This window comes from Rhinatrema bivittatum, chromosome 5, assembly GCF_901001135.1.
Source record: "Rhinatrema bivittatum chromosome 5, aRhiBiv1.1, whole genome shotgun sequence".
NCBI classification, from domain to species: domain Eukaryota; kingdom Metazoa; phylum Chordata; class Amphibia; order Gymnophiona; family Rhinatrematidae; genus Rhinatrema; species Rhinatrema bivittatum.
Window position 1 is genome coordinate 85274698 of NC_042619.1, and position 144179 is coordinate 85418876.

Here is a 144179-nt window from a genome sequence, read left to right on the forward strand (position 1 = left end):
TGGTTACAATAAGCATTGATAAATTCCCAGGGAAAATAAAATAAAAATTGAAAATGAAGGTCCCTAACAACAGAATAACTTTAGTCTTTACAAAGACATATTACTCCATAGTAAAGTCAAAGTTCCCTACACTTCCTTGGAGGGGAGATGTCATCTGAACTGAGAATCCTCTAATCTAAGAAATATTTAATATGTTTCTAAAAACAAACATACCTTCTCTTTGATCAACCTGGTGGCAAGGCAGTAACTAATAAAACAAGCAATTATGAGCAACAAAATTACACAACAATAATGTGGGTTTGCATGACGTCGTTTATCCAAATATGATCTCAACAATGGGATCCTTGACTTACTCATTCTTTTTCACCGATATGATGGAACTGACATCCCCTACAAGAGCAGCAACAGAAGACAGAGATGGGAATCTGGGAAGCAGATGCCAGTAAGTTCCAGCTACCCCCCAGGGAAAGGTGGGTAATGGAAATCAAGTAAAGGGAAAGTGCCTAAGTAAAGTGCCCTGGGAGTGGAGTAATTTTGGAAAGGGAGGGATGGAACTCCTCCCACATCCTGATTGCTAGAGAGATAGATAAGGAAGCCAGGTGTGTGAGAGAGGGGCTGGGCCTGGGAGCAATGGTTTCCTGTTTCCATTCTAGCAGGGTGGAGGTTTGACACACCCGATAGTGAAACTGCTGCTGAAGACTGACAGTAAATACAGAGATAACTTGCAGCAAAGTATGTGCAGTGCATCTGTGAACGAAAGTATTTGTACAGACTGTGATTCAAATGCCTACAGTAGAGCTGAAGCAGTAGTGAGAAGAATTGCTCTGGTGAGTTAAAGGGGAAACTTTGCTTACCACAATTTGGTCAGTTTTAAGAATCTGCAGTGAAAGCGAAATGTTGATATAAATTAGAGTAGAAGTAGTTTACAGACTACTGATCATGTTTAGTCAGATGAGTTGCAGGATCTTCCCATTATACGGAAAGAGACTATCAAGGGGCCTGCAAGCATATCTCATAGCAGATATTCATCATGAAGACTGATTACAGAGAGCTCAGAAGTCGGATGGCCTTTTGACACCCAGCACTATAAATAGAGAAAGGAACTAACTATTGCCTGTTTTATGTGTATGGTCATAGAACAATTAAAGACCATTTCACTTTTGCATAGAATATTGTAAAATCCTGTTAGTTCTGCCTGTTTTGTAAAATTAAAAGAGATTTATAGCCTTGCTGGTATAGGTTATGATTAGCCAGAGTGCAAAGACATGGAAAATACTTTCTTTGGACAAAAGTAATTGTTGTGATCAGTAAATTAAAAAAAAAAAAAAAAAAGGCACACAATCTGGGAAGCTATAGAAAGAAAATTAATATAGCTTGGTTGTACACAACCCTGAAATAAAAACAATGATCAAAGTCAGGGAAAGGCAACCTGTGGAGGCGTGCAATTAAACCAGGTTAGTTATCTCTTGTTATTAAAAATAGTAAGCCATACTTATTTTTTGGCATAGAGACAACAGCAACATGAAAAAAACTCCACCTCATTTTGCCCTTATCAGCATAACAAAAAGTACTATACAAATTGACTAGAACATGACAGTATCTTGATAAATAGTATTATTATTTATATGGTACTGTACCAATTAATGGGAAAGTAAAGTCAGTTACAGTGAAATATACCTCATATAAGCTGCCACTAGAGTCACTTGAATAATCCTTCCCTAAAAATTGTTCAAAGAACTTTATAGAGCCAGTTGAATATGGCATACAAATTATTTGTTATTTGCTTCAAGACAATTTTCTAATAATATTATTTGTTGGTATTCAGTAATAGCATAACTTCCCTAAATTAAACTACAGAGTTTTCCATGACATTACATAGTACAGCATTAGGATATTTCTGTGGCTCCAATCTGTTATGGAATGAACTGTTCTACAGGCGTCCAACTCCACATTTTAGCAATGTATGTTTGTGTGTTGCATTGTGTAGACATCTGTTGGTTAAATATATGCGCACAGGAATCTCACAGATCTATCTTTGTCATTTATGGAATGCAGTGTTAACACTGTATTTATTTATTTATTTGAATGATGAATATTACGCTCAGCCACAAATCTCAGCGGATTACAAGTAATATACACAAAAATATTTATCGACGGTAATAATACATCATGAAACAGCAATTGATTACAAAACAAATAATGAAAAACAATACAACAGTGATAATATTAATAATAACATGAAGCCAAATGCAACTATGACTTAAACATTGGAAATCTGGCATCCAAAGGAACTGGACCAATGGCTTTCAGTAACAAATGGAAAATTATTTATGTTTCCATACAAAAATGTAATTATTCCTGTCATTTTTATTTATTAAGAGAACAATCTATGCAGGTATCAAGCATTTTATCTGCATTAATCAGTTGTCTGAAAATTGCCCTCCCTATGGGGTAGATTTTCAAAGGGTTACGCATGCGCGTAACCCCCAAAAACCTATCCCAAACCCCCCCTGCGTGCGCCGAGCCTATCTCGCATAGGCTGCCGGCGTGCGCAAAGCACCGAGACGTGAGTAAGTCCTGGGGCTTTCCGGGGGGCGTGTTGAGGGGCGTGTCGTGGCCGGTGTGTCATCAGGGGCATGTCGGGGGCATGTCAGGGGGTGTGTCGGGGGGGGTGTGGCGGCCAGCGCGTCATCGGGGGCGTTCTGGGGGCGTGTCTGCGGCCTCCGGACCAGCCCCCGGACCGGACCATGACGCGTCGACAGCCGGCCCAGCGTGCGCAAGTTACGCCTGCCTGAGGAGAAGGTGCGGGGGGGGGGGGGGGGGGTGGTGGTGGAGGGAACGGAGGCAGGCTGTGTGGCTCAGCGCGTGCAGGCTGCTGATTTTGGGCAGCCTTGCATGCGCCGACCCCAGATTTTAATAGATACGGCGTACTTTGGTTTGCGCCTGGTATGCGAACAAAAGTACATGCGCGCGCTTTTTTTTATAAAATCTACCCCTCAATGTGGCTAGAAATCTGAATTTTCCCAGGGGTGGGGTGGTATTTTGCTCAAAGAATAGGCATTTCGAATCTTTGGGTAATACTTTTCCAGGAAAAATCTATCCAAAGAAAAAGCAGGTACAAATGACTGCATGTACATTGTAATCTTCAGCAAGTTTCAAAACAAATTACATGCATGCTTTGGCTTTGAAAATTGGTGCAAAGCCTGCGGGTAAAAAGTTTGAAAATTGCACCTTAAACATTCAGAGGTCAATATTCAAAAGCTAGTTAGACAGATAACTCACAAGTTATCGATCTAAATGGCAAATTTGGAATATTCAGCCACTTATTTGGCTAAATTATAGCCAGATAAAAAAAGGAAGATTTCCAGGGGTATTTCAGGGAGGGGTTTAATTATCCAGCTGATTTTAAACTATATCCGGCTAAGGGCTGGATTCACTAATGCCGTGGTAATGGGGGGCGGTGGGGTGAAACGGGGGAGGGGCAGTCCTACACTAGCCGATAGCGATCGCACCGCGGCGGTGCGATCGCTGCAGGCATCGTGTCAAATAACTACACCATAAAAGGTGTAGTTATTCGGCGCGAAAATGACAGCAAAAAGCATGTGTACTTTTCGCTGTCTGGGAAATCTTCGCAGAGTCGGCCCCGGTGCTGCCCTGACTCCTCCTCTTCCGGGGCCGACTCCGCCCCGAGCTAGCTATCGCACGCATGCGATAGCTTTAGAAAATGAGCCCCTAAGTGAGCCAGATAACTTTAGACCTGCTTTGGTCTTGTGTGGCTGGATAACTTTCTACTTAACTGGATATCTTCAAGGGATTTAGTTTTGGTATCAGGAGTGTGGGATTATGGGGGGAAAGATAGGGCCATTATGTAGAAACTGTAGCTGGGTGGGTGGGAGTGACACAGAGCAGTGCAATTCAAACCATACAGAAACGAGGAAGGGATGGTGAGAGTGGCCCAACTAGTGATCCACTGCACTTTTGTATTATTTCGAGGGGCTTCGAAGGCAGGGTTTCCAAGGTCTTATAGGACCAGATATTAAATTTGGAGGAGGGGAGGGTAAGAAAGTGGCCATAGGCCTCTATACTTTGTTTTTATTTTTTTCTACTTTGCCAGCACTATTTAACTGGATATTTTTGAAGATATACGGTTAAGTAGAAAGTCATGTGGCCAAAGGGGGGGGGGGGGGTGTGGCCACCAAGCAAGATGTCCAATTGAGTTTGGGCTCTGTTTTTCCCCAAGCCTCATTTATTGAAATTGCTGCACATCCCTCATGTTTTGTCTCCTAGTGTACCTAGAACTGTTTCTAATTCTCCCCGATGGCTGCTAGGAAGAAAGGGGCACTGGAAGAAGCCTTGGTGCAGAGTAAGGTGATCACAGTGGGAGCCGAGTCAGAGGGACATCTGCTAGATCTCCCAACCCGTGCAGAATTCAGGCAATGGTTCTGTGATTTGCGCAAGGACATGTGAGAAACTAAGCAGGACCTGATGGGCTTGATAACCGAAATGAAGGAGGAAATGTCTGAGATAGGTCACCGCATGGATGACTCTGATATGCATTTGGGTGCACAATCTGAGAAAGTGGGGAAATTAGAATCACAATAAAACCATCTCTCTCTAGAAAATGTAGATCTTCGAGATAAAATTCAGGACTTGGAGAATTGAAATTGCTGCTGCAATCTAAGGTTTTGTGACATCCCGGAGACTGAGGATTACAGAGATTGCCATGCAGTGGTTAAAAATGTGTGCACCTTTTTTCTGAGCTGGAATGAAGGCTTGGAATTGCAGTCCTCGATGGCTGAGGTGGAATTAGAGTGAGTGCATCGGTCCCTGGGACCTAAAGTTGGGAATAAACCCTGCGATGTAGTAGCATGTTTTCACCATTTCCCAATTAAAAAGAAGGTTTTTACTGAGGCCAGAAAACAGCAAACCTGGCTTAGAGAGTCACATACTATCTCAGTTTTTGCTGATTTATCACCAGTCATTATTTATTTATTTATATTTTTAAATATTCTGCTTTTTGCACTTTTTCAAACCAGATTACATTCAGGTACTGTAGTTATTTCCCTGACCCCAGAGGGCTTACATTCTAAGGCCTGGATTTATCAAAATGCACTAAATATTGTATGCGATAGAAAAAGGGCTGTGTTTTATGGTAATAGGCAGTTTTTTGCAATAACTTTTTCACCCAACCATGTTGAGAGAGAGAGAGAGAGAGAGAGAGAGAGAGAGAGAGAGAGAGAGAGAGACTAGCCATAATGCTCCAACACTAGATAGGTATTTATATCTCTATGGGAGGCCCACCTAGTAACTTGAGGTGAGGTTTAGGTTTTAGTGTAGGGGTTAGGGGCCACTTTGACATTCAAAGTGAGACATACAAACAGGACAGTACTCTCTTGTGAAGATTTGATGACCCTCGGAGAGAGGAAACTCACTCAAAGTTGATATTTGTGCAATGTTCTCTCAACCTAGCTTGATGGACTCACTCCGAGGGTCAACAAATCTTTACAAGAGAGCACTGTTCTGTTCGTATGACTCACTTTGAATGTCAAAGTGGCCCCTAATCCCTACACTAATACCTAAACCTCACCTCCAGTTACTAGGTGGGCCTCCCATAGAGATATAAATACCTATCTAGTGTTGGGGTGGGGGAGGGGGCATTATGGCTAGGCACTCTCTCTCTCTCTCTCTCTCCTTGCTCTGGGAAGCTTCAAAACTACTAAAACAGGCATTTGAGAACACATTGCAAAATGTGATAAACCCTTAATGCAACCTACTGAAAAAGGTGTAGTTAAAGCCATGTGATAGGGCTTTACAAAATGGTAAACCTAACTCCTCCTCTTTTTCAGATTTGCATCACACCATACATTATGGTGCTATCACATGTGTTAACAGGTTTTTGCATACATTAAAGGTGCTTAATGCATGTGAAAACACCTTATAGCATTTTGATAAATGACCCTATAAGTTTGTACTTGAGGCAATGGAGGATAAAGTGACTTGCCCAAGGTGACAAGGAGCAACCATAGGACTCAAACCCTCATCTCTTGGTTTGTAGCCCACTGCTCTAACCACTAGGCTATTCCTCCACTCAAACATGGATTTGTTATTGGTGGTTATTCCCCTTTGGCCTAGCAATGACTATTTGGGGCATAACTTTCAGAGTTAACAAGGAGGAGGAAGCGGAGGCCATTTTGGAGGAAGCAGGCTTTGTCATTAAGAAAGCTCCACCTCAAAGAGTGCCAGTGACTCTGATGAAAGATAATACTCCCAGATGGCAGAGAGTGGGGAAAGGAAGTCGGAGGCTGAGGAGGCTCTCAGGAAATTCTTTTTTGTCTAAGGACAGTGGAAAAGACTGAATTGTATATCTTTAAATCTGCATTGGTTTCCTTGTTTGTCACTTTTGGTTATGCAAATATAAATGTTGATATCAAGACAACTTTTCACAAGGGTCTGGTGGGAAAGTGCAGATAATTTTTCTCTATGAGAGTTTATTTACTGTTATTTGCATGGGGGAGTGTAGACCTTATGTTCAGTATGTTCTCTTCTCCTACTGCATTGGCAGTTCTGTTTGGAGTAATAGCAGCTGGTTTGGGGTTGGGGGTGGGGAAGGGGAAGAGACTTTTTCAATGTATCAGTGGGAGGGATGAGGCACACGAGCTCTGGTATACTGATCACAAGGGAAGTGTTTGTGGTTTAGAGGGAATTTATTTATATCCTGGAATTTTAGTTTCTATGAGGAGAGGAGTGCTAGCACAGTGTGTGAAATTTATTTTCCTATTTTTAATTCTCTACGATGGTTGGAATATGTATAATGTTCTTAAATGTTAAGGGATTAAATATCCCCCGCAAGAGGCAACTGCTTAAGTCTGAGATATTGGATATGAGAGCTACCATTATTCTCTTGCAAGAAACTCACTTAAAAAAGCACTATGAGTATCTCTTAAAATGGCTTGTTTTTCCTTGGCTGTTTTTTGCTGCTGCAACCAGGAGGGAGAAATATGCAGGAGTGGGGATTTTATTCATAAAGACTTCAAAGGTCTAATTACTAGCAGTTATGCTTTGCCATAATGTTTCCTTGTTCCCTTCACCCCTTCCTCCTTTCCCCCCTCGCTCCCTCCCTCCTCCCTCTGCATATAATTGTACATAAGTGCACATGCCTCCTTTATACTGTAAATAAGTTCATATACTAAGTTTATAAGTGCACACAAACGCCCCCTTAACATTGCTTATGCATATTTTATCTTAACATGGATAAGCAATTTCTATGTCGTTCAACAAAGTTATATCCCTGCTCGTTGACTTTCTATCCTGTACCCTCATATGTTATCCAGTTCGTATATTATCCAACTATTTCCCAGTTAGTCCTCCATCCTCGTTCATTGTAATTTCCTTTCTCAGTTACTTGTGAACCGACATGATGTGTCCTACGAATGCCAGTATATAAAAAGTGTTAAATAAATAAATAAATAAAAATAAATAGATACATATTGATTAAGTTTGATTTAGAGGGAGAAGTCTATTCTTTGATAAATGTTTATGCTACTACTGTAGGGTAGGCAGACTTCTTTATGTCTCTCGGTAGGGTTTTAACATCTGAATGGGGAGGGCCATTTGATTCTAGCCCTTGATTTTATCTTGACGTTATCTCTGATGTTGGATAATTCTGGGGGGGGTGGGGGTTTGCTAGATTTAGTTCTAGTGCATCACGAGCTCAGTTTAAGAAGTTAATGAAGCAATGGGATTTAATAGATGTCTGGAGACACCAGTTTCGTCAGGGTAGGAATTATTCCTTTTATTGTCCTCATACGTTCTACTCCAGGATTGATTTCTTTCTTGTGGATAAATTGGTGTTACCCATTATCTTTCATGCAGAGATAGGCCCCATTTCCTGTTCTGATCAAGCTCCTGTCTGGGTGACTATGCAATGTCGCAGGGAGGAGCATGGGGAGGATACTGGAAACTCAATAATACTTTATTAGTGGATGAGTCTTTTTGTTCTAAATTGGCCAAAAATATTAGACAGTACATAGCTATTAGTGATGTGAGAGATATCAATCCATCTCTCCTCTGGGATCGTTTGAAAGCTGTTATAAGGAGGCACTTGATTTCCCAGGCAGCTTTCATCAAGAAGGAAAAATCTGAGAGGAAACAGAAGTTGCAAACTGAACTTTTAGATTTGGAAAGGTACATAAATGTACTTTCTCTACTTCAGTATATGGGTGGAATCAAAAGATTAAGAATGGTTTGCAGACATTAGAATTGGAAAACATAGCATTCCAAATGAACCGGGTAAAGCAAGAATACTTTGAGTGGGGCAATAAAGCAGGTAGATTGTTGGCTCATAGGTTAAAGAAGCAGATTTCTCAACATCAACTTACTAAGATTAAGGTGGAAGAATGGGATATGTTGACTTCACCCAGAGATGTTAAGCAAAGATTTTTATGGGAAATTATAGATGCTGATACTTCTATCACACATAGCCAGATAGATGCTTACTTGGACTCAGCAGACCTTCCAAGTATTGTGGAAGATGAAAAACTATTTTTTGATGCTTAAATAACCTCTTTTGAAGTATTATAGGTGATAAAGGACTTGAAGATAAATAAAATTCCAGGATTAAATGGCCTCACCACCCTCTTTTATAAGACGTTCTCTTCAGAAATAGTTTCCTTACTGCTGAAATGGTTTAATTCATTATGTGTTGGCAATTCCTTACCAGCAGGAGCCAGTGTTACTGGGATAACTATCTTGGCCAAGCTTGGTCATGATCCGACCCTTTGTGGTTCTTATAGACCTATTTCTTTGATTAATGTTGACCTTAAGATTCTGGCCAAAGTCTTAGCTCATCGTTTAAACAGGGTTATGGCTCGATTGGTTCACCTGGATCAGGCGGGTTTTATACCTGGGAGATTAGCTGCCAACAATATATGTAAGATTATTGATTTAATTTGGTGGGTTAGGGAAAAACATATTCCAGCAGTTTTGCTCTCAGTAGACAACAAGAAAGCCTTTGATTTGGTGCACTGGCTGGCCTTTTCTGTTTCGTATATTGGGGAAAATGAAATTTGGATCTTTTTTTATCAATTGGCTTCAGCAGCTTTATTCTAATTTGAAGGCTTGTATAAAAGTGAATGGTCTTTATTCTGATTCCTTTCATATAAAACGGGGGAGTAGACAAGGGTGTCCTTTGTCATCCCTATTATTTGTTTTGTTTTTAGAGCCACTGGAGATCCAAATAAGGAAGACAGGGGAATTTTCTGGGATTAAGGTGGGGAATGGGGATTATAAACTTTCTCTTTCTGCTGATGATATTTTATTTATGATAATGAATCCCATTTTTTCTTTGGGGATGGCGGTTGATGTCTTGGGAGTGTTTAGTAGGGTTTCTGGCTTTAAATTGAGTCTAGAAAAATCTGAGTTAAGAACATGCCATATTGGGTCAGACTAAGGGTTCATCAAGCCCAGCATCCTGTTTCCATCAGTGGCCAATCCAGGCCATAAGAACCTGGCAAGTACTGTTATAGAGGATCAGCTTCCCTTGTTGAGAAGAAAATGTCCCTTTAAATGGGCTACAAAAAGTAGTAAGTGTTTGGGAATTTGGGTTAGCACTTATTTAGAGGATTTATTCGAGTTGAATTATAAGCCCCTGCTGAAGTCTATTTATCAGGATCTAGATACCTGGTCCATGTTTACTTTGTCCTGGTTCAGTCGAATAGTGGCCATAAAAATAAACATTCTACTTAGACTTGGCTATTTTTTTCAGTATCTTCTGATTCTCATATCTTCTGCTGCTTTAAAATGTTGGCAATGGCGTATATATATGCCTTCATATGGAAATGTAGACCATCTCAGAACAGCGAGCAGGGTTATGTTCCAACACAAATTTCAGGGTGGGTTGGGAGTGTCCAACCTTTGATGGTACTATGCTGCTGCACAACTACGAACCATACTAGATTGGAATAGAAATAGGTGAACCTAATATCTGGGTTCAGATTGAGCAGTCATTAGTAAGGGCCATGCCCCTATGGGCTTTTACTTGGCAATGTAGATCGACATGGCCACAGGTGACATGTTTTCCACTGACTACTAAGTTGCAGAAACAATGGAAACTAAACTTAGTCAGAAAAGCTGCTATTTTTGTTTTAATTCAGTGATTAACCATAAGACTGTTTTTCTAGCGGGCATGTCTACCCACCATTTTTGATAATGGATATCTAATAGACTGACTCAATTTGAAAAGATCTGAGGAGTTTAGAGGTCTCTCACCTTCCAAGAATTACAGGATAAGTATAACTTGGCAGATGAGAGAAGTCTTTTGTTATCTTCAGCTTTGTCATTTTATGAAAGCCGAAAAGATTGGGGAAGAATTGGTATTAAGTAAAACACAATTTGAGGATTGGTGCGATTTATTTATTTATTTATTTATTGGCTTTTATATACCAGAGTTAGTAGGGACATCACACCGGTTTACATTTGAACAGCAAGAATAGAAATTACATTTTAACAGGGGGTAGAAACTGGGAAGGGGATAACAACAGTGCAGCGAGGAAAATAAGTGTGATCATGTTGATACTTTGAAAGGAATGCTTTCTAATATCTATAAGTTTCACAATAGACATTTGCATTCTCAGACTACTTATGTTAAGGCTTGGGAAAAGGTTCTGGGGCGGAATTTGATGGCTGAGGATTGGGATCTCATATTTCTCAATATGAAATGTAGTTTAGTTTCTGCCCTTATGTCTGAAAGCAGTTATAAAGTGTTAATGTGGTGGTATCTTACACCTGTACGCATCAGTAAAACTTAACCTGATAAGACTGATTTGTGCTGGAAGGGATGTGGGTAAAGGGGCACTTTCTTTCATTTGTGGTGGGGTTGTCCCAGATTTGTTTTGTTTTGGGAAACAGTCTTCTCTCTGGCTCAGGGGATCAGTGAGCTACATTTGTCCTTCTCTCCTGAACATGTGTTATTGAACTTTCCTTTAGATATAACTTACCTTTAGATACAACTATCGACCGATCGCTAACCTCCCCTTCATAGCCAAGATTATGGAAAAATTGGTAAACTCACGATTCTCAAACTACATTGAAGACAACAACCTCCTATTCCCATCACAATACGGATTCCGCAAAACCTTAAGTACGGAAGCACTCCTCATCTCCATGACAGATCACATCATCCTAGGCCTTGACAAAGGACAAGCCTTCCTTCTGATCCTACTGGACCTTTCGTCAGCATTTGACACCGTCAATCACTCCCTTCTCATCAACCAACTAATAGCCATAGGTATCTCAGGCACTGCCCTCTCGTGGTTCAGAACCTTCCTCAGCAATAGAGGATACAAGGTTAAGATTCATAACAAAGAATCCTCACTCTACCCCGCGTCAGTAGGAGTCCCTCAGGGCTCATCCCTATCTCCTACCTTATTTAACATATACCTGTTACCCTTATGCCAACTTCTCACTGACCTCAAGCTCAAACATTTCCTCTACGCGGATGATATCCAGATCCTGATCCCCATCAAGGAGTCACTCGCAAAAACACTATCTCATTGGGAAACATGCCTCCAAAATATCAAACAGCTTCTCACAAGCCTCAACCTGGTACTAAATTCATCCAAAACGGAACTACTACTCATCACACCAGAGAACAGTCCCTGCACCCCTACTCATCCAGCCATACCAAAAACTACACAAGTGAGAGACCTAGGAGTTCTAATTGACAATCACCTGAACCTGAAAGCCACCATCAACAAAACCACCAAAGACTGCTTTTATAAACTCCAAGTACTGAAAAGAATAAGACCTCTGTTCCACACTCATGACTTTAGAACAATCCTACAATCAATCATCTTCGCAAAGCTGGACTATTGTAACACCATCTTGCTTGGTCTCCCCTCACTACACACCAAACCACTGCAAATGGTTCAAAATGCCTCTGCCCGTATACTCACTAACACCAGGAGAAGAGACCATATAACCCCTATCCTATTGGGCCTCCACTGGCTACCCATCCACTTCAGAATAATCTACAAGGCCATTCTCACCATATACAAAAATATCCATCAACTAGCCCCAATTGACCTTCATTTCCCCCTCCGATTACACACTTCAACAAGACCGACAAGAGATGCTTACAAAGGATCTCTTCAAGTACCCCCAGCCAAAACTACCAGACACATTACGCTAAGAAATCGGGCCTTCTCCACAGCCGGTCCTACCTTATGGAACTCCATCCCCCCAGATCTTAGAATGGAACCCATCCTCTCAACCTTCAAGAAAAGACTCAAGACCTGGCTGTTCATGCAGGCTTTTCCTAACTCCAATATTATTTAACTCCTAACAATCAACACACATCACCATCGATATCACTATTAGCTACCTCTTACAATGTAATTATATGTAATTAGCTGGTTTTCCTTTCCTTTTTCCTTCTCACTCCATGTTCTATTTTTCCTTGTTACATGTAACTGCTTTTCCGCACTATTGTTCAAGTTTAAGTTTATTTTGCACTCCTGTTTCATGTGAACCAGCATGATGGGACTATTGTCTTGAATGTTGGTATATAAAAAACTTAAATAAATAAATAAATAAATATACTGTTGGATAAGTGGCTATTGGTACATCTGAGCTAGCCTTTTGTTGGAAACTGGATATCAATCCTTCCATTGCTACTGTTACTAGTAGACTTGAAGAGACTTGCTTTTTATATGAATTATCTGCTGTTAAAAATCACATGCTTTCTAGGTTTCATAGGGTCTGGGACTCATTCATTTCATGGATATCTATGAGACCTTCTTACTGATGCGTCTTGTTAACTTTCCTTTATGTGTTTGTAAGAGACTAAAACATCTTAGCTTTGAGGACCAGGGGTATTGTTTTTCTCCACCAGTTCAGTCATTTTCTGATGGCGGGGGGGGGGGGGGGGGGAGAAGGGAGGGTATATTTTTCAATATTGTTAGTATAATATAATGAATGTTACACTGGACTGTATTGATTGTATACTGTTTCATGTGTAAGCAATAAAATCATAATTTACAAAAAAGAAAGTCATGTGGTCACTCAAGGCCAGATAACCTAAAAACCTAACTGGCTATATTTAAACATAGCAGAATACATTTTGAAGTTATCTAACTACATGTAACATTAGGCAAGTATATTCAGTAGGACATTCATCTTGCTGAATATATGGGACAAACCATCAGGCTAGCTTTAGCCAGATAACTAATGTCCACTAATCGCCCTATTGAATACTGGGCTTTCTCAGTGGAGAGAGGTAAACAGTAGAGTGCCTTGGACTGGTGCTTTTTAATATATTAAAAATGATCTGGAAAGGGGAACAATGAGTGATGTCATCAAATTTGTAAATGACACAAAATTATTCAGAGTAGTTAAATTGCAGGCAGATAGTGATAAATTGCAGGAGGACCTCGTGGAGACTGGGAGATTAGGCATCTAAATGGCAGATGGACAAGTGCAAGGTGATGCATGTAGTGAAAAATAACCTATGCTGTAGTTACATTATGTCAGGTTTCATGTTAGGAGTTACCACCCAGGAAAAAGATATAGGCGTCATAGTGGAAAATACATTTAAATTGTTAGCTCAGTGTGCTGCGGCAAGTAAAAAAGCAAGCAGGATGTTAGGAATTATTAGCAAGCGAACGGTGAATAAAATGTAGAATGTCATAATGCCTTTGTATCGCTGCATGTTGAGATTGCACCTTGAGGACTGTGTTCAGTTCTGGTTGCCACATCTCAAGAAAGATATTGATGCCCTGGAGAAGGTACAAAGAAGGGTGACGAAAATGATAAAGGGGATGGAACGACTCCCCTATGAGGAAAGGCTAAAGAAGTCAGAACTGTTCAGCTTGGAGAAGAGACAACTGAGGGGGGATACGATGGAGGTCTACAAATTCATGAGAGTACTAGAATGGGTAAATATGAATCAGTTGTTTACTCTTTCAGATAATAGAAGGACTAGAGGCACTCTATGAAGTTAGTAATTAGCAAATTTAAAATAAAATGGAGAAAATTATTTTTCATTCAACATATAATTAAGCACTGGAATTTGTTGCCAGAGGATGTGGTTAAGATAGCTATCTTATCTAGGTTTAAAAAAGGGTTGGACAAGTTCCTGGAAGAGAAGTCCACAAACTGTTATTGGTCAAGTTAACTTAGGAAATAGCCTCTGCATTAGTAGCATGGGATCTATTTAATGTTTGGGTACTTGCCAGGTACTTGTATCCTGGATTGGCCACTGTTGAAATAGGATGCTGAGCTTGATGGACCCTCAGTCTGATCCAATATGGTAACTTCTTATGTTCTTATGTGACACATTTTATGATTTAGGAAGGGTCATTTTCAAATAGCCCGCATAGCGGAAAAGTCTGCGTGCACACAGCTGACTGCACACTCTACCAAGTATTTTCAAAGTACACATATTATTTTGTGTAAAGTTAAATTTGCTCTTCAGAGATGTAACTTATGCAGGGTAATGCATACTTTTTAAAATGAAAAAGTATGCACATAAGTTTCACTTGCACCCCAATCTGATCTGCTGCTCCCAGAACACCTCTCTGCAGTTTGCATTAAGTACAAATGTAACAGGGTTATGCACATACTTTTATGTGCACAGAGCCCTGGGCTATTTTATTACAGCCATTTATACACATAAAACTGGGTTTTATATGCATAAATAGCATTGAAAATTAGCTCCTAAAAGGTCTACGTACCAGCAAGTGATAAAACTGGCATAGTAGCACAAGTTACCTGTTGGTTGTAATGTCAGTATTACATGGGGCTTTAAAACGTCTCCAAAATTTTAAAAAGATCTAGGCCCAGTGTAAGGTTCCTCAGTTATGCTGGTACTCAGTAGGAGTTTAGGACTGAGACAGGGACCACCCTCAATGTCACTCTTAATGCCATCTTTGATGCCGTAAGTGCCCTCTGTGCCATAGGCATCGTCTCGATGCACCAGAATCATCGAGCGCCTTGGATCTCAATGTGGCAGAATAGCGGCGCTGACCTCTAGTGTCGGAGACCAAAACTACCTTCGAGTACCATTGTCGTCCCCCCCCCCCCCCCGATGCCATTGGAACTGCCCTCAATGCCCTCAGTGCATTGATGCCCTAGGAGCCATCAATGTCCCCAGGGCCTTCAATGCTTTTAAGGACATTGATGCCATCGACACCCTTGATCCCATTGAGGTGCACGTGAAGCTACCCTCGATGCCACTGAGCTGCGTGGCCTCAATGCTGTGACAGCCCTCGAAGCCATTGAAGTGCAGAGCTGCCTCGATGCTGTTGATGCCCTCAATACCATCAAGATGCAAGGCCTCCATGGAGAACATCGGGCATGATGGCCTCGGATGCTATTCGTTGCCGCTCTCGATGAGGTCAAGCACCATTAACAAGGCACTGGGTTCACTGTTGAGCACCCTGGTTGTCCTTGAGGCTATTGACCACTGGGGCTTTTGAGAGCCCTCAAGTGCCACGGAAGCCCTCGGGAGATAGGGGTTTTGGCCTTGGACAAATCGGGCACCGAGGTCGCCATCCACTTAAGGCACCCTAGGATGCTGAGGCATCCAGGCACAGTGGTCCAGTGTCCTCCAGGCTCCTTGTGGTGTCCTGATGGGGTACAAAGGGGCATCCAACTGTCCCATCACTGACCTATAGCTATTGGGCACCATGGATACCGATGATTTCAGGAACCTGAGCTGCTGAGATCAGGGGTCATTGGAGGCCCCACTTGGATTCATGCACTATTGGTGCTGATGAGTGCTAACGAGGCTATCATCAGCCTTAGCCACTGGCAGGGACGCCATTGAGCTCACAGCATCAACACTCTTGTACAGATAGTTGAGCTGAGGGGAACCGTTGATGGCACTGGCAGTCATCAGTTCATTTGGGCACCAATAAGATGTGTCGGGGCTGTGTTGGGACTGCAGAGCCTCTACCTGCAGGCGCCCCTGGCATCCTTGGTTGCCACCAGTCCATCAATGCCTTTGGGCACTGGGGTCTCTATCAGTGCCACTGAGTTATGGATGTCCATGGGCACCTGTCATGCTGGGGATGGCGCTATACACCATCAAACTGATAAAGACACTGCCAAACGCCTTTGAAGCCCTGGGTGCAGTATCGTTTGATGCCCTTGATGTGATCCATCGCTGGTGAATGCAAGAGCACTATTGACCCTATGGGCATTGTCACCATGGTGGGCAACAGTTGACACAGTTAGATGCTGCAGGACATGACCGTAGAGAATCATAGACACCGTTGGTCACCATGGACTTTGCTGCTGCCGTTCCATGAAGGAAACAGCAGTGAGCCATTCCCGACACAATTTCAAGGGCTGTGCCTCTTGGAGTGATATCAGGTACTGGAAGGGGCGAAGTCATAAAACGCCATCCACCACTATGCCATAACCAGAGCCGCAGAGTTACTGGGGACACCTTCATCACACTGTTCCTATTCATGCCACTGGGAGTTAGTATGACAGTGGAGTGCAGCATGTGCGTTCAGATACGGCAAGGCATCTGCTCCAAGCACCTCGGGCAATGGCATGTGGCTTCTCCCTGTCTGTGCAGTTCTAAACCATGACAGGGTTCTGCCATCATTGCATCAAGGTATCAGCTTCCTCATCAGTGTGCACCACAAAGTGCTGGGGAGCACTGGTAAGGAAGGTGTCATAACAGACTCTGTGATAGCTTTTTGACAGCTCACAGACAATGACTCTAACAGGTGGTGCTTGGTCCTTGCTGTGCTGTGGAATTCTACTCACAAGCACCGCCAGTGGATTCTTAGGTGGGCAGCTATCCATAGGATGGGATACCACTGTATGAGTACTAGTCAGCGTACTTTTACAATGGAAGGCTCTATTCTTCCAGTTGCCCTCTACAGTATGGATGTGTGTGTGTCTGTGTGTTTCCCTTGTGGCGAGCACAACAGGTTGTGCACCGCAGCTACAGGAATGACCTAGGACTGCATTGCTGGTTGAACCCTTAGGGGTGTAGACACCAGGAGGGTAGTGTCAAGAGTATTCTCCTTCCTCAGAAGAGGAATGTCTTTCTATACCTCCTGAGTCACAAATCCCCTTTGTGGGGAAGCCCCTGGGGCTCTGTCCCTTGAAGGTTATCATTGAAATGGAGCCTCGATTCATTGAATCGGTGCCTCACCTTGTAGGCAAGGACTGGGGGACAGCAGTAGTGGTGATTGGACTGTTTTTGCTGGGGTCCCTCTGTTGATTACCATGGTGGCCTATCCCAACTGAAGGTAGCTGAAAGTGGCAGATTGGTTGCTTCTGAACCTCAGTGATCAGTGATTGTAGCTCAACTTTCAACTGGAGAGTTGAACTTTTTTTGGGATTGGGAAGCCCCGATTCCTTTTGTTTTCCTGTCCCTTCAGGAAAGGGAGATTAGACTGGGTTCCAGGGTAACTCTTATGGGTTCCCCTCTGGATGCCCAGTTGTACACCGATACAAGGGGTGTCCCTCATTCTTCATTTCCCAGAGAAGGGATGTCATTGCTTCTAAAACATAAGAAAATAAGAAATTGCCATACAAGTTCAGAACAAAGGTCCATCAGTCCCAGCATCCTGTTTCCAACAGTGGCCAATCCTGGTTACATGTACCTGGCAAGTACCAAAGCGCTAAGTAGATCCATGCTACTGATGCCAGCAATAGCAGTGGCTACTCTCTAAGACAACTTGATTAATAGCAATTAATGGACTTCTCCTCCAAGAACTTATCCAAATCTTTTTTAAACACAGCTACACTAACTGCACTAACCACATCCTCTGGCAACAAATTCCAGAGCTTAATTGTGCATTGAGTGAAAAAGAATTTTCTCTGATTAGTTTTAAATGTGCTACTTGCTAACTTCATGGAGTGCCCCCTAGTCCTTCTATTATCTGAAAGAGTAAATAACCGATTCACATTTACCCATTCTAGACCTCTCATGATTTTAAAGACTTCTATCATATTGCCCTTCAGCCGTCTCTTCTCCAAGCTGAACAGCCCTAACCTCTTTAGCTTTTCCTCATGGGAGAGCTGTTCCATCCCCTTTATCATTTTGGTCACCCTTTTCTGTACCTTCTCCATCACAACTATATCTTTTTTGAGATGCGGCAACCAGAATTGTCCACAGTATTCAAGGTGCGGTCTCACCATGGAGCGATAAAGAGGCATTAAGACATTTTCTGTTTTATTCACCATTCCCTTTCTAATAATTCCTAACATTCTGTTTGCTTTTTTGACTGCTGCAGCACACTGAGCCAACAATTTCAATGTATTATTTACTATGACGCTTAGATCTTTTTCCTGGGTGGTAGCTCCTAATATGGAACCTAACATCATGCAACTACAGCATGGACTATTTTTTCCTATATGCATCACCTTACACTTGTCCACATTAAATTTCATCTGCCAATTGGATGCCTAATCTTCCAATCTCGCAAGGTCCTCTGCAATTTATCACAATTTGCTTGTGATTTAACTACGCTGAATAATTTTGTATCATCTGAAAATTTGATTATCTCACTCATTGTAATCATTTCCAGATCATTTAGAAATATATTGAAAAGTACAGATCCCTGAGGCACTCCACTGTTTACCCTTTTCCAGCTCTTAGTTTCTCACGGGCTTTGAGAGTCAGTTGAGTGGTAGCATTCTCCTTAGGTTGTCCAAAGACAATGTAAGTCTATTTCACAAGGGAGCCATTCCAGAGTAGCTCCCTGGTGAAGATTAGGGGTTTCTCTCGTTCAGAAATCACCTTTGATATCTGCTGAGCTCAATGGACATTTTTTGATAAGGACCACTATTGCCAGTCATTCTCACCACAGGGACCCTACTTCAGTGACGAGGGTTCCAGTCCATCTAATTGGCAAGTATGCCTTTCAACCTATAGACATATCCATGGCTGAGGGAGTTGTGGACAGGGCACCCCACAAAAGAGGTGCTGCTCTTTGGATGTAGTGGCTTACAAGTTCTACTTCCCTATTTTAGGGGTAACCCTGACTGCAGACAGGGAAGTCCTGCTTCATACAACGATTTTTCCTTTTACTAGGCCATGTGCTTCCTTGTTGTCCAAGTGCCTTCCTGCTTACTTGAACTATCCTGTAGACAGGATAGATAGCCCTGCCCTTGACAGGGTGCAGAGTGGCTGAACTTCAGGCCTAACTTATACCCCTGCTCGGGGGTTTGGGCTAGCAATCCCATTCATGGATAGCATTTCATTCTCTGAAACTCTTGATGCTGTTTTGCATGGTCAGTTGTGTCTAGTGCTTTGGCTTGTAGGGTTTGTCACAGACCTTGCCGTTGTTGCTGATTATTCTTCCAAGCATTGCTTGGGTTTTTATGCCCATTGTGCTTATCAGCCAAACATGGGCACACTTCTGCAGATGCATTCTGACTTCAGATGCCAGTGGACTGCAGTTTCTTCTGGGGAGCTCTCGGGCCACAGGTGACTTTTCAGTTGTCTTATAACAACAAAGGAAACTATGCGGTCTTTATCTAAGAGTCCTTCTCTTGTTTAAATCTCTAGACTTTTTCCTGTATCCAGGAGGTTCTAGACCTACTGTCATTGTCAGGGTTTCCTGATCCGAACCCCTGCTTTAATGTTTTCCGTGATGCAAAGTATGTTTCTTGCTGGCACTTGCATCACTTCTCTGCCTTAGGCTCCCCTGCAATGCAGGGGGTTTTGTATCTCAGTCGTTTCTATAGTTTTATCTTTATAGAACCCAACTCCTTTCCCTCCTAGAACCCTTTGTGGGTCAGCTGCCTCACAGGCAAAAGGGAGAAAGGTAGTGCTTTCAGCACGGTGCGGTTCCCACTTTGTCCTGCATATACAGCCTATAGCTTGGGAATCACCCATTTGTGAGGACTACCATCCTGCTTGTCCTCAGAGAAAGCAGAGTTGCTTACCTGTAACAGGTATTCTCCGAGGATAGCAGGATGTTAATCATCATGAAACCCACCCACCTCCCCTGGGAGATGGTTTCCCCATGTATTAGCTATATCATAGACTGAGGGACTCATCACTCTGCCCCCTAGACAGACTACAGCTGCATATGCTCAGTAGGGCATGTTTGAAAGTTCTAGAATCTTTGAGATCAAAGTTCTGGACTAGGGCTCCATCCGATGATGTCACCCATGTACAAAGACTAACATCTTGCTGTCCTCTGAGAACACCTGTTATAGGTAAGCAACTCTGCTTTATTCTTTGTTCTTTTCCTAATAATTCCTAGTATTTTATTTGCTTTCTTGGCTACCACTGCACACATAGCAGAGGATTTCAACATATTATCCATGATAACAATTAGATCCTTTCCTGGGTAGTGACTCCCAATTCTGGAACCTTGCATTGTGCAGCTAAATTTGGGTTGCTGTTCCCTACATTCATCACTTTACACTTGTCCACATTAAATGTCATCTGCCATTTGGATGCCAAATCTCCCAGTGTCATAAGGTCCTCTTGCAATTTCTCACAATCCTCTTGAGATTTAGCAACTTTGAATAATTTTGCATCATCAGAAAATTTGATCATCTCACTTGTTCCTATTTCTAGATAATTTATAAATATGTTAAAAAGCAGTGGTCCCAGCCAGTATAGATGCCTGGGGCACTCCGCTATTCAGCTTTTTCCATTGAAAAAATTGACCATTAGCCCTACTCTCTGTTTTCTAGTTCTCGATCAATAGAACATTGCCTCCTATCTCATAACTTTTTAAAATTTCTTCAAGAGTTTTTCATGAGGTACTTTGTCAAATGCTTTCTGAAAATCCAGATTCACTATATAAACTGACTCACTTTTATCCATGTTTATTCAAAACAATGTAGCAGTCGCAGATCGATGAGACAAGACCTCCTTTGGCCAAATCCATGTTGGCTTTGTCCCATTAAACTATGACTATTTATAAATTCAATAATTTGTTTTTTATTATAGTTTCAACCAATTTGCCCAGTATTGTTGTCAGGCTCACCATTGTGTAGCTTCCTAGATTGTCTTTTTTAAAAATTGGCAGTAAGATGACCACTTCCAGTCTTTAGGTACCATAGCTGATATTAATGATAATTTGCAAATTATTGTCTGCAGTTTCCTTTTTCAGTTCTTTCAGCACATCTGGTCCAGTCAATTTGCTACTCTTTCATTTGTTAATTTGCCCTATTATATCTTCTAGTTTACTGAGATTTGTTTCACTTCCTCTGAATCTGTTGTGTTCCACGGCCATGGCGTCCCATGACCGCGGCCCCCTACCTGATTCACGGCGTTTCTTCACCGTGGGAGCCCCGGGGGAGGGCTCCGACTCAGGCCATCGCACCCGCGCAGCCTCCGACGCTGCCCGTTGCAGGGGAAGCCATCCTGCTTCCCCCCAGCGGTGTCTCCCCTCCGCGGGGAAATCCAAAATGGCCGCCACCATGCTTAAGCACGAGGCCACGCCCCCTCCACAGAATTAAAGGGACCCATCCCTTTAAATGGCCTCACCTGTTCTCTATCAGCCAGGGCAGGAGAAGTATAAAAGGCAGCTTCCTCTGCTCATCCAGTGACTTGGCAACGTCCTCCAGCGCTGTCCAGTCTGCTTGCATCGGTGAGTCCTTGAGCTTTGGATCCTGTTCCGTCTTGGTGTTCCTGGTTCCTGACTTTGGATTGGCTTATGGTGATTCTCTGGTTCCTGACTTTGGATTGGCAAGCGGTGATTCTCTGGTGCATGACTTTTGGCTGGTGAGCGATGACCCTCTGGCACTCGACCTAGGACTCCTTCAAGACTCCGTCTCCAAGGGCCCACCTAAGTCCCAGCAGCCCGGGTCCCCATGGGCTGCTCCTGGGGGGACCACGGGCTTCCAGGGTGAAGCTCCAGTTAGCCCTTGCACTGTCTCCTGACCTCTCAAAGGTCCGCCTAAGTCCCAGCGGACCGGGTCCCTATGAGCTCTTCCTGGGGGGACCGCGGGCTTCCAGGGTGAAGCTCCAGTCAGCTCTTGCATCGTCTCCTGACCTCTCAAAGGTCCGCCTAAGTCCCAGTGGTCTGGGTTCCTACGGGCTCCTCCTGGGGGAACCGCGGACTTTCAGGGGTGAAGACACAGCTCGCCTTCTCGACTCTTCCTCTGCTTCCACCATTGCCACAGTCTCCAGTGCCATTGGTCTGCTGGTCATATCTTCTGCTCAGCCTCGCCACCCGACGGGAGAACCTTCAAACTGCCCTCCTAAGGAATTCCATCCTTCCATCGGCCCAAGGGTCCACAACTCGAGCACAACAGAATTATCACTTTCAAATATCACTTCTGGCATCTGTATCTCCCCAAATGAAACAAGACCAAAATAATCCAATTTAATCCACCATTAGTCAATACAATTAGCACACTGTGGATGTCGCAAAGCATATATATACTCAAGTGATAAGTAAATTTATATTATAAATGGGCCTTCATAAACTTTCAAAGTGGCACATGGGTGCACATGTGCACGAGTTCATCAGCCTGTGCCCAGGGACATGCCTATTTTATAACATTCAAGCTTGTTATAAAATAGCCTAACCGCGTGAACAAGTGCCCTACTTTTAAGTGGACATGTGGCTGTGAGTGCAAAAGCCACTTCTACTGTATAACTGGGGAAATTTTAAAAGGGAATTGTGCCAATACAATTGCTTGTTTTACCAGTTCCTCCCCAGTACACCCAGTTAACAGATAGGTCCTTTAACACCCTTGGTTTGATATCCTGCCAGTGTATGGTGAAGTTGCAAGAGGTTACATTTTTTTTTTTTATTCCCAACTGTCAAATTTTATAATTCAGAGACAGACTCTTATCTCCCCGATGGCCTCATTCTTGTTTAATTTACCACTGCCTCTGGACAGCTAAACTCTAAATATCACTGACTTAGATACATGATTTGGCTGATCTTTTTTCTTCTTGCATAAATTTAATTTCATCTCTTCTATGGTCTCCTCTCCCTCGATTGTAGGTTAAAGCTTGATTTGTTATATTTTCCTTTTTGATGATATATGATTATTTTGTTTCTTATTTTCTGTACAAGATTTATTTCTTGGTATTATTGTAAAAGCCATAAATAAATTTAAAAAAATTTGGATTAGAAAACCATAATTTTGAAGCTCAAAATAGGCTGCATTGCTTTCCTCATTGACTTTAATGGGAAACAAATGAAACGCATAAGCAAAACATTTTTTTGTTTTAAACTAATTAAATAAATGAAGGTGACCTACAAAATTAGTGAATGAACAGTTTGGCTCTATAAATCCCTAGTTTTTCACTATAAAATAGCATTCTGTTTGTTTCCTTAAAGGATGTCTATATTTTTGGCAATTGATATGAAATGGCCCCACCAGATTAATATATGGTATGGTATTTTGAGTATATATCGTGATGGTAATAATTAAAGTAATGTTGCTTATTTCCCACTCTCTATGTTGCGGTTCTGGCCACGAGCGCCGTGACCAGACCCTTACCTCCGCGTTCCTGGACCTGTTCCCGCTTTCGTTGGCCTGGTTCCTGGCCTGTTTGGCGGCGTCCCTGCAGGGGCTGCGCCACCGGGAGGCCTTCCGTGGATGCCCTGTCTCTTGGCGCGTGCGCCACTTGGGCGCTTTTCTAGGCCATTTCCCGCCAGTGGCGAGTCCGCCCAATTCCTGACGTCAGATGCCGCGGCCTTGATAAGCCGGCCGCGGCCACCCAGTCTTGGCCTTGCAACGGGCTTACCTACTGGATCCCTGTTGCGCTGTGCCCCGGAGCAACTTGCCTTGCTATCTCTCCGTTCCTGTTTGCCTGCTACAGTACCTGCCTGGTTCCTGCTTGCCAGCTACAATACCTGCTTGGTTCCTGCTTGCCAGCTACAGTACCCAATTGGTTCCTGCTTGCCTGCTACAGTACCTGCCTGGTTCCTGCTTGCCAGCTACAATACCTGCTTGGTTCCTGCTTGCCAGCTACAGTACCTAATTGGTTCCTGCTTGCCTGCTACAGTTCCTGCCTGGTTCCAGAACCCGAGCCCTGATACAGTACTGACCTACTGTCTTAGTCTGGTTCCAGTTCCCTGTCCTGATCCACTACCGCCTAAGTCCCAGCGGCTGGGCCCCTACGGGCTCCTCCCGGGGGGGGGCTTCGGCTTCCAAGGGTGAAGCCACCTAAGTCCCAGCGGTTGGGCTCCTATGGGCTCCTCCCAGGGGAGTACCAGCTTCCAGGGTGAAGAGTACCTCTACGTCCAGCCTGAACATCTGCCTCCCGGCCTGCCATATGCTAGAGACGGTGTCCATCTTTTCCCAGTCTCCTGCAGGTCGGCCCAAGGGTCCACTAAACTGAGACTCCCACAACCCTCTATACAGATTAAAGTATCTGCATTTGTCATCAGTGCAGTTATTTTTACCTGCATTTCTTTGAAGCCATTGCAGGAGTCGAATTAGGTTGGAGGAGGAACTTATGCAGATAGTTGTGAATACTCAAAACTGCCTGTATATATTTGCTTTGAAAGAGTGCCCACACAAAGAGTAGTTGCAAAATTGTACAGGTAAATTTACATGGGGCAATAATCAAAGCAAAATTATCCGAGTAGTTTTGCTTTGATTATTCTGGCAAACCCTCACTGGTAAAAGCCACCCACAGGGTTTGCAGAAACACTGGCAGTTTGATATTGCCTCTCGTATGTATACAGTTATATATTTATTAAATAAAGACATAGAGATACATTTTCAAAGTGGTTTGCATGGCTCCGTTAAGATGTGTTCAGTATAGTGCTGCTGTTGAAAAATGAGAACATTTTTTGAAACTCATAATATATTCTCCTCTCAGATGGCACCATCAGGCCATATGTTGCCAACTGTCAGATGATAGCTATGGAAAGGACATTCCCCAGAGATGCACAGCTAATTCCTTATTAAGAGACTTTCACCAGTTTTTCTCCACTGTATGAGGTACTGTCTTTGTTTTCATAAAATAATTTAACAAAGGACTCCCCTGAGCTCCCAGAGATCCCCTCCAGCACATTGCTGACATTCCCCATTCCCTAACCTTTGTAAGTCATTTTCTCTGTAATATATTACTGAATAAATGCCGTCATTATTTAGACTGGTAGTGCATATATAGCTTAGAGATAAGCGTAAGCATGCATTTTTCTTTTCTTTTTTTCACATAATTCTGAACCTCTTTCAATATGGGAGTTTTTGTGGATCATGATCCAGTAATAATCTGGAAGAAGCAATCTTTGAATCAGAAGCCTCTGATCATTTCCTGCTTTGATTGACATTGAAAATGAGAGTTGCTACATGTGTCCATGTCATAAAGAACAGACTGATCTATTTCTCATTTCACTCACTGACATATATGGGTGGATAGTTCTACTTTTCTTAAACTAGGTGGCTTAAGAACATAAGCATTTCCATGCTGGGTCAGACCAAGGTCCATCAAGCCCAGCATCCTCTCTCTGAGAGTGGCCAATCCAGTATCTGTCACAAGTGACTTGCAAATCCCATAAAGTAGGTTTAATACCTATGACTCACTCCCGGGGATAGCAATAGCTTTCTTTAATCTACCTGTCTAATACTGTGTTATGGACTCTTCCTCCAGGAACTTGTCCAACAGATTCCACAGCCTGATAGTGTGCTGAGTGAAAAAGAACTTTTTACAATCTGTTTTGAATCTGCTGGTTGTTAGTTTAATGGAATGTCCCTTTGTCTTAGTATTATTTGAAAGGGTAAATAACTGCCCTTTATTATCCATTCCACCCTAGTCATGATTTTATAAACTTCTATCATGTTCCCTCTCAGCTGTCTATTTTTCAAGATTAAAAAGCCCTATACTGCGTTGCCTCTCTCATAGAAGAGATGTTCCATCTCCTTTATTATTTTTTTGCCCTCTTCTGCGCCTTTTCTAGTTCTGCTATGTCTTTCCTGAGATGGAATGACACTTGGCTCGATAAAGAGGCATTGCATTATTTTCCATTTTATTCTTTATTCCTTACTGGATCATTCCTAACATTCTGTTTGCTTTTTTGACTGCCACTAGGCACATAGCAGAGGATTTCAAATATTGTCTGCAAGGACTCTAAGATCCCTTTCCTGGGTACTTCCAATACATAAACCAGAATCATGTACCTGTAGTTGGGATTATTTTTCCCTATCTGCATCACTTTACACTTTTCCCACATTAAATTTCATCTGCTGCTCAGTTGCCCAGTTATCTAGTCTCACAAAGTACTTTTGTAATTCCTCTCAATACACTGCTGTTTTAACACCTTAGAATAATTTTGTGTCATCTGTAAGTTTGATCACCTCACTCGTCTTTCTCTTTTCCAGATCATTTATGAATGTTAAACAGCACAGGACTTAGTACCGATTCCGGTGCTACTCCACTAACGACCTTTCTCCATTTGAAAAACTGACCATTTAGTCCTATTCTATGTTTCCTATCTTTTAACCAGTTACCAATCCACAATAGGATGCTGCCTCCTATCCCTTACCTTTGTAATTTCCTGAGAAGTCTCTCATGGGGGGGGGGGGGGGGGGGGGGGGAGGGCTTTGCAAATGCCTTCTGAAAATCCAATTATGGGGCCAATGTAATCAAACCTTTGCTAAAATCAGTTCTGTTTTTTGCACTGATTTTTGATATCTGTAAAAACTGTTGGCCCCGCAGGATGTAATAAAATAATGGTATGCAAATGAGACCCGTGCTAAAAATACATGCTAGTTAAAAACACAAGCAAAAACCTGGGCTTTAAGCCCTGATGCAGAAAACTGTGGGAAAAATAGGTGCTAAAACCGGCACCAATGTAAAAAATGCTGTAGAGTTTCGTATTGACTGTTTAAAGTGACATGGGCCAAAGCCGAGGTGTAATTGGTGTGCCTAGCTGTCCATCACATTTTCTGGGTTGTTCCTCTTTGCAGGGGAATAAAAGGCAGCTTCTTCAAGGTCATGTGCTGGGTGTTAGGAGTTGGTTGGCGTAGGTATTTGGAGTTCTTTTGAGATTTCTCAGTGGTGTCTTTTGCACTGCTTGTTTGTCTCTTGTTGTATCCCTTTCCTCTTGTCTTTTGTCTGTGTTATTTGAGTGAGTGAATCTTTTGAGTGCATCTGGTTGTTGTTCTGTAATAATCTGTTTTTGTGTATGTTTATTTAGGTAGCTGTAAGATCGGAATGGGTGTTTAAAGCTATGGTGAGAATGGAGCGTGACAGAGTTGGTGCAAGTGGAGAAGAGGATGAGAATGACAATCAAGTCAATTGAATGTAGCCAGGGAGGGGAGATGAGGTGGGAGAAGAGGGGTGTGTGTGAGGTAGAAGGTGCAGTTAGGGGGAGAGGAATGGAAGGTGGATGGAGGTACCAGAACAGGAGCAGGGGGAGAGTTGCTGGGAGCTGGTAATGGGAGCCCAAGAAGGTAGGGACCCACACTACTCATTTGATAGCGACAAACAGGTGGAACCAATAGCAGTAGCGTAGCCAGAATTGAATTTTTGGGGGAGGCCTATGGTTAACATGGGTGGGCAGTAGGCATATAGGTTTGAGCCCTATTCGTTGTACTCTTATCAATAAAAACATTAGAATTCACCCAACAATGGATTTCTTTGTAGTCTGCAGAAGCCATTATGCATCAGGAGTGATGCTTTAAAATATTTTGTTTCAAGCACTTATCAACATTAAAAATAACATTGATCCGTATTAATTTATTTTAAAAGTATTGCAGTTTATAAGCACACAAAAGTATCATTTAAAAAGTAAAGAACACTTCACGGAAACATCAGATCCAAGCATGTAATAAAATAAATATCAATGTATTCTTTTATGAAGACTCTTTCAAAAAATGCAAATTATATCACAATTACAATAAAACAGCAATAATCATAAGAATCATAAGAACTTGCAATGGGTGCGGAGCAGAACTAGGATGATTCATATTAGGGATGTACAGCAGGGACAGATTCATCCCATTTGGTATTCGTATTCGTGGGGAGCCAAATCTGTTGCATCCGTTCTCGGGGGACCCCGATCCGTTCATTAGTTACATATGTTTTCGTTTCCCAAAAATACCTCATCCCAACCCTTTAAATTTAATTAACTACAACCCCCCACCCTCCTGACCCCCCCAAGACTTACCAAAGGTCCCTGGTGGTCCAGCAGGGGTCCTGGCATGATCTCCTGCCCTCAGGCTGTCGGCTGCCGGTATTCAAAAAGGCGCCAATAGCCTTTGCCCTCATTATGTCACAGGGGCTACCGGGGCCATTGGTTGGCCCCTGTCATATGGTAGGAGCAATGGACGGCTGGCACCATCTTGTGCTCCTACCATGTGACAGGGGCTGACCAATGGCACCGGTAGCCCCTGTGACATAGTAAGGGCTAGGGATGTGAATCGTTTTAGGACGATTAAAATTATCGTCCGATAATTTTAATATCGTCTTAAACCGTTATGGAACACAATACAATACAGATTCTAACGATTTATCGTTATAAATCATTAGAATCGTGAGCCGGCACACTAAAACCCCCTAAAACCCACCCCCGACCCTTTAAATTAAATCCCCCACCCTCCCGAACCCCCCCCCCCCCAAATAACTTAAATAACCTGCGGGTCCAGCGGCGGTCCGGAACGGCAGCGGTCCGGAACGGGCTCCTGCTCTGAATCTTGTCGTCTTCAGCCGGCGCCATTTTCCAAAATGGCGCCGAAAAATGGCGGCGGCCATAGACGAAAAAGATTGGACGGCAGGAGGTCCTTCCGGACCCCCGCTGGACTTTTGGCAAGTCTCGTGGGGGTCAGGAGGCCCCCCACAAGCTGGCCAAAAGTTCCTGGAGGTCCAGCGGGGGTCAGGGAGCGATTTCCCGCCGCGAATCGTTTTCGTACGGAAAATGGCGCCGGCAGGAGATCGACTGCAGGAGGTCGTTCAGCGAGGGTTCCGGCGCCTCGCTGAACGACCTCCTGCAGTCGATCTCCTGCCGGCGCCATTTTCCGTACGAAAACGATTCGCGGCGGGAAATCGCTCCCTGACCCCCGCTGGACCTCCAGGAACTTTTGGCCAGCTTGTGGGGGGCCTCCTGACCCCCACGAGACTTGCCAAAAGTCCAGCGGGGGTCCGGAAGGACCTCCTGCCATCCAATCTTTTTCGTCTATGGCCGCCGCCATTTTTCGGCGCCATTTTGGAAAATGGCGCCGGCTGAAGACGACAAGATTCAGAGCAGGAGCCCGTTCCGGACCGCTGCCGTTCCGGACCGCCGCTGGACCCGCAGGTTATTTAAGTTATTTGGGGGGGGGTTCGGGAGGGTGGGGGATTTAATTTAAAGGGTCGGGGGTGGGTTTTAGGGGGTTTTAATGTGCCGGTTTTTCGATTTTTCGATTTTTTGATTTTTAACGATTTTTCACGATTTTTCACGATATTTTACCCCCCCAAATGGCAACAATACGATTCCCTCCCCCTCCCAGCCGAAATCGATCGTTAAGACGATCGAGGACACGATTCACATCCCTAGTAAGGGCAAAGGCTATTGGCGCCATTTTGAATACTGGCAGCCGACGACCAGAGTGCAGGATATGGTTCCAGGACCCCCGCTGGGCCACTAGGGACTTTTGGCAAGTCTTGGGAGGGACGAATACAACGATTAGGATATGTTGCGGATTGCCAATACGTCGAAAACAAATGCACACCCCTAGTTCATATTATAATCCCAAATGCCACAAAGGAGCAGGAGCTGCACTCAGCAATACAAGTACATACAAGAGAAGTGCAGAATAAACTTGCAGGTCCAGAAATTTATCAACTTTATCAGCAAATTTATTAGTGTTTCATATAATAGCAACTCCACTGGGTTTATAATAACAATTCAACAGGTCCCCCAGGGACAGACGTCTTTATGACAGCATTCGTATATGTTGCAAGTCAGAATTTCCCTGCCTTCTCTCATTTTATATAGAGATGTGAATCGGAACCAGAATCTGATCGGTTCCGGTTCCGATCCAAATCTTAAAATTTTTATCGCCCAGCCCGATTTGAGTTCTGATTATCGGCTGCGCCCGATCCAATAATCAAACCCCCACCCCACCCTCCCGAAACCCCAAAAAAGGTTTTAAAATTACCTGGTGGTCCAGCGGGAGCGCAGGGAGCGATATCCCGCTCTCAGGCCATCGGCTGCGTTAATAAAAATGGCGCCAATGGCCCTTTGCCCTTACCATGTGACAGGGCAAAGGTAGCGCCGGCGCCATTTTGAATATTGGCAATACGGCTCCTGGACCCCCACTGGACCCCCAGGGACTTTTGGCCAGCTTGGGGGGGCCTCCTGACCCCCACAAGACTTGCCAAAAGTCCAGCGGGGGTCCGGGAGCGACCTCCTGCACTCGGGTCGTATTGCCAGTATTCAAAATGGCGCCGGCGCTACCTTTGCCCTCACTATGTCACAGGGGCCGACCGTCCCCCATTAACAATGGCCCCAGTGATTGAATGCAGGAAATACAACAGGTATGGTACTTATTGCAAAGTCTGAAAATGTTATTGCAAATTTGTGCTAACTTAGCTCTTCGCATAGGTAATTAGTGCAAATTGCAAGATACTGTATATTAGCATAAAACATGCCCCTTTTGCTATCGCATGTGATACTTATCACATTTTGATAAATTCAGGCCTGTGTTTGTTCTTCTGTATCAGACATTTGTCAGCACCTCACTATCAGGCCGATTCAGTAAAGTCCACGGGAGAGCGGACGAACGCCCACTCTCCCGGCGTGCGCACCGGCCACTCGCCGGTGCGCACGATTCAGTATTTAAATTAGGTGGTGCGGTAGAAACAGGCAAAAGAAGGCGCTAGGGACACTAGCGCATCCATAGCACCTCCTTTTAGCCTGGAGAGGCAGCTGTCAGCAGGTTTGACAGCCGATGCTCAATTTTGCCGGCGTCGGTTCTCGAGCCTGCTGACAGCCACGGGCTCGGAAACCGGACGCCGGCAAAATTGAGCGTCCGGTTTTTGGCCCGACAGCCGCCGACCCATTTAAAATTTTTTTTTCTTTTACTTTTTTTACCCTTCGGGACCTCTGACTTAATATCGCCATGATATTAAGTTGGAGGGTGCACAGAAAAGCAGTTTTTACTGCTTTTCTGTGCACTTTCCCAGTGCCGGCAGAAACTAGCACCTACCTTTGGGTAGGCGCTAATTTCTTAAAGTAAAATGTGAGGCTTGGCTGCACATTTTACTTTCTGTATCATGCGGGAATACCTAATAGGGCCATCAACATGCGTCCAAGAGCAGGTTAACAGAGCGCTCCGTTGGAGCGCACTGTACTGTATCGGCCTGAATGTGAGAAAAGTGCCTTGAATAAGAACTGTGACTAAGTCCTTGGTGAAAACTTTGTATCCAGCCATGAGACCAGCTATGAACGGGTATTGTTCCATGCATGTTTGCCAATGAGCTTTATGAGAATATTCATCTGCATCTGGACTCAGATGACATCATTTGCATTCCACTAATCCTGTGTCTATAGAAGGTGGTAACAACCAATCAAGATCAATGTTGGATTCTATGGAACTGAATATGCAATGAGGTCCTGACAGAGAAAAGGACTCTGAATTATGCAAAATGCAGATTACCCCAGAGCTCTGTTAAGAGAGCTTTTGCTTCCAGAACTTTGCTGCAGTAAACCTGCAAGTAAAACTGAGTTTTATACTCAGCAGCTTACTTCATAATCGTGAAGCAGGAGCCTTGCCAACTTATCCCTTGAAAGACTTTGGCAAGCTAGGAACAGAATTACCTTGTTTCTCTCAGAGACATCTGTGAGATCCTTGAGTTCTAACTGTTATCTGCCATATGGGGTTTTATTGGATTTTCCTGTAGTGTGGAGACAGAAACAGACTTCTTCAGGAGTGACCCGGACTGGTTTTAAGGGTGAGATAACATTGGCTTAATTAACCTTCAGCTGGGTTAATTAGTTTGGTAATTGCATAATTAACAAGTGCAAAGTTGATCTTGAAGATAACTCATAGTTCTGTTTATCTTTCATTTTAGTGGTTTGTAATGTGAAACTGTTACACCTGATCCAGGCTCGAAAAATCCAGTACAAAAAACAGGGATTAAGATATGTCTCTGCTAACGCGGCTCACTGATTTACATGGTTAATAGCTAATTGCTTCATTTACATGGCATTTGCATGCGCCCCCGCTAAGCCATCCGTGTGTTTTTTGCTCAGGTGTTTTTGATGCTAAAACCTATATCACATACATAGGTAAGGTCAGTACCAAAGCCCACAAAAATATCGGAGTAAAAACATGAGGATGGCTTGACATGGTTTATTGCATCAGTCCCTATATCAACCGACTCGCCTTTATCCACATTTATTTAAACCTTTAAAAAATTCTAAAAGATTGGTAAGACAAGACTTCTCCTTGCTAAAAGCCATGTTGACTCTTCTCCATTAAGCCAGGTCTATCTATATGACCAGTGGTTTTGCTTTTAAGAATGGCTTCTATCATTTTGCCTGGCACTGTCAGGCTCACCAGTCTATAGTTTCCAGGATCATCCCTGGAGCCCTTTTTAAAAATTAGCATCACAGATTTCAAGTACAAGGTTAGGGATTTTGAGATAGATATTCAAAGAAATTCCAGTAGCTAAATTAGCCGGGATATTCAGTTATACCCTGTCTCACCCACAGCTTAGCTGGCTAGCTACGTAGCCAGATAAGTAGTTATTCAGTTAAGTGGCAGCCGCTGATATTCAAATGCTGCCACTTAGCTAGATAAGTCAGAAATTATCCAGCTAAGTGACATTGAATATCTATCTCTTTATGTTTTCATTCTTTTAGAAAATATAACTGAAATCCTAGATTGGAATTTTAGCTGTTTTGCAGTATTGAACTTGCTCTGTAACATCTGACTGCTATTTTAGAACTGCTTTCAGCAGGGAAGGTCATTCTGAGAAATTCTGTGCTGCCTGGGAAAAAATTAGAAAGAGGCAAAGTGGAGAGAACAGGAGAGTGAGGAAATGAGCAACAGTGATAATAATAGTAAGAAAAGACAGTGAAGAAATATATTTAAAGAAAATCTAGACAAGAAAAGAAGACAGGATAGGAGAGATGAAATAGTACCCTGAACCAAGGTGTGATAAGTATGAATATTTGAGGGTTTTTTTAAAATGTAAATTTAGTTTTGAGTACTCATGTTTTGAGTGGGATATTGCTGTTAACTTAAATTGTGGGAACACAGACATCTATCTATAGCAGTCAGTGACTTAATATCTCTGTGCTATTCAGTGAAGCATACCGTATCTAATCAAACAAGGTAGCATCAGATGAGGTAAATGGTTCATGTTTATGTTTATTCAATGCTTTGATTAATCACATCTAGTTACAATATCCTCAATAGGATAGTGCCAGTGGTGCTCAAGTCCAAAGCATGATAAACATGAAAAAGTAGATTCTCATCTTCATTTTTATACAATAGAACATATCACACTATAAGATCCTATCCACAAAGCAGAAGTTCTAAAAGAACATTTTGCAAACATATCATCATTGCCCTTCAGTGTAGATGCATAGCAAATGTTACATTTGTGATATGTCTGTGGTTGCCTGCTGTAAACAGTAAAGATAAAGAGATAAACATCTGTAAAGAAATGAGAAAATGAGAAAGACAAGTCCCAGCGTGTATGATCACATACAGCACTATCACCACATTTCAAAGGAAATCCAAAAGTGAATGAGGTGACAGATTACAGCATGCGGCACATTGTTAATCTAAAGGGATGCACAATAACAGTTCATTAAATTTACCTAGATCAAAGCAAGCAAAACATTACCTTAATCAAACATTCCTAGGAAAAGGTGAGCATGGTTAAATAACACTGTCAACGAGCTAGTTGGTGAAGATAATAAGAGGGACATTTCTGAGAAAGACAAAACACCAAGAAAGAGATGCAAACAAAAAATGTAACTGAGTTAGGCCGGTTAGGTTGCCATTCACTTGTACAAATAAGCATGACACAAAAACCAATCACAGATCATATTTCGATATTAATGGCTGCAGCCTTTTATTAGATACGACAAAGAAATCTAATTCTGGGTGTTCAAACCTGCCTATGTCTACCCTTAACAATTGGAAGGAGCCATCGGGTCTCTTGGTGACTTTCATCAAAGGCTCTGCCTCTGCTCCAGTGGTGCTTCCCCAAATTCAATGATGTTGAAGGGGGATGGCTACTAGGTACATTGCCACACACAGCAACCCTGCTGGCCTCCCCTCCTGATGTCATGGGAACAGATGCTCTGGGTGTCTTTCTGGCACTGCCCCTGAACCTGTTGGTTGTCAACCCCCCTGGGTCACCCATTACATGTTTCAAGGCTGAAACTTTAGTCACACTTTTGCTTGAGCCCTCTGGCTTCTTCTCTAGGTTGACTCTTCCACACAGCAGAGCTTTGCTCGATCACGCTGCTGTGGCAGGGGTAACTAAGAAATTAATCATATGACATGATTATTTGCTAATTTTGTTAATACTAATCATTTTGGGGGTGGGATGGGAGGGAATGCTGCAGGACCAGGGGCAGGCAGCAAAGAGGAGGAGGAGATTGCATGAACTGGTGAGATTTTAATTTCTTGATGACTTTGCTCAAACCCCCCCCCCCCCCAATCCTCCCAATATCCACAGACAAGCAGTACAGGCAGTGCCCTTGATAATGTCAGTATAGATGGTCCCCCATTTCAGTGCTTTATCCTAGACTAGGGGTGCTACAGATTCAAGTTCAGGCCAGACAAGGAGGAAGATTTCTCTTCCAGGGACTCTGACGCTGTCTACCATGATCATCGTAACCACTTTACACTCTATATCAAATAGTTCCAGAAGGTGCCAGATACTAAAAAATAAAAGGAGGGAAGCCCAAATTATCACCACAGGGTACTATGCAGTAATGGGACTTTCCACTCAGTAATGGGAGTTCCTCACAGAAACAACCGTTACTGCACAGTGGTGTGTTTGAGGCCATTTTAACTTTGTATGACAAAAATAGTCATCAAAGGGGCATGGGATAAACAGTGTGGATCCCTAAAGGCTAGAGGACAAAAATGAAGAAAAGAGTGCATGGGGGTAACCTGTTCAGTTACTTCCATTATCAGAAGCATGGGGATTACTACCCTCAACCAATAAGCCTTGATATTTTTGTCACAACTGTAATATCAATCTCCTCTTTGACAGCAGGGGCAAAAAAGAGGGAATTGGATTCAGACGGCAACCAACATGGGCCTCGACTTTTACGGTCTGGAGGTACTGACATGGAGACATAAGGGAAGAAGCTCAGGACTGCTTCTATGGCCAAGTCCAAAAGCAAAACAAGTCAGCATTGCTGGAATTTTCTGAAAGGCGCCTCACCCAGTAATAATGTTACTTGCAGTAATTTTTACTGGGTGAGGAGATTTGACATTTGCTTGGTTTTTGATTGTAAATATTTCTACTCATCATAAGAATTGGGAATAACTGCACAGACTACCCTTAAGAGAAACCTGAGATGACCTACACAGCACAGTAGATATTACTATGAGAAGCTTGCTGGGCAGATAGTATGGACCATTTGATCCTTTTCTGCCATCATTATTTAATGTATTTATTTAATTAGGCGTTTTATACTGTCATTCCAAAAGTAGATCACAGCGGTTTACAAGATCCATATACATATTCATTTGTTAATGGTCATATATTGTGGGTTATCAATCACCTTTTAGTTCAATGCCAAAAATTACACTAGTTACTGATCATATTTGTGCAATTACTATTCTATTTCATATGTGTGTATATTCATGGTTGATTTAAAATGAATCCAAGATTTAATCATACTAACATTGAATATCATATCATTCATATTTACTGCTCTCTCTAAAAATATCAGTGTGCAACCGTTACTATATTTTTATATATGTTATTATGTATGTGACATTATCCAACCCCAGCACTTGTCTGTCCAGGGCAGATGCCCTGCTGTGACACTCCTAGAGCCACCAGCACTCCAACAGCACCACCTGGGCCCACCAGCAGCACTAGTAAGTATATACATTATTTTACAATATTAGTAAAAGTTAGTAAGTAAAAGTTAAATTTGCAATGTGTATTATGTATTGTATGTATTTATAGTTCAGCTTCCTTGCTAGAGTTTTAAGTAGTAACTAAGATGCTTTTTTATCATAGCCCCTGATTCATAATGACAACATATCAAAAAGAGGGACCCGGCCGCTACATATGGAACTAATATATCTATATTTAGAGTTAATAGTTCTATATTTGACGGTCAGCTCCCTCTTTTCGATGTGATATCATAATCAGGGGGCTCCGGTTCTGGGTTCAAGTCCAAACAGGGAGAATGATTACTCTTTCAGGGCCACTGGTGCTAATGTCAACTGAAAATCACCATAGTGATTACTTTACCAAGTGATTACTCTACCAAGAAAGCAAATGACTACATGGAGAATCCAGTCACAGAAGGGTCCATCCATCTCCTAGAACATTCACACACTGGGGTTAATCTCGAAATAATATCAGTGGGGTTTGAAGGTGGTTCAACAATATGCTTTCATTACTGTAACTCAAAGAAAAGATCCAAGCCAAGATCACACAAATCCAAATCAATAAATACATTTTAATATTTCAGTAGCATACAGCCAATGATGATCATTAAATTTCAAATGGTTTCATTTTCTGTCCATCCTTCTCCTAGTCATTCACTTCCTTTCCAGCTCTTGCACCTTCATTCTGATTGCAAATTTCCTCTCGAGTGAGGGCTGGATACCATTTAAGACTGTAGATCCTACTTCCACTAGTACCCAGCTACTACCAGTGGATCAATTTATCCCTAGGTCCAAAAAAATATTAACCAAATTCCCCAATGTCCTCATTTTATCTCACCTGCTTCTATTCAACTTTTAGCAAACTCTCTTTCTCTGCTCAAGATCAAGGGCTGATCTCTCTTGCTGCAATAGGGTTCTCTGACTCCTTTTCTCCACTCAGCTCCTACCACTTCTAACTCACTGGGTGTGGCAATGCCCATGCTCCCAGGGCTTATAAACCCCAGAACTAACCTCAACATCATGCAGTAACTTCAATATCACTAACTAATTCTATTACCCAAAGCGTAGGAAAAAATTACTATTTGTGATAGGCTATGACCCTGGCTCATACCAGTTTCATCACACCAGTCTCTGTCTCATCAGTCCCCCCCACCCCCAAGCAGGCTGTTACTATCTCATTCTCAACAACAGTCACTGAGTACAATAGTAAGTAGTTTACCACTCCAAGTAGTCTGTCTCTTATGTCTTTAATTTTTTTTTTTTACAGTAATGGAGAATAGAGACAGGAAGCAGCCCTCTACCTCGGGTGCCAGTACCAGTGCTACTGCGATGATGAAGGGTCAGTCCAGAAAGCCCCACTTCACAAGGGAAGATGTGGACCTTCTGGCAAGCCTTTTCCTCCGGGAGGAGGCAGTACTCTTTACTAGGGGTGTGCATTCGGATTGACCGCATTAGTAAAACGCAACTCATATTTTTTTTTTACTTAAAAAATTGATTCGACATAAACGATCGGATTTCCCACATATCGAACATAGATATGTTCGATATGTGGGAAATCGCGATTGTTGAGCCAAAATAAAAATATAAACCCCCTCACCCTCCTTAATCCCCCCCCCCCCCCGACTTACCACAACTCCCTGGTGATGGAGCGAGGAGTGAGGACGCCATTTCTGCAATCCTTGGCGAGAAGCATGTGACGTCGGCGGCACGTCGAGTGACGCCGGCGTCACGTGATTCCCGGCTCCTTCGCGCCGGACGGCTCGTTCGGCCCAAAAAGAACTTTTGGCCAGCTTGGGGGGGTCAGGAGGCCCCCCCAAGCTGGCCAAAAGTTCTTTTTGGGCCGAACGAGCCGTCCGGCGCGAACGAGCCGGGAATCACGTGACGCCGCGTCACTCGACGTGCCACCGACGTCACATGCTTCTCGCCAAGGATTGCAGAAATGACGTCCTCAGTCCTCGCTCGATCACCAGGGAGTTGTGGTAAGTCTGGGGGGGGGATTAAGGAGGGTGAGGGGGTTTAAATTTTTTTTTTGCACATATGTACATATACCCAACTCATTGGATTTTTTTTATGTCCATATTGGCCGCAAGTGGGACCCCCTTTCGGACATAAAAAATATGAACATAAAATTTTGCTCTGCACATCCCTACTCTTTACCCCCCAGGGCTCCGACCGAGATTCACAAAAGCACCATGCAGCCTGGGAAGCCCTCCCGGAGGAGAATAATAGACATGTTCCTTTCCTTTGGGAGATGGAGAATCTTTGGAAGAAGGTGCAATATCTCTATCTCCACGAGGAGGAATGGTTGGGGGATGTCCCTAGGACCTATCATCCTACCTTCTAGGTGAGTTTTCAAAAGGTTAATCATATAAAAATAGCCACATATGCATGTTTGTGGGCCGGGTGTGAGTAACCTAAATTTTAAAAAGCTGCAAAGTACTCACGAATATATCCTTGTGCATGTAAAAAATAAGAAGGTGGAACAGGCAGGGCCTAGACTTCCACATGTAACTCCGTATTTTAAAATGGCTGACAGTGGCATTCATCAGCTTGCTATTTGCATAAATTTACTGCTGCTCCTGATGAAGAGCAAATCTGTAGATCTCAAGTTTTAGGGCTTTTAGAACAGGGTGAGGGGTCTAGGTCATCTAGGGGGCTTGTAGGATGAAGAGCCAGAGGAAGTCTGAAAGACCTTGATACTGACTGGGCAAACTGATGGACGAATTTGAAAAACTGGGAATGTCCCTCACATGAGCAAATTGAGCATGTTTTAAATTCTGCTTACATACGCCTGTGAAAGCCAGCAAAATCCTATGGAAGATAAGCAAGGTAGATTTCCTCAAGATAGCGCTTAAAATTTGGAGTATACTTGCATGCAGTAGACGTATTTTAAACAGTATCCGTGAAATGGTGCACATGATATAAAATTCCAGTGTATATGTGCGCATGTGCACTCCTTTTAAAGTTAACCTTTTAGCTAGTAAGTTATTTTATAAACTACATGTAGTTTGTGATAGTCAAGAGATAAGTGTTGTAAAATTTACTAAGTTAGAGATAGTAAAGTTAAATTCAATTATGTTCAATGAAATGCATGTTTTTTCTCGGCCTTCTCCCATTTGCATCAGAAGCATATAAAGAAAATGCAATGTGTTGAGTATGCACTGTATTATTGTTTGTGGTTTGCTCTCTTAAGTGGGATATTAGCTTAAGCATTGTTACATACAGCATGCTACATAATTATATATATATATATATATATAATGATGGACTTAAAATGTAATTGGCTATTTATCGATATCTTGTCTTCTTGTGTGCTGTTGTCTTAACAGCAATAAATTTAAGTTATGATGATTTTGTATTCACTTATGTTATTTTTTAACAGCAAGTAACACCAGCAGTGATAAGATGGGGCTTTCTGGGGCAAGTTCAGAAGAAAGACCCACAGGCAGAGGTTAGTTTAAAAAATAGTACTAACTTTGTCTTTCTTATTGTTGAGTCACCTATGCCTACTAGTCTACTCTCAGTACTAGTAAGTAAATAATCAAATAAGTCTAGTGTGTATGCTACTGTATGTGTATATGTATGTGTGAATGTGTGTGTGTGTATGAATGTGTGTGTGTGTTTGTGTGTATGGTAATATTATATTTTGTCATCATTGCTAGAGTTCTTTTATTGTATTGTATTGGCCTATTAGTATATATTTTATTTGGTGTGGTTCTTTGGGTTTAGCTTACATTGCAAATGGTGCTGCTATGGCTAATTGAGAATTATTTTTTTCAATGGTTTGGATGAAGTATCTTCCTCCAAACCATTAAAACTATCTTAATTTAAATCTATTTACTACTTCTACTATTGTACTATGTTAGCACTACAAGTGATTAGTAAGATACTAGATACTTAGATTCTAGATAAGATAGTACACACACATAGTATATAATTTTATTTATTACAATGAATATTGAATGAATAATATATTCCTTTCTGCTGTTTTTGAGACATTAATATTATCCTTCTTTTTAACTGTGACTTTTGTCTTACTGTTTTTTTTTCTTTTCCCGACAGAAAAATTGACAACCACCAGGCCCACTAGTACCACCCAGCAAGTTGCCAGGCCAAGTGCTAACACAGTTACTTCTCCTCCCCCCAACCAGGTCAGTCAGTGCAGGCCTTCAAGCAGCACTGGATCAACCTGCAGATTCAGCTGCAGCAGATTCTAATCATCAAGCTCTGCTGCAGCTGTTCTTGCAGGCAAGCCAGGCTCTAAATGCCCATTTGGATAGCCTGGAGTGGAAGGTGCAGGGCATGGAGGCCACTCAATCATGCATTTTGTGTGCAGTAGAGCAGACATCCAACGCCTCTATATCCTCAACTCCAGGTCCTCAAGATCTGGAGTGACCGGGACCAATGCCATGATTGTCCTGGGTCTCCCTTCCTCCTATTATGTATTTCCCCCGCTCCCACTACCATTTTTTCATTGAATTTTTAAAAATATATATATACTATTATATTTATTATTTATTTTAAAAAAACATAATATATGATCTGTAATGTATTGTCTTCTTTATTTTGAAGTTTATTTTGTATCATTTAAAAAATATAATTACTTTTACTAACAGAAGATTTATATATTATATTTATGTCAATTTTTTTTATAAAATAAAATACATTTTCATATTTAAAAGTTTGTGATTTCTTCTCTTATAAATTTAAATTTGCTAATGTTTTTAAGGTGCACTGCTACTACTTCTCAATGGCCTCTAGCTAAAAAGTCTGTCCTCTGTTTATGGAAGAAACAAAGCAGTCATGCCACCTAATTCACCCAGCTATCTTAAAGTTTGCCAGTTATGTAACCAGCTAACTTTAGAACAGCCCTACAGCCCAACCAGAGTTAGTCACATAAATTAAATGGGTAACTCCTGATATTGGAGATAGCCAGCTAACTTATCCAGCGAACTCTGCTTATTCCTGGAACATCTCCTGCCTACCGCCCGGGACACTCCCAAATATGCACTGAGTATCTCATTCCCAGGTCAGCCATTTAGACAGATAACTTATCAATCTAAAAGGCCTTGTGCAAATCAAGTTTCAATCAAACAGCATTTGAAAGTTCTGGTACACTAAGTATATTTTAATATTTACATAAGAACATAAGAACATGCCATACTGGGTCAGACCAAGGGTCCATCAAGTCCAGCATCCTGTTTCCAACAGTGGCCAATCCAGGCCATAAGAAACCTGGCAAGTACCCAAAAACTAAGGGCTGGATTTTAAAAGGGTTTCGCGCATAAGGTACGCACATAACTCTTTTAAAACCCCCCTGCGCACGCCGAGCCTATTTTGCATAGGCTCGGCGGCACGCGCAAGCCCCGGGACGCGCGTAAGTTTCGGGGCTTGCCTGGGGGGGCGTGTTGGGGTTGTGTCCGGAGTGACGCGGCATTTTCGGGGTATGGGTATGGCTCGGGGGCGTTTCGGGGGCATGGCCGAGTGCCCCGACACAGCGGCCTGTGTCGGGGCCTGCCGCGCCGGCGCACGTAAGTTACTACTGCCCGGAGGCAGTAGTAACTTTTAAGATAAAGGTAGGGAAGGGGTTTAGATAGGGCCGGGGGGGTGGGTTAGGTAGGGGAAGGGAGGGGAAGGTACAGGGGGGTGAATGGAAAGTTCCCTCCGAGGCTGCTCCAATTTTGGAGCGGCCTTGGAGGGAACGGGCAGCGCATGCAGGGCTCGGCGCGCACAAGGTGCACAAATGTGCACCCCCTTGCATGTGCCGACCCCAGATTTTATAAGATACGCGCGGCTACGCGCGTATCTTATAAAATCCCGCGTACTGTTGTTCGCGCGCACGTAGATTTGTAAAATCTATCCCTAAGTCTATTTCATGTTGCCGTTGCTAGTAATAGCAGTGGCTATTTTCTAAATCAATTTAATTAATAGCAGGTAATGGACTTCTCCTCCAAGAACTTATCCAATCCTTTTTTAAACACAGCTACAATAACTGCACTAACCAAATCCTCTGGCAACAAATTCCAGAGTTTAATTGTGCATTGAGTGAAAAATAACTTTCTCCAATTAGTTTTAAATGTGCCACATGCTAACTTCATGGAGTGCCCCCTAGTCTTTCTATTATCTGAAAGAGTAAATAACCGATTCACATCTACCTGTTCTAGACCTCTCATGATTTTAAACACCTCTATCATATCCCCCCTTAGCCGTTTGTTCTCCAAGCTGAAAAGTCCTAACCTCTTTAGTCTTTCCTCATAGGGGAGCTGTTCCATTCCCCTTATCATTTTGGTCGCCCTTGTTTGTACCTTCTCTATTGCAACTATATCTTTTTTGAGATGCGGCGACCAGAATTGTACACAGTATTCAAGGTGCGGTCTCACCATGGAGCGATACCGAGGCATTATGACATTTTCCATTTTATTCACCATTCCCTTTTTAATAATTCCCAACATTCTGTTTTCTTATTTATTTAATAGTATTATAATATACTTATGATTGATCATTCATCAATCACCCATTCCAACAACAACTTTCAATGAGGTTAAATTGGCACAAGTTGTAAACTTGTGAGCAGCAGTGCCAAACGTCAAGGGTTCAACATTTGCTACTGTCCATTTTCACACCTTTCAAAATCATTCATGCTCCAATCGTACCTTCATCCACACAAACATTGGTTTGGAAAGTGAGCCTAAGTCAGTGACCTCCAAGATTTTCAGGGCAGACTCACAGACAAGTAACTCTTCTGAGCTATGAGTCTGTCACTGGACTCAAGGTTTGTAGGGCTGACATAAACACAGCCCAGAAGCTCATCTAGGCTGAAAGTCTGTCACCCCAAGAGTTTCAGGACAAACAAGAGTCACAGATATTTCAAGTTCCAAGCGTTGGAGTTCCATCCCCGAGAGGCTAACAAACACATACATTGCAGATGTCCCAGAGTGGGAGTTCCAGCCCTAAGATGCTTAGATGAGGTAGAGCTTTTCTACCCTACAAACTTTGAAATGAGGAGATTTAAAAAACTTGTAAGAAATTTGAAAATATTGCAGACTTGGAGAGTGCTGGAGACTGAGGCCTTTCTATACCAGGAATTTTGTGTCCACTAGTTGCTGCCTGTCCCCTTCCCTTTTTAGTAAATATAAACAACATAAACAACTTTCTCTCAATCTTCTTGCCAATCACAGTGAATTTCTGGAAAACCAAGTAGAGAAAGATTCATTTTGATAAAACCCAAATGTTCAACTAACTCTGGAGACAATTGTGAGCAGTTTGGACTAACAACATTCCATTATAGAAAATACCCTTTCACTTGGCACACTGGTTGGTGGGCAAGAAATGAAGTGTTGTACAACTTTGGTAAGGTTGAGTTAGACTAAAGCCTTATGTGCCCAAAATACCAAGGAATCTGTGGCCATGTTCTCAATTGGCTCAGATAGATAACACTTGCCTGAAATTTCTCAAAGCTTCTCCTGAGGGTAGTGTTCATCACTTACACTTCTAATGCCAACTTCTGAGACTATTGTCTTTGACATGGGAAGCATTTCATCAAAGATAGGTCAAGATTGGTGGTGTTTCATGGGAGGGACTGAGGGTGCAACTAGTGGGTTGCAGCTGATACTACTAGAGCAAGATGTGGGACTTAACTCTTCTTCACTGCCAGTGACCCTCATTGACAATACCTTTTCAACTGATGCAATCAACTTATTTTTCCAGTGTGTAAGAACATTGTACTTGAGTGCAATTCTGCCTTTCACACATGGGCACACATAGTAGCTAACATATAGCTATCCCACTGGGTTTGAGGTTTTAACCTTTTAACAAGTTGCTCCTTTAAGCATTTCACAAGTACCAACACCTCCTTTGCCAAATGCTGCTATTGCAGAAATTCCTCTAATACCTGTTACAGACAGCATATCTCAGGGATGACACCACCCAAAGTGGCCGCAACTAAACTCATTGCATCAGTATATTCTTTGAAAGGTTTGAGGACATACACTACCTGTGCAATGTTTATCTAGTCCTGACATCCAAGAGGACTTTGCAATCCAATTTCAGAGGCCAGAGTCAAATCATAAAGAGGTGCTGCTGTTCAGACAACCTTTGCAACATAAGAAAAGAAGAATTCCATCTAGTAGATAGCACATCTTGGACAAGGTTCTGCAAAAGTGCTCTGACAGCTACTTGCCTCTCTCTGAGCAGCTCCCACTCTTCCTACTCCTACTGAAGTGGCCAGCTATTTTGCGACACTTCTCAATCAATCACTTCAGGACTTGGCTGCCACCTTCCTTTCCTCTAACCCCGAAAGCATCCCTCACTACCAGATGCAGCATATGAGCAAAGCATCAAATGCCCATCAGCCAGTGCCTAAGTAATATTGACACTATTGTCAGTAATGCAATATGCATTCATATCCATTCGTATATTTTACTGCTTCTAACTAGCCCATGCCATCCTTCCATCATCCCCTTTATTACCTTCAATATGTTTACTGAGGTATGGCTCTTGTCTAGCACTTGAGAGTGCAGCACAGCCTATCGGTATCCTGCGGGAATTCCCCTTTTAAAGGTGCTTTTAGCTAATGCCTCATCCGTATCTCACCAGTGTGCTATTAATGTTTCTACATTCCATATCATGCCCCACCTGAGGTAATAAGTTATAATCTCAGTTATCAATTATGAAAAATTCATCCTTTCCCCCCCCAATTTATTTGTTATAACGTTTTCAATTTTGGCCCTGATATTTGTAATAAGTGGTCCTGTCAGGAATCCTCCTGTTATAATGTATTCCATATTTGACTATGTTGTATGTAATAAGTTAAGTATGTAAACCATTGTGAAGGCTTGCTCCAAACAACGGTATATAAAAACTGATAAATAAACAAATAAATAGATAAATAAATAAATAGGCAATGCTTTGCATTTATACTAGTCTATCTGTCAATGATGAGATGGATGTTCCTCCCCTTTGCCTTTGCCAGCAAAGTCTGAAATTGAGCACAGCACTGTGTGTACTGGGAAGGAATCATATGATGGCTAAATGTCCTTCTGGAAGGAACTGTGTAATAGGGGGCAAAAAGTGGATCAGCCGCTTAAATCCCAAATTCTCTACCTCCCTGCAATGGCTGATTATCCAAAGCAATCATTTCACCAATATGTTGTGTAACCACTTTAGATTCTGCCTGCTTCCTGCACCAGAACAATGCGGTGGAACACCATCCCATCTGCTCCATGGTAGCTTGATGCCACTGCCAGGGAAGGGGTTGCACACAGTACCTGAGGAGGGTGAGGGCTGAGGGGTAACAGTGGAAGTTTGACTACAGTCTCCTCTATCATGCTCCCGTGGCTTTTCTGATGCTGTAGTTGATGCATGGGCATGAGACTGAGAGGAATAAAAAATATCAAAACCCCTCCAACTTTTCCTAAATAGGAAAGTTACATAAGGATTATATTAGTGACTGGCATAGCCCCGTCACAACAGCATGCCCCACTTGAACTACGGTAATTGCTAGGTATGCCGTCATTGATCAGCCCTGCAGGGACTTGACTATGTGCCAGCCAGGCTGCTCATGCAGCCTGCACAGTGCTCCAGGGCCCATTCCAGCCTTGCTATTACCCCTGAAGCTCTCTCTTCCTCAGTAGATGATCAAGCTGGTGAGTTCCTGGCAGCCTCCCCCAGCCAGGCACCCTGTTAGTGGCAGCACTCACACATTCCACACGGGGGGCTGCCCATTAACTGGGAGAGACGTGACCCCAGCTAGGCCTCCATCTATTTGTACAAATACATGCAACACACAAACCAATCACAGACCTTATTTAGGTATTAATGGCTGCAGCCATTTATTAGGTAGCTGAAAAGAAAATTTATTTTTGGGAGCTTGAGTCTGCTGATGCCTACCCTTAACCCTTGGGAGATATCATTGGGCCTTTTTGAGACTGTTTCCAGTTGGCTACCAAAGGCCCTGCCTCTGCTCCAGCTGTGCCGTCCCGAAATTCAATTGTATTGCAGAGACGGGCATGATCAGCAAACCACTGCATACACAGCAAGCCTGCCAACATCCTGATGTCAGGGAAATAGACCCTCTGGGTGTCTTCCTGGCCCAGCCCCTGGCCCGTCAGTTCTCTCACCCCATGGGTAATTCCATTTTCAAAGGCCATGACCCTAGTGGTGCCTTTTCTTGAGCTTTCTGGCAACTCCTCTAAGCAGACCACCCTTGCCCCCCCCCACCCAGAACTATGCTCAAGCCCCCCACCATAGGGAGCCACCATACAAACTCATCTTCGCTCATGGGGTGATCAGGAGAGAGCAGAGTGTCCAACCTAATCTAAGAGGCTGTGGCCTGCCCTTCAAATAATTTCCACAATGCCTGACTGCGCTCCTTGATGCCTGCAAAAATAAATCTTCACCCAAATTCGATAGGTGTAATCCGTCTGGGCTTATAAGACTTGTATAAAGCACAGTTATCAACTTGTAGCAAAGGTGGAGAGCCCCCAGAGGCATACAGCTTTGCTAACCTGACTTGTGTTGTGGATAAGGAGAAACCTTGCAGGTGGTTATTGTGTGTCTGGCCGTTCAGGTATACAACTTAGTAGTGAGGACAGAAGAACTAGGCAGACATATGGGCCTGATAGTCTTTTCCTGCCATTTACTATATGACTATCTATGCTGCTATGTAATACTGTCTCTGCATGTTTTCCAGACCTGTTTGACCCAAGGCGTAGTGACCAGGCTTGGGAATGAAATCCAGGTCTCCCATGTGGCAGAGTTGCCAGAGAGTCATTAGGTTTGCAGCTGTATTGACTCATCTATAGGGAATATCTCTGTTGCTACCTGTTTTAAAATTTCTCTGTTTGGCATACCACTTCTGATGCACCAATATATAATAATCAAACCTGGCCCATATTACAGCAGAACTGGTGCATGGAAATCCACTACTACTATGGTACAGTTCTTAAATAAACTGGTAGCATGGGGATTTAAACTGTGGTTTCTTCATTGCAGCATCTTGATCCAATTTGCGAGCTTATGATTTACTGTTTAAATGTCATGATGAAAAGATTTTGAAGTTTATATAGGACATTATTATAATTCCTGTTTCGGTTTACATTTTATCAATGTCATATTGCGGCATACAGGCTATAATGACAAGGGACTACTTACATTTTGTTCTGAGCTTCTGAAAAATTTGTTGGTTTCTGACCACAGTGAAAACTGTTTCTTTTAACCAGGGTCAAAATAATTTGCTAACCAAATTCTAACTAAGCATTTCTCTTATGAAAAATACAATCCTCATTTTTGATGGATGGGGCATTTTTGCTCATTTTTTTCACTACAGATAAAGTCCTAGGCTCAATTCAAACTATTTAGCTATTTTACTATCAAACAGGTAAAAGGGTTTACACACCCAAAACTCAAGGCTGCCGATTTTGGGCAGCCTGCGCACGCCGATCCTGGATTTTATAAGATACGCGCGGCTACGCGCGTATCTTATAAAATCCAGCGTACTTTTGTTTGCGCCTGGTGCGCAAACAAAAGTACGCGAACGAGCAATTTTTTAAAATCTACCCGCCAGTGTTTTCCCATATTATTTGATGTAAAGTTTAGGGTACACATACACTGATGATATATCCAATGTATGCTGCAAAGGTGAGAATGGTAACTAATTTTCATAAACACCTGAATTTCTTGAGATATACATCCTCTGAAGCTCAAAAGCACTGAGAGCAAATTGACCTCCAAATTTTTTTTACTGATGTAGGCAACCTTTGTTTCCCCTCATTATAAGGAATATACTAAATTGCTGGGAAGGTTCCATGCTAATTAATTAAAGAGAGGTTTGGATTTTACTCCCCCATGTGGGAGCTGTAGATGATGTGTTCTAGCTGTTTATCATCCCCAAGCACCATCAATCCTCGTGAATTTTTAGTTCAGTTTTTGTTTCAACAGGTTGTGGATTTTTAGTTACTCTTTCAAACAGACAGGAGCCCTCTCTGCTTAAAGCGGCATGAATGCAAATGATGGTGGTTCAGTGAAGAGAAGTTTGAGGAATTAAAATACAATCCCTTGTTGACAACCATAATCTGGAGGGTCCCTGATGCTGCGGGACGTGAAACGTGATATCATGTCGGACCGAACTCTGGACTGCAAATTTCCATCGAAGGGAAAGTATTATAATCCTTAAAAAATTTCAAAGCAATAAGAATTTTTATACAAAGTGGGATAGATTTTAAGAGCCCAGCGCACATAAATTTACGCGCGCCTATTTTGCATAGGCCGCCGGTGCGCCTAAAGCCCCGGTACGCGCGTAAGTCCCGGGGCTTCGTAAAAGGGGCGAGAGGGGGTGTGTCTGGGGGCGTGTCTGGGGGGTCAGGGGACGGTCCGGGGCAGGTCCGGGGGGGGCATGACGATGCTTCGGGGGCGGCCGGGAGGGTGGTCCCGAGTCCCCCGGCACTGCGGCCTGTGCCAGGGAATGCGTGGCGGCGCGCGCAAGTTACGCCGCCTTCAAGCAGGCGTAACTTGCCCAATAAAGGAAGGGTGGGGATTTAGGTAGGGCCGGGGGTGGGTTAGGTTGGGGAAGGGAGGGGAAGGTGGGGGAACGCGGAAGGAAAGTTCCCTCCAAGGCCGCTTCGATTTCGGAGCAACCTCGGAGGGAACGGAGGCAGGCGGCGCGGCTCGATGCACGCAGGCTGCCGATTTTGCGCAGCCTTGCGTTCGCCGACCCCGGGTTTTATAAGATACGCACAGCTACGCGCGTATCTTATAAAATCCGGCGTACGTTTGTTCGCGCCAGTTGCGCGAACAAAAGTACACGCGCGCTTACTTTTTAAAGATCTACCTCAGTTTGTTTAAGAAATTTAAAATCTGAAAAAAATTTCCAAAAAGTTTAATAATTAAGGTTGTTAGGACCAATGATTAAAGATGACCCCGAAGCGGTGAAAATACTGAGCGGAAGTGCTCTTTATCGCAGGGTGTTATGAAGGTCCAATTCATAAAATACAGAGTAAGAAATGCTTTAAATACATCTCTCTGAATATTGAATTACTTAACATAAGAACATAAGAAATTGCCATGCTGGGTCAGACCAAGGGTCCATCAAGCCCAGCATCCTGTGGCCAAACCAGGCCACAAGAACCTGGTAATTACCCAAACACCAAGAAGATCCCATGCTACTGATGCAATCAATAGCAGTGACTATTCCCTAAGTAAACTTGATCAATAGCAGTTAATGGACTTCTCTTCCAAGAACTTATCCAAACCTTTTTTGAACCCAGCTACACTAACTGCACTAACCACATCCTCTAGCAACAAATTCCAGAGCTTTATTGTGCATTGAGTGAAAAATAATTTTCTCAGATTAGTCTTAAATGTGCTACTTGCTAACTTCAAGGAATGCCCCCTAGTCCTTCTATTATTCGAAAGTGTAAATAACCGAGTCACATCTACTCGTTCAAGACCTCTCATGATCTTAAAGACCTCTATCATATCCCCCCTCAGCCGTCTCTTCTCCAAGCTGAAAAGCCCCAACCTCTTCAGCCTTTCCTCATAGGGGAGCTGTTCCATCCCCTTTATCATTTTGGTTGCCCTTCTCTGTACCTTCTCCATTGCAATTATATCTTTTTTTAGATACGGCGACCAGAACTGTACACAGTATTCAAGTTGTGGTCTCACCATGGAGCGATATAGAGGCATTATGACATTTTCCGTTTTATTAACCATTCCCTTCCTAATAATTCCTAACATTCTATTTGCTTTTTTGACTACTGCAGCACACTGAGCCGACAATTTCAATGTATTATCTACTATGATGCCTAGATCTCTTTCTTGGGTGGTAGCTCCTAATATGGAACCTAACATCGTGTAACTACAGCAAGGGTTATTTTTCCCTATATGCAACACCTTGCACTTGTCCACATTAAATTTCATCTGCCATTTGGATGCCCAATCTTCCAGTCTTGCAAGATCCTCCTGTAATGTATCACAGTCTGCTTGTGATTTAACTACTCTGAATAATTTTGTATCATCTGCAAATTTGATAACATCACTCGTCGTATTCCTTTCCAGATCATTTATATATATATTGAAAAGCACCGGTCCAAGTACAGATCCCTGAGGCACTCCACTGTTTACCCTTTTCCACTGAGAAAATTGACCATTTAGTCCTACTCTCTGTTTCCTGTCTTTTAACCAGTTTGTAATCCACAAAAGGACATCGCCTCCTATCCCATGACTTTTTAGTTTTCTTAGAAGCCTCTCATGAGGGACTTTGTCAAACGCCTTCTGAAAATCCAAATACACTACATCTACCGGTTCACCTTTATCCACATGTTTATTAACCCCTTCAAAAAAATGAAGCAGGTTTGTTAGGCAAGACTTCCCTTGGGTAAATCCGTGTTGACTGTGTTCCATTAAATCATGTCTTTCTATATGCTCTACAATTTTGATCTTGAGGATAGTTTCCACTATTTTTCCCGGCACTGAAGTTAGGCTCACTGGTCTATAGTTACCCAGATCGCCCCTGGAGCCTTTTTTAAATATTGGGGTTACATTGGCCACCCTCCAGTCTTCAGGTACAATGGATGATTTTAATGATAGGTTACAAATTTTAACTAATAGGTCAGAAATTTCATTTTTTAGTTCCTTTAGTACCCTAGGATGCATACCATCCGGTCCAGGTGACTTGCTACTCTTTAGTTTGTCAATCTGGCCTACTACATCTTCCAGGTTGGCAGTGATTTCATTCAGTTCATCTGACTCATCACCCCTGAAAACCATCTTCGGAACTGGTATCTCCCCAATATCCTCATTAGTAAACACGGAAGCAAAGAATTCATTTAGTCTTTCTGCAATGGCTGTATCTTCCCTAAGAGCTCCTTTAACCCCTCGGTCGTCTAATGGTCCTACCGACTCCCTCACAGGTTTCTTGCTTTCGATATATTTAAAAATGTTTTTATTATGAGTTTTTGCCTCTATGGCCAACTTCATTTCAAATTCTCTCTTCACCTGTTTTATCAATGTTTTATACTTAACTTGACAATGCTTATGTTTTATCCTATTTTCTTCAGATGGATCCTTCTTCCAATTTTTGAAGGATGATTTTTTGGCTAAAATAGCCTCTTTCACCTCACCTTTTAACCATGACGGTAATCGTTTTGCCTTTCTTCCACCTTTCTTAATGCGTGGAATACATATGGACTGTTCCTCTAGGATTGTATTTTTAAACAATGTCCAAGCCTGTTGAACACTTTTAACCTTTGCAGCTGCACCTTTCAGTTTTTTTCTGACTATTTTCCTCATTTTATCAAAGTTTCCCTTTTGAAAGTTTAGTGTTAGAGCTGCAGATTTACTTATTGTCCCCCTTCCAGTTATTAGTTTAAATTTGATCATGTTATGATCACTGTTGCCAAGTGGCCCCACCACCGTTACCTCTCTCACCAAATCCTGTGTTCCACTAAGAATTAAATCTAAAATAGCTCCCTCTCTTGTTGGTTCCTGAACCAATTGCTCCATGAAACAATCATTTATTACATCCAGGAACTTTATATCTCTAGCAAGTCCTGATGTTACATTTACCCAGTCAATATTGGGGTAATTGAAATCTCAGTTCAATCGGTGCAAGAAAGTATATAATCCCATTGAAGATTCAAAAGGTTATTTATTCGACTTCAGAAGATCACAGTTCATTTATGAAAATCAGGCAACTCCATTTAAATACAATCGGGAAAGATTTAAAGTCCCCCGACACGGTCCGTGTTTCGCGGGAGCTGCATCGGGAGGGACCACAGTAGTTTATAATCTACAATAAAATGACATTTATAAACAATAGGACATACAAGGCTGCAAATACAAAGTGAAAAGAAGAATATAGAAATTTCACAACATACCTTTAAATGTTATTTTAAGATTCACCATGGGAGCGCAAGCGTCCTTTGACAGTGACAGCCATTTAAAGACAGAAAAGGCGCGAAAGAGCAACTCTCTCTCGCGAGATGCTATGACGGGCCCACTGACACACATGTAGATTAATTAATAGAACAAGTGCCATTCTATCTCTTTATTGAGGCCATTAGGAGATACTGTATTCAAAGTAAAAATCCAACGTTGCTCTTTTCGACCGAGGATCCCAGCGTAGTCTCCCCCTCGTTGAGGGCTAGAGACCACCTCCAGTACTAGAAAAAAAAAGGGCACCAATGGGATGACTGGCCTGGAGCCAATGAGAAACTAAAGGCTCATCGATTCTGGAGGACCTAATGTTGCTACAATGTTCTATAATTCTAGTCTTAATCATGCGGGAAGTTTTACCCACATATAATAGCGGGCAGGGGCATTTCACTACATACACAACCCCCCTGGTGGTACAATCTGTGTTAGAGAGTAATTTAAATACCCGACCTGTCTGAGGATGTATAAATTCTGTACATACTTCTGTGTGCTGACACATCGTACAGTGGCCACAAGGGGAGTGCTGCCCACTTCTGGTAAGTCGTGAAATGGTAAACTGGTCCACTGTGTGCACTAGACGGTCCCGCAAGTTCGTACCTCTTTTAAAAGTAAAACGTAATGACCCCTGCATTAAATCATTAAGAGAAAGGGCTGACCAATGTCTTTTAATCATTGTAGCAATCGTTTAATCATTGTAGCAACCCTTGATGGACTATCCATCAAGGGTTATAAAAAGAGCATTCAAGAGAGCTCTCTATACGCATCGTGAATGGCTGTTCACATCCCCCACTGATGATGTTGAAACAAGCCTGAACTGTATTCTCCCCTTTTCTGTGGTTGGAAGAACGATTGCTACAATGATTTGCTCTTTCGCGCCTTTTCTGTCTTTAAATGGCTGTCACTGTCAAAGGACGCTTGCGCTCCCATGGTGAATCTTAAAATAACATTTAAAGGTATGTTGTGAAATTTCTATATTCTTCTTTTCACTTTGTATTTGCAGCCTTGTATGTCCTATTGTTTATAAATGTCATTTTATTGTAGATTATAAACTACTGTGGTCCCTCCCGATGCAGCTCCCGCGAAACACGGACCGTGTCGGGGGACTTTAAATCTTTCCCGATTGTATTTAAATGGAGTTGCCTGATTTTCATAAATGAACTGTGATCTTCTGAAGTCGAATAAATAACCTTTTAAATCTTCAATGGGATTATATACTTTCTTGCACCGATTGAACTGAGTACTTGCTTATGTGCAAGGTTAGCTTCTATGTAATACTGGTAATTGAAATCTCCCATTATTATTGCACTGCCAAATTGGTTTGCTTCCCTGATTTCTCTTAGCATTTCATCATCTGTCTGACCATTTTGTCCAGGTGGACGGTAGTATACTCCTATCACTATACTCTTACCCAACACATATGGGATTGCTACCCATATAGATTCTACTGAGCAATTAGTTTCTTGTATGATCTTTAGCCTGTTGGACTCTATACCCTCCTGGACATAAAGTGCCACACCCCTGCCAAGTTGATCCTCCCTATCATTGCGATATAATTTGTAACCTGATATAGCACTGTCCCGTTGGTTATCCTCCTTCCACCAAGTTTCTGTGATGCCAATTATGTCAATCTCATCATTTGCTGCTATACACTCTAACTCTCCCATCTTACTTCTTAGACTTCTGGCATTGGCATATAGACATTTCAAAGTGTGTTTTTTGTTTGTTTTAACAACCTGCTTTTCAGTTGTTTGGGATAATTCAGAAATCATTAGCTTTGGTGATTTTTTACATATAGGTATATGAACTATGCTTGCATTTAATGGAACCTCTCTGTTGGGATGCCCTAACTCTCCTGTTTCATTAGTGTCCTTCAAGGATACATTTCTCCGAACCATGCACTGCTGAGTGACTGTCTGCTTTCCCCCTTGTTCTAGTTTAAAAGCTGCTCTATCTCCTTTTTGAAAGTTAGTGCCAGCAGCTTGGTTCCACTCTGGTTAAGGTGGAGCCCATCCTTTTGGAAAAGTCTCCCCTTTCCCCAAACGTTTCCCCAGTTCCTTACAAAGCTGAATCCCTCTTCCCTGCACCATTGTCTCATCCACGCATTGAAACTCTGGAGCTCTGCCTGCCTCTGGGGTCCTGCACGTGGAACAGGAAGCATTTCAGAGAATGCCACCCTGGAGGTTCTGGATTTTAGCTTCCTACCTAAAATCCTAAATTTGGCTTCCAGAACCTCTCTCCCACACTTTCCTATGTCGTTGGTGCCCACATGTACCACGACAGCCGGCTCCTCCCCAGCACTGTCTATAATCCTATCTAGGTGGTGCGTGAGGTCTGCCACCTTCGCACCAGGCAGGCAAGTTACCAGGCGGTCCTCACGTCCACCAGCCACCCTGCTATCTACATTTCTAATAATTGAATCACCAACTATGATGGCCGGCCTAACCCTTCCATCCTGGGCAGTAGCCCTGGGAGACTTGTCCTCGGTGTGAGAGGACAGTACATCACCTGGAGAAATCAACGTTTTTGAAGTATATTTGTTTTTGTTGGTTAAGGGATGATTTTTTCTATATAAAATTGGTGTTTCACTTCATAAGGAGTTACAGGATTTAAGAAGACTTGGGAAATGTATGAGAACTGGTACCAAGTTCTGATAAAATACTGGGACTATATGGTTAAACTACTGGGACTATATGGTTAAACACAGTGCTTTGCTTACATATACCCCAGAGAAATCTGAGATCATCCCCTCGGTAAAGACAGCACTAACACAAGTTAGAGAGCGATCACTATCCTTGGCTGGTCCAACATTATGGAACACATTGCCACTAGAAACAAGATTACAGAGTGAGCCAAAACTCTTCAAAAAAAAAGCTTAAAAACATGGCTATTCAGAAAAGCATTTTACAATGAGAACGGAGAATAAGAAACACAGAACAAGGTTACCGAGATGCGTGGTCTCACATTCTTTTATTTTTTTTTATATACTCAAATGATAATGTTAGAGAATGTTTAAGCACATTCTTGTATGATTTCCCTATTAATTTCCCTATTAATCATATAAATGGACTAGATTCATGTCACCTATCTTATAACTTATATTTTATAAGCATGTACCGACCCCGTAATGGAACTTTCATAGATACATTTTTTAACCAAACTAAATATACGTGTCTCTATGTAAACCGTTGTGATGGTACATTACTAAACAATGGCATAGAAAAGATTTTAAATAAATAAATATATTCTAACCGCCTACAGTGGGGAGATGTTGGGATAAAATTTGGAATCTAAAAGAGGACTGAACTATTTTCAATCTGGGCAAATTTGAGGAAGCTGAGTAATTGGAGTAACTGGGAAAAATAAAGAGATCAAGTATTAAGAATTGAGCTTCCAAAGAATTGACTTTGCTCCAGAAGTGAGTCCACAAGTGTATTAAACTTTCTGCTATCTTATCAGTTATTGACTTTATTTGAACAAGAAATTAAGCTGTAAATATTCTTCAGTCATCAAAATCAACTGTCAGTAAAGAAACTGGAAATCACTTTGCTGTACAACGTGATTTTTGTTACTAAAGACTGTGAGGACAAGCAGGATGATAGTCCTTACACATGAGTGACATCTTCAGAAGGAGCCTGATGAGGAAAATGTTTATCAAAGTTTCTAGAAACTTTGACTAGGCACACTGAGCATGCCCAGCAAGACTCCACAAGGAGTCCCTCTTCGGTCTCTTTTTTTCCATGGAGCTGTCAGCATCGCGGTTGGATTGAGCTTTTTGCCTCATGGAAAACTTCTCTTTTTGCATTTTTCGCTTCTTTCTTTTAAAGTCCATCGCCAGGTTTCTCTCCGTGCCTCCCCGTAGTATCCCCAATCAGGGTTTTTAGTGTTTGGGTAAGTTTTCTTTCACAGTTGGTTCACCCCATGGTGGTGGCACTTTGGTGTCCATCTTCCATCGCTGCCCGCTGCCATTGTTCTGTCTTCTTCTCATTTACTTCACCCCGTCATAACCGTGTCTGGCTTCTGCCAATGCCCCCAGTGCCTGAGGACCATGTCGATTACTGACTCCCATGAGGTTTGCATCCTCTGCTTGGGGGCATCACATGATATCTGGGGTTGCCTTCTATGTGCCCAGATAATCCCGAAGGGATGTTGGCTTTGTCTTGGCAAGATGGACAACCTCTTTGGATCAAGGAAGTCCAATCCATCAGCATTGGCATCAGTGGCATTGGCATCGGAGGAACTCAGAGCCACACCAATGGACACCACATCATAGATATCAATGGGGCCATTGGTTCCATCAAGGTTGCTGGTGAATAGGGGCTCTGGAGATCAACAACTCTGGGCTGAGAATGTTGGGTTCATCGTCCTCAACCTCTGCACTGGGGAAAGATCAAGCTGAGCATCGTGGGAAGATCAAGAAACATTGGTACCACTCACCATTGATGTACGGTGCCAGGCACAGGGACTCACTGGCTTTTACCGCAATGCCCCCAAAGCAACCCTGTGGTGAGAAGCACCAAACCTCTACTGATGCCATGTCCTGGTGGCAGTCGCCAATCCCCCTTATGGGTCCGAGGAAGATCTGACCACCCCTCCTTTGTCCCATCCATTGTTGGCATTGGCAATGTTCGAGGAATTAGATGGAGCATCGAGGCCAGCTAGCGGTGGAGCGGGCATTGCTGGGCTTCAGTTCCGTGGCACTGATGGCACCAGAGCCAATGCCACCTGTGCTCGTACCACCTTTGGAGAAGCTCAGTGTGCACATTGGTACTTTACTGACCCAGCTGGCATCGGTTCCCAGGATGACACCAGTGCCTGGTGGGGCTCTAAGGCCTCCCCTTACCGATACAGTGGTCATTGCTGGTTCCTTCAAGGAGGAAGCTCCACTGAGGCTGCCAGAGACACCAAGGCCGGTAGTCCCCTGTCCAGTTCCATTGATGCCTGTACCTCTGGATGTCAGCTGGGCACCTAGGGCCCTATCCTCTTGGTATATAATAAGGATGAGGGTCCTTACAACCCCTGGGGGGATGATCAGATGGAATCCTCCTCTGAGGATTTGGATGGTCTCCCATCAGTCCCTTCTCCTCCAGAGGAGCAAAGGAGGTCCCTGCTTGAGGACTTGACATTTGCAGCATTAGTCAGGGTGATGGCAGAGGCCATCCCACTCCAGATTTTGACTGAAGAAGATGCCAGGCACAAAATGCTTGAGGTTCGTCAGTTCATGGAGCCTGCTAAGGAGATTGTGGTGGTCCCTGTACATGAGATACTTATGGAGTTGCTGCTGAGGATTTGGGAACACCCCCCCCCCCCCCTCACAGTGCCTCCTGTGAATAAGAAGGTGGACAGGGTTTACCTCATCCAAAAGGCTGCCAGATTCAATAAGCATCAGCTGCCTCACCAATCGGTGGTGGTCGAATCCAGCCTCAAGAAGACCAAACACCCACTCCTCAGCACCCTGGGAAAGGATCACAGAACATTGAATGCTCTTGGGAGGAAGGTGTTCCAAGGTGCCATGCTTATTGCCTGCATCGCTGCCTACCAGCTCTACATGAACCAATACTCATGGGACATCTGGAAGCAGATGCAGGAGGTGGCTGAGCAGCTGCCTCAACAGCAGCATGACACCCTCATGTCGCTGGTGCACAAGGGCTTGGAGTATGGAAAAACACAAGGTCCGTGTGACCTACAATGTTTATGAAATGGCATCGAGTGTTTCGGCAGCAGGAATTGGCACCCGCAGGAAGGCATTATTGCGGGCCTCGGATCTCAGACCAGAGGTATAGGAATGACTCACCACTGGAGAGAATATCTTCGGAGATAGAGTGAAGGATGCTATTTTCCAACTCCAGGACCATCATGAAACTCTCCAACAATTCTCCACTAGCACTCCATACCTGTCCTCCTCAACCAGGAGGCTGTCAAGGCAGGGTCTCGGGAAGCCTTTCTTTTGCCAAAGGAAGTACTATCCTCCATAAGGAGCATAAGTCAGTTGCCCGCACTCGAGACGATGACCCTCCGGTCGAGGGCAGGCTGCGGTTCTTTGCGAACCAGCGGCATAGTGTAACCTTCGACCAGTGGGTTTTATCAATTGTCCACCAGGGGTACCAATTAAACCTATTGAGTGTCCCATCAAATTGCCCTCCGTGCCCATTTTGGGGGCTGGTCATGCATCAGGAGGTGCTACAGACAGAGCTGTCCTCCCTCTTAAGGCCAGAGCAGTCAAGCCTGTACCACCAGGGCAAAGAGGGCAGGGATTATATTCCAGGTACTTCCTGATTCCAAACAAAACAGAAGAACTCTGTCCCATCCTAGACCTGAGCACACAATACACCGACCGAGATAGTGTGCACTAGCCAAATGTTAATACGCATAAAGGCTCATTAGTGCGCACTAATATGTTAGTTAGTGTGCACGAACAGGTTAGTTAGTGCTCCCTAATAGAACTTTTAGCGCACTAAGGGGCGGATTTTAAAAGGGTTACATGCATATATTATGTGCATAACCCCAAAAACCCGCTCCTGCGCGCTCCAAGCCTATTTTGCATAGGCCTGGCGACTCGCACAAGCCCCGGGATGTGCGTATGTCCTGGGGCTTGAAAAAAGGGGTGGGGAGTGGGTGGGGTGGGGGCGGGACCGAGGCCTCCAACACAGCGGTCGTGCCAGGGATCATGCACCGGCATTCGGCTGGCGCGCGCAACCTACTCATGCCCAGAGGCAGGCGCAACTTATTCAACAAAGGTCTAGGGGGGGGCGTTTAAATAGGGCTGGGGGGTGGGTTAGGTAGGGGAAGGGAGGGGAAGGTGGGGGGGCTGAAGGAAAGTTCCGTCTGAGGCCACTCCGATTTTGGAGCAGCCTCGGAGGGAATGAAGAAAGCCATCGGGGCTCCTCTAGGGCTCGGTGCACCCACTTGCGTGCACCAGCCCCGGATTTTATAACATGTGCGCGGCTGCGCATGCATGTTATAAAATCGGGCGTAGATTTGTGCGTGCCGGGTTGCGCGTACAAATCTACGCCCGCAAGTTCCTACTAAAATCTGGCCCTAAGAATGTAGTAGTGTGCTGTAACTAATGTTAGTGCGCACTAAAACATTGCAACTTAAAAATTTAAAAGTATCAATTCAGAGGATTTTGTTAGCTAGAAAGACGGTCCGCACTAACAGAGTTTCTGTGCACTAACAGATATGCAGTGCGCAGTAACTCAGTTAGTGCGCGCTAACAAGAAATACAAATTTTTCCCAAATTTTCGGCAAAATACCCTTCGGTTTTCGGGGTTAGCGACCAATCACAAATTAGACAAAATCGTTGGATATTTTCTAATTCGTAAAAACGAATGCACATCCCTAGTTTTAGCTCCTAAAAAATGTGTGCTAAAACAGGAGTGAATATCAGTGCTAATATTAGCGTGGGTGCATGCAAATCCCATGTAAAAGAAGGTCTTAGCTATTCTTCAGCAATGCAAGGAGGTGCATTAATGGACAGACAGCTTAATGCACAGAACATGAGCAGACAAAGGAGCCCTTTTTCTTGGCTTACCAACTTCCCCAAATCAGGATGACACTTATACTAATAAAACACGGAATCCTGAACTTGAGAAAACATCTTTATGTGGAATGATATGGCCACAGGCCATCATATGTCAGTTTACAGATCCAATCAAACATGTGCCTAAAAATTGGCACTAACTAAACACATTTTGCAGCAAAACATGTGAATACCTGAACCACCAAAGCCAGGTGTGCAATGGGGGACCAGCGCTCAGTTTCAGACTGCTGTCTGCCCTTGCAAACCCTGCCCCCTTTGGCCAGAAAAGACATTGCGCTATGTTGGTTATCTATCCTCATGTCGTGCATCCGTGGTCCACAAAGACCATAGCTTGATTGGCAGCATAGCTACCCTCCTGCCCTATCCACCGTCGAAGCAGTGAGTGAGTGTTAAGCCAGTCTTCTGGGCTCCGCTGCTAGCGGGCTGACAAGCGGATGCGGGCATTCGCCATGCCCTACAATGGCTAATTGCCTTCATTTCTTCTGGGAGCTTTCCCTCTCAAACTGGTCGCCCTCCGCTGGTGCTGCAACAAACATGGAATCCTGTTGGGCGGATGGGGATCTTTTCAAGCCATCACTGAAGGTAAAAGAGAATTTCGTAATCTCTTCCCCTCTTTTATGAATTTCCTGCTGGCCCTCTTTTCTTTTACTCACGCGACTGCTTATCTTTGCAACTCATGTCCTCCTCTCTCCTATTTCCTTCTGTCTCCCTCCCCCCTCCCCCTTCTCTCTGCCTCTCAACCATTCCAGCAAGTGTTCCCTGTTGCCATCCATGTTGTGCCCTGTTCCACCAAGACCCTGCTTAATCGCAAGGCTGCTTTTTCTTAATGCTGGAAATTTAACTCCTGGATCAGAGCAGGAGTAGCACAACTCACATTCTGGCATATTATACTATTGCTGTGCCCATGTGTTAGTGTCTAGCTGCTTCTACCACACTGGGTACAGTAATAGAATAACTTTGGTCACCAGAAATGTGAGTTTACTCCACCTTGGGCCCAGGAGCTTAATTTCCAGTGCTTTCAGGGTAATCCCCTACAGTTGAACAGCACACTAGCATTGTGCATCCAACTTTGGTGTACTGTTTAACTGAAGATGGCCACCCCAGGGAGCTTACCCTTTGTTTATCTAGCTGAAGGTACCCACTCCAAAAAGCAAATTTTGTACCCAAGGCCTTTTTGGCAGAGAATGACAAGTAAGTAAAATCAAAGCATAAGCTCTTTGGGGTAGGCAACTACAACTGAACAAGTTGCCAGAGTTGGATGAACACCATCCAAGTGCATGCTGTTCAGCTGGAGATGACCATCCCAGAGAGCTTGTGCTTTGATTTTACTTGCCATGCTGTGCCAAAATGGCATTGCATGTGAGATTGGTGCTGTGCATCCCAACTTGTGGGCACATTTTCTCATTCAAGGCCATTTTAACAAAGCATGGCAAGTAAAATCAAATAATAAGCTCTCTGGGTAACCCACCTAGAGCTAGATGAACAAAGCTTAGGCTGTCCAGGTGAGCACCAACAGCTGAACATTACACACTTTGTTCAGGAAAACAAAGAAACCCTGTGACTGGTGCCTGCCTCAGAGAGCTTACATTGGAAATTTAACTTCTGAGTCTGAGGTGAAGTAAATTCACATTTATGGTGGCAAATGTTGTCCATTGTTGTGCCCAGTGTGGTACTCCACCTCAGACCCAGGAGGATTTACATTTCCAATGTAAGTTCTCTGGAGAGGGCACCTACAGCTGAACAGTACTTCAAAGTTGGGATGCACAAAACCAAGGGGTAGATTTTCAAATATATGCACAGGTGTACATGTGCGTGCACTACCCGGAGCACACACATTGACGCCCGATTTTATAACATGCGCACGCAGACATGTGCATGTTATAAAATCGGGGGTCAGCGTGCGCAAGGGGGTGCACACTAGTGTATCTTGCACGCGCCGATGCCCGCGGCCTTCCCCATTCCCTTCCCCCTAATCTATCCTTCCCACCCCTTCTCCTAACCATTCCACCCCTAGCCCTATTCTAACACTCCCCCTGACCTCGATCTTACCTTTTGGTCTGCCTCCGGGCAGGCATAAGTTGCGCGCATTGGCAGCCTGCCAGCACGCGATTCTCCAACACAGCAGCAAATGGCCACTGTGCCGGAGGCCTCTGGCCCCGCCCCCGCCCCGGACCACCCCTTTTTTAAAGCCCCGGGTCCTAGATGCATCCTGGGGCTTTTCGCGCGTCACCAGGCCTTTATAAAATAGGCTCGGTGCGTAGCCCACTGGATTTATGCGCGTAGAGCTTTTAAAATCCGGACCCAGTGCATACCATTCAGCTGAAGGTGCCTTCCCAAGAGAGTTTATGTTTTGTTTAACTACAGGTGCAAGCCCCAGAGAGCTTACACTGTATTTGGTCTGAGGTGGAGTAAACTCACATTTCTGGTGGCCAACTTTATTCTATTGCTATACTCAGTCTGGAAAAAGACACTACCACATGGGCATAGCAATAGAATATCATGGCCATATGAAATGTGAGTTAATTAACTTTATTTCCACCTCAGGCCAAGGAGTTAACCTGAAAATCCACTTAAGTGCATTAAAACATTATTATGTTACTATGATGGAAGCAGTGTGACCAAAATGGATTTGCACACAAGATAATGCTCAAGTCAGGATGCCCTGCGCCAATCTCGCATACAAGGCCATTTTGCCAAGTGAAATGAAAAGGTAAGCTCTCTGAAACAGGGAATTATACCCATTTGAGATGCACAGCACCAAAGTGCATACTATTCAGCTGTAGGAACCTTCTTTAGAGATCATACCCTTTGATTTCACTTGGCATGCCTTGCCCAAATGGTCTTTCATGAGAGATTGTGTACAAGTTGGGGTGCCCAGTGCCAGCCAGTCTTGCATGAAAGATCATTTTGATCACATTTCTGCCAAGTTCAAGCACTTACCTCTTACTCCTGTTTTAAAGCATTTTTTAAAAGCACTTTTCTGCATTAGTGTGGATTTTTCAGTTTAACTTTAATTTTTATTTAGCACGTTTTTTAAGTCCTATTTGATTTGCATCTGTGAGGACTAGCAGAGCAAAATCCTCCAAACTGGAGCAGGAAATACTCTGACTCCAGCCTTTTCTCTTGCAATTTCATTTTATTAACTTCACACAGCAAAATAAACTTCACAACACTGCCTATCTTTTCAGTCTTCTGTACACACAACTTCCCAGAGCGGTTCAGGAGCTCCTACGCCTCAAGAGATGGGACCTCTATCCCAGCTGGGCTTACACTCTTACTCCTCACTAACTGTGACGCCCTCGGAGCTCCTCCTGTCCAGCAGGGTCCTGTCCATAGAGCACTCTCCCTCACAGATTTATAGGGGAAAACAGGCACACTCTCCCACAGAATCCCATTGGCTTACTGCATCCCATGGGGACCCCTGTTTTTAAGGTGCGTGTAAGTAAAGCAACCCACTCTAAAATGTAACTCCAGTTTTAGCGCAGGTTTTATTACATCAGCCCCAATGTTTTATATTCTGAAAAACTTCCAAGTCATAGTACTAAAAAATATCTGATGGTATTTGGTCTATGGCATTTATTCTCAAACTGCAAACAGATATTCCGTCCAGAACAAGGGATGTTCAGTCCAGCTGAACTTAATCTAGAACATATGTATGCATATATATTAACCAGGGGTCCTCTTTTCTCCTATCAAAGTTTTCACCAACCATATGTCAGATACAATGGCTTCTAGATTCTCTTACCTGTTTTGGTCATAGAAGTAGCTGGTGCCTTTTGTCATACCTTTTATCAGACCAGTGTAGGGAGCATCCAAACATATTGCTATACATGCACTTTTGAAATTACGTAGGACACAATTTCAGATGTTCGACGCCTGGAGTGATGTTTGGCACAAAAAAAAATAAAAATATATATATATATATAAAACTTTTTTCTCTCAAAGACTAGTACGCTATAAAGTTTGTCACATTTTGGTATCCTCTCGTTTCATGTCTATAGAATATACAAAGGATTAATCTCTCAGACTCACACTAGTGTTAGGATGGGATGCAAGTTGTATACTACTGCATGCGAACTCCATGCTGTGAAAAGGGAGGGGTGAAAAACATTTTGCACAGGAATAACCATCTTCAGGACAGTGATCACATCTCCTGATTTAACCTGAATAGCTTTATTCAGACTGAGAAAAAAAAACAGAAGACTGAATTTCCATTCATTTGGGCATTTGAACAACAGCATAAATTTGCAAAATTGAAACCTTTATGAATAATATACTTTTCAAAAGTTCCAAGTTGGTGTGAGGGCTTGGTGGAATCCTGCTATTTTCTCCCATCCCAAGTGTGGTTAAACTGAATTACAGGGTTTTGACAATGAAAGGCCAGCTGTATGACAGTACTGTAGAACTAAAGCATCTCACACAGCTGTGTTACTTGGTGTTTGTGACAATATAGCATGATTAGTGTCTATATATTTTACCACATAACATAAAAACATAAAAAGTGCCATGGTGGGTTAAACCAATTGTACATCAAGCAAGCACAGCATTCTGTCTCCAAAAGTTCCAATCCAGGTCACCTGGACATACTATTGCAGAACTATTGCAGAACCCAATGGGTAAGAAGTAGCGAACTCCAAACTTCACTTATAACTGTATTTGTTAGCAATGTGTGCAACAAAAATGTTTGGTTAATTTCTTTATTTGTTTCTTACCTTGCCATAATTTTTTCAGAGAATAAAAATTAATTTATTTATGTCATTTATTCATTTATTTGCCATTAAAGTCAATGGAGGAAGCAACACATTCTATTTTGACCTCCAAATTGGACTTTTCTATTGAAGTTTTCGTGCAACTTGCAGGCAGATAGCAGTAGAGGAAAGAACACTCCAAGGCACCAAGAGTGGGCTAAAGTGTTTGGAATTGTTATTCTCAATAGAGCAGATTATGTGAAAGAGATTAATAGGCAACTACATGCTCTCTTCTTCTTAAAGGGGATCCTAAATCTACTATTCAAAAAGCTATCAATGAGGTAATTAAGATTTGCAAATTGGGGGGGGGGTTCTTACTGGTAAGGGGATCAACTTTTTAAAGGTTGAGCATCCTGTCACTCCAATCATATACATTCTCCCAAAAATCCATAACTTACTGCAGGATCCACCAGGCCACTCTATAATTGCAGCAATTGGCTCCATTTTGGAGCCATTGTCAAAGTTCACTGATGTGTTTCTTAGACACTTTGTTCAGAAAATTCCTTCTTATGTGTAGGATTCATCACACATAAATATTTTGAGATCTAATAGATGTGATGTTGATAATGTTGTTAGTAACCTTGGACATTGAATCATTTTACACAAACATCCCTCAAATGGAAGCTATCAACATTATCAGGAAGACATTAAACAAGAGAGAGAATAATCTGAGGGTTCCTATGGAATTTATTGACGGACTTGCAGAAATAGCATTGACAAAGAATTACTTTAAATTTCAGGACAACTTTTATCAGCAAATCAAGAATACGGCCATAGGAGCTGCCAAAGCCCCAGATATTGCTAATCTATATGTGGCTGCTTTTGAAAGGAACATTTTTTTCTAACAAGTTATTACATTTCCAGAGTGAACATTGTAGATGTTTAAAGCAAAATCTCCTTGTTAGTCAATTTTTACACCTTAGAAGACTGTGCTCCACTGGTGATGAGTATGATAAAAGAGCTAAAGAAATGAGAGAAAGATTTATGTTAAAAGGATAACCTGAGCAATGTATTTCCCAGGGTTACTAACGGGCACTATAGAGAGATAGGAATGTATTATTAGAAAAAACAGACAAAAGAAATAACGATAAAGCTGTATGTTTTGTTCATTGAAATTTTCACATCTTATAACAAGCATCAGCAAGATATTATGTAAACATTGGCACATCATTCAGGGTATAAATTGTTTCACAAATAAGGACTTTCTTATCTCCTACACGAGAGGGCAAAATCTTAGAGACATGCTTGTTCATTCAGCATTGGATCCAGAAATGAATGTTATCAAAAGGAAACCTAGTGGGCATTCCAAATGTGGTAGTTGTTAACTTTGTCCACAGATGCTACAGGCCACAATTTTTGTTCATCCTTTCACATCCAAAGAATATGTCCTGTATGATTTCTGCAACTGCAATACACAACATGTTGTCTATGTGATCCAATGCCCTTGCGGGTTGTTGTACATTGGCAAAACCAAAAGAAAACTGAATATAAGATTATTAGAACACAAAAGTTGTATTAACAGGAAAATATTGGAAGCACCAGTGGTGGAACACTGTATAGCATATGACTATCAGTTTGAAGACTTGAGATTCTGTGTGCTGAAGGTTGTGAGGCTTTAGTGGAGAGGAGACCAGGATGCTATTTTATTAAAAGTAAAGCAAAGGTTCATTTTTGAAATGAGAACTGTTGCTCCTCTTGCGTTTAATCTTGAATTGGATCTTTCTATATTTTGAGATAATTGCATTTTTATTTTTTATTTTTATTATTATCATTATTTTCATATCTACTAGCTACAATTTTTTTTAGTTTTTATCAGTTATCAGGGCTATTTATCAAATCGCGCTAGGGCCATAACACCCGCAATAAATAATGCATCGCAAGATACATATGTAAATTTAAAATTTTTTCCCAATTGGGAGGAGTTTGGGCAGAGAAAATTAAAATGAGGGCTGATTAACATTGCATGTGATAGTGTAATGCATATTATTGTGGGTGTTAGTGCTGGAAATAACTACACCTTTTTTCCTGCTGTTATGCTTTCTGATATTCCTGAAACAGGATTTGTGCTAAAAACTGCAAACCTCATTGTGGGGAAAGGGGGAGAGAGAGAGGGAGAGAGAAAGCCTTTAGGGAAACATACCTATTAGTCAACTTTTTATACCACTGTAGAAGGGGGCAACAAGTAACTCAAGGTGAGATTTTGGTGGTGATCTAGGATTTGAGGATCAGTTTTACATGCACAGTCAGAGGTATGAAAAGCACATCATTGAAGATTTGATGTGATTTGTATGAGGAAAGGTACAGAAAGATGAGATTTGTACAATGTACTCTCGCCCTAGCTTGATGCACTCTCTCTATAGCTGCTATCATGCTAGGGCGAGAGTACATTGTATAAATCTCATCTTTGTGTGCCTTTCCTCACTCCAAATCACATTAAATCTTCACTGATGTGTACTGTGCTGTTCGTATCTCTGAATGTACATGTAAAACTGGCCCCCAAACCCTAGACCACCACCAAAACCTCACCTCAAGTTACTAGTTGACTCTCCTACAGTGGTATAAATAGTTGACTAATATACATGCTACCCTAGAGGCTCTCTCCCTTTCCCTCTTCCCCCCAAAAGCAGTCCTGAAATACTATGTGCTGTGTATCTCAAAAATTATCCTAACCATGTCACCTTATTTTTTATCACAGGTAAAATTTATAACAAAATGATAAATCTATATTTGTTTTTATATTTCATAGGTTTACTATTTAATCTGATTTTAAAAAAAATGATGATTATTACAATTTTTGTTATTTTTCTTCAGGTATGCACTATTATTTTTTTAGAATACATGTTTTTATATTCTTAACAAATATATATGTATGTTATTTAGGAAATCTGCATTCTTTTTGTTATAGCAATGGTACTTAAACTGCTGGCTACCAGGGCTTAGCACAATGATATAGCTGTTGAGCTATTGGATCTGCTGTAAAGAGGTGTGAATTTGAACTGATATACCCCACTGAGGCCTGGATTCTCTAAGGTCTGCGACCTTAGAGAATCCAGCGGTAATGGGGGGGGCGCAAAACTGGCGGCGATAAGGGTCCTTACCTTTCGCCGCCAGCGATGTATCCGCAGAGTCGGCCCTGTGCCACCCCGACTCCTCCTCTTCTGGGGCCAACTCCGCCCTAACTCCGCCCCCATTTAGTGATTGCACTCGAAAAGGGACTTTTCGCGTGCAGTCGCTTTTGAAAATGATCACCTGAGTTAGCTCTATCCATCATTAAAGTTCAAACATTTTTGGCAGTTTATTTTGGAGGGAAAATCTCCTTTAAAAGAAAGGTCTGGGTCTACATCTGTAATATTTATTCATTCTAGGATGCAGTGCTGCAGACTGTCCACTGTGAGCTGTGATTTCTGTTTGCCAATAAGGTAACTACAAGAGTAACTTTGATACGTTTTATTTTGTGTGCTTTTTGTGGAGATACAGAGTGCTTCTTTGTTTTAAAAGTATTGTTATATAATTTTAATTCAATGTTTTTGGTTTTTATATCTGTTTTATTTTCTTTTAGTTCCTTTTCCTCTGTCATCCTATCTAACCCCTTTCCTTTCTCCCTTTCTCTCTTCTCCTTTATTTCTCCTTTCCCCAGGTTCCTTACCACCTGTCTCATGGTCCCCCTTGTTTCCCTTTCTACTCTATCTTTCCTTCCTTCCTTTAGCCAGTTCTCAATGGTTCATATTTTTAAGAAAATGAAAGATAATTATTTTTAAAATGCAAACTATGGCTCCTCTTGGACTTTATCTTGAAATAGACCTCTCTGCATTTAGAGATGTTTCTAATTTTTCCTCTTTCTTTTCACTATTATTATTAATTTTGTATTTTATTGACTATTTTAAAAAAAGTTTTAGGTGGTGTGTTTTTAAAAAAGCAATATGATTTTATATGTGTGTGTATATAGGGGCAGATTTTCAAAACCCTACGCGCGTAAATCCAGGAGGATTTGCGCGCGTAGGGGGGTTACGCGTATCGGGCCTATTTTCAAAAGGCCCAGTGGTGCACATAAAGCCCCGGGTCGCGTGAAAGTCCCGGGGCTTGAAAAAAGGGGCAGGTTGTGGGTGAGGCGGTCCGGAGGTGGGGCGGAACCGGAGCCTCCAGGCACAGCGGCCATTTGCTGCTGTGCCCGGGATTGCGGGCCAGCCATCAGCCGGTGTGTGCAACTTACTCCTGCCCAAGACAGGCGTAACTAGGTAAGATACATTTTTAGGGGGGTTTACCTTAGGCCTGGGGGGTGGGAGAGTTAGGGGAAGGGAAGGTGGGGTAGGGGGATAGAAAGGTTCCCTCCGAGGCCGCTCCGATTTCGGAGCAGCCTCGGAGGGAACGGAGGAAGGCAGCGTGGCTCGGCGCGTGCAAGGTGCACAATTGTGCACCCCCTTGTGCGCACCGACCCTTTATTTTATAACATGTGCGCGGCTGCACGCGCATGTTATAAAATCGGGCGTGCATTTGTGCACGCCAGGTTGCGCGCACAAATGTACGTCTCGTGCGTATGTTTTAAAATCTGCCCCATATTATTTTGGCATGCTGTTTTTTTGACCCTACTGGGACTTGCAACAGTGGCTGGTAGTAGTTAATGTTTTGATATAGCTGCTATACTATAAAATCTGTTACAGTGCAGCTTTGCATTTTAATTGACATACCCTACTGATTTAGCTTTATCTGTCTTATTTAAGTTTACATTTTTAAGCAGTGAATTTTGGAATCATTTTTTTTTCAGAGCAGTCCTGGTCTGCATCTGTAATATAGGTTCATTCAAAGGGGCAGTGCTGCAGACAGTCCACTGAGAGCTCTGTGTTTCGGTTTATTCTGTTTGTTTTTAGTAGTGCTATAGAGTACTTTCCATTTTTTATATTATTTGACCAATCCCCCCTCCCCAGCCCCAGCCTCCCCCGAAATACCTCTTACCTTGTAATGGATCCCGCATGCCATTTTCCAAAATAGCGCTGACCTCAAATTCTGCGCTTACTCTACACTTAATTTTTATTTTTTGGGAGTTGGGGATGCCTCAAATGGTGGCCCCAAGTTGAAACCAGGGATAGCAATGACCCCCACTCAACCTCCCTGTTTGGGGACAGGTAATTTTTAGAGCAGCCAGTGTCCCTTTAAGATAATGGTGGTCCCATGAGATTGGAGCTGCCTTTGCCTTAAAGGGACACTCGCTGCTTTCTTTTCTGTTGCGGCGTTTGGCTGCAACACAAAAGAATGTACCACAGAGCCTGATGTGTTTTCGGGGGATGGGCCCCATAATTACGGCTACAGCTCTCCATGACAGTGAGACGCCTCCTGTGAAAACACAATGCAATTTGGTAAATCTAGGGGTTGGTTGGCAATATTCAGCTGTATAGCTACACCACTGAATATACTTTGCTTAATAGCAGGTTTAATTTATCCAGCTAACTCACTCAGGCAGATAACGCTAAATATATGGACTTATCTGGCTTACCCCTAGATTCATTAAGCCAAAATATTTTATCGCAGGAGGAATCCCACTATCCAAGGGGATGTTGATATCATAGTGGGCCCTATCCTCAAAAAAGCATTGCGGCTGTATGGTACATTCTTTTGTGTCATAGCCAAACACTGTGGCTCAAAAGAACACAACGAGCAGCCCTTTAATGTGATAGCGCTCCCAACCTCATGGGACCACCATCATCCAAAAGGGCCACTGCCCCCCCCCCAAAAAAAAAATAATCGCTGTAAACGGAGAGATTGAGCGGGGGTCACTGCTGACCCCTATCTCAACCCAGGACCGCTAGTTGAGGCAGCCCCCGTCACTCCCAAAATGTGAAAAAGTTAAAAAATGAACTACACGGTGACGGCCTTAGCCCTCTTCCCCCCTTCGCAAAGCACACAAGTAAAATATGGCCATAGCCCCCCTAGGCAATACCCACTTCCCTCAAGCCACAACCACAAAATCTCACTCCCTGACTCACCAAGTCAAAAGATCAAGCCACCCCCAATATGCAAGAATGCACCCAGCCTCTATGCTGGGACCACATTTTACTTCTGTGCTTTGGGGAGGGGGAAGAGGGAGCTGGGGCCATCACCGTGCAGTTCTTTTTATTGCTTTTTCATATTTTGGAGGAGTTGTAGCAGCCTTAGGGTCAGCACTGACTCCCGCTCAACCTCCCTGCTTGCAGTGATTTTTTTTTTCTCCTTCCACTTTAAATGTGTGACTGGAGATTTGGGATCCCTGTTAGGATTCTGGGCCTCCGCCATACATCTAACACATTTCAAATAGGTGTAGATATTTTATCGCAGCTGACCATCTTCTCGGTCGGCCTTGATAAAATATTAACATAAAATTGACTAGTACTGACCTTCTTGGCATGCATTTGCATTATTCATGCATGCAAATCACATGTAAAGAAGGTCATTGTAATAAGGGAGGGTGTTTGGTTGGGGAAATGCAAAATATTGTGTGTATCACGCAATATACTCGATATAACGCATGTTAGAGCACTAATGTGTCATGATGAATTACCCAGTAAGTTATTTATTTATTTATTTATTTATTTATTTATTTATTTAGATTTTTTTCTATACCGGCATTCGTGAAAATGTCACATCAAGCCGGTTTACAATAAACAATGGGGTGATAACCGTAACAGAGAACGAGATAATATGTACTAAACATAGTATAGATGCAGTTACAATAAAACAAGGAGTTGTACAACTAGGAGCAAGAAGAAGAAAAGATAGTAACTTTAACATAGTATATTAACCCGTAAAATGGTAGACTTTCCAAAAAGGGAAGTGTGTGATTTACAATGAATTGATCAATTCAAATAAATGTAGTTTTTAACAATAAGGAAGAGATCAGAAATAATGAAAATTCTGGATGTTGATAATGCTTAGGGTAGGTTGCCAGGATGGTTGTAAAAAGAAAATTGTTGCTTGGAGGTGAATGTTGGAGAGAATTGGGTTTAACCTGAGTCTGGGAAGGCTTGTTTGAAAAGCCATGTTTTGAGTCTTTTTCTGAATGTCAGTAAGCAGGGTTCCTGTCTTAGATCCGTTGGTATGGAGTTCCAAAGAGTGGGTCCTGCTGTGGAGAAAGCCCTATCTCTGTAAGTTATGTGGAGGGAAGTTTTGGAAGGCGGTACCTGCAGAGACTCTTTGTAGTACTCTCTTATGGGTCTGGAGGATGTATGCTTTATGAAAGGGATTTGTAGGTTGAGAGGAGCGATTTGTTGGATAGTTTTGTAGATTATTGTGATTGACTTATAAAGAATTCTGAAATGGATTGGCAGCCAGTGTAAATCTTTAAGGATTGGGGAGATGTGCTCTCTTCTCCTTGTGTTTGTTAGAATTCTGGCTGCCGTATTTTGAACCATTTGTAGCGGTTTAGTATGTGCTGATGGGATACCTAATAATAAAGAATTGCAATAGTCTAACTTGGAGAAGATTATTGCTTGTAGGATAGTCCTGTAGTCATGGTTGTGGAACAGTGGTCTTATTCTTTTTAGAACATGCAGTTTATGAAAGCAGTCTTTAGTGGTTTGGTTTATGAAAGCTTTTAAGTTAAGCCTATTATCGATGATTGCGCCCAAATCTCTTACTTTTGTTGTTTGTAAATTAGCTGGAGGAATTGTGGGGGTTTGGCGGTTCTCAGAGGATATGAGAAGGAGTTCCGTTTTTGAAGAATTTAGGATTAAGTTCATACTGGAGAGGAGGGAGTTGATTTCTTGCAGACAATATTCCCAAAGATCGAGGGTTTTTTTTATGGATTCTTTGATTGGTATCACTATCTGGACATCGTCGGCATAAAGGTAGTGTTTAAGGTTCAAGTTGGTTAATAGCTGGCAGAGAGGGAGGAGGTAGATATTAAAGAGGGTAGGTGAAAGGGATGAACCTTGGGGTACTCCTTGAGAAGAAGGGTAGCGTTTAGATTCTTTGCTGTGTATTTTTACCTTGAAGCCTCTGTTTTTCAAGAATGAGTGGAACCAGGACAGTGCTGAGCCTGTTATGCCGATGTTCAATAATTGGTTTAGGAGCATGGAGTGGTTAACAGTATCAAAGGCGGCTGAGAGGTCCAAGAGAATCAAAAGGTAGGACTGGCCTTTGTCTAGGCCTAGGATGAGGTAATCTGTTAAGGAAATTAGAAGAGATTCTGTGCTTAACGATTTCCTGAATCCATATTGTGAAGGGTAGAGAATTTTGTGGTCTTCCAGGTAGTCTGATAATTGAAAGTTAACCAGTTTTTCCATGACTTTAGCAATGAATGGGAGGTTGGAGATAGGGCGAAAGTTGGAGGGGTCGTCTGGGTCTAACTTTGGTTTTTTCAAGAGCGGTTTGATTGATGCCATTTTGAGGTCATCAGGGTAGAGTCCTTGAGATAAAGAGCAGTTGATTATGTCTGCCAGAGCTTTGGATATAGTGTTCGGGATAAGGAGGAGTAATTTGGAAGGGATTTGGTCTAATGGGTGTGTCGATGGTTTCATTTTTTTCAGTATTCTAAGGATCTCCGAAATTGTAGTGGGTTCAAATGAGTTGAGTGAGATGTTTTTGTTATGGAGTAGAAAGGAACTGTGAGGGGAAGAGGTATTGGGCAAATTCTTTGATAGAAGGTTGGTTATTTTGTTGTTGAAGAAGAGGGCAAGCTCCTCTGCTTTTTCTTGGGCTTTGTTAAATGGTATGTCCGGTATTTGGATTTGAGTTAAGTTGGAGACGTAGGCGAATAGGGCTTTAGCATCAAAGATCATATGATGGATCTTATGAGCATAGAAGTCTCTTTTGATTTTTAACAAGGAACTTTTGTAGTGGTGGAGAGCAAGTTTGTAGGCAGAGAGGGTGGACGCTGAAGGAGATTTGCGCCATTTGCTTTCGTTCCGTCTGAGGGAAAGTTTTAGATTTTGTAGTTCTTCATTAAACCAAGGTTGTTTTTTTGGAAGGTTGTGTTTTAGTTTTTTAGTTGTCAGAGGACATAGTTTGTTAGCTGCCGTTTCTGTAATATTATTCCATGAATGAAGGGCTGAATTTGGAGAGGAAAGGTCCATGAGGGGTAGTTCTAAGACTAGGTGGTTGTGGAGGTCCTCGGAGGCACATGTTTTTCTGTAGGAGAATTGTTGTTGAGGGGCGAGGATGCTGTTTCTTTGTGCCAGTGTGATGGTGGTCGAGATTATAGAGTGGTCTGACCAGGGTACTGGTTCGCAGATCGGTTGAGTTGAATTAGAGATGCCTGAATTGGTGAAGATGAGGTCCAATGTATGACCTGCTCTATGGGTGGGTTTCTTGATAATCTGATTGAAACCCAAAGCAGCTAAGGCAGTAAGGAATGTTTTCCCATTAGTAGACAGAGAGGGATTGTTGACATGTAAATTGAAATCACCGAGTATAATTGCTGGAGAATCTAGATTAATGTGGGAGGCTATTAGTTCCAGAAGAGGAGAGGCATCTGAGTCGAGAAGGCCTGGGGGGGCATATACAAGAAGGATTTGAAGATGATTTGATTTGAAAAGGCCTGTTTCCAGTTTGGTAGGAGAGTTGACTGTGTATTGAGTGAAATTCAAGTCTTTTTTGGTAGCAAGAAGAATTCCTCCACCTTTTCTTTTCTGTTGGGGAATGGAGAAGAAGTCATATGAATGTGTAGGTAATTGGTTAATTAGTGCAGTGTCTGTCGGTTTGAGCCACGTTTCTGTTATGGCGCATAAGTCTGGGTTTGCGTCTAGAAGAAGATCGTTGAGAATAGGGGTTTTCTTAGTGATGGATTGGGCGTTGAATAGAAATAACGAGAATAATGTTAGACCTAGCAATTGTGTAAAGGGGGAAGCCATGATGGGAATGAGGGCTTTATAGGTGTGAGGATGAGAGGTCAAGAGAGAATTACTGGTTGAGAAGTGTCTCCTGTGATGGAGAATTGGAATCGGGAGACCACGGAGCATGATGGTTAGAAATGGCCGGAGATCTTGTTGAAGAGTAGTGTTAGAGATCTGCTGTGAGAGTGGGGGGGGGGGGAGAGGTAGAATGTTTCACAGTGGTTTTTGTGATTGAGGCTTAAATGAGAGGTGAAGTTTGATTGTGGTTAGCTTGAAGAAATGGAGATTGGTCGGGTGAGTTAATGATCTGGTAGTTGGAGAAGTGTGTTGAAACATTAACGGTTATGGGAGCGTGTTGTGCGTCAGGGGTGCACGAAGGGGCGCACAAAGGGGCAGGCCCCTTTGTCACGCTCCTTCGGCGCGCGACGCCCGGCGCGCGGCGCCGAGGAAGGGGTTTCAAATTTAAAACCCCCGCTCCTACCGCTGACGTGAAGGTAGGGCTTCCTCGATTGGCTGCTGCGGCTTTTTGGAGGCGGAGCGAAGAGGCTGGCCGCGTGACCGGCGTTGGAGCTCCGGTGGCAAGTGCTGAATGATTTTAAAAGTTAGTTAGATAAGTAGCTCACCTCTGAATGCCCACATCTCGACTTCCACTTATCCTGCTAATTAGCTGGTAAATAATTATCTGGCTAAGTGGTGGTTGCTAAACATGGTCAAATATTGAAACAGCGCCACTTCACTGGATAAGTCTGAACTTATCCAGCTAAATGGTGCTGAATATCGACCTCTCTTCAAATAATCCCCTTAGATTGAACATTCTCTGGGGATAAGAAAATACCTACAACACCAGAATGTAATCCACTTTGAAGTGCCTCAAAAGCTGGAATATATATACATTTAAACAAAATATTTCTAAAGTTTCTTTGTATGCAGATTTCTGAAGAAAAAAATCATACTGCATTGATGTGGTAAACTGACATCTTTATGCATTGGGCAGGATAGCTCAGATCACTACCTGTTTTTTCTTTTAGTTCTGGTGGAAAATGTTGTGCAGTGGGAATTCACACAATAATGATGATGAGAAATTATAGAGAAGAGATTGGATTAGCGGTAATTAAAGACAATTAGCAGAATCTTGGATGTGTTAGAATTCTTGTGAATAGGATGTTCCCTCCTTGGGTTTGAGAGCAGAATGTGGCAGATGCGCTTATAGTAAATCATAAATCCCTTGTCTTGCTTCATTCAGTCTCTTATTTATTTAATTTAAAAGATTAATGTATTTGGGCCCTCTTATGCATCTTTCCTATGTATTTCAAGATTATCTTTAAGAATTGGTGCTGATAAGGAGAAGGCAAAGGCCTTTACCTAAAACTTACCCAAATTTGATTTTTTAGGGTTATGCTTTTACCTCATGCTAAAATATAACCCTTTAACAGAAGCACAATATTAGTGTGCACACTAACCTAAAAGGTGCAGCATGCAAGGCTGCATTGCAAAATCCTCAGCACTAACTGATCCTAACTGAAAGCATCATTAACTAGGAAGATTTCTTTCCATGGTCTCCCCCCCCCCCCCCTGAACATGATTATCAAGGGGCCTCAGTGTTCTGAAATAATCTTCTACCACACCACACCATCAAAATTCCCTCAGCTCCACTGCTCCCGACTGACCCGCTGATGTCCCCCTGCACAAACTATGAAGGGCCCATGGTGGACATGATTTACCCCCAATCCTTCCACCATTGCACAAGCTGTGAAGACATTGAGGGGCTCAGATGCCCTGACTTATTCCCCCTTTCCCATCTCCAGTTCCTCAACACACACTATCAAGGATCATTGGTGGGCTAAGTTCCTCTCTGTTCTCACTCCTTCTCTCCCTGTAGAGATCATCAAAAGCGACCCTTTGGCATTCCTGACTGACCCCAGATCCTCCTATGGGCTTTTTAGAACTGCATTTGCAGATGTTGAGTATAAATGAAAATTATACTGGAATGTTTTTAAAGATCTAATTATATTACTCATTTTAAATTTTCCTCGCTGGAAATTTGTTTATATTAGAGATGTATGAATTTTTTAAAAATAGTTTTCTTCAGAATTTCCTACTATTTATCAAATGATCCCAAAATTGTCACAAAATTCAGTTAAATCTAAATCACAGTCAAAACTCTGATGGCACTCCTGGTTCAGTGAACCTGCAGGTAAGTTTGCTGTTCAAATCCAAACTTCTGATGGACGTTGCTAACAAATTTTTCTGAGAGATGTTGGGGCTGTTTTCAGGAAGCTATTGTGAGTTATGGAAGGCACTCCAGCACGGATGTGCAGGCACCGGGAATAACTGGGCACCCACTGCATTCATGGGGTGCTGCCACTGCAGTGCCAGGCCGTACCTGAGGGGCAGGAGGGAGGGAGAGCCCGTCTTCTCCCCTACCCACAGTGGTTGTAATGGTGCCAGCAGCGTCTGGCTGGCACCAGGAGCGGGAGTTCTTCCACGTCATGCCGGGGCACTCCGATGCCGAGCCACATGATTGGCCGGGGAAGCGACACAGTGAGGCCAGCTGGGGGAGGGACTGGCGGAAACTTAAAACCCACCAGCTCCCCTTTGCTCGGCCTTTTCATCCTTGGCCCCGGTGCATCTGCAATCAGGGTGCTGCATCTCACCCGGAAAACAAATGCTCATGGAAGGATAAGTAAAGGGCAGGGTCAGGTTATTGCCCCGACCCCTGTAAAGTGGCAGGCAATGCTTGCCTGATAAGTGCGTTACCCTAATATAGTAGGGGCGAATACTCTACTGAGTGGTTTCCGAGATGGTTTCTCTATTCCCTATACAGGTCAGCTACAATCCGTCAAGGTGGTTAATGCTCCTTTGGCGCACAGCCTGGCCGGAATTGTCAGGAAGAAGCTCAGGAAGGAGGTTCAGCTTGGGCGGATTGCCACCCTTTTGCTGAATCCCCGTTAGATCACCTTGTGTTGTCTTCCCTGGCAGTCGTCCCTAAAAAAGATCCTGGCAAATACAGGTTTATACACAATCTATCGCATCCTGTGGGGTCTTTCGTAAATGACCATATCCCCCCCAGTATAGTATTCATCCTTCAACACTGCAATAGAGCTGATGAGATCCTGCAAACAAGGTGCCCTCATAGCAAAAGCAGACATCGAGTCTACTTTTCAGCTGCTCCCAGTTCACCCGAGCAGTTTCCCACTACTCAGCTTTTGTTTTGAGGGGGCCTTTTTTATTAAGACAAGTGTCTGCCAATGGGATGCTTGATCTTAAGAACATAAGAAACATAAGAAAATGCCATACTGGGTCAGACCTACTTCGAAACATTCAGTACATTCAGAACTGAACAAAATCACTGTGAACCTGGAAGTTGTAGTAGGCCAGATTGACAAACTAAAGAGTAGCAAATCACCTGGACCAGATGGTATGCATCCTAGGATTCTGAAGGAACTAAAAAATGAAATTTCTGATCTATTAGTTAAAATGTGTAACCTATCATTAAAATCATCCATTGTACCTAAAGACTGGAGGGTGGCCAATGTTACCCCAATATTTAAAAAAGGCTCCAGGGGTGATCCGGGTAACTATAGACCAGTGAGCCTGACTTCAGTGCCAGGAAAAATAGTGGAAACTATTCTCAAGATCAAAATCGTAGAGCATATAGAAAGATATGGTTTAATGGAACACAGTCAACATGGATTTACCCAAGGGAAGTCTTGCCTAACAAATCTGCTTCATTTTTTTGAAGGGGCTAATAAACATGTGGATAAAGGTGAACCGGTAGATGTAGTGTATTTGGATTTTCAGAAGGTGTTTGACAAAGTCCCTCATGAGAGGCTTCTAAGAAAACTAAAAAGTCATGGGATAGGAGGCGATGTCCTTTCGTGGATTACAATCTGGTTAAAAGACAGGAAAAGGGTAAACAGTGGAGAGTCTCAGGGATCTGTACTTGGACTGGTGCTTTTCAATATATATATATAAATATATAAATGATCTGGAAAGGAATATGACAAGTGAGGTTATCAAATTTGCGGATGATACAAAATTATTCAGAGTAGTTAAATCACAAGCAGACTGTGATACATTACAGGAGGACCTTGCAAGACTGGAAGATTGGGCATCCAAATGGCAGATGAAATTTAATGTGGACAAGTGCAAGGTGTTGCATATAGGGAAAAATAACACTTGCTGTAGTAACACAATGTTAGGTCCCATATTAGGAGCTACCACCCAGGAAAAAGATCTAGGCATCATAGTGGATAATACTTTAAAATCATCTGCTCAGTGTGCTGCAGCAGTCAAAAATCAAACAGAATGTTAGGAATTATTAGGAAGGGAATGGTTAATAAAACAGAAAATGTCATAATGCCTCTATATCGCTCCATGGGGAGACCGCACCTTGAATTCTGTTTACAATTCTGGTCGCCGCATCTCAAAAAAGATATAGTTGCGATGGAGAAGGTACAGAGAAGGGCAAGCAAAATGATAAAGGGGATGGAACAGCTCCCCTATGAGGAAAGGCTGAAGAGGTTAGGACTGTTCAGCTTGGAGAAGAGACGGCTGAGGGGGGATTTGAGAGGTCTTGAACGAGTAGATGTGAATCGGTTATTTACACTTTCGAATAATAGAAGGACTAGGGGGCATTCCATGAAGTTAGCAAGTAGCACATTTAAGACTAATCAGAGAAAATTCTTTTTCACTCAATGCACAATAAAGCTCTGGAATTTGTTGCCAAAGGATGTGGTTAGTGCAATTAGTGTAACTGAGTTCAAAAAAGGTTTGGATAAGTTCTTGGAGGACAAATCCATTAATGGCTATTAATCAAGTTTACTTAGGGAATAGCCACTGCTATTAATTGCATTAGTAGCATGGGATCTTCTTAGTGTTTGGGTAATTGCCAGGTTCTTATGGCCTGGTTTGGTCTCTGTTGGAAACAGGATCCTGGCTTGATGGACCCTTGGTCTGACCCAGCATAGCAATTTCATATGTTCTTATGTACCTTTTTGCATTGGGTTACTGCTGAGGCAGCTGGGCTAATGTCTCTAGTCCATTACCTTGATGATTTCCTATTTATAGGAGGAGGCATACCAGAATGTGTCCAGTTGTTCAACACGTTTCATAACCTGGCTGAGAGGTTTGGTATTCCATTGGCAGAAGACAAGTCTCAAGGCCTGGCAACGGTCCTTACTTTCCTTGGGATCAAGCTTGATTCCACTCGAATGGAATCCAGACTCCCTGGCGACAAGCTAGTGAAACTGGACTATCTGGTGTTGATCACCATGCAAAACAGGAAAGTCACACTAAAGCACATGAGATCCCTCATAGGCAGTCTAGCTTTGCCTTCTGAGTTATCCCCATGGGCAGAATCGTTCTGTGTCGATTAATCCAGTCCATGATAGGCATGGTTCGTGACAACCACCACTTGTTGTTAAGCAAGCCAATTAAGGAAGGCATAGCTCTGTGATCTAAATTTCTCAAGGACTTCAACAGTGTTTCAGCGTGGCTTCCCAGGCCGGTCAGCAGTGACGACCTTCAGCTATACTCTGACACATCAGGAGACATTGGTTTTGGTGTTTATTTCAAAGGTGATTGGTGCACAGCTCACTGGCCAGGCCACTGGGCAGCAGCTGGCTTAACCAGAAATATCACATTCTTGGGCTGTTCCCCATTGTAATCTTCTTACACATCTGGGGCGAGGTGCTTAGTCATCAATGGGTGGTGTTATGGTGTGATAATGCAGCGATGGTCCAGTCAATAAATAAACAGACTTCCAAGTGACTCTTAGTGTCAGAGTTGCTGAGGGAGTTTGTACTATGCTGCTTGTGCATGAACATTGTGGCGTGGGAGAAGCATGTTCCTGGAATGTGCAATGAGATAGCAGATTCTCTCTGTTGTTGCAAGTAGTCTCTATTCGTGAAGTTGGAAACGAGCCGAGCAGAGCAGTATTTTGAAGTCAAAAGAGTAATGCTGGGCTGGGCAAGGGAATCCTTACCTCAGCAATGCTTAATGCAGGAGCCGTAGCCATTTGGTATGGAGAGATTCCAGCCTATGAGGGTGGAAGGGTACCCCAGCCCACACATGATGGGATCCCTTTGTCGGCAGCAACCAAGTCCTAGAAAGACTATTGTAATGCTGAAGCCTGTAAATCGAAGCAGAGAGGTGCCGGTAAGCAAGAGGGGGGCCTTGGGGCCACCACTCGGTGTTTGGCCACGGATGACGATTATCAGGCCCGGGGACTGAGCCTTGATGAATTGAGGGCCAGGCACATTTGTGAGGGGCTCAGGTGTGCATGGTGGCCTGCATGGCCCCTCCAGTGATGGCGGTCCGACTCAGTCGGGGGCTCATGGAGAGTGAGACCGCCCCCTAATATTTCCACTTGGGCGGAATGAAACAAAGATATCAGCACCTGCCCTGTGGTTGAGAATAGGTAGCGGAGGCTTGACTCGGTGACTAAATTAGACTCCCCTGATAGGCTATTCTAATAAACAGCTGCAGCCATTCGCCACCACCACGCTGGGCTGTACCTGTAAGTGTGGGAGGGAAGGGGCCCTTCTTTCCCCAGCATGGTGGTTGTAATGGCGCTGGAAGCATCCAGCCAGCACCACGAGTGGGAGCTCTTCTGCATTGTGCTGGGGCACTGCTGGTGACATCGTTCCCCCTGGTTGGTGTGGCGTTGGGCACAGTGATGAAATTGGAACACGTCCCAATGCCGGGCCACATGACTGGCCTGGGGAGTGATGTGATGTCGCCGGCAGGGGGGAGGGACCAGTGGGAAACTTAAAACCCCTCGGCTCCCCTTTGTTTGTTTTTTTCATCCTTGGCCCAGCATGGTGCAGTGCAATTCCCTGCCCAAACCACCTTTTATTAGCCAGTACAAATTGTTAGCAAATTATTGTTGTTCATTGTTATTCTGTCGTGGCAGCAGTGACCAGGTCCTGGAAAGTCTATAGTAACGCTGGAGGCTGCAAAATGAAGCAGGGAGGTGCCAGTAAGGAAGAGAGGGGCCTTGGGGCCACCACTCGGCGTTTGCCCATGGATGATGAATATCAGGCCCGGGCATTGGGCCTTGATGAATTGAGGGCCAGGCACATTTGTGAGGGGCTCATGTGGTGCCTGCTGCGTGGCAGTCCGTCTGGCCCCTCCAGTGACGGTGGTCCAACGTCAGTCTGAGGCTTGCAGAGAGCACGACCGTCCCCATCATTTCCGCTTGGACAGAATGAAACGGAGACATCGGCACCTGCCCTGTGGTTGAGAATAGGCAGTAGTGGCAGGACTTGGCACCTAACTTAGACTCCCCTGTTAGGCCACTCTAATAAACGGCTGTGGCCATTTGCGTCCCAGTGATGACTCACGTTTTCTTTGTGTGTGTGTAATGTTGGTGTCCAGCCCGGATGGGCGGTGGTGAGACAGAACCATGGGGGTCCGGGCTGCCCGGTTATTGTGAAGATCTACAAGAGAGAGGCAGGAGAAAGAGAGAGGGAACAGGCAGAAAAGAGAAAAAGCCAGTGAAAGGTTTCCTTTTACAATTTGAGAATGTGTTGTGTGGGCATACAATGTTTTATTTCTTTTTATTTGAAGCCTTGACAATTGGTGCTACTTCTCACACGTTTCAAACTTGTGTTAATTAACCCCTTTTTGTGTCTGTTACCATGTGTCCAATAATAGGCAGGCACACACACTTTTTTTTCTTTCTTATATTTGTTTTAATAGATTGTAAAGGGGTACAAGAAGATGGGGTGTTGGTTGTTTTTATGGCCAGATCACGTGCACAAATGCTCTCTCTAAATCTCATCAGCTATAATTTGAAAATCAGTCTTTCATGGGATTCTGCATTTAAAGGTTTTGATGTTCAAATCACTCTTTTATCTCCTGTCCTGTAGTCATGTTGATTCTTTTCTGATTATTATGTTTTCTTCCATGTGAGATGTTATCTCTTGTTTCAAAATATCTTACAATTGCTTTCATGGAAGCAACATTTTCTGCAGAAACTTGATGTGCAAGTTCAATACAAAATGTTAGTCTTATCTTTTAATGTTCTCAGTGTTTTTTTTGGGACTGGGATTCATTTTTGTAAAACTTTGTATGGGCCCTTCAGTGTTTAAGAACAAATAGGATATCTTACCACCCTAGTCAATTTAATGATATAAGTTGCACCTAGATTAGATAATGATTCAGATCTGTTAATTGTGAAAAATAGTTAACATTACAAGCTACAATAATTATAAAGTGTGCTTATCTGTAAACATATACTTAACATACATTTTCCTTTGAATCCAAGTTGACATTATTGTATATGGTAATTTTTCCATGGGGCATAATGCCAAAAAATGAGTCTATAATTACTCTAGGTTTTATTACTTTGGCAAAGTTTGTACTGCAATAAACAATCAAGGAGCATTTTCAATTGATATGGATCTAGACTTGTTGCCTATCTAACTTCCTAGTAATTTCTTTCTGAGAATTGGTAATAAAAAGATTTCATTCACTGAAGGTATGGCTTAATCTTTCAACTGGCTTCTCTCTGATTATAGCTAGTCTCACAGGTGAACTATTACTAGAGAAGATTATCACATTCACAGCTTCTGACATTATTTTTTTACATGTTGCAGTAAAGGAAAAATAAAAATAATTAAAGAAACAAGTGAATCTGGTGACATTTTAATGATGTATTTGATTGTACTGAGTAATTTATGAAGATGTTTGGGTACTTGCCAGGTACTTGTGGCCTGGTTTGGCCTCTGTTGGAAATAGGATGCTCGGTTTGATGGACCCTTGGTCTGACCCAGCATGGCAATTTCTTATGTTCTTATGTATTTGGATTATTATAATGTATTCAATTATTTATTATATTTTTTTGTAAACTCATTTGAGTTGTTCTTTTGTTCATGTAAGGTGTTATATAAGTGTAAAATAACAAGGTAGAGAACTCTGTACACACAGAGTAATAGATTCATTCATATCCCTTGACCCATTAAGTATTTTATTTTAATTAGTTAATTCATGATAATCCATCAGGGACATTTTGAGTCTGGTTCTGGTTTTTCACCTTTCAAATCTAAGCATACTGGGACTTGAAGACTTCCATATTGAATTGGCATGGAAAGATGTCAAATCCAGAATGCTAAAAGTTGGTAGTTTAAATACCAGAATTGGTTCAAAGATTCTTTGATAGACTGATATTATTTGAAATGTATGCTGTAAACAAGAAAGTAAAGAATGAATGAATTGATTTTACTTTAAAATCGGGGAAGATTGACCAGTGCTATCTCTTCAGGCTCGTCATTTGCTGTGCATTAACACAGAGGCGGTTTTATATTTAGACAGTATGAAGCAGCTTCCTCAGCTGGCAAAATTTGGGGAGGCAGCAAATATGCCCCAAAAGAGCCATCTCACTGTCTTTTGGACCTGCTATCTAAATGCTAGTAGTGGGAGTTAGATCAAAAGCCAATGAGGTTCCCACACACTGCCAGCAGGAAGGCCCATACAGTGGCATCACTCAAAGATTTACTGGCAGGGTTCCCACATTCTGCCAGCAAGAAGAGGATCTATGCAGGTGGTACCATTTATTGATGTACTGACAGGGTTCCTACTTCACACCAGCAAGGGGACTAGTGCATTTGATAACATGTTAGTGGATTCTCACCAGCAAAAAAAGAACCTGTGCAGCAGCACTTGATGATGAGTTGTCGAAGGAGACAATGTGATGGGCCCAATGGTGATCTGCTGGTGGGTTTTCCACACCTGGCCAACAGGATGATGACTCAATGGTAGCTAAGGTGAGTGAGTCAAAAAAGGAGGTAAAGGAAGGGAGATGTGAGTGAAAAAGAAGGGGGATGAGTGACTGACAAGGAAGGGAGTGAAAGTGAGAGAAGGGAAGGAAAGGGGGATGCGAGATAAGTGACTGAGAGGGAAGGGAAGGTATGAGTGAGAGAGAAGGGAATGAAGAGTTAGGGGAAGGGAAGTTGAGAATGAGTAAAGATAAGTGGGAAGGAAAGGAAAGTGGTTGTGCATGAGAGGGGAGGGAAGAAAGTGGAGGTGAGAAGAAATGAGGTGAGTGTGAGGGAAGGGAAGGGACATGGAAAGGGAAGAAATGGGAAGTGAGTGGGAAATAAAGAGGTGAGTGAGAGGGGAGGGAAGGAGGAGAAAGTGGATGAAAGGAAGAGAGGTTAGGGAAAGAGAAGTAGGTGAGTAGAAGGGGAGTGTAAGTAAGAAGGAGGGAATTAAAGTGTGGAGGGGGTATAGTGAAGTGGAAGAGGGTAGTGAGAAAAGGATACATCTGTCCCCCCACCCAAAACAGGAATCCAGGCCTTGGGGTTGAAGCATTGTGTTCCAGCTAGCCGGAGGTTCCATCCCTGAAGGATAAAAAATTATTTTATGGTGCCAGAGGGTTGCAGTCAACACCTGGGAATGGGGTTACCAGTAAGGAGAGTGTGAAATATTTTATCCTTATTAATTTTAATTATTGAGTGTTATTTGATTTGTCTGCTGTTTTGAAACGACATTTTTTAATTTAATTTTTTATCCATTTTAGTTTTAATTATTCAATGTTATTCTATTCATCAGGTGTTTTGAAATATTTATTCTTTTTATTAGTATGGTTTAGCATTATGATTGGTGTTTTATATTTCTTGATTTTGTTTTTTGAGGAATTGTGATGTTTATGCATTGTTACACTGCATACAGAGTGTGGCTTGTAGTCATTTCCAGTTCAGTTTTTGTCTGCACATTTCTATTTATATTTTATGAACTCTTTATTCTGTATTTCATAAGGGTCTTCATTTGTGACTGAGATGAGATATTCTGCTAGAGCAGTGTTTCCCAACCCTTTCCTTAGGCACAGCTAGCCAGTCAGGTTTTCAGGATGTCCATAATGAATATGCATGAGATAGATTTGTATCCCTTCTTCTAGATAACACTGCAGCTAGAATGTCCCAATCAACATCTGACAGATTAAAATCATCTATCAGTAGCACCTCCATTTCACAGCAACCTTATGAACATCATCCATTAAAAATCCCCATGCATTTCTTCTGCTTGCAAAGGAGGGCTGTGTATCACACCAATAGAGATGGATGCTCAGTTCCCTTTTTCCGGTGCCTCCTCCTTACCTCATAATCCATGAAGTTCTGTGCTTTAATATTATTTTTATGTTTTATGTTTTAGCCTGGAATAACTATATCCCAGTCATGGTTTTCCTTGTACCACGCCAATGTTACAGTCATTATATCAAGTCAGCCTCTTCCATAAGTATTTCTAGATCCAAGATTTTATTGCCCATGCCATGGGCATTGGTATATATAGGGGTAGATTTTAAAAGCCCTGCGCCGGCGCGCCTATTTTGCATAGGCTGCCGGCACTCGCAAAGCCCCGGGACGCGCGTAAATAATTAAATTAACTATGTCACCTTTGCTTTGCATATTTAGAGCAAATGTATCCATATCAACAGGGGGAGAAGTTTTGATTATTTTAAAGAAACAGTTAAATTTAAGAAGATTTGATTTTGATTGCACCTCTTCCGTTGAAGCAATGACAGTGAAGGTTCATAGTAGGACAGTATGTTTATTTTATTGTCCCCTGGGAGTAGTCTTAGCCGACATTACACAACTTGCTGAGTCTTTAGCATTGTTATATTTGCAATATGGTAAATTATTGATGATTGATAATTTTAATATTCACATTTAAGATACCAGGTAAATTTATTTAAAAGAATTATGGATATGTATGTCTACTATTAATTATATTCAATTAATTTATACCCCTACACACAAAGCGGGACTTATTTTGGAAGGGGCAGGAGGGTGTGTGTCCGGGGGCGTGTCCGGGGGCGGTCCGGGGCAGGTCTGGGGGCGTGACGACAGTTCGGGGCAGGCCGGGAGGACGATCCCAAGTACCCCAGCACTGCGGCCTGTGCCGGGGGATGCCAAGGCCGTGCACACAAGTTATGCCTGCCTCAAGCAGGCGTAACTTGCACAACAAAGGTAGGGGGGGGATTTAGGTAGGGCTGGGGGATGGGTTAGATAGGGAAAGGGAGGGGAAGGTGGGGGGACGCGGAAGGAAAGTTCCCTCCGAGGCCGCTCCGATTTCGGAGCGGCCTCGGACGGAACGGAGGCAGTCTGCGCAGCTCGGCGTGTGCAGGCTGCCGATTTTGCGCAGCCTTGCACTCGCCGACCCCGGATTTTATAAGATATGCGTGACTACGCGCGTATCTTATAAAATCTAGCATACTTTTGTTTGCTTCGATTGCGCGAACAAAAGTACGCACGCGCGTACTTTTTTAAGATCTACCTCATAGCTTTTCAGATGTTGCCCTTTTTAGCCATTTTAATACAAGCATTTAGGGGCAGATTTTGTAACCTGTGCGCGCGGAGTATATTTGTGCATGCTACCCAGCGCGAACAAATGTACACCGATTTTATAACATGCACGCGCTGCCACACTCATGTTATAAAATCCAGGGTTGGCATGCGCAAGGGGGTGCACACTTGTGCACTTTGCGCGAGCTGAGCTCTAGGGGAGCCCGATGGCTTTCCCCGTTCCCTCCAAGGCCGCTCCGAAATCAGAACGGCCTTGGAGGGAACTTTCCTTCCGCTCCCCCCCACCTTCCCCTCCCTTCCCCTATCTAACCCACCCACCAGCCCTACCTAAATCCCTCCCCTATCTTTCTTTCAAGATTTATGCCTGCCTCTGGCAGGCGTAACTTGCGAGCACCGGCCGGCTGCCGGCGTGCCATCCCCCAGCACAGCCGCTGTGCCGGAGGCCTCGGTCCCACCCCCGGACCGCCCCCGGACTGACACCTCGCCCCCGCCCCTTCTTCAAAGCCCCAGGACATATGCGCATCCCGGGGCTTGCGTGCATCTCCGAGCCTATCCAAAATAGGCTCGGCGCGCACAGGACCAGGTTTTCGGGGATACATGTGTAAATTACGAGTGTAACCCTTTGAAAATCTGTCCCTTAATGCTTTACTTACCTGAGGGTTTTTACTCACCCATGAGCTTTTTTCACACATCCCCATGATCCTAGTTTACAGCCCACCTCAGTAGGTTACCTATCTGTTCTGGAAGATATATCATTCCTTCTTCGATAGGTGGACACCATCTCTGCTCATCAGCCTTGGAATGGTTCAGGAAGCTGAAATGCTCTCATTTCCGGTGTCAAATGCTGAGGAAACTTCTAATTGGAACAAAATACTCAACATTCCACAATCAAGCTGACAATAGAGCTTATCCAACAAAGAAAGCAACAATGTCTGAGTGCTATGTTCCTTTTTAAACCCATATTGCTGTTTAGAATAACATGGTCTTCCAAAAACTCATCCAACTGTGGGACACATTTCTTCAAAATGTTTCCTTACATTGGAAGATTTCGTATGGGACAGAAATTTGATTCTAGATCTGAAGGCAAAGCAAGTGTTTTGTACCAGCCTAAAGATTGCCATCTTAGGCCTGGATTCTCTAAGGTTGCAGACCTTAGAGAATCCGGTGGTGGCGGGGGGGGGGGGGGGGGGGCTGACCAATGGCACCAGTAGCCCCTGTGACATAGTAAGGGCAAAGGCTATCGGCACCATTTTGAATGCTGGCAGCCAACGGTCCGAGTGCAGGAGGTCACTCCCGGACCCCCGCTGGACTTTTGGCAAGTCTTGTGGGGGTCAGGAGGGTCCCCCAAGACTTGCCAAAAGCCCCTGGTGGTCCAGCGGGGGTCCGGGAGCGATCTCCTTCATTCGGGCCATCGGCTGCCAGTAATCAAAATGGCGCCGATAGCCTTTGCCCTTACTATGTCACAGGGGCTACCGGTGCCATTGGTCAGCCCCTGTCACATGGTAGGAGCACAAGATGGCGCGGGCCATCCAGTGCTCCTACCATGTGAGAGGGTCCGACCAATGGCATGGATACCCTGTCACATGGTAAGGGCAAAGGGCCATCGGCGCCATTTTGATTAGTGGCAGCCGACGGCCCGGGAGCGGGAGATCACTCCAAGGACCCCCACTAGACCACCAGGTACCTGTAAAACGTTTTTTGGGGGGGGTCGGGAGGGTGGGGGAAGCTAAGGTATTAGTTTTAAAGGGTCGGGGTGGGTTTTTTGTTTTTCGGCTCGGGCGCAACCAATAAACAAAACCGCGATCGGGCCCATGAAAAAACCCCACATGTGATTCGGAACCGGAATCCGAACCGATTCCGGTTCCGATTCACATCTCTGATTTACAGTGTCATTTTCAGTATTATTGAAGAATCTGCTATCTCAACCTTTCTTAAAATCTGATAATTCAAAAGTGGACCTAAGTTTTTTCTTATTGTTCTTACATCCACCATATTTTTTATTGCATGGTCCCCCATACTAAACAAAATGAAAGAAGATGATCTGACCACAACAATTCAAGCACATGAAAATGAGAAATTTGTGAAAGACAACTTCCAAAATAAATTCTGCTTTGTGTGTAGGGGTATAAATTAATTGAATATAATTAATAGTAGACATACATATCCATAATTCTTTTAAATAGATTTACCTGGTATCTTAAATGTGAATATTAAAATTATCAATCATCAATAATTTACCATATTGCAAATATAGCAATGCTAAAGACTCAGCAAGTTGTGTAATGTCAGCTAAGACTACTCCCAGGGGACAATAAAATAAACATACTGTCCTTCTATGAACCTTCACTGTCATTGCTTCAACAGAAGAGGTGCAATCAAAATCAAATCTTCTTAAATTTAACTGTTTCTTTAAAATAATCAAAACTTCTCCCCCTGTTGATATGAATACATTTGCTCTAAATATGCTAAGCAAAGGTGACATAGTTAATTTAATAACATTGTGTTAAGGTCATTATATCATGATTCCGTAATAAGTAAAAGATCCAGTCTGTATTGCTGGATGATATCATTCAAATTATTTCCCTTGTTTTTACTGCTCTTGGTTTTAACTACCCCACTTGTAACATTTTGTCAGGTATTATAGCATTTATAAACCCTAACTGGGCAACTCTTACACACTCCCATTAAAAAACAGATGATACAGACAACAAAAAAGCAACAGTCCACAGGTCCCATAAAGGGACAAACCCTTTGGTGGACTCTTCAGTGACAGCCCACCAGGTAGCGACTCACCTAAGGACTACCTCCTTATCAAGGCCTAAAAGTTGACATCTAATGACATCGTGTGACAAGTGCGGGCTCAGTGTTATTCAATAGCAGAATGGGATTTTCTCCTTAAAGGTGTTCACAAGGTATTGTGCATCATGCAATCAGCAGTGCAGCATGGACACAAGAAGTAACAAAGATATAGTCTCTGTTGGCCTAAAGGCAACTTCCTTATCAGGACCTCAGAGTCGACGTCTGATGACATCATGTGAGGAGTGCGGAATCGGTGCTATTCAGCGCTGTCACCAACAGAGCAGAATTTTCTCCTTAAAGGTCTTGAGTGAGCAGATGAAGATACTGAGCTTACTAAAAGCTGTAATTATTAATTTGGTTGGGTAATCACTTAGGAGCAAGGAAGTGTCATGAGGCTATAGCAATAGCAAAAAAGGATTTGGGTATATTAATGAACATCATGCTGGCCATGTGATTTGGTTGGTCCTATACAGTATAGCTGAAAGACCTAAGTTGGGGAAATCTGCCACTTTGGAGGCAAAATATGAAGAAGGTCAATAAGCAGATAAGTTCCTGGCTGGAGTCTCATGGGGGCTTCAGGATGTGACATGAGTGGGCTTTAGAGCGCTATCCAGGTTTCCACAAGCCAGATGGGGTGCATTTATCCAAGATTGGAATTGACCTTTTTAACAACTCAATTCAGGAGGCTTTGGAGAACATTTTTACATACAGGTAGGAGGCCACATTTGGGAGGAATAATTGTCTTCATTTGTTCGGGGTAACCTGTGCCCAGGTTAATTCAGATGTATGAAATCCTTAGATTGATAAGTTTTGAGTAATTGGAGTTGATACTTTGAGTGTAGCCATAGAGCTGCTACACAAGGCAGTATCAGGACGATATGGTCATTAACTAGGATACAAGAGCCCTTCCTGTTGGAACATAATAAGGAGGGCTTGGCAAGTGGTGGTCAAGTACTGGAGTGGCTTCGGAGGCCTTCATGAGCTATTAATGATGTACTTCTGGCACATGGTGGTAGACTTTCTCAAGGCTAGGTTAAGTTTTGAGGATCAGCATTGTGCTTATCTTATGCTTTTAAAAATTGTTATGATTTTTATCTACCCCATCTTCTCTGAGATCCCATTACATGCATCCACCACCTTTTCTATAAAGAAGTAATTTCAGATGTTGTTCCTCAGTCTACCCCACTTGAGCCTCAAACTGTGACATAATGAGGCTGTGTTTTGCACCCTGCTTGATGATGTTAGAGTTGTAACCATAGTTGCTCTGTGCAAGTTGCCCCGGTCTTCTTAGAAACCTGATGTAGCTTTACCACTGCTGTTAGTTTGTATCCATGGCCACTCCTTGCATCCTAATTGCTATGGCAAAAAATATGGGAAACCAACAAAAGACAATGAAAGTAATGCCCTTTCCTTTTTCAAGTAAAGGAGAAGGAATGATAAGAAGCATTCTTTTATTAAATTATGACAATATTTTGGGGAATGATGTAAAAAGCAAGTTTTATCTCTAGATTAACTTTGATGTTAAAAATAAAACAAAAGTAACATATTTTTAGATAAATAGCCATCACCTTAATACCTACATTTTAGTGCTCTTTTATTTAGTTACTGAAGGCTGACAAAACTCTTCACTAGAAAGGAATGCAGACTGTCAGGTAACATAAATCCTTGAAAGTCATCTGAGATCAATTGCCAGAGACTATGCTTTAGCCATGTCATTTACCAGATTAATAGTGGGGTTCCAATTTAAGCTGGAATTATTTGGAGATCTACAATGAAAAGGAAAAATATTTGCACACAGTTTTGCCTTGCAGCAAAATAAAACATTAGAGATTTTGTTTTATTGTGATTTCTGTCACACATCTCAAATTCTAATGGAGTAGGTTTCTTAGAAACAGAGATGATGTCAGCAGATAAGGACCACTTAGTCCATTCAGTCTGCTTATTTGTGCCTGTCTACTTAGTAAGAACTATGCACTCCTAGAGCAATTTATTCTAGTTGTATTTTAGGTGAAATAAAATGATTTTTGTTTCTCCTTACCAGTTCTGTCACACCAAAGACAAAATTTAATGTTTTGATCTAAAGAGAAACGTTATCTTAGTAAAAGTGCTTTACCCAGGTAAATTGGCCTGTCTGAAAACTGCCCTCATCTGCCCAGCTAAAACTTTATGCAGGGTTCCATGATATGTGGCCTTTTAGCCAAGTTAAAAAAAGGCATTTCCAGGGGTGTGTATAGGTCAGCAGCCTACTGAAAATTGTGGCATTCTTGCAGTCGTTTTTTTCAAGCAGGACTAAATCTGTTCATGGTCTCGGTTTATGGGAAGCCAGTTAGTGTAGCTGGGTTTAAAAAAGGTTTGGATACATTTTTGAAGGAGAAGTCCATTACCTGCTATTAATCAAGTTGACTTAGAAAATAGCCACTGCTATTACTAGCATCAGTAGAATGGGATAGACTTAGTTTTTGGCTACTTGCCAGGTACTTATAGCCTGGATTGGCCACTGTTGGAAACAGGATGCTGGGCTTGATGGACCCTTGGTCTGACCCAGTATGGCATGTTCTTATGTTCTAATATATACAGCTAGCAATAGTAATAATGATGTAATAGTGACAATAAGTATGTAGTAAAACTTATCGCGATATGCATTTGCTTAGAACAAATGTTATTTTTGTAATGAAAAGGAACGAACTGAAAATAAACTTACCATAACATATCCAAAAATTTAAAATAAATTTAAAAATGAACTCTTCTAGTGCTGGAAGCATAAACTGTGTATAGTTTACACTAGGGATGTTCGGCTGGAGGGAGAAAAAATCTGATCGGTGGAGATGTGAATCGGAATCACTTCCGATTCACATCATTAATTTTTTTTTACTGAGGCCCAACCCTTTAAAATTGATGGCGCCGATGGCCCTTTGCCCTTACCATGTGATAGGGTATCCATGCCATTGGCCGGCCCCTGTCACATGGTAGGAGCACTGGCTGGCCGGCGCCACCTTTAAAGATGACGGCGGCCATCTTTATGATGGCGGCAGCCATCTTTAAAGATGGAGCCGGCCAGCCAGTGCTGGCCGGTGCCATCGTGAGGGCAAAATGGCACCAGCGCTACCTTTGCCCTCACTATGTCGACATAGTGAGGGCAAAGGTAGCGCCGGCGCCATTTTGAATATTGGCAATACGGCCCGAGTGCAGAAGGTCGCTCCCGGACCCCCGCTGGACTTTTGGCAAGTCTTGTGGGGGTCAGGAGGATTTATTTTAAAGGGTCGGGTGGGTTTTAGGGTTGTTTTGGTGTGCTAGTTTTCCCGCCCTCCCCCGATAAAACGATTTTTTAACCTAAAAAACTAAGACGATCAGATTCCCCCCCCCCCTCAGCCAAAATCGATCATTAAGACGATCGATCACACGATTCACATCCCTATTACAAACATATGGTCTCTAGAACTGAACACAGTACTCTGTGTGGGTTTGACTAGTGACCTACATAAGGACAATTTTACCTTCTTTATCCTGCTGCTGATGCCCCTACAAAGCACACTGTTAGCTTTCTATATTATTTTATTACGTTGACTGGCTATTTTCAGGGAATCAGAGATGATTATTGATTACTCCTGTATCTTATTCTTGCGTAATAGATTCCAGTTCTTGTCTTCTAAACAATATGGTAGCTATTAGATTTTTTTTTACTCATATGCATGATTTACAAATTTTAGTACTGAAATTTATGTTTTGAAACTTTGGCCATTATTCCAGTTTTCCTCAGGTCCCTAGTCAGTTTTTTGGGGGTTTTTTTTTACCCCTTTTTGTTGTATATCTGTTCGATTTCTGTATCATCTGTAAACAAGCATATTTTTACCTCATCTCTCTGCAATATTCCTAATAAAAATATTGAAAAGATCTAGGGATGTACATTCATTTTAACTGAATTTGAAAAGCACAACAAATAAAGGTGAATTTAGGGGCCCACTGAATTAAACAAATCCTGTTTGTTGCATTTGGTTAAAAAGAATCTACCCTTAGGCCTATGTCTAGGCCTGATGTCGAGCATCGCCTAGAAAATAGACCAAAGCCCAAAGCAGTTCCTCACCCAATTTACAATTTTCTGTCCTACTTCCATATTTATTTATTTTTTTATTTATATAGATATTTTATATGCCGTTGTTCCAAATAAAGATCACAACGGTTTACAAAAGTAACATTCATACTATAAAGCAACACAACAGGGGTTAAAATAAATCTAGAGAGATGTTCTAATACATATTAACTTAAAGTCGACAACATTAGGCTAGTAGTATAGGATTTATAATTTTACAATTTTCACGCGATAGTCAGTACTTTGTCTTAAGATATTTACATTCTCTCATTACTCATTTTTAATTATTATCTTTTGTCCTTCTTGTTATTGTAGTTCTCTTCATTCTGATGTTTTTAAGTTAGGTTATATGCATTTTGGAATAGCCATGTTTTCAGCTCACATTTAAATCTCTTTCTTTCTGGTATTAGATGTAATGCCTCAGGTAGATAAAACCAAATCTTTGGGCTCATACTTTTCAGCTTGTTTACTGGTCTTCTGGGTGGAACAGTGTCAAATGTCTGAAGTCCCCATAAACATCTTCTGTACCTCCCTAATTCATTACTTTTGTCACCTTGTGGAAGAACTCAATTAAATTTGTATGACAGAATCTATCTTTTAGGAAACCATTTTGTCTGGCGTCCTGTAATTTCCTTGCTTCAAGGAACTGCCAGAGATGGATTTAGGGTTTTGCCACTCCTAGGCACTTTTGGTGCTCTCACCTAGGGATGTGAATCGTGTCCTCGATCGTCTTAACGATCGATTTCGGCTGAGAGGGGGAGGGAATCGTATTGTTGCCGTTTGGGGGGGTAAAATATCGTGAAAAATCGTGAAAAATCGTGAAAAATCTAAAAATCTAAAAATCGCAAAACTGGCACATTAAAACCCCCTAAAACCCACCCCCGACCCTTTAAATTAAATCCCCCACCCTCCCGAACCCCCCCCCAAATGAGTTAAATAACCTGCGGGTCCAGCGGCCATACGCGTATGGCCGGCGCCATTTTCCGTACGAAAACGATTTGCGGCGGGAAATCGCTCCCTGACTCCCGCTGGACCTCCAGGAACTTTTGGCCAGCTTGTGGGGGGCCTCCTGACCCCCACGAGACTTGCCAAAAGTCCAGCGGGGGTCCGGAAGGACCTCCTGCCGTCCAATCGTGTTCGTCTATGGCCGCCGCCATTTTTCGGCGCCATTTTGGAAAATGGCGCCGGCTGAAGACAACAAGATTCAGGAGCAGGAGCCCGTTCCGGACCGCTGCCGTTCCGGACCGCCGCTGGACCCGCAGGTTATTTAACTCATTTGGGGGGGGGTTCGGGAGGGTGGGGGATTTAATTTAAAGGGTCGGGGGTGGGTTTTAGGGGGTTTTAGTGTGCCAGCTCACGATTCTAACGATTTATAACGATAAATCGTTAGAATCTCTATTGTATTGTGTTCCATAACGGTTTAAGACGATATTAAAATTATCGGACGATAATTTTAATCGTCCTAAAACGATTCACATCCCTACTCTCACCTGCGATCTCCTGTAAGGATTTGTTACAGGGTAACAGAGAGTTGTTTTCTAATGAATGAGATTCAGCAGAGCTGGATGACAGCAAATCTTAGCCAGCCTGCTGCCCCTAAATATTTGCCACCTTCGGCAAAGGCATAATTGGTGCCTACTGACAAATCCAAGCCTGGGAACTGCACTATATTTTTTCTTTTGCATTGTTTGCATACAACTGTCCTTTGGATGAGGACATAAAGGTCTCCAGGAATCATTGGAACACTTTCTGGTTTTATTTATCATCCTCCTGTCATTATGTTGGATTTCCTTGTAGCAGTCTCATTTCTTTCTGTTGGACCTGATGTTCCTCCTAGTTTGATCAGTTTGGTCATAATCAGCAAAAGCAATAGCAACACCTGTTGTGCCTACTAGAGAATTTGCTTGGTCCCTAGTTCACAGACTCTGACAACTCCATCACAGTGCAATGACTGTCAAATTCACAAGGAAAGCCCATTCCTTTCTGTGGAAACTGGCCTATAGTACATGCAGATCTTCCGAAATCAGACAGTAACAGTGCTACCTTTGGTACAAAGAAACTAGGCATGCATTTCATTTCTCTCCTCAGTATGAACCAGGGCAGTAAGATCCTGATCTTTAATTCTTTTTAAAGCATGCTGCCAGCATCAGTGTCAGTTCAGCTGCTTGTCTAATACTTGCCCATGAAGATTTTGAACTTGGCAGGAAGAAAAGGATTGCAGGCTGTGCCAGATTGAGATTCTTATTGTTGTCATGATAATAACAGTTTTGGTAATAGGAATGGGATGGTCTGTGGGAAATCCCCTGCTGCCATACTAAAAGCTAAGAATACTCAAGATCTCCCTGTGTTTATTTCCCAAGAAATGTGTTTTTTTTTTAATGTGCTGCTGCTATTACTATTCAACCTACCAACTTACTACTGATATTCAGACAATAACTGTCCTCGTTGCTGTAATGACAGCAGCACTTCTATCTATGTATAATCCAGAATGTTTCTAACAGAAAATAAGGTTCTTTATAGTTAGTCATGCCTTTTATTGAATCAACAGAAGAAATATTCAGTGGTGGTATGTATGAACGTTGGATGCCAAGTTGGTCCCTTCTTCAGATGTCTAACAGAAAACAGAAATAAAAATCAAAACTGTGTGAGAGTTGTTGAAGGAAAATGAAGAGAACCACTATCAGTCCAATTGTAAAAAGTAATCACTAGGGTTATGCATTCATTAAAAATAAATAAGGAATCCAAATTGATTGAGGTCATATCTGTTTTGGTTCATCAAAAACAGAAATAATGGACAGTGCCCCAAAAATAAGAAAAAATGTCATTTGCATTCAGTTTTTGATCCCATTGAACTCTATGGGGCAAGCAAAACTGCAGAGCTTTTTATTTTCTACTCAAGGCAAGTCAGTAGCCAGTGATGTCACAGTGAATCTAGACTGACTAGAGCTGGGATGGGAAGGAAGAGTGAAGGAGCAGGACAAGTTATCATAGCTTGGGGTGTTGGTAAAGGTAACCCTCAGAACAGGAGTGGGGCTGGAATTAGGATAGAATAGGTTGTGTAGGACAAGACTGGCTAGACATCAGGATCTTCTGCCTAGACTGGTCACCATCCCCTTGAGTTAAGCCCTCAAATTCTGGCGGCCAGCAGGACTTAACAGGAGGTGCTTAGCAAGGGCAGGTATGAAAGAATATTCACTGAGGTAGAGCTGGCTGCAGAAACAGGCAGGAACAAAAGGGTGCCTTTAAAGAAACACAAAACAAGAAATGCACTGCAAGACACAGGACAGACAGACAAACAAACTAAGATGATACAGACACAAAACTAAGGTCAAGATCAAACAAACAAGACTAAACAAACTAGACAGGAACCAAACTAGACACAAACACATAAAACAGGAACAAGGCAAGAATTCAGACTAAATCTAAGACTAGGCTATCCAAGGACCATAATACTTAAAGCAACGAAATCTATACTGAGTCACAGAATATAAGAACATAAGAAATTGCCATGCTGGGTCAGACCAAGGGTCCATCAAGCCCAGCATCCTGTTTTCAACAGAGGCCAAACCAGGCCACAAGAACCTGGCAATTACCCAAACACTAAGAAGATCCCACGCTACTGATGCAATTAATAGCAGTGGCTATTCCCTAAGTAAACTTGATTACTAGCTGATAATGGACTTCTCCTCCAAGAACTTATCCAAACTTTTTCTGAACCCAGCTACACTAACTGCACTAACCACATCCTCTGCAACAAACAGTACTCAGAGAAGGCTATTTTTATGCAGAGGCAGTGCAGAGAACTTGGCCACCAGCAGGACAGCCAAGCTATAGGGCTTGGAGGACTGAGCAGCAGGTAACATGGCCCACTGAGGGCCTCTGCTGGTGAACGGCAAGCATTGCACAGACATCCTCAGACTACCCCACCTAAAAAGAGCATATTCCAGGGATCATTCTCTTCCTCTGGAACCCAACTGAAAATGGGGGTCCAAGGCATATTGAACAGAGATTAACTGAAGCAGGTTCTGAAGGGTGGAGCTAGAAACAGAGTCAGAGTCTGGCTGGAGCGGAGCCTGCAGAGCAGCAAGGCCTGTAGTGGAATGCGGAAGCGGAGTCTGCAGGGAAAACTGCAAAACAGTTGCCTCTAGTGCTGGTACTGGAGTGGATTCTCTGGAACGGAGCCTTGAACAGCTGCTGTTGGTGCTATGACTAGAGTTACTATAGCAGGGCTGAAAACTGTTGACTAGACTGGCATCATTAAAGCAGGGCTGGGAACAGATGTCTGAACTGGAGTCACTAAAGCAGGGCTGGAAACAGCTGACTAAACTGAAGGCACTAAAGCAGGAGGCAGAAGTACTGCTTGAAAAGCATGAGCAGCAGATCTAACCTCCAGGTTTTCTACTTGGAAACAGGTCTTTTTCAAGAACACAGAGCATGGCCCATACCTTCCTGGCTTGGTGCAGGCCTGAAAAAATTGAGCCTGACTCACTGGTCCCCTCACTGGGGAGTTTCTGTGGGCTCAGCATGATGACATGGCTCGGGGTATCAGTGAGGGTAATCTCCAGAGCAGGAGCGGGACAGGACTAAGGATACAGCAGGCTGTGCAGGACAGGTCTGGATAGGCCTCAGGATCTTCTATCTGGACTGGTCACTTCCCCCTCAAGTTGAAAATAAAATGGAGAATGTCAAAATGCCTCTGTATAGCTCCATGGTGAGGCTGCACCTGGAGTGCTATGTGCAGTTCTGGTCGCCACATCTTAAAAAGATGTAGTTGCATTAGAAAAGGTACAGAGAAGGGTGACCAAAATGATAAAGGGGATGGAACGGCTCCCCTTGGAGAACAAGCTAAAGAAGTTAGGGCTGTTCAGCTTGGAGAAGAGATGGCTGAGGGAGAGGGGATATGATAAAGGTCTATAAAATTATGAGTTGAATGGAACAGGTAAATGTAAATGGGTTATTTATTCTTTAAATAAATACAAAGATGTACATGTACAGGCAGGGGGCACATTTAGTTTTCTTACAGGAAACACATATGTCCAAAGTTGAACATGATAAATTGGCTACTGAATGGGTCGCTCTATTTTTGCAGCTTCTTATAACACCAAATGTAGGGGGACATGTCTACTGTTAAGCCTGCACTTGCCTTTAATTATAAGAAGATCCTTTTGCATTGAGTGTCACATGTATGATTTTTTACCCGCCGGTTAGAGATTGTATGTGTACTCAGTGCAAAGAGCTCCTGGCTCTCAGGGAATGAGTCCGCTCTCTGGAGGCTAGAGTTGCAGACTTGGAGGAGCTGAGGCAGAGAGGTACATTGATGAGACCTTCAGGGACATAGTAGCCAAGCCCCAAATCCAGTCTGGCAGCCCAGTGCTGCCTTGGATCAGAAAGGTCTCCCAGTAGGAGAACATCACCCTGGTGTAGCAGGAAGTTATCCTGTAGCAAGGACCTGCTCTCCAGGTGATGTATTTTCCTCTCGCACTGAGGAAAGTCTCCCAGGGCTACTGCCTAGGAGGGAAGGGTTAGACTGGCCATCATAGTTGGTGATTCGATTATTAGAAATGTAGATAGCAGGGTCGCTGATGGATGTGAGGACCGCCTAGTAACTTGTCTGCCTGGTGCAAAGGTGGCAGACCTCATGCGTCACCTAGATAGGATTATAGACAGTGCTGGGGAGGAGCCAGCTGTCATGGTACATGTGGGCACCAATGACATAGGAAAATGTGGGCGAGAGGTTCTGGAAGCCAAATTTAGGATTTTAGATAGGAAGCTGAAATCCAGAACCTCCAAGGTGGTATTCTTTGAAATGATTCCTGTTTCACGTGCAGGTCCCCAGAGGTAGGCAGACTCCGGAGTTTCAATGCGTGGATGTACAAAGGTTCCCAAAAAGAGGAACACAGGGAAGAATATCTGGTGAAGCTGGAGGAGGAGGAAATAAATCAGGAAAGCAAAAGGTCACATGGAAGACATGATCGCAAAAGAAATCACACGAGGGGACAAAACATTTTTCAGATATATCAGAGAAGGAAGGAAGGCCAGAAGTGGCAATGTAAAACTGAAGGGAGAAAAGGAGCCATGTGTGGGGAGAGAGATCAGGAAAGAGGGATTCAGCTTTATAAGGAACTGGGGAAACTTTTGGGGAAAGGGGAGACTTTTCCGAAAGGATGGGCTCCACCTTAACCAGAGTGGAACCAAGCTGCTGGCACTAACTTTCAAAAAGTTTTTAAACTAGAACAAGGGGGAAAGCCAACAGTCACTCAGCAGTGCATGATTCAGAGAAATGTATCCTTGATAGAGATGTGAATCGTGTGCCCGATCGTCTTAACGATTGGGTTCGGCTGGAGGGAGAAAAAAATCTGATCGCTGGAGATGTGAATCGGAATCAGTTCCGAGTCACATCATTAATTTTTTTTTAGTGAGGCCCGACCCTTTAAAATTGACCCCTTACCTTCTCCAACCCCCCCAAACCCCCCCAAAACATCGGCTGCCAATCATAAAGATGGCGCCGATGGCCCTTTGCCCTTACCATGTGACAGGGTATCCATGCCATTTGCCGGCCCCTGTCACATGGTAGGAGCACTGGCTGGCCGTCGCCATCTTTAAAGATGGCCACCGCCATCGTGACAGGGGCCGGCCAATGGCATGGATACCCTGTCACATGGTAAGGGCAAAGGGCCATCGGCGCCATCTTTATGATTGGCAGCCGACGGCCCGAGAACGGGAGATCGCTCCCGGGACCACCACTAGAGCATCAGGTAATTTAAAAATGTTTTGGGGGGATCGGGAGGGTGGGAGAAGCTAAGGGGTCATCTTTAAAGGGTCGGGTGGGGTTTTTTTTTAATCGGGCCATCGGCGCCATTTTTGAGTGGCAGCCAAAATGGCGCCGATGGCCCGAGAGCGGGAGATCAGTCTCCGCGCCCCCACTGGACCACCAGGTACTCGTAAAACGTTTTGGGGGGTGGTTCGGGGGGTGGGGGAAGGTAAGGGATTAGTTTTATAGGGTCGGGGTGGGTTTAGGGGTTGTTTTGGTGTTCCGGTTTTCCCGCCCTCCCCCCAAATAACTCCCATTAGTGGACACTAACGGGAGTAACGATTTTTCACGATAAATCGTGAAAATTCCTATTGTATCGCGCACTGTACCGATTTTTGACGATTTAAAAAATATCGGATGATTTTTTTAAATCGTGAAAAAACGATTCACATCCCTAATCCTTGAAGGATACTAATGAAACAGGAGAGTTAGGGCATCCCAACAGAAAGGTTCCATTAAAAGCAAACATAGTCCATGTGCCTATATGTAAAAAATCACCGAAGCTAATGATTTCCGAATTATCCCTAACAACTGAAAAGCCAATGCCAGAAGTCTAAGAAGTAAGATGGGAAAGTTAGAGTATATAACAGCAAATGATAAGATTGACATAATTGGCATCACAGAGACTTGGTGGAAGGAGCATCAAAGCAGTAGTACTACATAAAAGTGTAATTTTACAGGAAAAGTCCATAAAGTCCAACAATAATATAATCAGCCACTGCAGGAGCAGGAGGCGACAAGCACCAGTGATGGGGCAAGTGGGACCAGAAGCAAAAACCAGCAGCAGTCAAGTGGAGGAAGCCTCTTCATCAGAAGGAAGAGCAGGAGCTAAACCACTATTTCCACAAATAGTAGCAATGAATGCCAACGATGCAACCATCTGCAAAAATGAAAAAAAAAAAATCTGAGTTGATTGGGCCTGTAAGATTTGAGGTAACCATGTAGTTGACAAGAAAAGGGCAGGAGCAGGAAGCAGGCAATGTCGGTGGCAGGAATGTTGGGTCTAGAAGCAGAAGAATAGCTGGAGTTAAGGAACACCTTCATCAGAAGTAAGATGAGAAGCCATGCCGCCTTTTCCTAAAACAGTCGCAAGGCACTGATCTTCAACAGTGGGGGAAAATAGTGCAAGATGACAGCTGGAATATTGGCACCCACCGGTGCCCATTGAACTTGCAAAACATAAATAAACATTGCTTCACCAAGTGAACCCAGAACTCAAAGAAATAGAAACAGAAATAGAAATACAACAGAAGCAGAAGATATATCTATGGCAGAAAGAAGAGCAGGGACTGAACCATCACCACCAGAGTCAGCATCAACTACAACCCAGGAACCTCCAATTAAAAAGGTAGAGTTGGCAGCATAAGAAGCATGGCTCACCCAAACATTGATGTACCTGCATGGATGGACCTGTAAGATATGTCAAGTACTACTTACTGAGTTCAGCTTGAGCATGGACAGGAGCAAAAGCACTATCTCCACCAGCAGGCATGAGAAACCTGAAAGAAATAGGCAAAAGATAAATAAAAATTAGAATTGGAAGCATTTATCTGTGGCAGCACAACAACATGCAAGAGAAAACATGTACAAAGAATAAAAACCTTCTCACTGTTGCGACCGTCACGTCCCGACGGCTTCATTCCGCCTACCTTTCCTTTTTTTGCAACTCCTCCTGCTCCTCAAGGATGCCTGGCTGCCGCGGTGTCCACCTTCCGTCTTTTCCGGTGTCCCCGGATCGGCTTGGGCGCTGCCTCCCGCCATGTTCTCAGGTACCTTAGGGCGCGCAGATATTTAAGCCTACTGTTTATTGCTAGCCGTTGAGTTAGCAAGGGTGTTCTTACAGATAGGATTCGCTCTCCATACCCAGCTACTCTGCCTTCCAACTTCCACTGGACTCTTTCTGCTAACGGGGTACCCGCTCCTCGGGGGCCTCTTTGCTTCTTTCAGGTCGCTATCAGGTAACCGATACTCACTCCTCGAGGGCCCATGTTCCCTGACCCGCTGCCTGCATCTATCTCCTCTTCTACTTGGAAAAATTCGCTACTGACACCATCAGTGAGTACTACTATCATCCACTCCTCAGAGCTGTTTCCCTGGAACCAGGTACTCGCTCCTTGAAGGCCTGCTCCCGTTCCAGCACCAGTGCCATCTCCTACGTGGAACCGCTGTGTGAGTACTTTGCCAACGAGTCTCTCTGCTTCCAGGGATCTGGTACTCGCTCCTCAAGGGCCAACTCTCCCTTTCTCGGGGCTCCTCCATATTTGGGACTCTGTGAATGTGCTATTGTACTCACTTTCTCAGTTCTCTCCACTACAGCACTGCTACCAGAGGAACTGCTGTTCCAGCACTCTGGGGAATACTAGCCCAGCCGGGTGTTGCATTCGTGCCTGCTCTTGCCCTCGCTCCACCCTCTTTACTTCTGAGGCGACTCCATTCGGGTCTGATGGACAGTTGCTGCCGCGGCTTCTCCTCGCCATTTCTTGCCGGAGTCCCCAGGCTGGCCTGACGCTGCGGATCCGCCATGTTTCTGATGATGTAGGGCGCACACGTGCGCACGCTTCGAAGTTTGTACCAGCAAGGGCGCGAACCTCGGGGACGTCCCCCCATAGTGACGTCATCCGCTTCCAACATAAAAGATCTTTGTTTACGCTTACAAATCGAGTTAGCAAGGGATTGATTGCGGGGATCATCTCGACCCGCTTCATTCTCCGCTGCTCTGCCTCTTCGAACTTACCAGGGGTACCAGCTCCTCGGGGGCCCCACTCTTTCCTCGTGTTTTCAGATTGCTAAGACGGGATCCGGTACTCGCTCCTCGAGGGCTTATGTCCCTGAATGCTCAGAAGACTCCCTATTGCCTGGAAGCGATCGCAGACGAGAACATTGTGAGTTTCTATTCCAGTTGCATATAGGAACTGATACTCGCTCCTCGAGGGCCCATGTTCCTAGAACTCTGAAGATTCTCTTCTGTCTAAGATGCTATCGCAGGAACGAAGATCGTGAGTTATTATTACAGATTGCAGATAGGAACCGGTACTCGCTCCTCGAGGGCCCATGTTCCTAAAATCCTCCGAAGACTCTCTTCTATTTCAGAAGCTATTTCATATACAGATATTGTGAGTTCTTATTTCAGTTTGTATATAGGAACCAGTACTCGCCTAGAGGCTCCTGTTCCTGAATATACTAACTATTCCCTATTGCCTAGAAGCCATTACAGAGATAGATAACTGTGAGTTACCATCGCTCTCTTAGAGCTGTCCCTGGAACCAGGTACTCGCTCCTCGAGGGCCTAACTCTCTCCAGCTACTGAGCCTTCTTATTAATCTATGTGAGTGTATCATCTACTTCTGGTTATGTATCCAGCATATCCTGTCTACTCACTATCTATGAGTCTCTCTCTACAGCTCAGCAAACCCGGAGATAGCAGTTCCAGGATCTGAGGGACTTCAGCCCTGCCGGGCACATCAGCTCACTACTGCCACCTCTGGTGGTTCTACTACCTGTCTAATAAAGAACTATCTGTGTCTGTCTCCATACTCCAGCCTAGTCGGTGGTCCTTCTCATGATATCCTCCTGAGGGCGCTGTCATCTGCCATCGGCCCAAGGATTCACCATTCTACATTAGAGTGCTCATCTCTCACACTTCAAGAGCTGAGTACAACAAACTGCTACCTTGCAGTCTAACCCTCAACTGTTGCTAACATCTCCTTCCTCAGGAACTGTATCATAACCAATTGCTACTTCTTAGCAGGAACCATACTGATGGCCAACACCTCCCTTCAGGGGAACTCTCGTATATCAGGTTGCCACTATGTGTGGAGATCCATAACAGATACTAACTCCTCCCCTCTGGAAGAACAGATCTTATATGGTTGCTGACCTCTCCCCTCTGGGGAGCAACTCCATAACAGTTTGCCAACAGATTGCTAACCCTTGCAGAGTCGCTAACAGATTGCTAGCTCCTTCCCTCTGGGGGAGCAAAGCTCAACAGGATTGCTAACTCCTCCCCTTGGGAGGAGCAAACCCTAACAGATTGCTAATTCCTAGTGGCTCCTACAACAGATTGCTAACTCTGCAGTCCAACTCATAACAGATTGCTAATTCCTAGCAGAAAAGATAACACCAGGCTACATCTTCTACTCACTACTGCCACCTCTGGTGGCTTCTCAAACTGTCTAAATAAAGAAATATCTGTGTTTGTGTGTCCAGAGCTGTGCCTGACCTGTGGCCCCTCATGGGACTCCCCCCCCCCCCCCCCCCCCCCCCCGTGGGCGTAGTCAGCTGCCACAGTGTCCAAGCTGCCACAGTGTCCCAAACCTCGCTAACTATAACACTCACATTTATACAAAGAAGAAAAACCAAGCATGCCTCCACAGCCGGGGAATGCAGGATCCCACTGATTTACCACATGGATTACCTGGGTCCACATCATTGAAAAATTGAGCCACTCCCAACATATAGAATTATGAAGACAGTGCAATTCCCTAACACCAAGTAGGAAGACCATACCAAGGTCAACATCCATTTATAACCAGACACCTTGAACACCAGAACCACCAGTTTGCCATTGCACCTTGCAGTGTTTCTTAAGGTTGGTTCCAAGTGGTGCTTAACAGAGGGAGAACCAGGAGTACTTCAGTATTGGGTTCTTCTTGGGAGAAAATTTGCCAGAAAACATTGGAGGTTCAGGTGGTTGTTTACAAATTGATAGTCCAACATGGGCACTGAAGACTCATCAGATTGGGCTCCAAGAGATAGCTTCAGATACGATCCTTACACAGGATCCAGGCAAGTCATTGATGGTTCAGTATGGATGCAGGAAAGTCATCAGTAGTTCAGCAGTGATTCAGCAGCAGTGCTGTGTACTCCATCATGGACTAATGTTGATGCTACATCCTGGATGTATGGCATGAGCTGATATGGGAGAGTCATCGGTGATCCAGTGTTGGTTGGGAGAGTCATCTGTTGCCAGATACTGTTGGCGAGTTGGACAGCAATTTTTATGGGAGGTGGATCCTGTTGCCAGGGTTGGGTTCAGATAGAATCACTGGTGGTCCAGCATTACACTGGCTTCATCTGTACATCTCATGGTGAGAGACAGTCATTGGTGATCTAGTATGGATTGGGTCAAAAGGGAGCATCATTGATGATCCAATGTGGGTCAGGTCAGATCAGGTCCACAGAGAATCAGGTACAGGAAAGTTATTGATGGTTTAGTGTGGTGTGTGCTTTCTTTATGGATATTGCCTCAATCCATAGCTCCCACTTCTGCCTCTGTCCCTCTGTGTAGGGCATGGGGGCTGCTGCATTCTGTAGTTTTAGAATAGAGGATAAGCTTGCCTCCTGAGGGAACATGAACACAATTACACAATTAACAGCCCAGGTCAGATTCTGTGTAGATGAGTCAAAGCCTTTTAGGATACCAATAACTTCACTGGATGAAGCTAACCCTATCCAACAATATATTCACAGTGGTGGTGCACTCCCTTGCAGACTGTCTGAAGTCCCCTCTCCTCCTCCTCATTCATGCCCCTTTCCTTCTACCCCATCTCTCTTCCCTGGCTATACTCCACTAACACACATACCACACTCCTATTCTCTCTATCACCACTCACCTGTCTAGCACACTCAGCTCCTTCACTCAGATCCCCATGACACTGCATTCTCTTCACAGTCACAAACTCCCATTCTTTCTGGAACCTAAAAACACAAAAGTGAATAATACAAAAAATAGACTATCACTGATAAATAATCAATATCATTCAGTATATTCACTAAAGATTCACTCAGAAACACAAACAAAAGACAAAAGGATGGAAAACAGCAAAGCAAAAGCAAGCAGCACAAAAAGGCACCAATCATCAATGGCAAAGCACAAACCAACAAAGACATCACTCCCAGACCAAGAAAACCTCCAATGTCTAGTCCAGAGCTCATCTCATACCACCCGCATGACATAATAGCCTTAGAGAATTCTGCTTTTTATTTCCTTGCAAGGAAAACTGAAACACAGCAATTGTACCACCAATCACACCAGAGGTCACATTAGGACACATTTCTCAACCTATAGGGAACAATGCACACTTTCCAGTTTACCTTGATTTTTAATGCTATTTTTACCACTGTTTTCTGCATCTCAGTCTTAACTTCAGCTTTAGCATGCTTTTTTTGGCTTGCTGTGGAATTTTTACTCCAAGTTTATTTGCATTCTATTAGTTTACTGCATGCTGCAGTGCCCAGTGTTTTTCCATGCATAAGTAAACCCTATGCGAAACCTTTACTCTAATATGACAACAAAGATGAGGTAAAACATGCTCAAGAATTACTGCAAGGTTGCAATTGCAAGGGAATAATCAGCTACAGTTAAATCTAAGGTATTTTAGTACAAAGCAGAAACAGAAACAAATTATCAATACTTGCAATTCACTGATTGAATTTACATCAATCTACTTCGTCTGGATTATTTTTGTATTGTAAATCCCATTCAATTAAGGTTCTCTTCTCTTTTCTTTTCTTTTTTTTTAACAAAGCAAGTCCATTACTACTTTCTACTTTCCTAATTTATTAAAACTGTTTTTTGTTTACAGTAGGTATGGTTTTCAGAACACTATAGCATAGTTCCTTCCTAATCATATTTTATTCCTAGAAAGTAAATGATGGGTTACCCTAATCCATAGACACACCTTACCAGCAAGTGTTTTTCTTCAGTCAAACTAATTTTCATTAAGAAATAACATAACAGGGTGAATGATAGAAGACGAAGACCAATTGATGCATCAAATCTCCCTAGTAGCTTGATTTCCTGTCTTGGACAACTAAAGGATGAATTTAGAACCTCATTTTAAGGGGTAGAAACATCTACAGACCATAAGGAGGAAAAAGACAATTTGATCCAAGACTACCTTTTGTGCCACATGTTTAGACATAATAATTGTAGATTTTTAAAAAAAGAAAATAAATGTGTGAAATAAGATAAATCCTGTTCACTTCTTGAATTTTCAATAAATAATTTCAAAGTCCAAACTAAGGGACGGATTTTCTAAACTATCGCGGCTCTGTGAATTCATCAGTACTGGGGGGCGGGGGGGAGAAGCGGGGAGGCAGGCCTGCAAAAGCCGGCAGCGTTGGCACCTCCGCGGTGCCATCGCTGCCGGCTTTCACACCCAATAGCGCCACCGTGAAAGGTGGTGCTATTTGGCGTGCTACTGGCAGCGATAAGGTGTCCTACATTTTCGCCATCAGCAAAGTCGTCACAGAGTCCGCCCCAACTCCTCCCCTTCCGGTGCGGACTCCGCCCTGATTTAGAAATCGCATGCGAAAAGGGACTTTCCACATGCGAAAAGTCCCTTTTCGCGTGTGATCCCTTTAGAAAATGACCTCCTAAGTAATTTAATTGCAGTATGAATTAGATTCTATACAGTCCCCCAACACTGTCATGTTTCACCAGAGGGGCTGTGTCAGGAGGGACTCAAAACAACATCTTACCAGGAAGCTGAAACAGTTTAAGAAGGTGAACAGCCAGGGGTCGATCAGTGCTGGGCATCGCAGGTTGAGGGGAATCTTAGCAAAAGGCTGAGAAATGTTTAAGTGGACAAACCACCAGGGGTCAGCCAGCATGGTGCATTGTGGCAGGGAAAGCTACTTTTTTTGAACCAGCTTCTTAAACTTAACGGAGATAGCCCAAATGCAAGAGCAACCTTAATTACTTTGAGATTAGCGCCATGACAGGAGTACACCATCTGGATTTTTTAAAAAGTCCTAGATCTTAGGGGTAGATTTTCAGACGAGCGCGAACAGCCTACTTTTGTTTGCGCTCCAGGCGCAAACAAAAGTACGCTGGATTTTAGTAGATACGCGCGTAGTCGCGCGTATCGGCTAAAATCCTGGATCGGCGCGCGCAAGGCTATCGATTTCGTATAGCCTGCGCGCGCCGAGCCGCGCAGCCTACCCCCGTTCCCTCCTAGGCCGCTCCGAAATCGGAGCGGCCTAGAAGGGAACTTTCCTTTGCCCTCCCCTCACCTTCCCCTCCCTTCCCCTACCTAACCCACCCGCCCGGCCCTGTCTAAACCCCCATCCTACCTTTGTCGGGGGATTTACGCCTCCCGGAGGGAGGCGTAAATCCCCGCGCACCAGCGGGCCTCCTGCGCGCCGGGCCGCGACCTGGGGGCGGGTACGGAGGGCGCGGCCACGCCCCCGGGCTGTAGCCACGCCCCCGTACCCGCCCCCAAAACGCTGCCGACACGCCCCCGCAACGCCGCGCGCTCCGGCCCCGCCCCCCGACACGCCTCCCGACACGCCCACTCCGAAAACCCCGGGACTTACGCGAGTCCCGGGGTTCTGCGCGCGCCAGTGAGCCTATGTAAAATAGGCTCACCGGCGCGCAGGGCCCTGCTCGCGTAAATCCGCCCGGTTTTGGGCGGATTTACGCGAGCAGGGCTCTGAAAATCCGCCCCTTAATGTTTAACATTGGAATATCAGTGAACCCAAGGATATATTTCATTGATTTGAATCTATTCAACTTGGTTTATAATTAATGTTTTTAAGAATTATTGTTTAATAGCTTTAACAAACAGCCCTATATAATTTGAGACAGTGTCTGTTGTGAATGAGCTGTTTAGTGGAACCTTGGGCCGACCTGTGAGAGACTGGGGAGAGGTGTACTATAGTCTCTAGTGAGGGACAGGTCGGGAGGCGGATACCAGGCAGGAGCTGGGTGTGAGCTTCACCCTGGAAGCTGGTACTCCCCCGGGAGGAGCCCGTAGGAGCCCGGCCGCTGGGACTTAGGAGATCACGGAAGCTGGAGCTGGAGCAGGCAGGCCGGGATCAGGAGTCAGGCAGGAACTGAAGCAGGACTGGCTACTGGAACCAGACAGGAGCTTAAGCAGGACTGGCTTGGCTACTTGAACCTGACAGGAGCTGAAGCAGAGCAGGTTACTGCAAGCAAGCCAGACAGAAGCAAGACTTGGGCATGGAGTGAAACAAGTCTCAGGCAGGAACTGAGTTGCTAATAGGGATGTGAATCGTTTTTTGACGATTTAAAATATCGTCCGATATATTTTAAATCGTCAAAAATCGTTAGAGCCGCGATACAATAACAATTCTCCCGATTTATCGTCAAAAAATCGTAAATCGGGGGAAGGGGGAGGGCAGGAAAACCGGCACACTAAAACAAACCTAAAACCCACCCCGACCCTTTAAAATAAATCCCCCACCCTCCCGAACCCCCCCCCAAAATGCCTTAAATTACCTGGGGTCCAGAGGAAGGGTCCCGGTGTGATCTTTTACTCTCGGACCTCCACTGCGTTGTAGAAATGGCGCCGGCGCTACCTTTGCCTTGTCATATGACGGTCAAAGGTAGCGCCGGCGCCATTTTGTTTTTTGTTCCCCAACGTCAGGAGCGTAGGAGATCACTCCCGGACCCCCGCTGGACCCCCCAGGGACTTTTGGCCAGCTTGGGGGGGCCTCCTGACCCCCACAAGACTTGCCAAAGTCCAGCGGGGGTCCGGAACGACCTCCTGCAGTCGAATCGTGTTGCCATACGGCCGGCGCCATTTTGCGTACGGAAAAACGATTCGCGTGCAGGAAGTCGTTCCCGGACCCCCGCTGGACTTTTGGCAAGTCTTGTGGGGGTCAGGAGGCCCCCCCAAGCTGGCCAAAAGTCCCTGGGGGTCCAGCGGGGGTCCGGGAGCGATCTCCTACGCTCCTGACGTCGGGGGACAAAAAACAAAATGGCGCCGGCGCTACCTTTGACCTGTCATATGACAAGGCAAAGGTAGCGCCGGCGCCATTTCTACAACGCAGCGGAGGTCCGAGAGTAAAAGATCACACCGGGACCCTTCCTCTGGACCCCAGGTAATTTAAGGCATTTTGGGTGGGTTCGGGAGGGTGGGGATTTATTTTAAAGGGTCGGGGTGGGTTTTAGGGTTGTTTTAGTGTGCCGGTTTTCCCGCCCTCCCCCTTCCCCTCCCCCCCACTGGACCCCAGGTAATTTAAGGCATTTTGGGGGGGTTCGGGAGGGTGGGGGATTTATTTTAAAGGGTCGGGGTGGGTTTTAGGGATGTTTCAGTGTGCCGGTTTTCGATTTACACGATTTACACGATTTACACGATATTTAAAAAACCCAAACTGCGATGATCCGATTCCCTCCCCCTCCCAGCCGAAATCGATCGTTAAGACGATCGATCACACGATTCACATCTCTAGTTGCTAACGCAATAGCACACTCCGGGGCACGGCGCAACAGAGAACCGCAAGGAACCCCGTTGCAAGGCAAAGTCCTGGGCTCCGCAGCGGCCTTACATAGGCCGCAGCGTCTGACGTCACGGATAGGGCGGAGCCTTCAGTGGCAGGAAACGGCCTTCATAAGCTCGGCTTGCATGCACGCGCGCCTAGGGAGAAGGCGTCCAGGCAGGGCTTCTCGGCGGCGTCCCCCCCCCCCCCCCCCCCCCCCCCCACAGGGATGCCGCGAAACAGGCCGCAGACCCTCGGAGACGAGCCGGGACCAAGGAGGTAAGGGCCTAGTCGTGGCTGCCGCGACTGGGACCGCAACAGTGTCTGTATTAAATGTATTCTTAAGCTTGCATAAAAGAACCCATATTAGATTCTTGTTGTGTGGCTATCACCTTTTCTTCATAACCCTAAGTATTGTGATCTTGGGATTTTATGATGCATATTGGAAAAAATCCTGCAATAACACAGAATGCAAAAAAATAAAAGATTGATTCAATGCAGATTCTCAAAACATGTAATGGATGATATCAGCAATTTTTCTTATATTATAATATGGCTAGGGATCTAGGGATAACTCTTAGGCCAGTTTCAAAGTAGGACAGCATGGATAGAAATGCAAAAATAATTTTAATTTCAAGATTAGATTGTTTTCATGTCAGTGTCCTTACAAAACAGAAAGACTTGTGTGAACCATATATTATTTCTGTGTCAACTTATCCTAATTTGAATATCACATTTTAATGAAACTAAAAGCTAAAGTCAAAGCACACTATAAATGTATAAATACATCAAGGATATTGGATCACAAGGACTTGAAAATGGCATTTCTGTATAAAAGGGAAGGTTCCCTTTTTTTCTCTTTCACACATCCTGACTGGCATCTAACATGTATCTCTTATATTTTTTTCCCTGGCACTTTGCTGCATTGTTTTGACCATCTGCTAAATTATGCTTGACTCCATTCCAGGTACAGTTATGGCTAATGATGTCTTAAAATGAGTAAATGACTTATTTTAATGTATTTACTACAAATACTCTAATAAAGTTGATGTCCTTATTAATTAAATAGGATCATCATATATTTGACCTAACAGAATTGTTGTATAGGTCCTGAAGTTATAATCATCAGTTCAACTTCCTTATTTTTTGATATTTTACAAAATTCTAATGGGGTCATCTTGGAAAAGTCTGCAGTAAATCAATGGAAATTTCCAATCAAAATCTTCTATGGATTGGATTTCTACAATTTGCTGTGGTTTTCTACAGATTTTCCTGAGATTTATGGCATAAAATGTGCCATTATTTTATGTGGTTAGTGCAGTTAGTGTAGCTGGGTTCAAAAAAGGTTTGGATAAGTTCTTGGAGGAGAAGTCCATTAACGGCTATTAATCAATTTTACTTAGGGAATAGCCACTGCTATTAATTGCATCAGTAGCATGGGATCTTCTTAGTGTTTGGGTAATTGCCAGGTTCTTGTGGCCTAGTTTGGCCTCTTTTGGAAACAGGATGCTGGGCTTGATGGACCCTTGGTCTGACCCAGCATGGCAATTTCTTATGTTCTTATGTTCTAACATAGAAATGATGGCAGAAAAGGACCAATGGGCCATCCAGTCTGCCCAGCAAGCTTTCCCTGGTAGTATCTGTCATGTCAGTGCTGCTTGACGTGCTTTGTTATGGACTTGGCCGTAGAAGAAGTCCTGTGTTCTTTCCTAATGTCTGTGCATCAGTACTGCAAACTGTAAAAAAGTCATGGCTCATGTTGGTTGTCTCTGAATCCAAATTTCTCTTTCCCTCCACTGCCACCCTCCCTCCTTTGAAACATAGAATGATGTTGCAGTTGCATCAAAAGCATCAAGGTTTATTGGTTAAGGATAGTAATTCCATGCCTTCTGTTAAGGATAGTAACTGCTAGGGATGTGCAATTGTTTTTCCCGAATTAGGCAATGTCAACGAAATTGCCTACTTCAGAACGGTTCAGGAGAACAAAAAAATTCATTTTTGAGTTAGCACACGCTAACTCCTGTTAGCGCGTGCTAACTCCCATTAGTGCGCGCTAACTCCTGATAGTGCACACTAACTCTGCCAGGTTAGTGTGCACTATCGAAAGTTAGCGCGCACTAACTCCTGATAGTGCGCACTAACCCGAAAATTGAGGCCCCCCCCCAAATAAAAACAAACCCAAACCACGGGAAAAATGAAATTCCCACAGGGGGGCTGAAACGAAGCCCGACACAACATTTTTGCTTGAAGCATATCTCTAGTAACTGCTTCTCTGAACAAGTTGCCCCCATGCTTATCAGTTCCCCAGACTGTAAAAGTCGGGGCCTTTGTTGCTTGTTGTCTGAATCCAATTCTCCTTTTCTCCTCTGTTGAAGCAGAGAGCAATGTTGGAGTTGCATCAAAGGATTCAAAGCTTATTGATTAAGCACAGTAATCGCTGCACCAGCAAGTTATCACTATGCATGCTTTCTTTGTTTCCTTTAGGACTTATCCACAGTAGTAGGCCTGTGCTTTTCCCCTCATGTCTGCGTATCAGTATCCCAGACCAAGGAAGTCTGGGCCCTCGGTTGTTGTCTGAATCCAATTCCACTTTTCCCCTTGCCATCTAAGCGGCGAGCATTGTTTCAGTTGCATTAAAAGCATCAAAGCATATTGATTAAGGGTAGTAATCTCCATGCCTTCTGCTAAGGTTAGTAACCGCCATACCAGCAAGTTAACCCCATGCATGCTTATCTAATTTAGCGATCCACAGTGTTTATCCCATTCTTCTTTGTATTCTTTGACTGTTTTCTTCTTCATCACCTCCTCCTGAAGGGCATTCCAGGACTCCACCACACTCTCTGTGAAGAAATATTTCCTGTTGTTGGTTCTGAGTCATCTCCTCTGGAGTTTCATTTTGTTACCCCTAGCTCTATTGTTTTCTTTCCAACAAAAAAGGTTAGAAGTCCATACATATTGAAACCTTTCAGGTATCTGAAGTCTGTATCATATCTCCCCTGCACCTCCTCTCTTCCAGAGTATACATATTCAGATCCTTCAGCCTCTCCTCATAGGTAAGAACATAAGAACATAAGAAATTGCCATGCTGGGTCAGACCAAGGGTCCATAAAGCCCAGCATCCTGTTTCCAACAGAGGTCAAACCAGGCCACAAGAACCTGGCAATTATCCAAACACTAAGAAGATCCCATGCTCCTGATGCAATTAATAGCAGTGGCTATTCCCTAAGTAAACTTGATTAATAGCCTTGTCATATTGCTTCACCATCTTCAGATCCCCAGACACTATCATCCCAAAGTCTTCCAATACAGATCCCACACAATTTTGGTTTCCCTTCTCAGGACCGCCTTCATCCTGTCTCTATCCTTTTTGAGATACAGGCTCCAGGACTGAGCATAATACTCCAGGTGAGGCCTCACCAATGAACTGTACAAGGCATTGTCACCTCCTTTTTCTTACTGGTTATTCCTTTGTCTATGCAGCACAGCATTCTTCTGGCTTTAGCTATTGCCTTGTCATATTGCTTCACCATCTTCAGATCCCCAGACACTATCATCCCAAGATCCCTCTCTTGGTCCATTTACTTCAGTCTTTCACCCCCCCCCCCCCCCCCCCCCCCCCCCATTACATACAACTCTTTTGGATGTATGACTCTGCACTTCTTGGAATTGAATCCCAGCTGTCAAATCTTCGACCACTCTTCAAGCTTTCTTAATCACTTTCCATTCTCTCTACTCCTTTCTCTCTACTCCTTTCCATTCTCTCTACTCCTTAATCACTTTCCATTCTCTCTACTCCTTCAGATATGACCATTCTATTGCATATCTTAGTATCATATGCAAATAGACATACTTTACCTTCTATCCCTTCCGCGATGCGCGCAAAAAGATATTGATCAGAACTAGTCCAAACAGTGATCCCTGTGGCACTCCACTTAACACAGATCTCTCTTCAGAGTAGGTTCCATTTACCATTACATGCTGTCTCCTTTCAGTCAACTAGTTTGCAATCCATGCCACCAGCTTCACGCTTATTCCCAAGCTTCTCATTTTATTCACAAGCCTTCTATGCAGGATCATATCAAAAGCTTTGCGGAAATCCAAGTAAATCACAATCATGAGAGGTCTAGAACAGGTAGATGTGAATCAGTTTTTTACTCTTTCGGATAATAGAAAGACTAGGGGGCACTCCATGAAGTTAGCATGTAGCACATTTAAAACTAATCGGAGAAAGTTCTTTTTCACTCAACGCACAATTAAACTCTGGAATTTGTTGCCAGAAGATGTGGTTAGTGCAATTAGTATAGCTGTGTTTAAAAGAGGATTGGATAGGTTCTTGGAGGAGAAGTCCATTACCTGCTATTAATTAAGTTGACTTAGATAATAACCACCGCTATTACTAGCAACGGTAACATGGAATAGACTTAGTTTTTGGGTTCTTGCCAGGTTCTTATGGCCTGGATTGGCCATTGCTGGAAACAGGATGCTGGGCTTGATGGAACCTTGGTCTGACCCAGTATGGCATGTTCTTATGTTCTTAAGCACTCTTTCTCAATCCAATTCTCTAGTCACCCAATCAAAAAAATCAATCAGATTTGTCTGTCAGGACCTTCCTCTGGTGAATCCATGCTGCCTTGAATCCAGTTACCTACTTGATTGTAGATAGTTCATTATCTTTTCCTTCAGCAATATCTCCATTGATTTTCCCACCACCGATGTGTGGCTAACCAGCTTTTAGTTTTCAGCCTCCTCTCTGCTACCACTTTTGTGAGAGGAGGCTGGTTGAACTTTGAATCAATTTATTTCACTCATCTCTACCAGTGAATTACAGATAATGTATTTTCTGAGTAGTTAAACTATGATAACAACTACATTAGTGGAAATATTTGGCACTATAAAATGTTGCTAGCTGTAAAAGTTATTTCAGAATTTGAGAATGTATAAACATAACAACTAGAAAAAAAATCCCATTTTGGTTGTCTGTAGACTTTTGATACAGATGTTTTCCCTCTTGACATACTGCCACCGCCCTAATCTTGTAATCAATGTGCACCTCATAACTCTGTTAATCACAATTTGGTACTCAAAGAAGCTTGTTTAAAGTTGCCGCATTTGGTTTGTCTTGGCACAGTGCATACTCAGGGCAATTTCCTTGATTTCTGCAATGACACATAGTCTGTAAACATTAAAAGTTACCTTAAATCTATTACATTACCTTAGCATGCACATAATAATGTGCTTTTAAATAGTATTATGAAATGCGAAGTGACCACATTAGTATTAAACTGGATGCAAACAACATATAAATTTGTTTTCACCCTCTTAATGAAAATGTATTTTCTCATATTCCTTTTGAACTTCCCCCTCTTCGACTTCATATGATGACCCTATGTCCTGGAAATTTTCAATCTATGGGAAATGTTTCTTTCTGGTACTTTAGTCAATCCTCCTAGAGTATAATCTTTAGATCTCTCAGTCTTTCTATGTATGGTTTATAGTGCAGTCCGTGAACCATTTTGATGACCCTCCTTTGAATTGCCTTTATCTTCTCAATGTCCTTTTGTAGATATGTTCTCTAGAATTGTAGATGCTTCTTAAGGCATGGTCTCACCAGAAACCTATAGAAAGGTAATATTACTTCTATCTTTCTACTAGTTATACCTCTTTTTATGCACTCAAATATACTATTTGCTTTCTCAAGTACTTTGCTCTCTTGATTGGTCACATTGATGTCATCAGAGATGGTAACCCCAGGTCTCTTTCCTGTTTAATGATTGCTATTTCTTCACTTCTAAAATGGTATTGGATCCTTGGCATTCACCATCCCATTTAATTCATGTTTAAGCTGTTTTTTGCCCCAGTTTTTTTTCCATTTTTTCATGCTGTTGTGGCAGGCCTAGCCCAGACGTCAACACTGGGGCTAGGCAGTTTTTTGACTCGGGAATGCTCAGTTTGGGCAACCAGAAGCCCTTTTTTTTCCTAATTGGTTTTGTTTTTGTTTTGTTTTTCTTGTTTAGTGTTTTGTTCAATCTGGCAAATGAACCACACCAAATAAAAAAAACATTAAACAAACACCTCCCCACTGAACGAAAAAAACAAACTAAACTGAAAAATGTGGGGCTGCACATTCCTAACTTGGAGTCATGATATGAAGCTCCAAGGGGATAGACTTAAGAAATATGTTTTAATAGAAAGAATTGTGGATATCTGGGATGCCCTTCTTGAGGATATGGTAAAGATAAGAACATTAATGGAATTAAAAAATGTATGGGATAAACACAGAGGATCTCTAGTGGCTAGATGTTGGACATGAAGAACTGGAGTAACCTGTGATAATGTTTGGTGTAAACAATATTTCAAAAAATGGTACACTTGGTATTCTCTATAAATCAATCATATAGCTACAATATGTTTGTAGGACCTTTCCTCATAGGGTCAGGGTATTTTTACCAGACTCTCTCTCATGGTCATAGGTCCATTTTACTTTATATTATTTAAACATTTTTTAACTTTTTTTCACATTTTTTCATTTTTTCTACAAACTCAGTCCCATGTTTGAAAATCTGTCACTTTGCACAAAGCTCAAAGCGTTCAACACAGTACTTATCTGCACATCCCAACACGATCGCGTTTCGGACCCACAACTTTAAGGTCCTGCTTCAGGGGAAAAAATTGTTTTAACCTTCTTCAGTGACAACAAACAACCCATCAGGAGAGTTTAGTAGCTAAATTTTCACATCGCATTTCTCCATATGCGACCCCAGGATGGAGTCGCTTTCCTTTGAAACATGGCTAACACTGATCGGTTTTTAAAGGAGGGGAATCAAAAGTCCCTCCCCTTCCTTGTTCCTCAATTGGTTGAAAATCAGTCGTCAATAAGGTCGGATCATCACATAGACTTTCATAAGGCTCAGTTCTCTTTCACGTCGTCATTGAAAATGTGATGCAGGCCACGTAACTCACGCACACTTTCATCATCTGAAGGCCAATCAGCTCTCAATAATTCTATGCAAGCATCTGTCATTGAAACCTCCCACATAGCGGGACTTTTGACATCAGAAACTGCTCTCAGATCAATGAATACCAGTTGATTTTCTCGTTTAGACTATTGTTGTGTGATTGATAATGTTTGGTGTAACATTTCTACATGGGGGTAACCTTAACCTGCACGTAGTGGTGGTTATATCCCTAAACAGAAGCCGTAGGGGTAGCCTGAATGGAGAGTAGGTTACAATGCTAAACACTTTGGGGTAGATTTTAAAAGCCCTGCGCGCGTAAATCCTGCTAGATTTACGCGTGCAGGGCACTTGTGTGCCAGCGCGCCTATTTTGCATAGGCCGCCTGCGCACGCAAAGCCCTGGGACGAGCGTAAGTCCCGGGGCAAGCTAAAATGGATGGTCCGGGGGGCATGTCTGCGGTCCAGGTGCGTGTCCAGGGTGTGTCTGCGGTCCGGGGCGGTCCGGGGGCATGGCCGAGTGCCCCGACACAGCGGCCTGTGTCGGGGCCTGGCCAGCCGGCACGTGCAAGTTATGCCTCCATCGAACATCGCTGTTTTTTAAAATATACCCCTTTGTGAGTAGACTGGATGGACCACTTTGATATTTTTCTGCTGTCATTTACTATGTTACTAACTAATTTTCAACTATTAATATTGCATAATTTTTATTTAAGTACATATTTGGCATATTATCTTCAGCATTTAAATCTGCATAGAATTATTAAATGGTAAAAGAATACTGAAAAAGAATAAGCCAAGAAAAAACAATTCAAATGCATAACAACCAGTTGTGATGTTTTATAAAGTCTCCTCCCCTTTATACCCAGAAACCCTTTCTAGATTGATATACTTCTCTTTTCCAGAAAAGTCAAGAAGTACAGAGTGACTCCCTTGGTCAATAACTTCTCTCTTCATGAAAAGGGGAAGGAAGGACACTATAAACAATGTCAGGGAAATCCCTCTCCTCCTAACGCCATCATGCCCCTACTCCCCACCTCCTACAGGAGAGACACGGGTTTATTTTAAGATGAAATCCATCATTAGGCAAGGTACATTTCTGGAGGGAAAGAAAAGGATTTGTGCAGCCTATTTGAGGATGTATGTCTACTGTCTGTGTATGAGGGGTGGTGAGGGGGATGTTTGAGGGGGGCTGCCCTTTCCACCCCATACAAGTTTTCTGAGCCACAGATTATGATCACCAATTTGAAAAATGATCTTTGATTTACTAGCAGATTATGATCACAAAAGTTGGATCTGCCGATTTCTAGCATGTAGTACAGTATTCATTTCAAATTCAGAGCTACTGTTAGTGAATCTGAACTAAAGACTGATTGCTTTCAATCATGAACACTCTAGAGAGGTAAAGTTCCTAGATGAAATAAATTATTACTTTATGGAGCAACTGCTACAAGAACTAACAAAAGGGGATACTATTTTAGATCTAGTCCTTAGTGGGATACAGGATTTGGTGCGAGAGATAACCGTGTTGGCGTCACTTGGCAATAGTGATCTCAATATGATCAAATGTGTCTTAATAACTGGAGGGAGAGCACCAAAGAAATCTACTATGTCAGCATTTAACTTTCATTAAGGTGGCTATGATAAAATGAGGAAAATGGTTAGGAAAAAACTGAATGGAGCAACTGCAAAGGTTAAGAATTTAATTCAGGTATGGGCATTGTTTAAAAATACCATTGTCAGATGTTGTATATTTTCTGGAAAATGAAAATAAATTATATATAAATACCATCTTGGAAGCCCAAAACAAATGCATTTCACACATTAGAAAAGGTGGAAGGAAGTCTAAATGACTATTGACATGGTTAAAAGGTGAGGTGAGAGAGGATATAAAAGTTAAAAGAACACCTTTCAAGATATGGAAAAGTGATCTGAATGAAGAAATCAGGAAACAACATATGCATTGGCAAGTTAGATGCAAAGCATTGATAAGGAAGGCAAAGAGAGAATTTGAAAAAAAAAGCTTGCCATGGAAGCAAAAACTCATAATAAAAACTTTTTCAAGTACATATGACATAAAAAGCCTGTGAGAGAGTCAGTTGGACCATTAGATAATCAAAGGGTAAAAAGAGGCATTTAGGGATGACAAAGCCATAGCAGTGAGACTTAATGAATTCTTTGCTTTGGTATTCACTGATGAAGATGTAAGAGAGATACCTATTCCAGAAATGATATTCATAGAAAATGATTCAGAGGAAATTAAACAAATCTCAGTGAACCTCAAAGATGTACTAGGTCAAATTGTCAAACTAAAGAGTAGCAAATCACCTGGACCAGATGGTATATATCCCAGAGTGCTGAAAGAATTGAGAAATGAAATTGAAGACCTGCTATTACAAATTTGTAAACTATCATTAAAATGATCTATGGTACCTGAAGACTGGAGAGTTGCCAATGTAATGCCAATTTTTAGAAAGGGATCAAGGGGTGATCCAGGAAATTACAAATCAGTGAGTCTGACATCCATGCCAGGCAAAATGGTAGAAACTTTCATAATGAACAAAATTGCTGAACATAAAGATAGGCATTGTTAAATGGGACAAAGCTAACATGGATTTAGCCAAGGGAAGTCTTTCCTCACCAATTTGCTACATTTTTTTGAGGGCGTAAAAAAATATGTGGATAAAGGTGAGCCAGTTGATATAGTGTATCTCGATTCCAAAAAGCATTTGACAAAGGCCCTCATGAGAGACTTCTTAGGAAATTAAAATGTCATGGGATAGGGGCAATATCCTATTATAGATTGTGAACTGGTTAAAAGATAGAAAACACAAGAGTAGAGCTAAAAGGTAAATTCTCCCAATGGAGAAAGATGAATAGTGGAGTGCCTCAGAAATCTGTTCTGGGACAACTGCTTTTTAACATATTTATAAATGACTTGGAAATGGGAACAAGTAAAGTGATCAAATTTTCCAATGACACAAAATTATTCCAAGTTATTGAATCACAAGAGGATTGTGAGAAATTGCAAGAGGACCTTGCAAAACTGGAGACTAGGCATGCAAAAGGAAAATGAAATTTAATGTGGACAAGTGCAAAGTGATACACTTAGGGAAGAGTTAATCCAAATTATAGTTTCACAATGAAAGGTTCCACATTAGGAGTCACCATTCAGGAAAAGGATCTAGGTAGGCTTCATTATTGATAACACCTTGAAATCTTTTGCTCTGTGAATAGCAGCAGCCAAGAAAGTAAATAGAATGCTAGGTATTATTAGGAAAGGAATGGAGAATATAATAGAGAATATCATAATGCCTTGATATCACTGGTGCGACGTCATCTTGAGTATTGTGTGCAGTTCTGGTCACCACATCTCAAACAAGATACAGCAGAATTAGAAAAGGTATAGAGAAGGGTGACCAAAATGGTAAAGAAGAGCATGGTACAATTCCCTGATGACGAAAGACTAAAGAAAGTAGGACTCCAGCTTGGCGAAGAGACAGCTAAGGAGAGATATGATAGAGGTTTATAAAATAATGAGTGGAATGGAATTAGTAATCGTTAATTCGTTTTTTACTCTTTCAAAAAATAGAAAGACTAGGGGACACACAATGATGTTACTAGGTAATGCATTTAAAACTAATAAGAGAAAATATTTTTGTAATCAGTACATAATTAAGAACTGAAATTTGTTGCCAGAGGATGTGGTGAAAGCTGTTTGTGTAGCTGCATTTACAATCAGTTTTGACAAGTTCCTGCAGGAAACGTACATAAATCATTAAGATGGTATTGAAGAAAGATATCCACTGCTTATTATTGGGATAAGCAGCTTGGAATCTATCTACCCCTTGGGATCCTGCCAGGTACTTGTGAACTGGTTGGCCACTATTGGAATCAGGATACTGGGTTTGATGGACTCTTGGTCTGACCCAGTATGGCAAGTCATATACTCTTATGTTCTTATGAACTACACCAGGCAAGCTCATAGATTTTCAGATGTACTTTTAAAACTTTATAGGCAAAATAAAAAAAAAAAAGATCTTAAAGTTTGCCACACATATAAACCACATTAACTCAGATGCCAGCTTTGATCTTCAAAAGTGTGGAACCAGCTTATGGAAAAAATGAGCCTCCTTCCTTTCACATAATTCAAAGTTTGCATAACCCTGCTTTTGTTAGGCTGGAAAAACATGAAAAAGTTTAGAGAAGAGAAATAAAATGTGCTAAGCTCTGTACAATATGTATTTTTTTTTAATTGTATATTTGAAAGTCGACTTTTAAATATGGTTTTTCCTGATATCAATTTGCAATTCTATGCACATATGGCTTTTTACATTAAGGGCCTGATTTAATAATTTTTTAAATTTTTACCATAAATACAGAAAGGGGAAAAAAGACTTAACAAATCAATACCTAAGTCTGAGATTCCTGTTAATGCAATTGCTTATTGCCTTTCTAGCCCCCTCTATTTACTTCTTCCCACCTAGCTGTTATCAGAAAGACTTCTTAGGTAACCTCCAGTATTATTCTTGGATTACCAGAATGGATCACACTTTATAGCTCTTTTCTCATTAATGAGTGGCTTTAATCAAACATTTATCAGAAATGTCACTAAAATTAGTAAATAATATTTGGATGAAACTAATAAGACTTGTGATGGTATTATAACACAGACAATCTGACAGAAACAGTAATTAAAATTAAATTTAAAAAAAAACTGATTTCAAAGTTGTGGTATGTCATGACTTTGGAAAGGCACCCGAAAACAGATTGGGCAGACGAGACGTGCTTACAGTCCTTATCTGTCACCCTATGCTATGCTTCTATGAAAAAACTGAATGAATCCATAAAGAGATGTCCATTCTTTCCACCAAACCTTCTCCTTTATTTTTTATTTTTAATTGTTTTCAGTCACAAGGTCCTATAGGGAATAATTGGCAACAGGAGGTTCTAAAATTTAAAAAAATGATATTTTTCTACATATTGAAAAATACACATCTCTTCTCAAACTAAAGACATGGTACACTAGTTAGAGTTCTGTGATTTGTTGTTCTAGTTCTTTGTACCACAACAGTAGCTATAGTTTGTGAAATCTCTGACTTTTATCTGGTACAGTCATGGTTGATGGTATTTTGCCCAAAAAGAAAAAGTGGCATTTTGATATAAGAAGGAACAGATAATATACTGTAAGTGAGGTAGTATGTGGTAGGGATGTGAATCGTTTTCCATATCGTCTTAACGATAGAAATCATGTGGCAGGGCAAGAAAATCGTCTTAGGCACGATTTTTTAGTTAAAAAATCGTTAAAAATCGTTTTTTCCGATTAGTGCGCACTAACTCGAGTTAGTGCGCACTAACGGGAGTTAGTGCGCACTAACTGGGAGTTAGTGCGCACTAACTGAAAATGATACAATTTGACACTTTTCAGGTCAGTTAAGGTCAGTTTAGGAATGAATATGTATTCCTATTGGCTGCCCTCTTATTTATTCATGTTACCAAGTTTCCTACTGACAGTATATGGGGGATGGGAAATGGAAACAGTTGGTAGCTTGACAAAACAAGTAATGTGATCAGTCAATGTGACTAGAACTTGTGCCCTAACCCTGATACCAGGGGTATTGTGATCTTCCTGCACACAGTGCCCTATCCCTATTAATACCAGGAGTGTTGTGATCTTCCTGCACACAGTGCCCTATCCCTAATACCAGGGGTGTTGTGATCTTCCTGCACACAGTGCCCTATTCCTGATACTGGGGGTGTTGTGATCTTCCTGCACACAGTGCCCTATTCCTGATACCGGGGGTGTTGTGATCTTCTTGCACACATCCCGGTATCAGGGATAGGGCACTGCATGCAGGAAGATCACAACACTCCTGGTATTAATAGGGATAGGGCACTGCATGCAGGAAGATCACAACACTCCTGGTATTAATAGGGATAGGGCACTGCATGCAGGAAGATCACAACACCCCTGGTATCAGGGATAGGGCACTGTGTGCAGGAAGATCACAATACCCCGGAGGAGTGAGGGTCAGGCAGCTCCCCCCTGTCTGTGAAGCCAGCCTCTCACTAGTAATGCAGGGAGGGAGCTGTCTCAGACTTCACCATCCTCCCCCCCCCCTCACCCACACACCATTCACTAGCTGGGACATGGGGGAAGTCAGGAGTGAGGGTCAGGCAGCTCCCCCCTGTCTGTGAAGCCAGCCTCTCACTAGTAATGCAGGGAGGGAGCTGTCTCAGACTTCACCATCCTCCCCCCCCCCCCCACCCACACACCATTCACTAGCTGGGACATGGGGGAAGTCAGGAGTGAGGGTCAGGCAGCCCCCCCCTGTCTGTGAAGCCAGCCTCTCACTAGTAATGCAGGGAGGGAGCTGTCTCAGACTTCACCATCCTCCCCCCCCCTCACCCACACACCATTCACTAGCTGGGACATGGGGGAAGTCAGGAGTGAGGGTCAGGCAGCTCCCCCCTGTCTGTGAAGCCAGCCTCTCACTAGTAATGCAGGGAGGGAGCTGTCTCAGACTTCACCATCCTCCCCCCCCCCCCCCCCCCCCGCCCCTCACCCACACACCATTCACTAGCTGGGACATGGGGGAAGTCAGGAGTGAGGGTCAGGCAGCTCCCCCCTGTCTGTGAAGCCAGCCTCTCACTAGTAATGCAGGGAGGGAGCTGTCTCAGACTGGTATCAGGGTTAGAGCACTGTGTGCAGGAAGATCACAACACTCCTGGTATTAATAGGGATAGGGCACTGTAAGAGATGACTGTAGTAGATTGAATAAAGATCTGATGTTTCTGCTCTCCTCACACCAAACAAAAACAACACACAAGCAGAGAAGCCCTTCTTACAAAGCTGAGCTAGTGAGTTAAGTAGGAGGAAAAGTAAACATACTTGTGCCAGTGTGGCTACTTAAAAAATACACTTACCAACAATCAATTACATATATTTGAACTGTGTACAGTTCCAGCCAGGACCACCTTTCTAAAATGCACAGTGATTGGCAAATTCAACATGCACTAGCATTTCAGGTGCCTGCTAACAAAAATAATAAACAAACAAGTTCTAGTCACGTGAGTGCTGATCATTACATTACTTTTTTTGTCAAGCTTCCAACTGTTTCCATTTCACATCCCCCCAACCATTACCTCAGTATTAGCCTTGGTAACATCAATAGATAAGAGCACAGCCAGCCAATAGGAATACATACATACATATTCATTCCTAAGTGACCTTTACTGACCTGGGAAGTGTGAACACTTTGTTTCATTTTCTGTTGGTGTTCGTTAGTTTCCAGTTCCATTTCCCATCCCCCCAACCATCACCTCAGTGGTAACCTTGGTAACATCAATAGATAAGAGGGCAGCCAGCCAATAGGAACACATATTCATTCCTAACTGACCTTCAGTGACCTGGAAAGTGTTTATTTGTATCATTTTCAGTTAGTGCGCACTAAATCGAGTTAGTGCGCACTAACTCGAGTTAGTGCGCACTAACACGATTTAACGATTTTTAACGATAAATCGTTAGAATTTCTATTGTATCGTGTTCTATAACGATTTAAGACGATATAAACATTATCGGACGATAATTTTAATCGTTGAAAAACGATTCACATCCCTAGTATGTGGAACAGGAAATGCAATCATATGTGGAAGTACATAAGAATACAAATTAGTCAGATTTGAAAGGGTGATGTATTCTTACATTCATAACACTATAATATTTCTGAGTACTTGTAATTTGTAAAAGCAGTCCTTTGTGGTAGTGTTTATAAACTTTTTAAGGTTTAGATTGTTGTCAAGCCAAGCTCCTAGATCCCTGACGTCAGGAGAGAAATTGATATTTGAGTTTGTTGATTGAGAGGAGCTTGATGAGATGGTGGGGGGGAAGAGAAAAGGCATGCCAGGAAGGGGAAGGGTTAGCCAGTCAGTTTCTTTGGCAAGGGGTAAATTCTGTAAGAAAATGGCATCTTTGAGTATAACCAAATACAAATTTAAAAATTCCCTCAGCTTCAGTGTTTAAAATTACAGATGGCTGAGTTATATGCTGAGGCATAATGTCTGTTATGTTATCCTGTTTATTATATTCCTCTAGCATTCTGCAGAGGCATTCCCTTCTGTCTATTATATTTCATTCATCTCTTTTAGTAAACAAGATATATGGTTATACTGCAGGTGTTGGTTTCTTATAGGGATGTGCAGCAGGGACAGATTCGTCCCATTCGGTATTCGTATTTGTGGTGACCCAAATCCATTGCATCCGTTCTCGGAGGACCCCAATCTGTTCATTAGTGACATGTATTCATTTCCCAAAAAATACCCCATCCCAACCCTTTACATTTAATTAACTACAACCCCCCACCCTCCTGAACCCCCCCCCCCCCAAGACTTGCTAAAAGTCCCTGGTGGTCCAGTGGGGGTCCTGGAGCGATCTCCTGCACACAGGCTGTCGGCTGCCGGTATTCAAAATGGCGCCAATAGTCTTTGCCCTTACTATGTCACAAGGGCTACCGGTGCCATTGGTCGGCCCCTGTCACATGGTAGGAGCAATGGGCGGCCGGCACCAACAAGTGTTGCCTGCTTAATACAGATAGTAAAATAAGTAGTTCAGTCATGTTGATCAACTTATGCTAACAAAATAGAAAATTATGTAAAACAAATAATGTAAAACAATAAATGTGATGATGCTGATCAAGAATTCAAGCCATTTATTAAAAAATAAAGTTGATACCAGAGACAAAAGAATTGTTTCTTCTCGAAGCATGTAACCATTTGGAAAGTCATTTACCTGGATTAACAATTAACGGGTAAATTGGCCTATCTGAAATTGCTCTCACTCAGTCTGGCTAAAATTAGCATGTATGTACTTGTAATTGGGCTGCGAGGAGGTGTTCACATGGGCATTGTTTGGTAAGGAGAGAAAACTAGTGCACACACATGGCATTTTCACAAGTACATGTGTTATTTTTCTCTCTTGGCCATCCACACAAAAGACCAGGTGCAAATTATGTAGCCATTTGTAACCCACATACTTCATGCTAATTTTCAAAAGGAACTGCCCTTTTTTTAACGCTTTAAAATTAGCATAACGTTCATGTGTTAAAAGGGCCCACATATTTTACAATCATGCTTTTGGCTTTCCTGCCTCTAACATTGACAGCTCCTAATGTCTCTAAATGCACAACAAACACTACAGCAAATTTAATGATAACATTCACAGTTCTATGTCTTTCTCTCTTGGCTTCTTGGGTTTCTCTGCTGTATGTCCTAATAAAATTCCCTGATGTCCATACCCTCCCAGTAGACTCTCCGTTCCTCCCATTTGCTGTCTCCCCTGTCCTGTATCTGCATACACCTAAAGGCAGGGTGCTAAAGAGCAGATAGACTATGAGGCCGATGCAATAAATTGCGCCCAGCCTAGCGCACAGGTTAAAGAGCAATTTGATGTGCAATTTGGACATGCGCTCATAACCCCCGATGCAATAAGGGGATCAGTGCCTCCAAAATGCACATCCAGACAAAGGAGTAGCTAATAGAGCTCATCACATGTAAATGCTATGTAGATGAGGCTATTAGCTATTACCCTGCAATGCACGAAATCACCATGTGCCCAAGGTGCACTTTTTAACCTGTCGAATTTTACACCTGCTGCGGAACAGACATAAAGTCTTGCTGTGCATCAAGGGGTATACTGCCTTTCCATGGTTCCTCCTACTTAAGATCATCATGTTAGAAGTGGGAGGAACCACGGAAAGCAGCATCCTGAAAAAAATAAAGGTTTGAGAGAAAAAAATTTTCTGGGTGCACAATACACATGTACAATATACTAGGGATGTGCTATCGTTCAGGACAGGCAGTTTCAACGAAATTGCCTAATTCATCCTGGTTCAGGCACCCCAAAACCCGAACAAATTTTTCCTGAAATTTTAGGAAAAATTTGGTTTCGGGATAGTGTGCACTAACCCGAAATTTGAGTCCCCCCCAAATTACAAAGGCCGAAAACGAAACCCAAACCGAAAGGTTCAGGCTTTGCTCATCCCTACAATATACATACTCCAGGCCGGGTATATTGTGTGCGTATATTGTGCTGGTAAATTCACTGCCATGGGATAAAATGGATGCTTGCAAATTGAGCTTCCATTTTGGTAACTCAAATCTGAGTTAATAAATGGAGGGAGCGCAAAAAAAAAAAAAATCTTCTACAAAAGCATTTATCTTTCAAAAAGTTGACAATGATAAAATGAGGAAAATGGTTAGGAAAAAGCTGAAAGGAGCCTCTGCAAAGGCATGGATGTTGTTTAAAAATACCATCTTGGAAGCCCAGAACAGATGTATTTCATGCATTAGAAAAGGTGGATGGAAGGCTAAACAATTATCGGCATGGTTGAAAGGTGAGATGAGAGACTATAATATCTAAAAGAACATCTTTCAAGAAATGGGAAAGGGATCTTAATGAAGAAAACAGGAAACAGCATAAGCACTGGCATAGCAAGTCATATGCAAAGCACTGATAAGGAGGGCAAAGGGAGATTTTGAATAGAAACTTGCCATGGAACCAAAAACTCAAAATAAAATTTTTTTCAGGTACATTCAAGGTAAAAAGCCTGCATGGGAGTTCGTTGGACTATTAGATGATCGAGGGGTAAAAGGAGTACATAGGGATGACAAAGCCATAGCAGAGAGAATAAATGCTCTCAATTGCACACATGCTTTCAATCACACACATGCTCTCAATCAAATACATGCTCTCAATCAAATACATGCTCTCAATCACACACACATTCTCTCACTTACAGGCTGGCTGTCTTCTCTCTCTCACTCACTTCCTCTCCCCCCTGCCGAGCACAAATGGCAACTGCAGCAGCCTCCTCCAGCCCCTGCAGGCCAAGAAAGAAGAATCCCATCGGCCAAGGGAGGCTTATACTGCTGTCTCCTTTGCCAGTTGCTGGCTGCTTCGATTGCTCCGGGCCACGTTACTGCTCGGGGGCCGATGCTGCTGCCGCCGCTTCTTTTCCACGCAGCACGGCTCTTTCTCCTTCCTGCGCACTGCACTTCGTATCACTTCCTGTTCCGGGGCAGGTGCGGGAAGAAGAAAAGGCCAGCTGCGGGTGCCACAGCTTCCTCTAACACCGCTGCTGTTCCCATTGAGCTTGAAAGTGCTGTTAGCCCGGCGGCAACGGCAGCAGGGAAGGAAGAGCAGCGGGAGAGACCGGGAGCACGCGACACACCTGCCGGTGCTTGGCGACACACTGGTGTATATCGACACACCGGTTGAGAAGCTCTGGTCTAAAGGACTCAGACCTTGTATAGTGTTAGGTTGGTAGTTGCCCATGGCTCACAGGGATCAGGCCTTCTCTTAATTAGCTTGCTTGAGAATGCTGCTTAAAATGGGTGATATAATCCACTGAAGAATAAATATCGGATGAGACCAAAAGTCAGTAAGTACTTTAAGGGAATTTAAAAAGAACGTTGAAGAAAGAGTCCATAAAGGCATGAAACCATTAGCAGTAAATGCATATGGTCCATGCAGTATACCCAGATGATTCAAACTGACAATACAGTTGGTTGGATAGGGATGGCAAATTGCTGTGTTATGGGTAACCAGTCCCGACCCCTATAGCATTAAGTAACAGGCAAAGGGAGCATAGGCTAACATACTGCAAGACACCAAAAGAGGGGCAAAGCAGAAAGAAAAATGGTGTTAAACCCCCAAACCTTAGGGCAGAACAAGGCAGCAAGAAGTGTGGCCTCAAAACCCCAAAGCCTCAAAATCGAGCCAAAGGGCATCAACAGTGGGAAGAACTCCGCAAGGCAATAAAAGAGGGACAATATCAATAAGTGGCATGAATACCACAAGGCACTAAAACAGGCACAGGAGCAGGCCAGGTAGTGACAGTAGCAGAACAACCCAGCAAGGTGGGCATGAGGAACAACAGGCTGGGCCACAAGAGTGGTATAATAAAACAGGAAGGTGCTGTACCAGGAAAGATGGGTAACGAGGAGTGAGCATGGAAGCAGGTGCGAGCTGGGCAGTAGCAGAAGAAAAGTTCCAGATTTCCAAGAAATACTGAGAAGGTCATGGGAAGGAAGGTTTTGTTTTTGTTGTCTTTTTTTTTTTTTTTTGAGGGAGTCCAAAGAACCCCAGTATAATTTAGAGGGAAGCAAGATGGGAGGAGCAGACCAGGCAGCAGCAGCAGAAGGAGTGAAACCTGACAATGACACAGTAAGGTGCCGAGGAGAAGAATTGTAGGCCTTGGTTCGCTGTAACTGTGTACTCAGGCCTTCTGCCACTCACATGGAAATTCATGGAAACTGAGCAGAAGGAGATTTATTGTAAGGAAGACCAACTTTTCCACTAATTCTGATGGCAACTGTTGCCTGCTCCCATATCCTTCTTGTCAGCACATCTGCCCTTTGAGGCCACAGGCCACTGGAAGGTGTATGCTGGCTCTTCCTCTTGCATGCTCCAAATATGTTCACTTGGAAGTAATAACAAAGCCTCTTTTTCTGCTGCTAACACTCTCAAATCTTTGCTTTTATGATATTTGATAGTGAATGTATTTTTTCAATCCTTACTAGTGCTTTCTTTCTGGAAAAAAAAAAAGTGTCAGTAGTCACATGCATGATGCATGTTTTGTTTTTTTTTTTGGGGGGGGGGGGGGTTCTTTTTTTTTTTTAGGTACAACAGAGCAAATCAAACAGGTGGACAAAAAGGAGCCACTACTCAGCACTGACAAGAACTTTCCCAAAAAAAGCTTTGATACTTACCCTCCAAAGGTCAAAAATATTTTTTGCGAGTCAACCATTACTTATACATTCATTTTATGACATTATTTCAATGCAATCTTGAATTGCCATCCTTCTTCCCTTACTTGAAGGGAAATACCTAGATTACAGATAGTGATTTGGATTGTGCTCTGAGATCTTCCTTCTCTGCTTGTGAGGTGCAAGAGGAGGAGGCTGGATGGGCAAAAAGATTTCTTGTAGTCCAAGTAGTTCTTTGACATCCGTTAGCCATGTTTTAATGTTTCCTGTAAAAGTCAAGCGACAAGTCACTCATTCAACTTGAACTGCTCCAGGTCAGAGCTGAATGTGGTGGAGATAATATGAACTTAAGTCTAGCTCAGATGGAGTTCGAATTTTATCCAAACTGACTCACCTCTTCATAATATCAACTGCATTCTGTCATGTCATATTGCTTGAAAAGAGGATCAGAACTGGAGTCTTTTTAATGCAGAAAGTCCGTTCAAAATCCACCTTAGTGACTTGTGTATCAAATAGGAACATAACTATTTGGAATAACTTCACCACTCCTTTGGACTTTGCACCCCGCCTGAGAGCAGCATAATTGAGGTTGGAACTCATGTGTGTTGTGGATTAGAGGTTTTCTGGATGAGGTCTGAAAGAATTCACACAATTTTCATTTGAAGCATGCAGCGTGCATAACTGGCACAGAGCATAAATGGTTTAAGTGGTTCTCAAGTTTACCACTGCCTATATCAAAGAATTTCACTTAAACCAAAATTCAAAATACAGATTGTACTCCTCAGAGACCTCTAATAGTCTATCTTTAACTTCAACAGATATCTAAACATTTGAGAGACAAACAAGCACTGCTTCTAAGGTGCTTCACAAATTTAAAAGGATTTACTGTGATCTAAATCTTGAATAGTATGATGTGAGGGATGTGGAGAGGAAAGATTTTTGTTTTGGTTCATTCATTTATTTTGAGGGTCAGCTCCATTTGTTTCATTAGTTTGAAACAAACAAAAATGAATTTATTAATTTCATTTGTTTCCCATTTAAGTCAATGGGGGAAGTAATACAGCCTAATTTGAAGTTCAAAATTAGGGTTTTCTAATAAATTGTAATGAAAATTGTGAGGAGACAATATCAGAAGGGGGAAAAGAATGCCAAGACTGTGGCAAAGTGGCACCAAAATTCGTGGGCCTGATATTCAGCCATATCCAGCTAGGTTACAAGGGATATTCAGCAGCACACCCGCCTATGCCGATGAATATCCACGCACACATTGCTACCTAGCCGGATAAGTTATATCCAGCTAAGTTAGACTAGCTCTATTGCTGGTCTAACTTATCCAATTAACTTAACTGGATAAGAGCAAGTATCACTAGTTATCCAGTTAAGTTAACTGGATAATTAGCACTGCCCTGATCTGCCCATTGCGCACCTACTTTTTATGCAGCTAAAAGATAGCCAGGTAAATAACTTGTCCAGCTATCTAGTGGCTGCTAAATATACATGGATATTCAGTGGCTTGCTAGATAGTTGGATACGTCCTACTTATCTGGTTCTCAAGTTCTGAACATGCTTTGAATATGTCTCCCAGAATGACTAGCCTAAGGCACCATAAAGGGGCAAGATACAAGTTTTCTCAGTTTTGGGGTTTTTTTTCCAGATTTATATTCTGCTTTTTGCACTTTTTTCAGCACTTCAAAGTGGATTACATGCAGTTACTGTAGGTATTTCCCTATCCTCAGAGGTATTACAATCTAAGTTTGTACCTGAGGCAATGAAGGGTAAAGTGACTTGCCCAAGGTCACAAGGACTCGAATCCTGGTCTGCTGGTTCGTAGCCCACTGCTCTAACCACTAGGCTACTCCTCCACTCCTACCAGCTCTAACCACTAGGCTACTCCTCCACTCCTACCAGCATTTTCAGGAATTCTCAAAGGCACCAGAAGATCAAAGCAGCAGCAAGAATGTCAATAACATACCAAGGCTTCAGAAGATGGCACTAATAACTGTTATGGCCGCTGGCCGCAGCGGTCCGCAGCCAGGACTGACTGTCATGGCCGCCGGTCGTGGAGGTCCGCGACCGGGGCAAAAGCTTACCAGCGGGGTCGGGCCGCCTCCATGGCTCCTCTCCGGCTGGGCTGACTCCTCCCCCCTCTGGGTCTGATTAGAGCTGCGCGCACGGCTGCTGGCTAAATTTAAAGGGGCCACGACAGGAAGTTGTCGTGGTCCCTCCCAAGGACTCCTCCCTTCAGTTTTGTATATAAGGCAAGGTCTGCTCCTCAGACCTTGCCTTGGTATTGAGGCTTCTTGTTTGGATGGATCCTGAGCTCCGTGTTCCTGGTTCCTGTTCTTTGTCCTACTTCTGCTCTCCTCCCTCATTGGACTGATTCTTTTGGATTGATTTCTGGACCAGCTTCCGACCATTCTCCTAGCTTGCTCCTGGTCCAGTTTCCCGACCATTCTCCTGGTTTGCTCCTGGACCGGCTTCCGACCCTTCTCCTGGCTTGGACCTTGGACTGGCTTCTGACCATTCTTTGGCCTTCACTACAGGACTGACTTATGATCTGCTGGAGGCACCAGCGGTCTGGAAACCATGACCTGCAGGAGGCACCTACATCCAGACCTCTCTTCAGTTTTCATCGATTCACCTAAGTCCAAGTGGTTGGGTTCCTATTGGCTCCTCCTGGGGGGACCAAGGACTTCCAGTAGCGAAGCATCAGCTCAACTTCTGCTGCACTCAGCCTTCCCTTCTGACGGTAGGGACCTACGAGGGTTCACTCTCTCCTAGATAGCACGAACCCTTCCTCGGACTAAGGGTCCACTTCCAGGATCATAACAATAACAGTGGCATGCACCCCTAAAATCAGCATAAAAGAGGCAAGGTAGTACCAAGAGTGGCATGAACATACTAAATGCAATGAAGGGGAAACAAAGCAGCAAAGATGCACAAATAGTGGCATGAAGACCCCAAAGCATAATGAAAGGTACAGAGCTGCCAACCAAAATGTCAAGAACATCCCAAGTGGGGTGTCTGGGGTAGAACAGCAAGGCAGAATGGTAGAAAGATCCCTCAGTTATAGCATAAATAGTATAGCAGCAAGGAAGAGTGGCAGCAGGATTCCCAAGGTGTAGCATCAAGGGCATGGATGGCAGTGACAACAAGACCCTCAAGGTTTAGTGCAAGAGTAGGACAGCAACGCAGAGTGGCAGCAAGACCTCCAAGGTATAGAGTCTTCAGTATGGTAGCAAGGCTGAGCGCCTGCAAGATCCTCAAGTTATAAGGGGTATATCAGCAAAGAAAAGTGGCATCAGGGTCACTAAGGAGTATCATAAGGGGTATAGCAGCAAGGTAGAATATAAGACTCCCAAGTATAGAGTCAGGAGCATGGCAAGTAGCATAGTAGCAGCAAAACCCTCAAATGTAGCATAATGGATATAGCAGCAAGACAGAGTGGCATCAAGACCCCTAATGCTTTTTAAGGAATGAGCAATAGTATTAGCTTTTATATTATTGAGCGCAGTAACTGCTTTTTATTGTTTAAGAGGAGTATATTTTAGTTATTTAAGAATGCTTTTATTGATCTTATGTGGTGAATTACACATGTTTTATAGTGTAATAATTTATGACTGATGTATATTTTTATGATTATATTGTTTTTATGCTTTTATAATTTGTGTTTGTCTAAAATATGTACATGTACTTGTAATCTGGTTAGCATTTAAGATAAGTATACAATAGAGATGTGAATCGGAACCGGTATCAGTTCTGATTCCGGTTCCGATTCACATCGTGAAATTTTTTTCTTGCAGTTCGATCGGGTTTTTTTTTTATCGGCTGCACCCGAGCCGTTAACCAAAAAATACAGCCGACTCTTTAAAATGAGTTTGTTAGTATCCCCCCACCCTCCGGACCCCCCCAAAAAATTTTTAAATACCTGGTGGTCCAGCGGGGGTCCCGGGAGCATTCTCCTATGCTCGGGCCGTCGGCTGCCAGTAAACAAAATGGCGCCGATGGCCCTTTGCCCTTAGCATGTGACAGGGTATCCGTGCCATTGGCCGGTCCCTGTCACATGGTAGGAGCAATGGACGGTCGGCGCCATCTTTAAAAATGGCGCGGGCCATCCAGTGCACCTACCATGTGACAGGGGCAGACCAATGGCACCAATAGCCCCTGTCACATGGTAAGAGCAAAGTGCCATCGGCGCCATTTTGATTAGTGGCAGCCGACAGCCCGAGCGCGGGAGAATGCTCCCAGGACCCCTGCTGGACCACCAGGTATTTAAAAAATTTTTGGGGGGTCCGGAGGGTGGGGGGATACTAACAAACTCATTTTAAAGGGTCAGGTTGTGTTTTTAGGTTGTGTCCTTTCTTCCCGCCCCCCCATAACGATAAGAAAACCCACTAAATTAATCGTGGGGTTTCCTATCGCTATCGGGAACCCCCCGATATCTGACGATATTGAAAATATCGGACAATATTTTCAATCATCAGATAAATGATTCACATCCCTAGTATACAATACATTTATAAATAAGTAAATAATATGTAGAGTCTGGGGTACGAAAGCTAAGTGGTAACAAGACCCCCAACGTGTATCATCAGGAATAGGGCAGCTTCATCTTAATTGATCCTCTGTCCTGTCTACTTGTCATGTTCTCCAGCCTTGGTTTTGTCCTGACTACTACCTCACTCAGGATTTGTTTGTTTGCTATGGGGTAGATTTTCAAAAACGGCGCGTTCGTGTACTTTTGTTGGCGCTCAAGGCGCAAACAAAAGTACACGGGATTTTAGTAGATACGCGCGTAGCCGTGCGTATCCGCTAAAATCCTGGATCGGTGCGCGCAAGGCTGCCTATTCCGTGTAGCCGGCGTGCGCCGAGCCACGCAGCCTGCCGCCGTTCCCTCCGAGGCCGCTCCGAAATCGGAGCGACCTCGGAGGGAATTCACTAACGCCCTCCCCTCACCTTCCCCTACCTTCCTCTACCTAACCCACCCCCCAGCCCTGTCTAAACCCCCACCTACCTTTGTTGGGGGATTTACGCCTCCGAGAGGGAGAAGTAAATCCCTGCGTGCCAGCGGGCCGCTGGCGCACCTAGACGCAACCCGGGGGCGGTTCCGGAGGGCGCGGCCACGCCCCTGGACCGCCCCGGGCCGAAACCACGCCCCCGGGCCCACCCCCAAAACGCCGTGTCCCGCCCCGAAAACGGCGTGCCGCTCGGCCCCGCCCCCCGACATGCCCCCGACATGCCCCCCTCGGAAAACCCCGGGACTTACGCGAGTCCCGGGGCTCTGCGCGCGCCGGCAGGCCTATGTAAAATAGGCGCACCGGCGCGCAAGCCCTGCTCACGTAAATCCGGGCGGATTTACGCGAGCAGGGCTCTTAAAATCCGCCCCTATGCTTATTAGTCTTACTGCAGCACATTTTCAATGGGCCATAGACTTGAATGGGAAACATAAATGAATGAAACTAACATTTTTGTTTAGTGGGCACTCTACGTTCATTTTGGGTATCCACAAATGAAATGAAAATAGTCTCATTACATTTTAGGTAAACTAACAAGGGTGGAATTACTCGTGACTCTCAAAATATAGATTAAATATCAAATACACTAATTGAGAACCTATAATAATTTGCAACACAACGTCACTTTATTCATATACCTCAGTGATATACTGTGAACATATCTGGAAGTTTGTGCCACTGTGATAAAAGTGGAGTGGTGATTGATTTGTGCATGATTTGTGGTTAACATTTCAAGTGAAAAAGCCAGTAATTGGTCGGTAGACCAGGTTGATAATTGTGTGCTCCAACACCCAAGTGAGTTGTTAAAAGGACTAGCGGCAAGTGTGGTGTCAGATTTGGCTTGTCCCCTGATGAAGCCATTATGGCGAAACAAGGGCCCTTAGCTGGGAATGTAATTGGCAGGGAATGTGATCAGCAGCTCTCGCATGAGATCCAAAAGAATATGAATAGGAAATGTTGCAAGATATATGGATGATTGCGGAAGGGAACATGACAACTATGTTTGTTTGTTTATAGAAGATTGATATCTGCATTTGGAACATATTCAAGATTTTACATTTGATATACATGAATTGAAGTGTTATTAATAATATGGAAGTATATAAGATGGATGCCTTTGGTATAAAACACTAATTAGGGATTGTGGTCATTTTTTGTCAAGTGACATACTTATATAGAAACAAATGTGAAATAGGTTTGGAGGATACACAGCAAGTACATTGTAAAATTTATCAGTGTATTTTGTATATGATCTTGTGACCATTTATATAGACCTTTTTGTATTGTATGTCTCCTGTTTCCATTCATCATTGACATTGGCACACAAACAGTTTGTTTTTAGTCCGGTATCTTTTTTGGCAATGAGCATGTAAGTTATAATGAACATAGCAAGCACAAATATATATCAAAATGGGTAAACACTGGAATTAACTTGAAGCAGTACAATTACAGTACAATTACATTTTTGTACAGTAGTTGGTGTACATTGCCAATGCCAACCTCAGAAAAATGAGATATTTCAGTTGTCCAATCCCATTGAAGTAAATGGAGCCATGGCAAGTTGCTTAGCAACCTGCTAGAACAAATTGCAAGGCAGCTATGGTCTGCTGGAAGCTCACATAAGTGCCATGGTAGTTTGCCAGTCTAATGAAACACTTGGAGCTTAGCTTAGCAAATACTTTCATAGTATCTCCATTCACCATCTTTATTCATGCCCATGAGATTCATAATGTGAATTATAAGATGACTAGATTGTTAAGTATGATTTCAGGCAATTTAATTAGATGGAACACAGGACAAAGGTCCCCTGTAAATTAAGTTTGTCTCTTTAAATACCATGGTAAAAAAAAATTGTAAAACAACATCCATTGAAAACCAGTTTCTTTCGGACGAACATTTAATTAAAGCATTCTTTTCTAAAGACATCCCACATTTTGTGACCCATGACCCTGCAGACTAGGTGATTCATTTTACTTTCTGCAATTGCAACCTGCGATTCACAAGTTTGATCACTATTCACAAATTATTGTGGGGAAGCTATAGCAGTATTGTTGCTAGAGATTAGGAATTAGCATTCCATGCTTTCTGACCTATATATTGTGTGTGTAGCATCACTATATCAAATGGCTGATAAAAATAAGCGTGGATGACAGTCACTAAAAGTACACTGGAATTATTTGATATAAATAACTGCTACATATAAAATGCAAATCAGCTTGTGAATAGTGTCTATCACTAGTTTTGCCAAAGGATAGTAAAAAAATAATCTGAGACTCTCACTATGGACATCTGAAACTGACTGGCTTCCAGCCATCTCACTGATAGCTCTCAGGCTTTAAAGGTGAATTTTAAAAACATTCCATGTGTAAAAAGTAGCATGTATGTGAGTAAGTAGCCTCTACTCACTTATTCCATATTTTATAAAAGTCCAAACTATGGGGCGGATTTTAAAAGCCCTGCTCGCGTAAATCCGCCCGGATTTACGTGAGCAGGGCCTTGCGCGCCGGCGTGCCTATTTTCCATAGGCCTGCCGGCGCGCGCAGAGCGCCGGGACTCGCGTAAGTCCCGGGGTTTTTTGTTGGGGGCGTGTCGGGGGCGAGGCCAATCGACGTGGCATTTTGGGGGCGGGACGCGGCGTTTCGGGGGCGGGCCCAGGGCGTGGTTTCGACCCGGGGCGGTCCGGGGGCGTGGCCGCGCCCTCCGGAACCACCCCCGGGTCGTGTCTCGGCGTGCCAGTGGCCCGCTGGCGCACGTGGATTTACGTCTCCCTCTGGGAAGCGTAAATCCGTGGACAAAGGTAAGGGGGGGGTTTAGATAGGGCCGGGGGGGTGGGTTAGGTAGAGGAAGGGAGGGGAAGGTGAGGGGAGGGCGAAAGAGAGTTCCCTCCGAGGCCGCTCCGATTTCGGAGCGGCCTCGGAGGGAACGGAGGCAGGCTGTGCGGCTCGGCGCGCACCGGCTGCCCAAAATCGGCAGCCTTGCGCGTGCTGATCCTGGATTTTAGAAGATACGCGTGGCTACGCGCGAATCTACTAAAATCCAGCGTACTGGTGCGCCAACTGGTGCGCCAACTGGTGCGCCAACAAAAGTACGCGAACGCGCATTTTTTTAAAATCTACCCCCATGCGCGTATTTTCAGTTTCATGCGTACATATATGCATTAGGGGTGTGCATTCGTTTGCAACGTATTGATAATCCGCAACGTATAGGGCCATATTTGTTGTATTCATGGGGAAGCGAAACGTATCGCAATTCCCCACAAATACAATGAATCTTCACCGAATTATTCAGCCACCTAAATGAGTGAATTTAAACAAACCCCCCACCCTCCTGACTGCCCCAAGACTTACCAAAACTCCCTGGTGGTTCAGCCATCTCCTGCACTCACGCCATCGGCTTCCGGTATTCAAAATGGCACCGATAGCCTTTGACATTACTATGTCACAGGGGCTACGGTGCCATTGGTCGGCCCCTGTCACATGGTAGGAGCAATGGACGGCCGGCGCCATCTTGTGCTCCTACCGTGTGACAGGGGCTGACCAATGGCACCGGTAGCCCCTGTGACATAGTAAGGGCAAAGGCTATCGGCGCCATTTTGATTACTGGCAGCCGACAGCCTGAGTGTAGGAGGTCGCTCCCGGACCCCCGCTGGACCACCAGGGACTTTTGGCAAGTCTTGTGGGGGTCAGAAGAGTCGGCAGAGGCCACTAATGCATATATGTGCGCCCAGGTGTGTAAGTATTTGCACACACATCTCTTGGCCCTCCCCAGAATACCCATTCCCCAACCACACCATGCCCCTTTTTGATTCTGAGTAAGATGTGCACAAAGTGGAAAATACACGCGCATGTAAGTGGCTTTTAAAATACGGCAGGTGTACGTAAGCCTGACGTGCACGTGTTTCCTAATTTTGGCACACGCCAGGCTTTTAAAATCTATCTTATTTTGTGTAGTACTGACTGACTGGAAGGTCTGGGTGAACTGAAAGAGTTGAAGCTGAAGAACCAAGAAGGTATTGATGAACTGCAGAAGGACTGAGCAAACTAGTGAACAAATTGGTAAAACTGGTAATTCCATTGACGTGCACAAGTTATAAAATACACCAACTTATTTGTGTAAATTGGGACTTATGCAGGTAAGTGCTACTTTAATTTCATCATAAAATATATTCACATATATTTTTAAAATAGGTGGGTAAATTATATACATTTAATTCATTGATATATGTGGTTTCAATGCATTGCATTCATTTGTGCATAATTATTTTATTTTATTTATTTATTTTAAATATTTCTTTTTGGCCTATAACTTCATGTGCTAGGTGAATTACAATAATTAAAAACCAAAAACCAAATTTGCAAAATTAAAAAAATAACTCAGATTATTTTTTCCACATTCTTTGAACCTATTCAGAAATACCAAAAGTATCTTTGAAAAGAATACAGGCTTACAGAACATTGCAATATTTGTTAGGGACCTCAAGGATTCTGGTAGAATGTTGCAAAGTATGGTTCCAGCATGCCTATATATGTGCATATGTTGCAAGGTAGAGGTATGCATATTTCATAAAACATGCATATATCATATGCACGTGTTATAAAATACTGTAGTAAATTGATGTGCAGCAACATATTCATGTATTTGCCCCTGTACACAGTTGTTCAAAAGTTTTCTCTTTCTGCTCTCTTCCTTTTTGCTTTCATATTCTTTGTTTCTTTACTTAGAATCTACATAGCAAAACAACTGGATGCTTGATAATAGATGTCCCTTAAATATGGCGAAGACAGAGACGATGGTGGTAGCAGCTTGTGTCTCCAGGAATTCCATTATGTCTTCTTCTTAAGGACTGTATGGTTCCCATGTCTAGTCAGGTAAAAAATGTTGGTGTAATACTGGAGGAGTGTTAGGAATCTGTATGGAAAGCTCTGTGTTAGAGCTGGGAGTTAGCAATCTGTTATTATTGACTCCTAAAGAAGGAGGAGTCAGCAATCTGATGTTATAGGCTCCTAAGAAGAAAGAGTCATCAATCTGATATACTTGGGATGAATCCCTGGGCCAATGGCAGATGACCATGCCCCCGGGAGGATATCCCGAGAGGGACCACTGGCTAGGCTTGAGTATGAAGAAGACACACATTAGTTCTTTTATTAAACAGGTTTTTGAAACCACCAGAGGTGGCAGTAGTGAGCTGATATGCCCGGCAGGGCTGTAGTCCCTCAGGTACTGGAACAGCGATCCAGGATGGCTGAGCTGTTGAGAAACTGTAGAAAGTGAGTAGGCAGAGTTCATGAACAGAACTAGATGACAAAACTAGGGATGTGAATCGTTTTTTGACGATTTAAAATATCGTCCGATATATTTTAAATCGTCAAAAATCGTTAGAGCCGCGATACAATAACAATTCCCCCGATTTATCGTCAAAAATCGTAAATCGGGGAAGGGGGAGGGGAAGGGGGAGGGCGGAAAAACCGGCACACTAAGACAACCCTAAAATCTACCCCGACCCTTTAAAATAAATCCCCCACCCTCCCGAACCTCCCCAAAATGCCTTAAATTACCTGGGGTCCAGAGGAAGGGTCCCGGTGTGATCTTTTACTCTCAGACTTCCGTGTGTTGTAGAAATGGCACCGGCGCTACATTTGACCTGTCATATGACGTTTGACCTGTCATATGACAAGTCAAAGGTAGCGCTGGCGCCATTTTGTTTTTTTGTCCCCGACGTGAGGAGCGTAGGAGATCGCTCCCGGACCCCCGCTGGACCCCCAGGGACTTTTGGCCAGCTTTGGGGGCCTCCTGACCCCCACAAGACTTGACAAAAGTCCAGCGGGGGTCCGGAACGATCTCCTACCGTGAATCGTTTTTCCGTACGGAAAATGGCGCCGGCCGTACGGCAACACGATTCGACTGCAGGAGGTTGTTCCGGACCCCCGCTGGACTTTTGGCAAGTCTTGTGGGGGTCAGGAGGCCCCCCCAAGCTGGCCAAAAGTCCCTGGGGGTCCAGCGGGGGTCCGGAATGACCTCCTGCAGTCGAATCGTTTTTCCGTACGGAAAAACGATTCGCGGTAGGAGATCGCTCCCGGACCCCAGCTGGACTTTTGGCAAGTCTTGTGGGGGTCAGAAGGCCCCCCCAAGCTGGCCAAAAGTCCCTGGGGGTCCAGCGGGGGTCCGGGAGTGATCTCCTACGCTCCTCACGTCGGGGGACAAAAAACCAAAATGGCGCCGGCGCTACCTTTGACCTGTCATATGACAAGTCAAAGGTAGCGCCGGCGCCATTTCTACAATGCACGGAGGTCCGAGAGTAAAAGATCACACCTGGACCCTTCCTCTGGACCCCAGGTAATTTAAGGCATTTTGGGGGGGTTCGGGAGGGTGGGGGATTTATTTTAAAGGGTCGGGGTGGGTTTTAGGGTTGTTTTAGTGTGCCGGTTTTCCCGCCCTCCCCCTTCCCCTCCCCCCCCATTGGACCCCAGGTAATTTAAGGCATTTTGGGGGGGGTTCGGGAGGGTGGGGGATTTATTTTAAAGGGTCGGGGTGGGTTTTAGGGATGTTTTAGTGTGCCGGTTTTCGATTTACACGATTTACACGATTTACACGATATTTTAAAAACCCAAACTGCGACAATCCAATTCCCTCCCCCTCCCAGCCGAAATCGATCGTTAAGACGATCGATCACACGATTCACATCTCTAGACAAAACTCACATAAGGTCTCAAGGAAGCTCAGGTGCTAGAAAGGTTTAGGCCCTCGAGGAGCGAGTACCTGGTTCCAGGGAAAGCTCTGAGAGAGCGATGGTAACTCACAATTGTTTGTAGCAGCGATAGCTTCTAAGTAGTAGAGAATCTTCAGAGTGTCCAGGAACATGGGCCCTCAAGGAGCGAGTACCGGTTCCTATCTGTAATATGAAAGTAAAGAAAAGAGCGAGGCCCCCGAGGAGCGGGTACCCCTGGTGAGTCCGAGGAGGCAGAGTAGCCTGGGAGGTGTAGCCGAAGCAGTCCCCTTCCTAGCTAACTCAGTTAGATAGTGAAAATAGAGACCTTTAAATATTGGAAGCGGATGACATCATCTCAGGGGGACGCCTCGGAGGTTTGCGCTCTTGCTGGTACTTCAATCAGAGCGCGTGCACGCACACCCTAGGTCTTTAGGCAACATGGCAGATCTGCAACGTCGAGCCGGTCCGGGGACGCCGGAGGGAGACGGCATGGAGACGCCGCGGCAGCCAGCCGACCATCAGACCCGGAGGAAGTCGCCACAGAGGTAAATAGGGCTGAGTGAGGGCGTCGAGCAGCGACGGTTGCAACAAGGAGTAGCCTAGTGGTTAGAGCAGTGGACTATGAGCCAGAAGACCAGTGTTTAAGTCTTACTGTTGCTCCTTGTGACCTTGGGTAAGTCACTTTACCCTCCATTGCCTCAATTACTCTTAGGGTTTGTGCGTGTTTTGCCCCTGGGCCGAGCTGAGAGATGGTACCGCCCATGGGGAGGAGCCCCGTGAGCCTCACCATTGGGAGGCGAGGTCTCAGCTAGGGTATGTGCAGAGCAACAGGTGCTGGAGAGAGAGAATGAAGAGGAGAGGGCAGAAGAGCTAGAGATGGTGACCCCCATGGAGCGTCAGGCCAGGAAGCTGACGTCAATACTAGCTAGAATGTCCTTGAAGAAGCAGAGTGACACTGCCCGTGGAGTGGGGAGTGAAACAGAAAGTCACACAGACACAGAGGTGCCACAGGTCTGTGCAGTGGGGTATACCCACGGGAGAACCCTCTCTAGGGATGAACAGTGATGGTCCGTGGTACAGGGTACACCAGTGAGGGTTCCTCAGTCATGTAGGTTCGGCAATGGTTTGCAGAGCGGGGTACACCGATGAGGGTCCTCAGTAGCGTTGGTACGGCAATGGTCCGCAGAGCGGGTTACACCGATGAGGGTCCTCAGTAGCGTTGGCACGGCAAAGGTCCACAGAGCGGGGTACTCATTGTAGGAGAGTGGTGGTCTCAGAGGAAGCCCCGGGGAATGGGGCAAGTAGCTGTCCAAGAAGCAAGGCCCTCCAAGGAGCGGATAGCCAGAGGCAGGATAGGGCCCCCGAGGAACAGGTACCCGGAGTGTCTCTTGTCGAGGCAGCTATAACTGGAACGCAGGTCTGAAGAGCGGATTCAGCAATGAGGGAACTCGTTGCCAAGTCATAGGCAGGCAGGGCCAACCGGCTTAAACGTCCTGGAGAAATTACATCATCCGGGGGGGATGCCCCCGAGGTTCCCGCCATGACGTGGATAAGACTGGCCTGAGGGCGCGCGCGCACCTAAGGAGCTCCCAGGGCAAGATGGCGGTTGGCAACATCCATGCCCTGCAGGAGGGCCCGGGAACTAGGATGTGCAGGCTGGCAATAGCTGGCGGAGGCCGCCAATCTCCCCAGAGGAGTCGATGCAGGAAAGCATAAAGTGAGCAAGAGCAATCTGCGACCGACGAGCGTAACAAGAACAAACTTACAGGGTCATTTATCAAATTGTGTTATGGTGTTTTTGCATGCATTAAGATGTTTTCACATGCAATAAGCACCATAAGGCATAGTGTGATGCAGATTTTTAAAAGGGTAGGAGTCAAGGACAGGAATTCTGTAAAAGTGGGCTGGCTTTGCAAAGTGCGAAGCCATAATGCTGAAAATAACTACATCTTTTTCAATTGCATTAAGCTGTGCATTATGGACATATTGCAATTTGTGATTTGTTTGCAAATTTCATTTTTGCCATTTTTTAGACTGGGGAAGGATCTGAGATATATGATAAATGGTAGAGATGTGTATCGTGTGATCGATCGTCTTAACGATCAATTTCGGCTGGGGGGGAGGAGGGAATCGGATCGTCGCGGTTTTGTTTTTATAAATATCGTGTAAATCGTAAATCGGGGGAGGGCGGGAAAACCGGCACACTAAAACATCCGTAAAACCCACCCCGACCCTTTAAAATAAATCCCCCACCCTCCCGAACCCCCCCAAAATGTCTTAAATTACCTGGGGTCCAGTGGGGGGGTCCCGTTGTGATCTTCCACTCTCGGGCGTCGGGCGCGTTGATAGAAAATGGCGCCGGCGCCACCTTTGCCCTGTCATATGACAGGGCAAAGGGACTTTTGGCCAGCTTGGGGGGGCCTCCTGACCCCCACAAGACTTGCCAAAAGTCCAGCGGGGGTCCGGGAACGACCTCCTGCACTCGAATCATGTTGCCATACGGCCGGCG